Raw genomic sequence first — 113,664 nt, 5'->3', positions numbered from 1 at the left:
TCCAGTCGCTCTTGGCCCGGAGCTCCTCGGATGCAATCACCACTAGGGGTCTGACCAGCCTGGTTAAGCGTCCAGATAACGTCAGGAACGATGGGGGTACTGATAACTGTAGAACTCTAACCGAACGATGCACCATACATAAATAGACTACTATTAGCTTAATAGAATACGTCCAACTCGACGGTATAGTGCCAAACTATGACTATTCAACTATTAATCTACACGATATCTCAATGCCTATTCTGGGCCAAGTAGGCCTTACTACACCGCACGTGCGTCGTGGGGAGGCTTTTGCGTCTGTCACTCTGTTGGAGGGTAAAGAACTGGACTAAAAGAAAGTTCTACTTTACTGGCGCCATATATATATGCGCTATGAACAAATAGTACCATTCGTATTTCGCCCGACATATTACTGCGCGGAACCGGGGGTTGCCTCGACATGTTAGGCGGCACGATTGAACTTGGACCTAGGGGTATGGCAACCTGGCGCCAGGTTCTCGTCCAATGGTAGAATGAAACTATTATGGGCTGTTTAGTAGAAACGGGGATATTCAATGCATATTGTACAAGGAATATACAGGGGATATCAAACGATATACAAATACAATTAAATATATATATATAAATAAATATACATATTCGGTTTAATCTGATCCTTCACAACAGCCGCCCCCTAATTAGTCCCACCTAATTAGCTAAGCAGAGACAGATTAACCGCACTGTCTACCACTCAAGGTCCGCTGTAAGGGTCAGTCAACTCACAAAGTCATAGGGTCATGGTCATCATCGATAGTATCTGGGAGTCGGGGCAGTTCTATGAGCCTCGCCACGGGACGTGTGTAAGTGCGCCCTTGGACGAGTACTTCAGCTGCTCGGACCTTGCCATCGGCACCGGTGATCACTTTGCTTACGCGGCCAGCCGGCCACATAGCTCTGGGTAGTGACTGGTCAATTATCATGACGACTGTTCCTTCTGTCAAATTGTCTCTCTCTTTTACCCACTTCTGGCGGGTCTGTAGAGACGGTAGGTAGTGAAGTAGGAAGCTGCTCCAAAACTTGTCAGCTAGTACTTGGCTGTACCTCCACATTCTTCGGCCGTTCGCTTCTTCAGGCCTGTACATTGTCTGGGGTAGCGCGGGGTCCAGCCGCCCCATTAGGAGTGTGTTGGGGGTGACTGGGTCGACATCTGCTACATCACTGGAGACGTAACCGAGGGGCTTTGAGTTCAATACTCCCTCGATCTCCGTGAGGACTGTCATTAGGACTTCCTCCGCCACAGTCTGGGCTCCGAGTACTGCGTACAGGGCTGTCTTTATAGAACGTACTTCTCGTTCCCAGGTTCCACCGAAGTGGGGTGCGTTCGGGGGATTAAACTGGAAGTCAATCTGGGCTGGAGCGAGGTGGGTCTTAAGTTCTGGGCCCATAGCTTGGAAGCTCTCTCTCAGCTCTCTTTCTCCGCCTTTGAAGTTGGTCCCGTGATCAGACAACAATGTAGACGGTTTTCCTTTCCGTGATGTGAATCTCCGGAAGGCCATAAGGAATGAGTCTGTGCTCATGGTCGGAAGGAGCTCGATATGTATCGCTCTGGTGGTCATGCATTTGAATACAATACCCCACCGCTTCTCGGTGCCTCTTCCTCTCTTTATATACAACGGGCCAAAGCAGTCCATGCCTGTGGAGTGGAATGGCTTGTCGCCGATTCGGAGGCGACAGGGGGGTAAGTCAGCCATCCGTGGTATGCTGGGCTGCGCGCGCCACTTACGGCAGTCTAGACAGGTTCGCTGGAAGCGCCGTACTGCTTCTCTCCCTTGCAATATCCAATAACGACGTCTGATCTCCGCGAAGACTCTCTCTGCTCCTGCGTGGTGTACATCCTCGTCGTATTTCTTTATGATCAGCTCTGTGACCTTGTGTCGGCTGTTCAAGACGATCGGGTGCTTAATGTCATCTGGTAGATCGGGGGCTCTCCGCAGGCGACCACCCACTCTGATGAGATTATGTGCGTCACTCTCTGGTGCCAGGTGAATCAGTCTGCTGTCTGATGGGACGGGGTTTCCTCCCTGTAGACAGTCTAGCTCATCGGGGAACGAGTCTCTCTGGGCTCGTTGTAGTAGAAGAAGTTCTGCTTCTTCGTAGTCAGCTGCTGACATGTCAGTGGTGGACTGAATCTCTGGGTGGTGCCGCAGGAATGTTCTTTGTTGCGCACTCTCTAGGGTAATGCAGTCATCTATGTTGGGGTCTGTGGAGGCGACAGTGCTTAGTCCACAGAACATAGGCTTCTTGTTCTCAGCCTCCTCGTTACTTGCTTCCCTCGGGGTGGGCGTAGGCCAATCTCCTTCCGGGAGCTTGAGGAATGCTGGTCCGTCACTGTAGATGTTGCGACGGGTTAGGTCATCCAGAGACATTCCCCGGGTGATGACGTCAGCTGGGTTGTGTTTGGTGTCCACATACCTCCAGCTTGCTTCTTCTGTTAATTCTTGAATCTCGGTGACTCTGACTCCCACGAAGACTTTGTATCTGCATGAATCAGACTTAATCCATGTGAGTACTGTCGTGGAATCTGACCACAAGATTGTTCTATGCACCGGAATGGTGAGTTCACGTTGGATTAACGTGGCTAGATGCGCTCCTGCGAGGGCTGCGCAGAGCTCTAGACGTGGGATAGATTGTTGCTTACGTGGGGCTATTCTTGAGCGGGCCAGTATGAAAGCAGTGTGTATCTTTCCTCCCATCTCTTGGGCACGCAAATAGGCAACCGATCCGTAGGCTACTTCGGAGGCGTCGCTGAAGACGTGTAGCTCAATCTCGCATGTCTCTGGCCTCACTGTGGATGGGAAGTAGCTGCGGCGTATATTGACACCTGGGAGTGAGCGGAGTTCCGTCTCCCACTCTCTCCATGTTGAGGCAAGGTGTGCGGGTATTGGGTCGTCCCAGCCCTGGTCCTTGTCCCATAGTGCTCGTACAATCATCTTTGCCCTGGTGGTGTAAGGTAGAATACATCCCAACGGGTCATATTGTCTGGCGAGTGTTCTGTACACACTCCGTCTGGTGGTCGGTATCGCCGCCGACCTTCCTTGCTCTGGAGCCAAGGGTTTGTGTCTATAGTGGAGCGAGTCTGTTTTGAAGCGCCAGACTAATCCTAGTGTCATTTCTTGGGCTTCTCCTGGGATTGTCGCCATCCAGGTCTCGCTGCTGGCAGCCTTGTCCGCGGAGGAGAGGCTGCGCAATACGTGCGGGTCGCTGCTGGCCCACTGCCTGAGATCAAAGCCGCCTTTGATTAGGGAGGCGCGTAACTTGATTAGGAGAGCCTCGGCTTCTTCTTGAGTCGAGACGCTTTGTAAACAGTTGTCCACGTAGAAACTGTTCTTCACACTGTGTTGGACCTCTTCATCTGCTGCTGGGTCCTCTGCGACCTCTGGGTTGAGGTTGCGCAATACTGGGGGGTCGCTGCTGGCCCGCTGCCGGAGATCAAAGCCGTCTTTGATCAGGGAGGCGCGGAGCAGCGCACGGCGTCGCCAGTCAATTTTCTTCTCGACAGGCTGCAGGAGTGTGGTGTCTCCTGCTGTCACTCTGGAGTGGAAGCAGCTAGTGGCTGCTGTTCGGTTGAGAGATTTAGCGAGGGGGCCTTGGAGGGTCCACCCTAGGCGGGTCTCGACTGCTGCAGGACAGCCTCGGGGGCCTGTATGGACCCGGTCAATCGGGACTATGAGTTCTGCATGGTCGGAGCCTATCAACAGGGTCGGGGTAGCGCCGTCTATGAGCGGGATAGGTAATTGGCGCAGGTGCACATATTTATCCATCAACTTGGTGACAGGGTAGGTGTACTGCGATAGTCCTATTTCTTGGCTGGTGAAAGCATTTGTGATCTTGTACCGTCGCTCTGGCTGCCCGTTGGCTGCGATAGTGAAGGAGACATTCTCGCCCTTTATCGTCTTTAAATCTCTTCTTATTGTCCGAATCGTCATTTCGTTCTTGCTCCCCCGCAGTCCCAGCTGGGTCGCGGCGGAGGCGAGCAGAAGGGTCTTCTCTGACCCGTCATCAAGGACGGCGTAAGTGTCCATGACTTTATCTTGGTAGCTCAATGTCACACGGACTACCTTTAAGAGCACTTGGGCTCCGCTGCTGCTGGCGGGGTCAATGTACATGACACTTGCCTTGGTGCCGCTCCGTGGTGCAGGTATAGGCCGTCTTTCGTTACTATCGTGTAGTATATCTAGATGGGCTCCATCGCACCGGCTGCACCTTTTCTTTAGGCGGCATTCGGCTGCCATGTGGGGCCGACTTTATCCATTGGCTCACTTCTTCTGCATTCATCTTTGTGAATGAGTCACATTGTGACAGCCAGTGTTCTTTCTCACAGTAGGGACACGCTATCTTCCACTTCTCTTTTCTCGAGGGGGTGCTGTGACTCCTACTGCTCGGTACCGACTCTGATTGGTGCATGACAGTCACCGATCTTCTTCCATAATTTATTCTCCTGGGTCCCTCTCTGGAGCTTGGCGTGCTCCGCCCGAAGGTGTCCAGTCGTAAGCTGCTGACCTCTCTCGCCAGGAAGTCGGCCAGATCAAGGAGGGATGGTTCGGGGCCGTCGGGGTCGCGGTAGTCCCTCTGCCGCCGAGAGCGCTCCTGTCTTGCGGGTGGCAGCTTCTCCAAAATCCTCTCAACGTTAGAGTTGGCGTATAGCTCATGCTTGCCCTTCTCCCGTTGAGCTCCCAGCATCCCCACCAGGGACTGCACTTTGATTGACAGGTCGTCTAGTGAGCGATTGTCTGTGGCTGGGGGTAGGCGGTCAATATGCCTTATCTCCTGGATTACGTAATCCCATATACGTCCATATCTCTGATCCAGCGCTGCAAGGGCCGCTGTGTATGGGGTCGAGGAGGTAGCATAGGCTAGCGCTATATTGTGCGCTCGCGGTACTTTCAGGTGCTTCAGTAATATTGCATACTTGTGGCGTTCATCAGCGACATCCACCATCATTGTCTCTAAGCACATCCGGAGCTCCGTGTACTGTGCTCGACTCTCATAGGCGAAGTCTGGGAATGACGGCGTGGCGTTGTATGACGCCGTGGATGGCTGATACATCGGCGAGCGTTGGGGGAGAGACCTCCTGGGCGAGTCCCCTCTTGCACCTCGCTGTGGGCTGGTACTGGCAGGGTACCATGGCCCGCTGGTCCAGGTACTGTTCCTCGGGGCTGGTCGTGCGTCGTGCTCACCCGTGAATAGAGTCGGGGGTCTGTAGCGCAGTGCCGCGGGGGTATAGCCTGGACTGTATGGGACCTCCTGGTCCGGTGGAGTACTGTGCTGTCGTCGGGCTTGGTTCTCCTCTTCTCCCTCTTCTTCCTCTATCAAATCTTCCAGATCCTGTAGTCGTTTATTTAGCTTCTCCGCAGTGTATGCCGCTCCTTCCTTGTAGCTGGGTCTCGCTTGGACCGGTATGGGAAGGGGGTCTGCGGGGGGTCTAGACTCGGTCTGTTGGTCAAGTTCAGGGTCGCTTGCTCGTTGCGGTGACGCTGCTCTTGACTGTTGTCTCGACGAGTTCCTTGAGCCCCTGGCGGAGGGAGAGGGAGTTGTCCTTTTGATCAGCTGCTCTATTAGTTGCGCTTGTAGTCTGTCGCGCTCTGCGTCTCTTTGGGCACCGGCAGCGGCGCGCTGGGCGTCGGCGGCGGCGCGCTCTGTTTCTCTTTGGGCACCGGCAGCGGCGCGCTGGGCGTCGGCGGCGGCGCGCTCTGCTTCTCTTTGGGCACCGGCAGCGGCGCGCTGGGCGTCGGCCCGGTCTCTTGCCATATTCTCTTCCATCTGGAAGCGTCTCATCTCCAGACGTGTGCGTTGTTCTTCGCTCCGTTGCTGCGCTTGGAGGTGTTCGCGCTCGCCAAGCATCTGTGCTTGGAGATGATCGCGCTCGGCAGAGGCTGTCAGGCTGACGAGGAACGCCTGTTGTAGTGTCCTCTCCGCTTCGTTGGGGGAAGGCGGTAGTGGAGGTGAGCCGCTCCTGCGTGAGCCGCTCCTGGGGGTACTCGTTGGGGAGTCCTGGAGCTCTAGTTCCTCGGCGCTCTCCTCCTCTTCTTCCGTGCAGAGTTCTCTCTCTGTAGGGTTGTCTTCCTCCCGGGGCTGTTCGGGGACTACTTCTTGAGTAGTGGCGGGGGGTAAAGGCATGTCAATTCCCTCCTGGTCCCCACCGCGAGCTTGGTCAGTTGCATTAGGACCTACTAGGGGCTCTGTGGTCGGGGAAACCTGGTCGTTAAGGTCAGACATAATTTTACTTTCTACTTTTACCGCGTTTACCGTTTGTCGAAGGCTAGGTAGTTGACTGACAGTGTAAGCCTCTAAGTACTGAGGTGTCTGTCGTCTGCGCCGCGGGCGTTCTAGTTTAGGAGGATCGTTTCGTGGAGTGTTCATCATAGGCCATTTCGATATTAATAACACTATATTAATATTACACTAGTTACCCTCCGGCTCGAAGGACCAATTGTAACTGAGGGGTACAATTCCCTGACTGTATTGTTAGATATGATATTTAATACCACTACCTCATGTACTTTAACTTCTGGCCACCCAGTACAAGATATAAGTATGATGAACACTTTCCCACCTGATGAAACGAACCAACACAAATGTACCAAATCGAAGGTTTAATACAGCAAAGGGTGTATACAACGATCACTTAATTACATTTATGATTTGAAATATGGAATATGCACTTTTATGGCAAATGAGTATTCGTAGGTAAATCAACATTGAATGTCCAATCTCTGGTTGCGCAGGGAGTAAGTATACAACCTGGAATATTTAGGAAACGATAGCGATGGTACTTAAATGATTATAGCTGGATACACTAAAGGGGGGGGGGGGTCCCGCTGGTTGTAAGACAGTAGGAGGGGGGGGTTAGAGAAGCCGCTGGCGGTATCCCATCTGGCCGACGGTGTCTTGGGAGAATCCAAAGTCTTGGACACGGTGCCCACAGAACCTCGGACCGCAGACGAATACAGCTGGACCCTCGGTGGAACGGTATCTGCCGGTCCACAACGGAGAGACGTGAGGCGACCTCACGTGTAGAGCGCCGTCTCACCTGGAGTCCTCTCCGGGGGGTAATTCCAACACTCAGCAGTGTTGGCCTTTATCCATGGAATAATCAAAGCACACAAAGCATAATCCAAGCCATGGAAGGCTCGCCGTCGTCTGGGTAGAGTAATCCAATATACAGGTCCAGTCGCTCTTGGCCCGGAGCTCCTCGGATGCAATCACCACTAGGGGTCTGACCAGCCTGGTTAAGCGTCCAGATAACGTCAGGAACGATGGGGGTACTGATAACTGTAGAACTCTAACCGAACGATGCACCATACATAAATAGACTACTATTAGCTTAATAGAATACGTCCAACTCGACGGTATAGTGCCAAACTATGACTATTCAACTATTAATCTACACGATATCTCAATGCCTATTCTGGGCCAAGTAGGCCTTACTACACCGCACGTGCGTCGTGGGGAGGCTTTTGCGTCTGTCACTCTGTTGGAGGGTAAAGAACTGGACTAAAAGAAAGTTCTACTTTACTGGCGCCATATATATATGCGCTATGAACAAATAGTACCATTCGTATTTCGCCCGACATATTACTGCGCGGAACCGGGGGTTGCCTCGACATGTTAGGCGGCACGATTGAACTTGGACCTAGGGGTATGGCAACCTGGCGCCAGGTTCTCGTCCAATGGTAGAATGAAACTATTATGGGCTGTTTAGTAGAAACGGGGATATTCAATGCATATTGTACAAGGAATATACAGGGGATATCAAACGATATACAAATACAATTAAATATATATATATAAATAAATATACATATTCGGTTTAATCTGATCCTTCACAACACAGAGCATGGAGGACATGCTAGGTCCTTTGGTAGTGCAATACACTGTTACTGTTGCTATACTATTTTTAAAGTGACCTTTCCTTTGTGGCCATAAGTGTGGGCGTGTGCAGCATGAGTGTGTGCTTGCTCATGTTAAAGTGGCTGCTAGTGTGCGAGCGTGTGCTTGTGTGTGGAGAGTTCAGTGTTCTGTGGCACTCAGTGTTCAGTGTTCAAGGCTCTGATGGCCTGGGGGAAGAAGCTGAGCCGAAGCCTCTCTGTCCTAGTAGCTGGGGTTCGCAGGCGTCTGCCTGACAATCGCCTTTTACTGGAATATTCTAGAACGTTGTCATTTGTCGGCCTATTTATGAATCGTTTTCAAATAAACGCTAGATAATCGATAGTATATGTGTGCGCACGCACGCTCGTGCCGCGTGCTGATAATCGCTGCTCTTATTTCCTGATGGCTTTTACAGTCAAAACAGCTATATCACATATAGGGGAAACGCTTATATATCCGTGAAAATGAGTCTGATTATCCTAAGACTGATAACATAGATTCCTTACCTGAGATCAGATGGTATCCAAATGGATTATTCCAATTCCTGATCACCATTCGAAAAAATCGATCATTGTATTGATCAACCGTGTGTACAGTAGAACACATAATCCCGCTGCTCTTCAGGCTCCGGAGTGATGCCGGTCGATGCCGGCTGCGTGAGTGAGACGTAAAATGTGGAGTCAGAAATCCTTTCTCCCATTCACTTTCATTGAGTCCAATCCAAAAGGGTGATTTACCATCTGGGAGATGATAGGGGGCGCTTTTTTCACATCTGAGAGCCTGGGGTGACTGGATCTCCAACGGTAGGCTCGCTTGATGCAATATGATTTCAGATCGCTAATAAATAAAAAAAAAATAATAAAACGAATATTCTCGTGAGGTGGGCATTCAACCCGGGGGGTAATAACCAGAGAAAAGCCGTGAGTGGCATTCACTTTAAAGTGGCATTTAAAGTGTCTAAAGTGGGTGCTACAGTGAGTTGTTTATTTAAAGTGAGTGTGTACATGTGGATGCGTGTGCTGTGAGTGTATTTGATGGTTTGTTACATAGTGTTATTGTCGTTGAGCATCCTGATGGGATAGAAGCTCCTTCTGAGTCTCTCTGTGCTTGCCATGAGACTCCGGTATCGCTTGCCTGACCGCAGCAGTTCAAAGAGGCAGTTGTTTGGGTGGCTAGAGTCTTTGATTATTCTCTTTTGCCTTACCCCTGCAATGCTTGGTGTAAATGTCTTGGAGAGTGGGAAGCCCACCTCCAATTGTGCGTTCGGCTGAACGGGCCACTCTCTGTAGTCTGCTACGGTCTTGTGCGGTGCTATTCCCAAACCAAGAGGTGATATTGCCAGTCAGGATGCTCTCTATGGTGCATGAGTAGAAGTTCTTAACACTTTCAGAGCCCAAGCTTAACCTTGATTTACCGGTTGAATGCCCACCATCCACTTCAATTGGCGTTAATAACGCCTAATCTATGTTTTAAATTATGTGTCTAATCTGCCCGTCGCTTATCAATGACTCGTTTTCCAGTCAACATTGTCGAAGTGGATTGTTTTTTTATCGGTTCATTTTCGTTTTATAGCATTTTGAAAAGCCCTCGTTTTCAAGGAAAATAAAAAGATTCCATGATAAAAGACGTTTACTGGAATATTCTAGAATACACAAAAACGTTGTCATTTTTCGGCCTATTTATGTATCGTTTTCAAATAAATGCTAGATTATCGATAGTATATGTGTACGTATGCACGCTGGGGCCGCGAGCTGAAAATAGATTATCTGAGTTCCTCATCAGCGATCGCGCACACACACACACACACACACACATAGGGGACACGTTGATATCTCAGCGAATACAACTCTGATTATCCCAAGGCTGGTAAAATAGATTCCTTACCTCAGATCAGATGTTCTCCAAAAAGATCATTCCAATTCCTGATCACCATTCCAAAAATAGATCACTACTGTCTACTATCGATTGGCTACTGTGAATATATATTCCAGGCTGATTCCCGTCCCGCGATGACTTCCATGTTGAGCAGACAGTTTGCCAGCTCAGGGAGCCAGCTGGCTCCGCCTCTACATATCGACTGATCCCAGGTCAGTCTAAGCGACTGACGTGCAGTTACTCAGGGATAGACGATAGGGGCCGCTTTTTTCCATTCTGAGCTGCTGGAGGAGCTGCTGTACCACCGGGAGACTCGGTTGATGAAATATGAAATCAGATCGCTAATAAAAAAATAAAACGCTAATACACGTCGTGGGCATTCAGGCATTGGGCTGATAAAACGTCATATGACGTGATGAGCACTGAAAGTGTTAAGGATCTTTTGACTCACTTTGAACTTCCTTAGGTGCCTAAGGAAGTAGAGGCGTTGTCGTGCCTTCTTGACTACACTGTCAATGTGTGTGGTCCATGTCAAGTCCTCGGATATGTGGACTCCGAGGTACTTAAAACTGTTCACTCTCTCGACCGGTGCCCCGTCGATGCTGAGGGGGCTGTAGTCCCTGACCCCTGACCTCCTAAAGTCCACAATCATCTCTTTTGTTTTGCTGACGTTCAGGGAGAGGCAGTTCTCCTGACACCACCGCGCCATAACCTCTACCTCTTCCAGGTAGGCCCTCTCATCGTTTGCAGAGATCAGGCCCACCACTACTGTGTCATCAACAAATTTGATGATTGTTTTGTTGTTCCGCTGTGCCACACAGTCGTGTGTGTACAGCGAGTAGAGGAGGGGGCTCAGAACACAGCCCTGGGACAGACCAACACACCAATTTCTACAGCTGAAATCAATTTTGAAATCTAAAATGAACACTACACAGAATGATCTTGAACCACCTCCAATTATATTAGCAATGAATAAAATAACATCACAGAAGAAAATATTTCAAAAATATACAAAATACTGGCAAGCGCAGACACTACATTCCATCTCCCCTTCACAAAATGGGAACAGGACTTGGCTTTCTCTCCCAATGCCGTATCCTGGGAACAAATTTGCACCAACACATTCACAATGACTAACAACACTAACCTTCAATTAATCCAATATAAGGTGTTACACACAGAGTACATGATATCACACAGCACAGGATGTTTCAAATGGGATTTGCAAGCACAGATGTATGCTCCGATTGCACCGTCAACACCCCAGACAACTATTTCCATGCCACCTGGCTCTGCCCACCTGTTCAAGACTTCTGGAATTCCGTCATCAATACACTATCCCGGGTCATGAGCTGCAGCATTCCTCTCTCCCCCTCCCTCTGTCTACTTGGGGATACTACTGCTATCAATTTATTAGTCCAGAACACCAAACCCCTGCTCGTTTCCCTAGCTGTTGCCAAGAAAACTATCCTCTTAAACTGGAAGACAAGAACAAATTTGAATACTGGGCATGGGCAATGGTTGGGCCTTCTCTCAAATTACATATCACAGGAAACAATCTCAACCGTGGATCACATCGAAGTCTCACAATTTAATAACATCTGGGAATTGCTTGTGGATAATCTAGGCTCCTAATCACAGGAGATTGACCTGTGAGCCATCCACTCCATAACCCACCCTTCTCTCAATCCCCCTCCTCACCCCTACTTTACTTAGTCCCCTCTCTGCCCCCCCCCCCATTCCCTTGTCATGTGTATTCGTTGTTGTCCTTCATTGTCCTTAGTTGTAATTTGTTTGTCAATGTCTAGTCTGAGGTCCCTCCCTCCGAGAGGGCAATGAAATGTCACTATTTTTCTTATTTTACTACACTTTTTATTTAATTTTGCACTATAAATAGTTAAAACTTATAATAAATAATAAAGTTGTCCCCCTATGTTGAGGTGATGGATGAGGAGGTGCAGTTGCCTGCTCTCACCACCTGGGGTCTACCCGTCAGGAAGTCGAAGACCCACTGGCTAGGGTGACCAGATGCAAAAAGTCCAAAAGCAGGACAACAGTAAGATTTTGGTGGGACAAAGTGGGACAGATAGATTTATTAGAATAACTCGTCTTCACCGAATAGATAAAGGTTAAATCAAAATAAATACAAATTAAATACAGAATTATATCTCTCCACATTCATCTTGGCACTGGCAGCCGGCTTGTTACCACCTAAAATCTGTTTTAAATATTCAAACTTTATCACTTGACAGGAATGTCTTGTGTTAGATTTTTTTTTTTGCTTCGAAAAGAGGGACATCCTCTCAATATGTGGGACACGGTCTCAAATGGTGGGACAGTACAACCAAAAGGGGGACACCTGGTCACCCTACCACTGGCAGAGGTTATAGTTTAAGCCCAGGTCCCTGAGCTTGGCTATGAGTTTGGAGGGGACTATGGTATTGAATGCTGAGCTGTAGTCGATGAATAGCATTCTCACATAGTTCCCCTGCCTCTTGACCTTACTCCTAGAACCCACCGTCCTCACCCCTGCCCATTTTGACAACCTAGGATGGCTTAGAGTAGATGACAGAGTACAGCAACTTGCAATGGGCCTGGTCTACTCTTCAAGATACACTACACCACTAAGGTACCCATGTACATGTCGAAATACTTCCCAAAGGTCAGTGAATACCACGACCACAACACCAGAGGGAGTTCCACAAATCATGTTCAACCCAGATTCAGCTCAAACAAGGGACTAAACATGTTTCGCAATTATGCCACATCAATGTGGAACACCCTACCCACAGCCGTAAAAAACTAATTTGAATCCCTACCCACCTTCAAAACCGTTCTCAAAGAGCACCTATGGGAGGCTGCAATTCGAAACTGGACCCCGTAAATGTCCAACCCCCCCCCCCCCCCCCCCCCTCCCTATGCTTGCACCTTGCACCCCCCCCCCCCCCATCCACCACCTCCCACCCACCCACCCCCTCCCAATGTACAGTCTCCTCCCCCTCGTATGTATATATTTTCTGTTAGGATCTGTTTAACAGTACTGTATATTTGCATATCTTGTATGTCACAAATGTAACAGTACTGTATCTGTATGTCATGTATGTCTTAAATGTCATGATTAGATTAGATTAGATGATTAGATTAGATTCTTATATCTGTATATCTGTATGTATATCTGTATGTTGTGTATGTCATAAATGTCATTATGAATTGAAAATGGGGGCCCCTGATGTAAACACGACAAAAGTCTTTCTCTGGTCTGCATCCCTTAACAATTGTGTATTGAGCTGTACTGTACTGTATACCCATTCTGCAATCTGTTAATAAAAATGTTCAATCAATCAATCAATATCTCATTTGCATCCATGTGTCTCAAAACGCGAAATTCGAAGGCGGTGCCTGTTGACTTGACTATTTTATAACTTTTTATCACAGGTTCTAAACTGTCAGGTATTGAACTGTGTGGGGGACCCAGGCCTACAATTGCGCCCTGAGAGAGGGAACTGCGCCCTGAGAGGGAGGTTTGCCCTGACTCCCCTGAGAGAGGGAACTGCGCCCTGAGAGGGAGGTTTGCCCTGAGAGAGGGAACTGTGGTTCGAAGGGTCAAAGTGGGTATCAAACAGGAAGGAAGACTGTCAGGTTTTAAACTGTGGATATCAAACAGGGAAGGTAAAGGTGGTTTTAAACTGTTAAACAGTAACTCAGAACAATTTTATTGCACTGCACTATTGCATCATTTTACTCTGTCTATTCTATTCTACTATTTTATTGCACTGCACTATTGCACTCTGTCTATTCTATTTTACTCTTTTTATTATTGTCTATTTTAAAACTGCAATAGAATCAAACCATAAACAAGGTGGCCTATTGGGATGTTAGATCCTTATGTGAAAAACAATGTGATTTTATATGTCTGCACTTTATCTGCTCATTTTGTGCCTGTCTTTTTGCTGCTGTGAAGCACATTGAGCTGTAATTCTTGTATGAAAGGTGCTATACAAATAAAGCAGTGGTGGAAGTAGTACACAGTTCCTTTACTTAAGTAAAAGTAGAAATACCCAGATAAACGACTACTCTGGTAAAGTGCTCCATTCAAATTCTCCTTAAGTAAAAGTAGAGAAGTATCTAAAGTAAAAGTACACATTCTACATGACGTTTGTGTATTCCAGTCCTTGGGAGTGTTCAACCTTGATCCATTGATCTCTATAGGTTATGTTAAAGTAAAATGTGGTCCAGTTATGCTGCTCTGATTACGTCCTCTTGAAGTTGACAGGCTTCAAATGTGAAAGTATATAATCTTCATACATTTAAAATGTTGTATATATTGTGTTTTCTATGCAAAATCATTTTCTTCAAAGTAACTAGCAACTGGTGGGTTCAGATAAATGTAGTGGAGTAAAAGTATAAAGTTCCTTCAAATAAAAATACTCAGGTTAAATAGCTCTTAAGTACAGTACTTGAGAAAAGAAAATACTTAGTTAGTTACTTTCCACCACTGAAATAAAGTGTATTATTATTATTATTATTATTATTATTATTATTATTATTATTATTATTATTATTATTATTATTATTATTATTATTATTATTATTATTATTATTATTATTATTATTATTATTATTATTATTATTATTATTATTATTATTATTATTATTATTATTATTATTATTATTATTATTATTATTATTATTATTATTATTATTATTATTATTATTATTATTATTATTATTATTATTATTATTATTATGTTGGTTTGTGAAGTGGTGTTTTAAGAGGGAAAATTGGTACATTTAGTAATTTGTAGGTGTACTTCCACATCCATACCCTCATACCTTATTTTGGAACAAACTATAGATCACACTAGAGCACCAGCATGTCATTTATCCAATTAGGTGCATTCCATGTGGGGAAATGGGAAGTAGGGAGGGGATACATGCACGCAACATGTAAACAACATACATTTTGGACCCGCAAATGAATTCATGAATCAGTCATTTTTGGGGGAGAAAAGCAATACTTTTATTCCACAACTTTCTAAAAGCTCTGTGGATGGGGGCACTCCAGTAGCACACCACATAGCGCGCTGAGTCGCGAAGCCGTCGTCCCGGGTTCGTTTCCCAGTCCCGGCGACCATTTGCCGCATGTCTTCCCTACCTCTCCTCCCGTTCTCCCTCTATCGGTCCTGCATGGCCAGAAAAAGCTGAAAATGCTATAAATTAAAGTTTAAAAAAAAGAAAAAGCTCTGTGGATGTATTATTATTTTTTAAATGTTTACTCTACAAATCTACATAAAGATGTAATCTATAGCACCTTTCATTTCTTTGCTTTTCCCTTTGTTCCATGTTGTCATTCAAGTGGAGAGAACGCTCTGACCCTAAACGTTACGTTGCTTTGTGTAATTGCATGCTACGAGAAGAGGCCTACCAGACATTTGTTCGAAATGAGTTTAATTAAACTGAGTTTCCTTCATCATATTGCTCCACATTTCACGCTTGCTGCAGATGAATCACACCATACGCCAGACATTAGTCTCATCTGGTATTACGCAGCTACAGTAATATAGCTAACTCATATAGCCCAATGAAATCTGAATTGAGTAATGTTTTACGACTTAAAATAGCTGTGTCTTAATAGCCGTGTATTAATCAAATTGATCACGGATTCACAAGCAGAGATCTCGGCATGGGGGCTGTGAATGTCTTAAGAGGTCAATATCCTCCCCATGCTTTTGTCCTGTTATCAGACATCCTGTTGTGACTCAGCTTGATTTGGCTCCAGCCCATTCATTTGTCTTTTATTGGTCGCTGATGCTTGTAATTAATAAGTGTGCCTGACATCAGTGCTGAATGAAAGCAAGCAGACAGTAAAAAAACATTACAATAAATTACATTATTAGAATTTATTTTAGAATATTTCTTTGGATTCTATGAAATACAGTATTCTAACACATAGAAACACAACATGTAGACACACCATTAGTGTTTTCTTTTTCTTCTCTTTTTTTGCTCAATGTTGCAGAGACAAAAGACCAGCTTCATCTTACATTGTTACATTGTTGACATTTTGATTGGCACACTTTGTTATACAAAATTCTTTCTAATTCATTGTATTTCCAAGAGGCAGTCTGTGGAGTTTTTTTTTCTTTTCATATAAGGAGGTAATAATTACATGTATATAAAAGAACAAAAATGTGAGCTAAACTATAAAAAGTACACTTACATAGACTTACTGTTATGACTTATTTTTATCACTGTCTCCAAGCAGTCCTATAAGATGCAACGTTAAACCCCACAGTGATCTCCCCCCGGAGGTCTCAACAGCCCCTGGAGGAGGTCTCAAGAGCCCCTGGAGGAGGTCTCAACAGCCCCTGGAGGAGGTCTCAACAGCCCCTGGAGGAGGTCTCAAGAGCCCCTGGAGGAGGTCTCAACAGCCCCTGGAGGAGGTCTCAAGAGCCCCAGCTCTTACTTCCTCCTCCCGATACGAGCCATCAGTTCTGCGTTAGCTGCCGCCTTGCTTCTCATGTCCTGGTTCTTGGCCAGATCTATGAGCACGCTGAGGATGCTGGTGGGAACATCCAGAGACAGGGCGAAGCGGGACCCCTGCGGGGCTCTCTTGGGCACCTGGGAGGCTGGGCGCGGGGCTCGGGCTTGCCGGAGCATGGGGTGATACTCCGGGGGAAAGAGTGAGGTCAAGATGCCGCTGTGGTTCAGCATGTCCACGGCCAGGACGTCTCTCTGCGTGTCCTCGCCCAGTTTGGCTCCGGCGAAGACGCTCCTCTGCCCCTGGACCCACCATGGCAGCAGCAGGACCAGGAACAAGCGCACACAGACACCCCTCATGGTCAACACTCTGGACCTGGACAGGGACAGACAGAGACCCAAAATCACAAACTGTTGGACATTCCAAGACTTCCTTCAACCACTGAATGATGACACCTGCCACGAGGATGATATCTCGGTATCTCATTCCTTGCCATGTAATTGCAGTCACTAATAAGATCCTACTGTGATTTAGATTTCAGTGGTTCTAATGCATAGTGAGATAACTCGCCTGCTGTGTTAGAAGTGGCTTGTTTTAAGACCTCATACTACGTATTAAATAAGTTCCGAATCCTATATCAAACAAAGCAGCTATTCATAATTGCTCATGTTTTGGACCGCCTCTCAAGGATTGCGCCTTGTCTCAATGTATCCTGAAATGTGTACACAGTCCCAGGAAAGTATTGTAAAGTGGCATAATCACTGCCAAGTTCTTACCCAATGTTGTGGATGGATGGCAACTTGACAGAAAGGCACTTTCCCCACTGTGCTTTCAGCAGGGCTGTGGCAGTGGACTTCTCCTTGATGTCTCTTAAGCAGGACGGTGGAAGTGGACTTCTCCTTGTCTCTTAAGCAGGACTGTGGCAGTGGACTTCTCCTTGTTGTCTTCTAAGTAGGGCTGTAGAAGCGGACTTCTTTGTCTTTTCAGCAGGACTGTGGAAGTGGACTTCTCCTTGTTGTCTCTTAAGCAGGACTGTGGCAGTGGACTTCTCCTTGTTCTAAGTAGGGCTGTAGAAGCGGACTTCTCTTTGTCTTTTCAGCAGGACTGTGGCAGTGGACTTCTCCTTGATGTCTCTTAAGCAGGACGGTGGAAGTGGACTTCTGCTTGTCTCTTAAGCAGGACTGTGGCAGTGGACTTCTCCTCGATGTTCCTCAGCTTGTTCCTCTGCTACTTGAAAAGTGACCACCGCTGCACGCCGTCTGACGTTCAACTGGACTCCTCTCTCATCCTCATCCACATCCCTCCTGCACTAGTGTCACATCACCCCTCTCTCTTTCTGTTTATCTTCTCCATCTCTTCATCCCTCGTTCCTCCCTCCGCCCCTTCCCGCCATCTCATCTCATTTCCTCTCCTCTCATTGCTGTCCTATTCTTTTGTCTATAAATAACGTGATGGTGATTTCAATCATTGCGCTATTCTGAATTGGATCTCGGGTCTGTGTTTAGGTCTGCATTGCTGCCACAATTAAAAACCTACTGCCGTTTCAAATGTAGCACAAAGGAGTAAATGTGTGTGTATTTTGTGATTTATGTTATATATATACTGTAGAAAATGTGCCCATGCATGTGGGCTGAGGAACTGTCATCCACCAATATTAGATGTGCCAAATACTGTGATGTCAATCACTTTTATTTTGAAAACATAGCCCAAGAAATAGCATTTATATCTGATATCCAGACCGTAGTGATGATATAATCCAGACAATAGTGATGATATAATCCAGACCATAGTGATGAGATAATCCAGACCATAGTGATGATATAATCCAGTCCATAGTGATGATATAATCCAGGAGGTAGAGTGGTCGTCTGGTAATCGGAAGGTTCCTGGTTCGATTCCTGCTCCTCCTGGCAGCATGTCGAAGTGTCCTTAAGCAAGACACTTAACCCCTAACTGCTCCCGATGAGCAGGTTGGCACCTTGCATGATTGCCTCCGCCGTTGGTGTGTGAACGTGTGAGTGAATGGGTAAAATGTGAGTAACAAATTGTAAAGCGCTTTGGATAAAAGCACTAAATAAATGCAGTCTATTTACCATCCATTTATAAAAGAGAATACTATGAATAATTCACTCTGTCGGTCAAATGTTTTTCTAAACAAAGTTTCAAACATGAGTAACTCTTGCATGGTGGTACCAGCTGATGTGGGGTCAAGAGGTGCCTTACAGAGGACGGCGTGCCCTCGGGGACAATGCATCTGTGGAATGTAAGCACAGTTGCATAAGCACGGAAGTTATTCTAAACCCAGGGAGGAGGGGACACTTACCCCTTCCTCTCCTGAGTCACCTCCAGCCCGACCCATCAAGACATTATCCTCATCTGGATAATGATAACCGTGGTTTTGTACTCATACAGGCTTAATCAGAGGACAGGGCCCCCATATACAGATATATATATATATGGGAGTGGGAGTGCATGGGAGTTCAGTCAGTATGTTCTTCCTGTGCCCCAGGACAGTTCAGTCAGCATGTTCTTCCTGTGCCCCAGGACAGTTCAGTCAGCATGTTCTTCCTGTGCCCCAGGACAGTTCAGTCAGTATGTTCTTCCTGTGCCCCAGGACAGTTCAGTCAGTATGTACTTCCTGTGCCCCAGGACAGTTCAGTCAGCATGTTCTTCCTGTGCCCCAGGACAGTTCAGTCAGTATGTTCTTCCTGTGCCCCAGGACAGTTCAGTCAGCATGTTCTTCCTGTGCCCCAGGACAGTTCAGTCAGCATGTTCTTCCTGTGCCCCAGGACAGTTCAGTCAGTATGTACTTCCTGTGCCCCAGGACAGTTCAGTCAGTATGTACTTCCTGTGCCCCAGGACAGTTCAGTCAGCATGTTCTTCCTGTGCCCCAGGACAGTTCAGTCAGTATGTACTTCCTGTGCCCCAGGACAGTTCAGTCAGTATGTTCTTCCTGTGCCCCAGGACAGTTCAGTCAGTATGTACTTCCTGTGCCCCAGGACAGTTCAGTCAGTATGTACTTCCTGTGCCCCAGGACAGTTCAGTCAGTATGTTGTTCCTGTGCGCCAGGAGGACAGATCAATCAGTATGTACTTCCTGTGCCCCAGGACAGTTCATTCAGTATGTACTTCCTGTGCCCCAGGACAGTTCAGTCAGTATGTACTTCCTGTGCCCCAGGACAGTTCATTCAGTATGTAATTCCTGTGCCCCAGGACAGTTCATTCAGTATGTACTTCCTGTGCCCCAGGACAGTTCATTCAGTATGTAATTCCTGTGCCCCAGGACAGTTCAGTCAGTATGTTCTTCCTGTGCCCCAGGACAGTTCGGTCAGTATGTACTTCCTGTGCCCCAGGATAGTTCAATCAGTATGTACTTCCTGTGCCCCAGGACAGTTCAGTCAGTATGTACTACCTGTGCCCCAGGACAGTTCAGTCAGTATTTGTGAACACGCACGCACTCTCTCCTAAAGATAGAAATCAGAGAGAGAACCCAACTGGTGATCCAGGGCTGCTCCCATAGACAATGAATGTGGTTCTGATTTTTACGAGGCCATAACATGTTTGTGTGAGCTCTTACACCCAAATTAGGTTTATATTCTAGCAATGAACCCAGATAAAAAAAATAATAATAATAATTTGAGTGCAAGACCTCTGACAAAGATTGTATGGCTTCATAAAGTCAAAGGCAGATTCATATAGAGCAGCTGCTGATTTTACATCACAGTTCTGAGGGTTCAGAGAGGGAGTGGAGAATACTGCTCCAACTCTCCTGGGACGCAGGAAGAGCATAATGTGAATTCTTAAAATGGGTGGTATTCCTCTTTAACTCAAATCATTTTATTATATGGATAATTTTGCTGGTTTAAAGGAATCTCATTTGTTTCATGATGATGTCTCATTGTTTGTATTGTAGTTGGACTTAAAAGTCACAGAAAATGTTTCACTGTTTACCTCTGAGCACTCTGCTGATTTGTATTAGTTAAACTTAAAGGATTACAGAATAAACTGAAAGAACATAAGAAAAAGCTTTCCAGACTTTTTCCCCCTTCAATGAAATAAATACATCACAGTCAGCACCTCACTGTCACATATATCTACAGTACATGCCAGCTGTGTACAGTATACAGTATGATGCCTAACCTCTTCTGAAATGTGAGATGATGTCACCCATACTGGTAATAAGATTCAATAAACATATATATATATATATATATTACACATTCTACAGCACGTTGTGTTCTGCAGCGGAGGTTGTGATGTCATCAGGGAGCAGGTGACTCAACTAGGACTAGATGCAAAGCTCATCTTACATAAAGTACATAAACCACCACTAAGGGCAGAGCGGCTAACCTATCTAAATAGAGTATAGTAAAAAAAAAAAAATAGAGCGTGCACAAAACAACAGCTGCTGGACAGAGTGAATCAGTCCTGAGGATGATGCTCCCAAGTCGACACATTTAATGGACCAACATTTCAGTATCATCTTCATGAAGAAGGCTGCTGTGGCAAATATATCCACTTGGGAGCATCTTTCTATGTGCAGACTTTTCTATATTTATATATTAGGGCTGTCTCAATCGATTAAAATATTTAATTGTGATTAATCGCATGATTGTCCATAGTTTTTTTTTCCTCTTTTTTTTGAAATTTTTTCTCCCATCCCACTGTTAGTCGTTATGCCAATTCCAAACCCCCTTCCTGGTTGTTGCGCACCCCCCCTACTGTTGGTCCGAGAGGCCGGAGACTGTCACATGCTTTCCTCCGACGCATGTGCAGCCAGCCGGCAGCCAGCCTGGCCGCTCAGATTCTCACTGGGAGAGTGTAACGTGTGGGAGGTCGCACTACCTCTCTCCAGATCCTACCCTCGCTGAGCAGGCGCCCCGACCGAACTGTAGGGGTCGCTGTCCACAACGCCCAGGACCCACCCGCCAGCTTTCACCACCCCCTAATACTGCCAATTGTATTAGTGTGAACGGCCAGCCAAGCTGGTGACAACGCCGGGAGCTGGGCTCGAACCCAGCATCTCCGGCGTTGGTGACGAACGCAATCTCCGCTACGCCCATGATTGTCCATAGTTAACTGTGATTAATTGCATACTACTGGGCTCCCAGTCCCACTTAGAATAGATTTCAAAATCCTCCTCCTCACCTTCAAGGCACTATCGGGTGCAGCAGCCCTATACATCACAGAGCTCATCACCCCCTACGCAGCACCCAGGTCACTAAGATCCTCCAACCAGGCTCGGCTCGGCTCGGCTGGTCTCGGCTGACTGTACTGCACAGCACTTTGGTTGGCCCTCGAGCTTTTAAATGTGCTCTATAAATAAATTACTTGACTTGACTTAATTGCACATTTTCTGTTCAAAATGTACCTCAAAATGTGTGTTTATTAGATCAAATAAATAAATAAATTACAAATATTGTCCAGAAAAACAAAGCATCCAGGAAAAAATAAATATGTTGCAAATAACATAGCAAAGCCCAATAGGCAACAACAGATTGACCTGCTGTTAAAATGTAACATTACTCAGTAATATGAGTACCGGTACTAACATGATGTAGAGCCCAACTTTACTATATATTTTTTTTTAATAAAGGTTCACTAAAACATTCAGTTTTTTTTTCAGGTGAGGTGGCCGCGCGCAATTATCCTGAGTATCAAGTCTGGTTCGAATTAACGAGAGTGAATCAGCGTTCGAGGAACAGGGAAAGCCTGGATTCAAACATCGGGTTAATTGAATCTGGATAATGGCACTTTTGATCGACTTAGTTGAACCAGGTACAGGGAATAGGGCCCAGCATGAATCAACACACCAAAACACTAATATTATTTTCTTTTATTCATTTCTTTTTAATTCGTTGGAATGAGAGCTTCCGTTATGTACAATAAAAGGACAGGAACAAAACATTACAGCAACTTATAAATATACTTCTCGCTTCATGACTTGTACAGTGTCCTAATTTGACTGCAGATGGATTGCTTCATATGATTCAAACCCCCCCTCCCTCCCTCTCTCTCCCCCACTCCGCCTGTAAAAAAGACAGTAGCGGCTGCATGTCGAGTTGCTCAGCGACGAGAACGAGGCCCTGTGTGACACAATCAAGAGGTACTCATTGGTAACAACTCCACCCTAACCTACAGTGAGCCGACGCACTCTGGAGAACGTGCACAGCCTGGCTCTCCCTCTCGCAACCACGATAAAAGTAGTGAGGGGGAAGGTGGCGAGATAGATGGAGAGGTGGAGATGGACGGGAGGAGGGGGAGGATGGATGGCCGGCGGTGCCGTTAGGCCTATAGGACGCAGGAGTGGTCCTCAGGGTCTTCACTCTTGCGGTAAGAGGGAGGAAGGAGGAGAGGAGCGGACACGGCACACACGGGGAGCAGGGTTGAGTGGAGACCTCAGAACCTCAGCCAGTACATGGCGCTGCGCACTCTGTTGTAGTCAGGCAGCTGCTCCACGGGGCCTGTGCAGAGAGGGGAGGGGAGGGGGTGAGTAAAGGGACATGGCAACATCATGGTTAGTTACACCAAGGAAAAGCCAAGGAACAAGGACACAGAGTGTCATAGATGTGAAGCATTCTCCAACAGAGTGAACCGGTCTCAAGATAAAATGCCATGCCAGTGAACTGCCACTAGGGGCAGAGTAGCTAAGTCACTAATGGGCCTTTCACACCGGCCAGGCTCCGTGCTGGAGCCGGTTCACGAACGTAATCTCGAAACGGCCGGCACGTTCACACCGGGATTAATTGGTTCGCAACGTGAAAAATTGGTGCTCAGTTGGAACCGAAATGTTTTCGTTTTTTCCTCGCGAACCGTGACATCATCAGTGGGCATGTCATATTCTAAGACAAGCGTAAACGGGGGAAAGTAGAGAGTCGGCATTGCACTCAATCGATCCATTCAACAGGAAGCGATTTGCGACTGATCTCAAAACGAGATTAGATTCAAATGTATTGTTATGATACAGCACAAGTACAATACACCATCCAACCAGAGTGGATAAAGAAATGCTCCAGAAATGAATATGTGTAGGGAAAGGCTTAGCGAGTCAGCCCGCGCGAGCGCACAGACAAATACATACACGCACTGTATACGATTGAAATGAATCGTTCCAGCAAAGTAGGCTTCTATTATTCAAATTACTTGTTTTAATGGGTATCATAGTAGTAAGTCCTACATATTAGCATGACATGTGATTTATTAATGCCAATACTGGACGACAAGCGCAATTGGCTCTTGACAATTGTAAACTATGGATTAGTCGGTCACAGTTAACGTTGGACCGTTAGCTCAACTGGTTAGTGCGGCTGCCTGTGGATCCAATGGTCCCAGGTTCAAATCTCTTGGTTACACAACTTTTTAATTAACATTAATTCATTTATCCACTCTGGTTGGATGGTGTATTGTGCTGTATAATGACAATACATTTGAATCTAATCTCATTTTGAAATCGCTACCTGTTGAGTGGATCACAACCAGATATGAACACGACAGTGGCGAAATGTGCCGTATATAAAACAGCTTCGGAGGTAGGCATCGCACCATGCTGATCCACTCAACAGGTAGTGATCTCAAGATGAGATCCAATTCAAATGTATTGTCATTATACAGCACAAGTACAATACACCATCCAACCAGAGTGGATAAATGAATGAACGTTACAAAAAAAAATAAAGAATTGTAACCGAGAGATTTGAACCTGGGACGATAGGATCCACAGGCAGCCGCACTAATCCGTTGAGCTAAACGGTCCGACGTTAACTGTGACGGACTAATCCGTCACAGTTAACCAATTGCGCTTGTCATCCAGTATGGGCATTAATAAATCAGATGCCATGCTAATATGTCATGTTCTACAGTAAGACTTACTACTATGATACCCATTAAAACAAGTAACTCGAATAATAGAAGCCTACTTTGCTGGAACGATTCATTTCAAACATACAGTATACAGTGCGTGTGTGTGTGCTCGCTCGCTAAGCCTTTCTCCACGCATTATGTTTACCTCCGCCTGAGTGACGTCCCCCCGTTGATGACTGAGACGGTGGAACGTTGGTTCTGCTTAAATAGGTGTAAACGCGGGCTGGTTAGCCACAGAGCACCAAGGTTCAGAGGCTCCAGAATACTGTATTCAGATTCCGAGTGTTATGGACCATATTTATTGTAATGTATAATATAACTCAACCCTCATCTGCACCTTTGATGACACTTTACTTGCTCATATTCAGAGTTAATTATATTGTTTACACTGCTTATTCTCATCTTTACTAGTTTTATTGCCTATATTTATGTCTGCTACCATTACCCTGCCCATAGCTGTACCCCCCCCCCCTTTTCTGATAATATAATTATTATATATAATAATATTAGAGTTCATCGTTAAAGGTTAGTCAGCCATAGCAGATTCAGATTATTTTTATTTAAATGTACATACATTCAGAAAAGCGTGAGATGCTTTACAACAACATATATTATATCTATAACACTAACCTAAATAAGCTATAAATAAAATTAACTAAAACTACAAGCTAAACTATAAACTAAACATAATACACAACATATATTCTAGCTATACAAACTACAAATATAAACTATAACCTAAATAAGCTATAAATTAACTATAAACTAAGACTATAAGCTAAACTATAAACTAAACATAATACACAACGTATTCCATCTATACAAACTATACAATACAAGGTATATGTTAGCAACTGTAACTAAAATGGTCCGTTCTTTCAAAAAGGGAATGTGCATAATGCTTCTCAGGTGTCAATCAAAATAAAAAGGTGTTCAGCACCATGTTCCTGAGTCGGAGCACAGGTGACTTAGTGAAGCGGAGACTACAGTAGAACTGAAGCAGAGACTACAGTAGAACTCATGATTTAGTGAAGCGGAGACTACAGTAGAACTCATGACTTAGTGAAGCGGAGACTACAGTAGAACTGCAGCGGAGACTACAGTAGAACTGCAGCGGAGACTACAGTAGAACTGAAGCGGAGACTACAGTAGAACTGCAGCGGAGACTACAGTAGAACTGAAGGGGAGACTACAGTAGAACTGCAGCGGAGACTACAGTAGAACTGCAGCGGAGACTACAGTAGAACTGAAGCGGAGACTACAGTAGAACTGCAGCGGAGACTACAGTAGAACTGAAGGGGAGACTACAGTAGAACTCACCGACGGCAGCTATAGCGGGACACTTGTCGTAGATGTATTTGGAGCAAACATCACGCACCACTCTGGGCGTCACGGCCTGGATGGAAGAGGAGAAGAGGCAATGTGAGAAATGTGTGCCATCTGTGTCCGTGTACCAGATATTAAGAGTTCAGGCGAGCGGGTATTCGGGACTTGAACTCACGTCAATGCGGGCGTCCCACTCTGCCAGAGGGATGCGGCGTCCGTAGTTCAGGATGTGTCTGCCGATGTCGTCGCAGATAGGCGTCGTTCCTGAGAGAAGAAACGGAACAGAGTGTTGACTTGTGTCTCAAAACTCATCAACCACTATGTAATAATGGGCCTCGGGTATCAATCTGTTCCCATGTTGTCCACGCAATATATTTGTGTGCAAAACGTGATGTGGTCAGCAGATACCTTGTGTTTTCTAAGGATACTGGATGGACAGTAGCCTATTGATTGTACAATAACTCATTAACCGTAATGATTGTAATTAACTTGATTCGTCAAGTGATTTTGTTTTCAGATAAATTAGTTGGAAGACATTTGAAGATTGTGTTTGAAGGTGTACTTGGTTATGTATCTCGGGACTAATGATGAAGTGGTTGATATATCCAAAGACTGAAAAAAAGATATAATGTAAAATAAATTAAAAGAAATAAGGGGTAGGACCTGATAAGCAACATGCTTTTCGGACAAGAGACTGTTTTGTATATTATTTTATCTTTGTATTTTTTCATAATTTTATAGTGTTTGAAATAATCCATTCATTCCTTCAGCTGTACTAAAACCTTAATACACATTTATTCATATATATACATCATATTCATATCAGCAGTTTCCTTAAAATATCCCTTATGTTAGTGGGTAGATACTTGTCCATGTGATGAGAATTAATGTAACACACCCACTTTATAATCATGAATGGAATAATACATTTAAAACTGCCATTATTAGTTGACAGTTTCAGTTTTTGTGACATGCATTTAAGTGCATCACTGCGCCGTGTTACAGCAGGACAGAGGCAACCTGGAGCCCCGTCTGAGAGGTGGGTCTCTTTCCTACAGGGCTGGTTACATTCAGGTCTACTGAGAGGTGGATCTCTTTCCTACAGGGCTGGTTACATTCAGGTCTACTGAGAGGTGGATCTCTTTCCTACAGGGCTGGTTACATTCAGGTCTACTGAGAGGTGGATCTCTTTCCTACAGGGCTGGTTACATTCAGGTCTACTGAGAGGTGGATCTCTTTCCTACAGGGCTGGTTACATTCAGGTCTACTGAGAGGTGGATCTCTTTCCTACAGGGCTGGTTACATTCAGGTCTACTGAGAGGTGGATCTCTTTCCTACAGGGCTGGTTACATTCAGGTCTACTGAGAGGTGGATCTCTTTCCTACAGGGCTGGTTACATTCAGGTCTACTGAGAGGTGGATCTCTTTCCTACAGGGCTGGTTACATTCAGGTCTACTGAGAGGTGGATCTCTTTCCTACAGGGCTGGTTACATTCAGGTCTACTGTGCAGGCCTCAATATAAACCACACTCAAAAACATGTACCTGCTTTCATAAACAGACATGATGGGGACCATAAATAGAAAGGCAGAGGGGAGAGAGAGAGTTTCTGAAGAGTAAATAGCCTAACAATGTTCTTTTCTTATGTTCCTCTAGACTAGAGAACTATAACATTATTCTGATCAGTTCAGTCGTGTGTGCGTACCATTGAGCTGTCCCACCAGGCTGGCTTTCAAAGCATTCTTGCCCCTGGTGATGTCACTCTCTGTTATGGAGGTACACAGGTTCATCCTGCAGTTAACAGAGAGATGGGATAAATAGTTTACACACAGTCTAACAATCATGCCCCTTTTCCACTGCATGGTACCTACTCAACTCTACTTTTCGGTTTTCAATTACCAAAGTAGGTGGTACCAGGTACTTTTTGGGTACTTTTTTAGTCCCTGCTCTGTCGAGGTTCCAAGCGGGTAGAAGTGGTACCAGAAAAGTCACGTGAAACACTGCAGACCACTGATTGGTCAGAAGAGAGACGCGTCACTCGTTGGAGCGTCTCCACAAAAACAGAAAGCCGCCATCTTTAATGTCTCGCGTAGGATTTCATTATGTTTGCAGCAGGCACAAGTGCAATAAACAAAAAAGGATACAGTCACCGTGTATTCCGCCTCATTTATTGATGAAACAAAACCGACATCAACACAATTTGCCACCGAGCGGAGAGTTTAGTCTCACAAAAAGATCGCTGACTTGTTAAGCTTGTTGTTAGGTGCTAATGTTGTGCTAGCGTTTTAGCATGGCTATCGTACATAGCGTGATCAATATAACTCGCTATTGATTGTTTGTACTAGTAACGTTAATGCTAGTAGAATAGATACAACGTGAGGTAATCACCATCCATTTTAAACCGGTTATTACTTAATGCTAACGTTAGCAGATAGACGCGAGACTGGTAACGTTACAGCTTGTTGTTAGCCTAATGCTAACGTTAACGTTAGCAGATAGACACGAGAGCCTAGGTAACGTTAAAGCTTGTAGAATAGACACAATGAGGGGTAACGTTAGCAGAATAGACAACGAGAGTCTCGTTAATGTTGTTATTGATTGATTGAAAACTGTGTTTTACTCTGGCTTGTGCCTAGCTCACGGACATAGCTATGCTGGAGCTCTCACAGAGCTATGCTGGAGCTGCTGTACACCAGCGGCCCCGCCTCCCCACACGGAGACAAACTGAGTACTTAGTACCTGCAGTGGAAAAGGAACGAAGTACCAGGTACCTAAAGCGAGAGTAGAGTAGGGTAGAGTCAAGTAGGTACCATGCAGTGGAAAAGGAGCAAAATGATCTAAATGATCTGAATGAAATCGCCTTTGTAAAACAAACACATAAACCACACTATCGTTCCCTATACAGTCTAATGAAACATCAAAGTTGTTCCATTTGAATAGTAATACAGGGTAAAACAGGGTAACCGTCGGTAGTGTGATAGTAAAGGGTTAACCTTCTGTAGTGTGGCAGTGAAAGGGTTAACCTTCTGTGTATTGTCGCAGTGAAAGGGTTAACCGTTTGGTAGTGCGGCGGTGAAAGGGTTAATCCATTATGGACATGTTCTTCAAGTGCGGTACTGCTATCCTTATGTCACACGGTTAGTTGCCTTTCTGACACCACCTACTGAATACCCAAAGTAGGAGACGAGTCATGACGTTTTTTTTTATGTCTGTAAATGCCGTGTAGTGTGGATGCATACTGTACATGAGTAGGGTGAGTAACCTAGGCTACATGCCATTACTGCTTTTTATCCATTGACTCATTATTTTTAAATAATATAACACCCACCAGTTACTATGACATTGTTTATTTGTATCATTGTTTGCCTGTAACAAAAAGGTTAAAAACAGGGAAAAAAATGTACTTTGTGGCTTAATATATATATACTGTTTTTTATACTACCAGCCAGAGAGATCTTTTACCGGCCAAAATATTAGAAACAGCTTTTTAGTATATCTCCATGTGTTATTATATGTATTATCTCTCCACTCCGTTGACTCATCATTGTAGCCCTATTAATCTGGGCCCTGTTCCTCGTAGTTAGCCGGATAATTTTCAGGATAACTTGACATAAGCCAGATCTTTCGGTTCCCCGACGTGCGATTGTCTAAATCACTATGGCAACAGATCAGAAAGTTTGAACCTGGTCCAGCGCAGGGTTTAGTTCAGTTAGCTGGATAACCTGGCTACGCCCTCGTAAAAAGAAATGCCAGCTCCCTTCCTCACAGTCTAGATCCCATTATACCATTCTGAATTATGTTTTTGTGCTTAGTTTTTCTAGAGGGGGCTTTTGAAATGTGAAATAATAGACCTAAAATGCTGATAATAAATCATATTCAGCCTATGGATTTACTTTGTCCTAAATAATGCACGTCATATAAACGGCGTTCGTGAGTCGCAACACACACTATGTGGTTATTTTAATAATGGAGCATTGCAAATGTGAATCCTGCGGGGATATTTTTAATGAATAAAACCCATCGGGCGTTTGGCTCTGATTAGTTTCATATTCTCCACTGTGAATGTATTTGCTTAACGGAGCGCCCGGATTGTGTTTCATTCAAGCATAAATTGAAGCGTCTTTATGCGTGGATTGTGGATGTGAATTACGATGAATCTGAATATGTGGATTGTTGAATTGTATCACTGTCACTCACACGTTATTGTGATTTGTAACTGGGATTAAAATGTCTGAGGAGATGCGCTGTTTGATGGATTTGATGACGTGGACGTGACTTGAGAAAATGAATGAGCAATTGCAAGCCTTTGACGTTTTGATGAATGAATTTGAGAAAATGCATTCATCTGTTCAAGCACCGTTATCTGATGATGAACAAGAGGGTGATTAACATGACTGGTGTCACTGGTATAAACCAAAGATGAATCAATTCAATGCATGTATGGATGATGTCCGAAACAGATTAAAACCTGATTAATAGTGAAACTGTATAGCCTCCAAGCCTCTCCGACACGTTATTTCGGGGGTCGCGCCTTGAAAACTTTGGGAACCATGTATTTATATAGTACATGATACCTAAATACATAGATATCCTCATAAGTATCTATTAATTCGTATCAATTAGATACTCTTTGGGCTTGTTTTTATCTACTTATTCTGAAAGAGTTGAACTAATTATTTTCGCTAGCAAGATCTCATTCGATTATTCATTCCATTAAGCCTACTGCCAGCAGGCACGCTTAAAGAAATATAATCTGATTGATTGGGGTAATGAGGGACTTAAAATTAGCCTATAGATTATGCATTTAACTTGTCAGCAAGGCTATTGAGCCATACTGTATTGTACCCATTCTGCAATCTGTTAATAAAGTTTTAAATCAATCAATCAATCAATGCCGTTAGAAAATCAGGATTTCTGCAATCGACACCTGCTGTCTTTTCAGGTGAGGCGCGCAATTATCCTGAGTATCAAGTCTGGTTTGAATTAACGAGACTGAATCAGCGTGCGAGGAACAGGGAAAGCCTGGATTCAAACATCGGGTTAATTTAATCTGGCTAATGGGACTTTTGATCGATTTAGTTGAACCAGGTACGGGGAATAGGGCCCTGGTCACATCTTTGTTGATAAACATGACTAGGCAAGCCTAGTAAAGCCAGACCCGACCGTGACCCTCACGCATGTGGGTTTTAACAGCCGTCCAGCCAAGGACAATCGCTCTTGTAGGTCAGCCCTCCGGGGTCCAGCAAAGATTATGAGACGTTTTTAAATCCCTTCCTTATTCAATTGGAGGCGCCTAGTGTTGGTGCCACCTCAATCACGTTGTTGGTTTGCAGGAGTTAACAGAGTAACTCGTTTTTTTAGATTATATATTAGATTAGATTTAGATTATTGAGTTATTAGATTATATATTGTAACAATTTATTGTAGGGCAAATATAACAGGGCATACATACCCTCATCTCGCACCTTGTTGCCCATATGCACAATACATGTAGTTAATTATATTGATTTGTTATATTGTTTACACTGCTTTTTTACTACCTGTGCCTCCCCTCCCCTCTCCCCCATGCTGTTATGATGCCTGAATTTCCCCAAGGGGATCAATAAAGGAATATCTTATCTTAACTGACCATGCGTTCTGCGACCAGTGCATCATGTCTTCAATGTGGTGTTTGTCGGCCACAAAGTAGATTCCCATCAGGCCTGTGTCGCTGTAGGAGGAGTGGAAGGCCTGGAAGCTGTGGCACAGGTTCTCCTCTGCGGCCAGGCGAGCCAGACGACTGCTCAGGTGCTGCACCACACACACACACACACACACATTTAGATTCAGTTATGGAGGGTTTCTAAAATAAAAATTTAAAAAGACAATATATTCTATTGAACTATCAACATTTTCTTGGGGAAAACGTTTGTACTTCAGCTATTTGTTATTGTCAACTTTCCTCATTGAAGCCAAGGGGTATGATTAGCCCCAAGGTAATGAGCTAGCGGTGCCAAATGGTTTGAATGAGGGACACTGATAAGAAAGGCCATCAGGCTGCTCAATGTGGACTCACATTAATAATAATGTATTTGTTAGTTAAAACATGGAAAATCGAATACAAATGAGTTTAGGAGTTTTGGTAGAGGACTTGATGTTTTCTGGCCAGGAGAATTGGGTCAAGCTCCCAGAGTTTCTAGTCAGATCCCCTTATAAACGTATCTGACACAAAGAAAGGGGGTGGGGGAAGGGATTGACCAGAATGATAATCATTCAAGGGTACTACGACTATGCTTGCACCTCATGGTACCAAAGCACCTCAAAGGCACTAAAAACAAGAATACAAACATCACAAAACAAACTGGTCAGACTACTGCTTGACCTTACTCCTAAAACCCACCTCACCCCTGCCCATTTTGACATCCTAGGATGGCTTAGAGTAGACGACAGAGTACAGCAGCTTGCAATGGGCCTGGTCTACAAGATACACTACACCACTAAGATACCCATGTAGTATGAACATGTCGAAATACTTCCCAAAGGTCAATGAATTCCACGACCACAACACCAGAGGGAGTTGCACAAATCATGTTCGGCTTAAAAACATTTCGCAATTATGCCACAACAATGTGGAACGCCCTACCCACAGCCGTAAAATAATGTGAATCCCTACCCACCTTCAAAATCCCCCTCGAAGAGCACCTATGGGAGGCTGCAATTCGAAACTGGCCCCCGTAAATGTCCATAACCCCCCCCACCCCCCTCCTAATGTACAGTTTCCTCCCCCTCAAATGTATATAGTTTCTGTTAGGATCTCTGTTAAACAGTACTGTATATCTTGTATGTCATAAATGTAACAGTATTGTATATCTGTATGTCATAATATATATCTGTATGTTGTGTATGTCATAAATATCATTATGAATTGAAAATGGGGGACCCTGATGTAAACAAGACGAAAGTCTCTCTCTGGTCTGCATCCCCTTATTGAGCCGTACTGTATGTACCCATTCTGCAATCTGTTAATACAATTTTCAATCATCAATGATAGGTGTAAGTAGGGATGTTCGATATTATCGGCCTACCGATATTGGCATAGAAATGTGATATCGGAAAATATCGGTATCGTTTTTTTTTACATTTATTTAACCTTTATTTACCCAGGCAAGCAAATAAGAACAAATTATTATTTTATTTATTGTCAAAGTATGCATAATGTTGTTAATTACACGACGAGATATGTAATGTTAATTACCTGAAATTATTCAGTTTTTTGGGGGGGGGGGGGGAACCCTGCATATATCGGTATCGGTTGATATCGGTATCGGAAATTAAGAGTTATCGGTAAAAAAGCCAATATCGAGCATCCCTAGGTGTAAGGGGTTAGGGGCACCGGAAGGAGGAGTTATCAAAATGAATAAAATAAGGGTACGGGACAGGGACAGGGGGTGTTAACCAGGGGGTGGCCATGAAAGGAATTTTCCACAATATCATTCTACCAACCTTTCCACCGCCGTAGGTGATGTCATAGCTGCCGATGGCGGCGTTGGCCACCATGAGAGGGACGATGTCAGGGCTGGCAGCGTTGGCTCCCTCCACGGCGATAGCAATGTGTGCCAAGGGGATGTCATCGTCACGCATACGGATCTGAAGGGTGGGAGGTGGAATATGAAAAGAAACAAAATGTTAATGATGTCAGCAGCGTTACTCGTAAAACATAGCTACAATGAGATTTTAAGCCGTACCAATAGGGAGGGACATATAGAAAGTATACCGTAGTCAGCCTTTTTGCACAATGCAGCAGTATTCCAAATAAATAGTTTATAATTGAGACTGATGAGTAAGAATAAGAATAGAATTTTTTTTTGTATCCACTTTTTCTCCTTATTTTCCTATTTTTCTCCCATCCCAATTTCGCCTCGCCAATTCTCCCTTCAATTCTCCCCTCCCCTGTCTTGAACGTTGCTAAACTATGCCTCCCACTGGCCGGCTGCAGTGAGGACCAAGCCTTGCATCACGTGTCCCCTCCGGTACACGAGGAGGCAGCTGTCGCATCTTTTCACCTGAACAGCGCAATCTCTCAGTGGTGAGGAGTAACGCGTGGGAGGCTCACGCTGCCCCCGATACTTCCCGATTCTGCTGTACAGGCGCACCAACCGACCTGTAGGAGTCGCTGTCCACAACGTCCAATCCCCACCCACCAGCTTTCCCACCCCTAACACTGCCAATTGTGTTAGTATGAACGACCAGCCAAGCTGGTAGCAACGCCGAGAGCTGGGCTCGAACCCAGCATATCCTGCGTTAGTGGCGAGCGCCTTGCCCACTGCGCCACTTAGCCACCCAAGAATAGACATCTTGAATGAAAGTCACACCATGACTTTTGTTCTTTTTAAAGTTTGTAAATATATATAAAGAAAAAAGATTATATAACAATAACTATTAACTACACTAAATAATAATAATACTGTGTATAACCCTGAAGCCCAATCTCTTCTCTTTCGTTCTCTCACATAGGCCACGTTTGAGACATTGCTTTGACTTGCATTCATTCCCTAGAGACCCTAAACTTGACCATAACCACCACATGGCGAACCCTAAAGTTAACCTAATCCTAACCTTAACCACTGATGCAAAGATCTGCTTTTCCCCAAATCAACTGGTTTGTAGTCTGAAATGGGTCTTTTAGCCTAAGTCAGTCAACCCCACACACACAGGGCTGCACAATTCTTGCTAAATCACGATTTTTCTCTCTAAGAATTGAGATCACGATTCTCTCACACAATTCTTATTTTGTCATTATTTAAAAGAGTACATTTTCTATTATTATTTTTTTAATTAACACTTTAACCGCCGAAAACGCCGGAACTCATCATTCCCCGCCATGCTCATTCCGCCGAGGACGCCTTAACTCGTCTTTGATGTCAATATTTCAAAAATCTGTCATCGAAATCATATTTCCTTTCCGGGGACCTGAGACACAAGTGTGATCTCCTCTCAACTCTCTAGCGGTTCAAGAGCGCCATCTGGTGGCCGATCGGCAGATCGCCAACCGGATATTAACCTTTGAACCAGTAGTACTCATGCAAATGTGGTCCGGCCACTCTATAGCTCCTGCGACTCCATCTTGAAACACTGGATAATAGATCGCTCGCCCTAACTCAATAAACAACGTTATTTGGACGTATATACTATTATACAACCTGGAAATGGATCGGGCATTTCTACATCCCATAATCGAAAACAGTCTACTCCACGCTGATCGTCCAACGGCGCGAGGAACATACGGTAAGATTCAGCGTTATATTCTAACGTGTTCAATATAAACTGCTATGATGAACATATGACCCACTCTGGATGAATCATCTAACGTTGCCCACGGAATTATAAACGATCCCCCGCCCATCCGGTCATCATCAGATCATACGTAGTAACTTCTAGAAGTACGTCCAGTTGAAATTTTTCATCTCGCGCCGATCGCTACCAAACTGTATTTCATCATCAATATAATGCATTTAGGGCTATAAATCACGTTCTGAAGAAAGCTGCAGAAAACGATAAAAACATACTTATACTTTAGACCATATTTTAGTATGAATATGTGAATGAAAAAGTTTAACGTTGCTACACCCTGAACAATACATATAGGACATTGAATGGGCCATAATAATGGCAATGTAGCAATAGAATTTAAAAAGTTATAGCCCTGCAAAGAAGGGGAACTTCTCCATAGACAAATAGAGCTGGCGAGGGATGGTAAATTATGAATTTAACCCATGGCGATCAAAGTGTTCATATTTTCTTTAAGTAATTAGATAAAAAGATTTAGTCATAATTTTGAAATGAGATCGCATGGGTCTATGAATCGAGATCGCGATTTTTTTCCGATTAATCGTGCAGCTCTCACACCACACACACACAACCTTTTTTTTTTTTTTACTTCATTTTTTAGCGTTTATCGCTTTTTCTGGTCAAGCATGACCGACAGAAACAGGTTGAATGGGATATAGATCAGGGGAAGACACTGAGAAAATACGGCGAGTCCGGGAGTCGAACTCGTGTACCCCATATCCGTGACGAGCACGGTTGTCCCAGACGCCGAAATAGCGCCGAGATACGCGGTGATCTACGGGAGCTCCCCACCACACACACACAACCTTAACCACCACACACACACACACACACACACACACGTCTCACCTCACTGCCGGTGAAGCGACAGGGTGACAGCACAGGGACGGCATCGTCCTCGTATTCAAAAGACACGCCGCTGAAGTGGGTCTTGGCCAACGCCACCAGCTCCTCGTGGTTCACGCCTACACGGGACAGAGAAGACACTCGGTACAACTGCTCACAAGCTCACGCCACAGAAGATGACCGTTGACGACCGTGAACCGGGTCTTGTGAATGATGGACGTGGTCCTCAGGAAGAGCAGTACGTACCACCTGCAGCAGCCAGCACCATGCGGGGAGCCTTGTAGTGGCTGCCGATGTACTCTACCAGGTCCTGACGGGTCAGAGTCCTGAGGGAACACACACACGGTAAATTAACTGCATTTATATAACAGCTTTTATCCAAAGCACTTTACAATTTATGCCTCGCATTCACCCATTCACTCACATTCACACACAGACGGCGGAGGCGACCATGCAAGGTGCCAACCTGCTCATCGGGAGCAGTTAGGGGTTAAGTGTCTTGCTCAAGGACACTTCGACACGCTTCCGATTACCAGACGACCGCTCTACCTCCTGAGCCACTGTCGCCCCCAACAGCAACCATCCCTGTATGATGGTTATGTGTCTTGTTACTGAACAACAGGAACGATCTAGGGCCGTCTTAAGTACTTCGAAGCTTCGTTCCATGGGCATGGGAAAATAAAATTTGAATATATTAAAAAAATAAATTAAAAAAATATCAAATTTTTTTCTTTTTGCAAAATGAACTCTGCCTCTCTTTGTTAATTACAACTAGCAATGCTGTTTGTTATTTAAGATGAGGTCGGACTCTGCACTGACAGATTTGTGTTCATTGTGCTGCTTTTATAAAGCCTCAAATGACGGCTTACAATATTTCATGAAAGCAAAGTGTTTCGTTTGTCTAAGATTTAAAAACGTTTAAACTTTACAGTACTGACAAAGTTGAACAAAGTGCTGTACAAGTCCCACAACATAAAAAAAAGTATATATATATACATTTTATATATATATATATAATATATATATATATATCTCGAACCTTCAAATTAAAATAGAATCTCGGCCCGAAGCTTCGAATGCCAAAACAAAATTCGAAAGTCAGCCCTAGAACAATCACATACGTTTCCCCTCCTCCTCCAGAGCCGTGGGTCTTCCTACCTGGCATTGCTGGAGGGTCCCAGGGCGCTGTGTCCCAGCGGGGTTCCCTGGAAGGCGGTGGCGTGAAGCAGGTCCAGACACACGTCCTGCAGGCTGCCGCCCACCTCCTCCAGCTCCCTCAGCACCACCCCCCTCTGCTGCTCCAGATCCGCCTCACTCAGAGAGCTGCTCTGCACCACCTCCGACAGCAACTCCACGGCTGGGGGGGAGACAGAGGACATCAACCAGAGGACACACAGAGGACATCAACCAGAGGACATCAACCAGAGAGGACATCAACCAGAGGACACACAGAGAGGACTTCAACCAGAGGACACACAGAGAGGACATCAACCAGAGGACACACAGAGAGGACATCAACCAGAGGACACACAGAGAGGACATCAACCAGAGGACACACAGAGAGGACATCAACCAGAGGACACACTGAGGACATCAACCAGAGGACACACAGAGGAGACATCAACCAGAGGACATCAACCAGAGGACACACACAGCGAGGACATCAACCAGAGGACATCAACCAGAGGACATCAACCAGAGGACACACACAGAGAGGACATCAACCAGAGGACATCAACCAGAGGACACACACACACAGAGGACATCAACCAGAGGACACACTGAGGACATCAACCAGAGGACACACTGAGGACATCAACCAGAGGACATCAACCAGAGGACACACTGAGGACATCAACCAGAGGACACACACAGAGAGGACATCAACCAGAGGACATCAACCAGAGGACACACTGAGGACATCAACCAGAGGACACACACAGAGAGGACATCAACCAGAGGACACACACAGAGAGGACATCAACCAGAGGACATCAACCAGAGGACATCAACCAGAGGACATCAATCAGAGGACATCAATCAGAGGACACACTGAGGACATCAACCAGAGGACATCAACCAGAGGACACACTGAGGACATCAACCAGAGGACACACTGAGGACATCAACCAGAGGACATCAACCAGAGGACACACACAGAGAGGACATCAACCAGAGGACATCAACCGGAGGACATCAACCAGAGGACACACACAGAGAGGACATCAACCAGAGGACACACACAGAGGACACACACAGAGAGGACATCAACCAGAGGACACACACAGAGAGGACATCAACCAGAGGACACACACAGAGAGGACATCAACCAGAGGACACACACAGAGGACACACACAGAGAGGACATCAACCAGAGGACACACACAGAGGACACACACAGAGAGGACATCAACAAGAGGACATCAACCAGAGGACACACACAGAGAGACCGAAGGAAACGGCTGACAGTGAGCATTAGGAATGTCTGGAGCTCAAAAGTGGACAACGCTTTGTGTGTCCAAATACATAACATGTTGGCTTGCTGAGTAATTATATTCCCCCTCTGCTTGATGTGCATTTATGATCAGCATGTTTTGGTTTGATAATTGACTTGGCAGAACAACCGAACGACACACGCCAACCTGTGGCCAAATCCCTCAGGCATGAATATTCATAACACAGAAAGACTGAGGAGATTCATTATTGTGCAAAACAGTAGAACAAGGTCCCGTCCACTTGCCGTCCAAGAGCTCATTCACAAGCAGGAACAGATGTGAGTGTGCTCAAAGTTTGATTTGAGCAGCACCATGCATTGATTCCCTCACTTAGATAGAGAACCTACAACCCTAATTGCATATTGCCTCTTTAACACACTGACCACACTGGATTATTATGATCTATAAATGATGTCCGCAAGGTAAAACTTTTTTACCATTACCATCTGCAATAAAAACATGTTTTATCTAATAAGATAATGTTTCAGTCTGTTCACCTAATTCCAATCATTTCTATTGCAGTAAAATGAGATTGTCAAGCAAAAAAAAAAAACATTATTATTATTTAATTACGATACTTGGCGCCAGTGTATCGATAACGTGTCACAAGAGGCAGTACGACAATATATCGCAGTATCGATATTTTTTTGTCCCCCGTCACTGAGCAGCTCTCCAGTAGCTAATAGGGGTGGGAATCACCAGTTTCATCACAATACGATACAATATCGATTCTTTGGACAACGATACGATATTTGGCGATATCACACAGTCTGCCGCGATTCGATTCAGGTGACTGCGATCGATATGAGACGATATCATATGCCAATTTAACACAATCAGTAACATTTAGATCAACTCAAAAAAGGCAACGGAAATATCATTTGACATTTTATTTTTGAGCTCTTCCAGACATTTAAATGAAAAACAATCTATTGTTTTTAATACAAATAGACCTCCTGTTCACTGTAAAGTGCCACGTTTTGATATATTCAGCTTTAAACTTGAAATAACTAAGTTCCATTTTTTGGAACTCACAACACACAATCTAAAACCCCTCCCTACCCTCTCCAAAAGCGTTCCTACAACAATTTTTTTTTATGTTGCATGATCATAATTTTTCATGTTTTACATATATAATTTTTGTTTTGCATATATATATTTGTTTTGTAAGGTTTTAAATTAGTACACTCATTTGAGTAGTGGAAAAGGGGTAGGATTAAATAAGGGTATACTTCTTCCTACTCCTTTTCAAACCTGTAAATTGAGTTATGTTTTGCTTAATTATTATAATTTTCTTTTTTCTAGAGATCACTGATTTGTTTTGATTTTATATTGTTTGTATTTACATGTTCGAAATAAAGATTTCAAATAAAAAATCGAATCAAATCATGTATACATTTATCATGTATTAAAATGTTTATGTTTAAATATCAACATTATCTGGCCATCCTCAGTAAATACTATCAAACTCCTGACCTCATGATCTGGTCGGGACGTGAACGGGCGCACGCACACACACACAGAAAGGGAGAATGGCTGTTCCCTAAGCCTAATGCATGCACAGAGAAGAAAATGGTATGCATCTGCTTGTCTAACTCCAGGGTAGATGGCAAATAAGCTAATTTCCCCAAAAGTTGGCGTGTTCCTTTAAACGTAGAGAGGGACGCGTCTATACTTTCCGTAGCCGCATTTCTGGCAGGCGTTTCTGGTCATGTGACATGTGCGCCCAATAGCGTGACGAGCTGTGTCTTTGCCCATTTCCACGTCAAACAGCCTGCAAACTACCTGGCGTTCTATCGCCATGCTCTAAGACAAACTCTAACCTTAACCAACTTCGAAAGAGTGCCTAAGCTTAACCGTCGAAAGAACTTGCCTAACCTTAACCAACTTCGAAGATTGCCTAAGCTTAACCAGTGTAGAAACTGTCGTCGGCCAATCAGAGAGCGTCTGCCAGAAATGCGGCTACCTTTGGTAGAAATGCGAGAGGGACAGAGGGGCTCAGCCCCCCCCCCCCCTTCCTCACTAATGGAACTCTGCTGTTTTCTCTGTACCTCTGAGCAGGGTTAGCTTAGCTTAGTTTGCAGCTAACGTTAGTTTAGTTTTTTCCCGCGACGTAGGCATACAGGAATGGCGAGGATGCCATGTTTGGACCCGTTGCGAAAAGCAGGGACTTATTTCGGGTCGCAAAATGTGACCAAATAGGCACACTCTGGAGCCCTGCTGTAATGTCTTCACACACGGGCGTTTCACATGCGGCAGTTGTTCTGCCAGATGGTTTGTTTTCACATCTCATGTGATGATCTTGTGCTAATCCATAAGAGTAAGAGTATAGATATGAACCGATCTTTTTATGTTGCATCGATCCTATTGGATAATTGATAATTAGATCGATGTATCGTCCCACCACTAGTAGGTAACCGTCTCACCTTTGGGCAGGTCTGAGGCCAGTCTTCATGTAATAGGTAACTATAATCTGACTTTTGGGCAGGTCTGAGGCCAGTCTTCATGTAATAGGTAACTATAATCTCACCTATGGGCAGGTCTGAGACCAGAGTCTTCATGTAATAGGTAACTATAATCTCACCTTTGGGCAGGTCTGAGGCCAGGGTCTTCATGTAATAGGTAACTATAATCTCACCTATGGGCAGGTCTGAGGCCAGAGTCTTCATGTAATAGGTAACTATAATCTCACCTTTGGGCAGGTCTGAGGCCAGGGTCTTCATGTAATAGGTAACTATAATATCACCTTTGGGCAGGTCTGAGGCCAGGGTCTTTATATAATAGGTAACTATAATCTCACCTTTGGGCAGGTCTGAGGCCAGAGTCTTCATGTAATAGGTAACTATAATCTCACCTTTGGGCAGGTCTGAGGCCAGGGTCTTCATGTAATAGGTAACTATAATCTCACCTTTGGGCAGGTCTGAGGCCAGGGTCTTCATGTAGTAAGCGGTGTGCTCCCTGGAGGTGTAGGCGCTCAAGTGAGCCCCCATGGACTCCACCTGCTGCTCCAGGGCCGTCTGAGGGTAGTTCTTGGTGCCCTACAGGGGAAGGGAAGTGAGGCGGAGGATGAGAGGAAGGAAGGCACAGAGCTTCAGTGTCGTTGTTCACAGGTGCTCCATTTTCAAGGACATTTTAATGACGTACATATAATTATATGTATATGAAAGACAGGGATAAAGCCCTCAACTAATGTTCCTCTTTCAAGTCTCACTTAAAAATAAATGTCTTATCTGTGACATCAGCCCTCAGATGCTAAGACACTATGCCCAATTGATTTAGAATACATACAAAACACAGTATGTGACTTTATTAAATCTTACCAGGCTACAATAACTGAGATAAAAAGGAATCTGTCAGAAAGAACTTGTTATTTTTGACAACATAACACAGGCTTTTTACTAAGTGCATCATCACTGCATACCTTAAAAACAGGCCTAGACCGGAGCTATATCCAAATGTAGCCATCCTTTTTTCCCCTTATGAATTACATTGACCATTATAGTGCTACAAATAGCACAGACCAATTAACAACATGCTACATTATTATTATATTATGAATTCTGTGCTGTGCCTTTACACACATTATGGATTCAAATAAGGACTATAAAGACTACTTCAAATTAGGAAAAGTATATACTCAAATTGACACACGCAAACAAAGAGGCATATTTCAAACCGACCCCATGAGCCACAAACTTGAAACATTTGCAGGGAAAACAAGTTTGCAAGCACATACATTTTAGCGAGCTAACCAAATGCATAATGTTGGCTAAAGAATTCAGCACGATGTGAACGCCAACGCTAAAAACAGTTGGGAAGCCATGAGGTGCAGCATTGATGTAGAAGAAAGTAAACGCTAGTTAGGCCTCCCAGCCAACAGCGACTAATGTTTGCATTCTAAGGATAAATTAAACTTAGATTTCTTGGGTTTTTAGCTACAATTCCATCGTAACAATCGCAACTGCATTCAAATAAGTCAACAGTGTTTTACTCTTGAATATCAACCAGCCAGACTTGATGAGTGTACCTTGAAAGCCATGTGCTCCAGGAAGAATCCTGCTCCGTTGTTCTTCTCAGTCTCATAGCGGCTACCGGAGCTGATCCACAGTCCCACCTGGCACACAGACAGAAGGGGTTAGAGGTCATGACTCATGGCTTCATGTATAATAGTGTGGAGGTCGGTCAAAAGGCCAGAAAAGGGCAGGAAACAATCAACCACATTCACACAGTGGCCATTTTGCTCTTATGTCATCCTCAGGTTGGGATTCCTGGGTGGGAACAGGGTGGAAAACAATCCAGAACCTGAGCATGACATAAGAGCTAAATGGCCACCGTGTGAATATGGTTAACGACGAGGGAATAAAGGTAAGAAAACACAAAATATTGATATTCCCAAAAGGTCCCCCGTCACATGACAACTTACTACTCAATTCAGCATCACCACCTAATAAACTGCTGCTGACACCCACTACACTCTCCTCCACAGGGGCAACCTTACAGTATATCTCAATGCCAATACTGATGTACTAAATGTATATTTGGATTGTGGCATCTACTGTACGTAGGGCTGGGTTAAAAAAATATACTTTCCAATTTTAATTGATCATTTGAATAAACCGACATCGATTAATACAATTCCTGATCAAAAACACCCATCATGTAGCGACGATCCTGATGTCCTGGTAGGCGCTTGGCTGGGTGCGGGAAATCCTCGTCTTTGACGCGCAATTATAATAAACATAATGTCCAGTCGGTGTCACTTGCCTTTGGGTGAAGTTCCCATTTGATTGAAATATTTAGCGTAATACATGGTTGCTGAGCCAAACAATAGCGGAGCCTCCAACAGTGTGTCTAATGTGTCTAGTAAAAAGTCAAGCAGAAGAAGCTGTGCCAGTAGTAGAGCATCAGGTTCTAGTACTGCATCTGCACGCTTAAAGGCAATGACAGAGAAAGCAGCTTTAATGGAGCTTGTTGTACTGTATAACCTGCTGTCTATCGCTTGTTGTACTGTCCCTGTACTGTATGTATAACCTGTCGTCCATCGCTTGTTGTACCATCCCTGTGCACTGGATGAGGTCCAGTTGACATTGTACCATGTGAGTCTATATCATACAAATTCATTAATAAAGGGGAAAAAAAGGAAAAATCCACCAAAAGATACTCTTACACTGTTAGAAACACATTACGGGAATTACTTTCTGATTAAATGTTGTAATGTAATGTACCTTTTTTGTAAAAAGGCTTCTGCTATAAAACTGTTCGGTAGCCATGGTTGCAGTATGATGCGATATCGGGTAATAGTTTTTTAGCAAGTTCCCTGCAGATAACAGCAAAACACAAGATCAGTCTGCTAAATAGGCCCAGAAATGTTAGGTACATCACCAGTTGCTTTTTCTTTATACAATTTTTTTTTTTCAATTTTGGAAGTGTTTTAGGGTGAACTGTTCCTTTAAGTTATCTATATGTCTTTGTGCACCAAGACAAATTCCCACCCGGTCATTGTATTTAGCAAAAAGAATGCCTCCTACTCTGACGTAGTGACAAGGTGAGGCAGAGTGTCCAGGCCCCTTTGGAAACGACCGCCTTATCTTGAGGGCATCGTTTCACAGAAGTGAGTAAGAGTGTGAGAGTGAGAGTGAGAGTGAGAGTGAGAGTGAGAGTGAGAGTGAGAGAGAGATGAAGCTCTTACGGTGCAGGTGGCGTGCCCGGTCTCCTCAGAGGCGATCCTCAGCCCATTGTCGAGGGCAGTGAGGCGTGTTTCGGGGGCTCCCAGAAGGCTCTGGGCGTAGCTGACAGAGGACTGGCTCCGCCTCAGAGCCAGCAGGATGGGCTGCAGGGGGCGGCAAACAGAGAGAGAGACGTCACTGGGGTTGTTTTACTACAGAATAACTTCACAGGCTTCGTAAAGTCTTTTCTCTTATCACATCATTATTAGCCTGCTCTCTTACATAAAACACCTGCTGTTCCGAATTTCATCAGTGTTTCGGTATCGGATATTTTTGGACATGATGAGTTCATTGAGTGAGTGTACAAATTAAATCTACATGTTAAAATAATAGCTCTACACTCCCAACAGTCATTAATGATATAGAGTGGTTGATCAGTAACATGGGTCTCCCAGTCCCTCCACTCTGCAATGAACACAAAATAAATTTTCTGGTATCCTTTCCCACTTTATCCAATCAGGAGAGGGAGAGAGAGAATTCCACACTGCAAAAATAAGAAATAAATTTTTTTTTAAGCAAATATGTCTTTGAAACAAGTAAAATAATAGACTACTGCAGTAAGCAAATTTGGCTTAGCAATTTAAAGGAGACATGTCTTGCTATTCCTTTCACTATTTGGGCAACTTTACACAATTCCTGTGAGTCTATGGAACACATCTGTAAAGTTTTTCTCAAAAAAATTCATTGTTTTGTATTTCTAATCAAGTACTCTAAGGGCTGCCGCTTGTGTCCATAGCGGAAGTTTTTTTCAAGGCAGACCGCTTTGAAAAAAGAAAAAAGAAAGCTCAGAGCGTTTTCCTGAGGCTTGTGACTGCAGCGACTCCGCCCCTTCCTCAATGAGTTACCTTGATGAGCGCGCTCCTTTCCAAAAGTTTAACTAATTTCAACTTTATGCGCCGAGCGCGCTCCGCCCAAAAACGCTGCCGCCGAGAGCTCATAAACGCAAGGTGCGGCGCTGGGAAGAGGAGCGCGCCTGTCGCGTCTCCAGCATAGAAATGAATGACAGAAAGGAGCTGACAACTCATAAAACGTCCGCTATGGACACAAGCCCTAAAGCAGCATTTTTCCACTTCAAGATTTCAAGCTGTTTTGGGCTGGGCTCTGCCAATAAGTGCTTTGAGTGACAGTCACCCACAGTCTGCACTGGCAGACAGAGAGAGAGATAGAGATTGAGGCCAGGGGGATACTAATTCATTTCGCCGGAGGGGGCATAATCCCATGGGACAATGCATTGGTAACTTGTTTCAAATGACAATATATACCCCTGTGAATATTATTGCACAGATCTGAATATGCGCAAGCAATGATATTTTGACAGTGATATGCAAGTGCTCCCGACTGCGGGGGAGAAGCTCCTGCCCCGCACGCGCATTTGAGTGTGTGTGTAAAGGGTCCGTGTCTCTCCCTCTCTATCTCCCTCTCGTTCTTTGCCGTCTGTCTGCACCCGCGCACGCCAAACCCGTTTGAGGAAGTGTCAGTATTTCCACTCGCTCTGTTGTTGAGCGAATTGTTGATTGTGGGCGGTGACTACAACCAGTGCCTTACTCACGTCAGCAAAACTGTCAAATCAGAATGTCTTAGTTCAGTGAGGGAGGATCTTGTGAAGTCAAGACTAGACTGATGAGCAAAAATGAGAATTAGAGACACAGACCCCATTGATACAAACCCCCATTGCTAGAAAACAATGCTAAACACTGGAAAAGGCAATTGATAAGACAGGGGACCTTTAATGAAATAAGTAAAAATATTCTAGGGTTCTCTCTCCTGATTGGATAAAGTGTGTAATTCTCTGCATTTGACCCATCCTAACTATTTAGGAACAGCGGGCAGCCGCATGTAGTGCAGCGCCCGGGGATCAACTCCAGCTGTAATGCCAGTGCCTTGGTCAAGGGACCAACTCCAGTTTTGCCAGTGTACCTTGCTCAAGGGCAATGGCAGGAAAAAACCTAGCATGTCTTATGGTATGGGAGGAAATGCATGCAAACATGGGGAGAACATGCAAACTCCAGACAGAAAGATCTTCTTGCTGTAAAGCGACACTGTGCCACCTTGCCACACCCCAGATGAAAACTTGACAACACTACTGTAAAACTAATTTGAGAATAAAAAAACTAAAACAGCACCAAATTATGTTGCACATAATCACACATCCAAAAACTCCTAAATGAATATATTATTTTGAATATGGCCACCAGTGATGTCGTAGGGGAAACCATGAAATTATGTAGATGAAAAATTACAATACATTCATAGTCTTATAGGAGCCGCTACTAGGAGCTGTAATTAACACAACACAATGATTCAATGTCACCGATAACATCACTGGTGGCCATTATAGCCCATGTCGGGATTCGGGACTAGTCCCGAAAGGGGCTAGTCAAGTGGCTGGCCATATTCAAACTAATTTACTCCAAAACTAAATGAATGCTTGCTGTTACAATAACGTTGACCATGACCCAGACCAGATGACCAGTCAACACAAAGTAGTAACGAGACTAGACCGTAGTCGTGTCGCCAGTGCCAAACTGCGACATTCTAAAGTCGTAAGAGTGTTATATTTTAGCTGAAGCCCAAGCCAATGAATGCACCCTGACGTTGCATTACAAACGCTACATACTATTACCCAATAATCTGGCTAACGTTAACGTGATGTCGTTTTATTAAAATATGACAATGTTATATCAAAGGTTAAAGTGAAGAAGAGTGACAGCAGCCGGCTTGACAGCCAGGCTAACGTTAGCCAGCTAGCTTTAGCTAGGAGGGCAAGTGAGGACAACACTGGCTAAGGTTGCTAAGAATGACCTTGTTGTAAGTGATGATGAGGGCGATTCAAATGAGAATCAGTTACTTTGGGTGAATCGTGCAGATGATGGGTGCTGGAAACCAGCTACCCTTCACAAGATAACACATTGCCTAAAAGTTGACCTTGCGTTCAAACAGGCTCGCTCGCTAAGCGAAGCTAACTTCCCAGCAGATCAGACGTCACTAGACGCTGTGCTCTGTTAGCTATAACGTTGGCAAGTGTTCACGACACTTCGATCAGCTTTGCCGGTGTTTTACAAAGACGGATCTTGACCCGTAGCCTACAACTGTTTTCTCATTCTATGACTAAACAACATCGGAAATCATTTTGACAACTTACGCTGCGGTTTTCAGCAAGGGCTCGACCCACGGTGCTCCCGACGCGGCACACGGACGCTGCCATTTTTCTTTGGCAAATAATACACACACAGGCACAGGGACGGGTCGCGCGCACGTTATAGACGTGGCCGTGCTCGTGTGTGTCAGCAGCGATGACGCGAATCACGCGGCAGCACAGACATTTATTATTCAACGAAGCTGCCGGAAAGCAAAAAAAGAAGAAGAACAAGAAGGAGAAGCATCCATCTGCAGAGCCGCAGAGCACGGCGCAGGCCCCGTGGCGGCTTGTATGCTTTCTACAACGGAGTTCGGCGATTCATTTCTGGTCATGTGACATGTACGCCCAATCGTGGGACCGCAAGTGTCTACACTGGTTAAGCTTAGGCGCTCTTTCGAAGTTGGTTAAGGTTAGAGTTTGTCTTAGAGCATGGCGATAGAATCTTTCGACGGTTAAGCTTAGGCACTCTTTCGAAGTTGGTTAAGATTAGAGTTTGTCTTAGAGCATGGCGCTAGAACGCCTGCCCTGATTCCAAACTCTAACCTTAACCAACTGCGAAAGAGTCACCTAAGCTTAACCAGTGATAAACTAGGCGTTAGGTAGTTTGCAGGCTGTTAGATCCGGAAATAGGCGCAGAACTTGCCGTCCCACGATTGGCGCACATGCAGCAGCGCCACCCACCCAATGGCTGAATTGGAGTATTGCACTGTGCGGGCACAGCTGTGAGATCCGCGCGAGGCCAGATATCTTGAATTAATGCGTTTATTTAAACTTTAATTAACAGATTGCAGAATGGGTACAGTACAGTACAGCTCAATACACACAATCAGGATCCCCCATTTTCAATTCATAATGACATTTATGACATACTCAATATACAGATAGAAAAATCTAATCTAATCATCTAATCTAAACTAATCATGACATTTATGACATACATATATGCAGTACTGTTACATTTGTGACATACAAGATATGCAAATATACCTACTGTTAAACAGAGATCCTAACAGTAAATATATAGAAGGGGGAGGGAACTGTACATTTATGATGAATTGAAAATGGGGGACCCTGATGTAGACAAGATGGAAGTCTTTCTCTGGTCTGCATCCCCTTAACAATTGTGTGTATTGACTATTGATTGTAAAACTCAAAAGTATTATTATAATTCTTCTTATAATATTGAAACATAGCAGCAAATAACTCAGTAGTGCAATAATGACGGCATCCTCTCATGTTATTTAGACTTCATATCAATAGGGTTTAGCTTTGTCAACAACACAGGGAAGTTCTACAAACAGGCCAGATGATGTACATACTGTATGAGTAAAATATATACTTTATAGATTTCTCTTTTATTTTTTGCTCACATAATATCTTAACACTATCAGTGCCGGCCTTGTTTTCCTTTTTACCCCCTTGAATGCCATCATCCACTTCAATGTTAGCGTTAAAAACGCATAATCTATGTTTTAAATTATGGCTATGTGTCTAATCTGCCCGTTGCTTATCAATGACTTGTTTGCAGTCAACATCGTCGAAACGGATTGTTTTTTAATCGGTTCATATCCTTTTTATAGCATTTCGAAAAGCTATCGTTCTCTCGAAAATTTCCGGAAAATAGAAAGATCCCCCATAAGCATTTATTGGAATATTCTCGAATACACTAGACACGTTGTCATTTGTTGGCCTATTTATGAATCGTTTTCAAATAAACGCTAGATTATCGATAGTATATGTGTACTTATGCATGCTATAGAAGCGGGCTGAAAATCTATTCTCTCATTTCTTCAACATCACACACGGCACATTCTAATATCTCATTGAATACAGCTCTGATTATCCTAAAACTAGTAACATAGACTCCTTACATCAGATGTTCTGCAAAAAGATTATTCCAATTCCTGATCGCCATTCCAAATATCGATCGTGTTTATTGATTGATTATTGGCTGCTGTAAATATATATTCCACACTGCTTTCGAACTCGCGATCACTTCCCTCTACATCAGACGGCTCGCCAGCATAATGGAGCCAGTTGGCTCCCCCCACAGGGATCCAGCAGTATAATTGAATGGCCTGCAGTTACACAGGGATAGACGATAGGGGGCTGTTACGATGAGGGTTGGTTAGAACACAGTTTGCAGATAGGGAACGGAATGGAGGAGGCAGAGACGGCAGGATACGTGTAAACAGACTTTACTGAATACGACTGTACGTTACCAAAGAGAACATAAACGGCACAGCCGAGCTGGCGCTAGAGGAAGAGCTGAATTGTAAAACACGGAAAATAAAACAATAACAAAACAAAAGACTAATCTACAAGCGCATCTACAAACAGCAAGGCACGGGGGAACACAGGAGAACGACGAGAAGGGTAACACTGAGGACTTGGAGGGTACATGAGACAATGACGCCACAAGGAAGTCAGTAACAAGCAGGTCTTAAATACTACCACTGATTGTAATGACTAACAGCTGGCAATGCCAGGCAATAATACAACAAGGCAAAATCTGATAAACACACTAGGAATAAACCAAATTAGACACAGAAGACATAATCACACATAACAACCAGACAGGGAGACGACATCACACACAGACAGGGATGGCCCAAGATAACAAATAATTAGATATTAATTCTATCACTTGGAACCAAAACAAGATGGCCGCCTGTACCATCAGGCTAGTCTGGCCACTAGAGGGAGGCAGGGAACCAATGTCAGCAGGTAGGGGACCAATGTTCACATCATGTCTGTATTGTTCTCTCTCCCAAGTCTGACCTGACCTGGGAGTGCTGTGGCGTTCTCTCTCCCCGGTCTGACCTGACCTGGGAGTGTGACAGGGGGCGGTATTTTCCGATCTGAGCTCCTAGAGGGTCTGCTGTACCAACGGGAGACTCGGTTGATGAAATATGAATACAAATTGCTAATAAAAAAAATCAAACGACAATTTGCGTCGTCGGCACTCAACAGGGGGCATGATAAGACGACAATACACATCGCTGGCACTCAAAGTGTTAATATAAAACTCGAGCTCTGCCCCTCTGTGTTCACATAACTTTCCCAAAACTGACTTGTAATCTTTTTTTTTTTTTTTTTTTTTTTTATTATTGCAAAACAAAATTATTAAAAGTCAGTACTCAACACACAATGCATAATGAAACTAACAATTAAGATGGCTAAAATGACATGCAAGCACAGAAACAGAAAGCAAAAAAAGTATATAATAATACTTTACAGTATAGTATATCCAACGAAATTACCACTTATACCAATGTCTTATACAGGATATACCCCTAATACCTGTTATCTAAAACCCTACACACATATGCTCCAGCTCAAACCCCCCCCTCCCGGACCCCTCTTTGGATAGTACCTCCATTATCCCTCGCTCCTGCAGACACTACCATTATAAGCTAGCTTTTATTCTCTCCACCACTTCTAACCACATTGACATTTTGGATTCATTGAGACCCAGAATTCTAGCTGTAGATATTTCTTGATAAATCACATCGAGATATGTAAGAAACCAAACTTTCCGGCAAATTTTTTCCGGTTGAAACCAGCGTGATGCGATCAGCTTTTTAGCTACTGTGATACCCGATAAAACCAATCTCTTTAGCTGTGGATTTACTGCAAACTCAAAAACATCATTCAATAGTAATACAGAGGGGTGTACAGGTATATTCCAAGATACGAGTTTTGATAATTGTTGGGTCACATCTTTCCAAAATGCCTTAACTGGTGGGCAGTCCCAATACATGTGCATAAATGTCCCTTCGTCTCCATTTGTACATTGGGAGCATTTGGAGTCTTGTTTAAGACCCATTCTGTTCAGTCTTATAGGAGTCAAGTATGTCCTGTGAATATAGTTAAGATTGATTTGTTGATGGTCCGGGTTCCTTGATGTAAGTCGGACATTTGCCCATGCTCCTTGCCAATCAAAGTCACTTTCCAGGTCTGGTATATCCCTCCTCCAGACAGAGTCTAGTTGGAGGGTTTCATATGAGGACGTTAGTAATTGATGATAAAAACCTGAAACAAAACCTCTCGATGTCTCTCTTTCATAGAAGAATTTGTGGTATCTGTGGTGTTCAATTGGTATGTCTAATGGAACACTGTCTGTGAGACTTCAAACATAGCCGTAACTGTATGTAAAAAAGCCATGTGGACTTGGTGAGATTAAATTTTGTGCATATTTCTCCATAACTACAAAAACCCTGGTTGTTAAAAACATCCCCTAATGAGTGTATGCCTTGCTCTTCCCATATAGGGAATCTTATAGGTCGTTTTTCAATTAAGAGTGCATTGTTATTGAATAAGGGAGTGTGATTGTGCCATTTTTGTGGGTTAGGATATTTCTTTTTAACACTGGTCTGTGTTGCATGTGCCTGACGGGCTGAACTGTTTGTATTGCAGTCATGTTCCGACTTAACTGAATGCACATGTGTGTGTGTGGACTGCTGTACTATTGCGGGTATTGAAGTGAACAATGCAACTTCCTTTTTTTTATTTTATCTTTTTTTATAAATGATTAGGTGTCGATATTTCGGGAAATGAGTATTGAAACAGTTTTGGGTATTCAGAATCGATATGTCGATTTTTCGATATTTTCGACAACACTACTATGTATGTGTGTATATATATATGTATATATATATGTATGTGTATATATGTCAGAGAATCAGCCCCTTGCGTCCTTAGTGTATAGCATATGACATGGTGTATGTTTGTTCATTGATGTGACAGTGTCTGGCAACATACTGTTTGTGTTCTTTTTATTTATTTTTTATTTTCTTTGTGTTTGTGATTTGTCTTGATGTGTGTTTGTGAAACTATAAAAGCTGAAAATAAAATATTATAAAGGATATTTTTTTGTGTGTTTCACGCCATATCCGGATCGCATGGGTAATTATGGGGCCAAATTTCCGTTCACAGTGCTTGATTGGTAGTTTAGTGTATGCTATGTCCTTCAGTCTATGTGGGGCTACTATGTTTTCTTCCAATTTTCTCCAGGATACTAATGCTTGGGGATCAAACCATGTTGTCAATGGTCTTAATGTGTATGCCTTAAAATAGTGGAAAAAATCTGGAAATGCCATGCCACCGTCTGCTTTATTTCTCTGTGCGTGGATCTTTTTATACGTGGTGGTTTGTTATTCCAAATAAATTTGTATGTGGAGGAGTGTAATCTTTTCCAGTAACCCTCTGGAGGGGGTAACGGTAGCATTGAACTGAAGAAGTTGATTCTAGGTAGTACATCCATCTTAACTATTGATATCCTTGCCTGTACTGAGTTTTTAAGTTTTGCCCACCTATCAAGGTCGTCTTTGATTTTGTTTTGTATTTTTGTGTAATTGTGCTTCACCGTTTGTCTTATGGTGGGGAATATTTCCACTCCCAAGCATCTAAAATGTTTTACCATAGGTATCTCACCTGGGAGGGTTATATCTTTTTTTGCAGGGGTGTTAAGTGGAACGAAAGCCGACTTCGGCCAATTTATTTTAAATCCCGATAAATCGCCAAAGTTCTCAATCAACTTGAGTAGATGAGGCAATGTGGTGTTGGGGCTTTGCATGAACAATATTACGTCGTCCGCATATAAACTAATTTTATGTTGTGTGCCCTTGGTTCTCAACTGACTTGTAAGTTGCCTAAACCAGTTTGTCAATTTTAAAAGCTCAGAGGACGGAACAGGTTTATTTGTTTATATTTTTTTATTGATAAGGAGATAGGGAAAGTTGGAAAAGGATGGATGGAGCAGGCGGTCGGGTGGCGTATAGCGGAGATTAGGCCCTGTGTATAGTATCTTTAATTGTACAATTTTGATATCTAACACATTTTGATATTTTACCATTCCTAAGTGCTGCTTCCCATTGTGTTTCAGACATAGGTATATATTATAATAATACTTTTGAGTTTTACAATCAATAGTCAATAGTCAATACACACAATTGTTAAGTGTGGGGGGAAATGGGGGTGTGGGGGAAAATGGGGGACCTTGATTGTGTGTATTGAGCTGTAATGTACCCATTCTGCAATCTGTTAATTAAAGTTTAAATAAACGCATTCATTCAAGATATCTGGCCTCGCGCGGATCTCACAGCTGTGCCCGCACAGTGCAATACTCCAATTCAGCCATTGGCAATTCAGCCATTGGGTGGGTGGCGCTGCTGAATGAAGGCCTGAGAGCACGGGGCCTGAGAGCGCCGTGCTCTGCGGCTCTGCAGTTGGATACTACAAGAAGCGGGGCAAGCGCGTGTATACCAAACCAAGCCGCATTTCTCGGAGACGCTCTCTGATTGACACTGACTGACGCTCTCTGATAGGCCACTGACGCGTTTGCCCAATCCGTGACGAGCTGTGTCTTTGCCCAACTCCACGTCAAACAGCCTGCAAACTACCTGGCGTTCTATCGCCATGCTCTAAGACAAACTCTAACCTTAACCAACTTCGAAAGAGTGCCTAAGCTTAACCGTCGAAAGAACTTGCCGTCACGCTCTAAGACAAACTCTAACCTTAACCAACCAAGAGTGCCTAAGCTTAACCAGTGTAGAAACAGGCGTCGGCCAATCAGAGAGCGTCTCCGAGAAATGCGGCTTGGTTTGGTATTCACGCGGGGCAAGCTGGTGACGTCAACAAAGCGCGACAGGTAGCAAGCGCCGCATTTTTGTTAGGCTGAAGAACTTTGCCAATTTTCTTTATCACCGCGGCATTCTTTTTTTTGGGGTGTGTACACTTTATATACATACGAGGCTATGTTACAGAAAATGTCAGCTGTGCTTTATAGTAGATGTGTGTGTGCGTTGGTCTAGGAACGTTATGTCTGTCAATTGTTTTTAGCTGCCGTTATCCTAGCCACTTGCTAACGTCGATTGGCTTAGCGTTACGATGCTAGCCAGGCCAAACAACCACACAACAGCGTATAATATAGATGAACGACAAGTGACAATAACCTAGCTGCAATTGCATTTGCTTACTTTTACGGCTGGTTTCAACGTTAACGTTCATTGCCTGACCAATTTGCTGCTAACAACGCGCTCATCATCCTAATTAGGTCAAATCAAACACGCTGAAACGTTCCTGGTAAAAACAACTCTTTTTGGGGTAACGTTCATATTAAAATACGATAGTTACACAACGAGGATTAACGTTAGGTTCTAAATGTGTTAACCAACGTACAGGTACTATATACCTGTATCTGTATGTCATAAATGTCATGCATGTTGTGTATGTCATAAATGTCTGTCTATGAATTGAAAATGGGGGACCCTGATGTAAACAAGACAAACGTCTTTCTCTGGTCTGCATCCCCTTAACAATTGTATGTATTGAGCCGTACTGTATTGTACCCATTCTGCAATCTGTTAAATAAAGTTTTCTTTCATTCACGTTAATAACGCAGTGTCCTTACTTCATACAGGCATAGGTTGATTGTAACACTCATCACCATGAGTTTATTTGGGGCGACCACCGGGTTTGGAACTGGAAGTACCGGTGTCTTTGGAAGCACGACGACAGATAGCCACAATCCAATGAAGGTATTTATCTATTTGCATGCCTTAAAACACGGACAAAGATTACCATGCCATATCACCAATAATTTCACCTGGCAGTTCTAGGGATGCATTGAGTACTATTTCAATGACTACCAGAGTTACGATTATATCTGATATTTTATTTACGTTAAAGGTGCTACAGATAACATTCAGCCACTAGATGTTACACTAGAGCACCAGCATGTAATTTATCCAATCGGTTGCATTCCACGTGGGGAAATGGATAGTAGGTAGGGGATACAAGCCTGCAACATGTAAACAACAACATTCATTTTGGACCCGCCAAAATATCTCACACACAGGGATCAGTATCAATACATCCTTGGAGGTCTGTGTGTGTTAGACCGTCGCTAGACCAGGGGTCAGCAACCTTTTTGACATGGAGTGCCTGTTTGAAATATAGTTGTAACTAGTGTGCCTCGACAATATTACATGCATCGTACATTTTCTTTCTCATAATCAGGTATTTTTAATGATAATTAAATTATTACATTCATTATTGTTATTGTTATTATTAACAATATTATTATGATGGTTGTATCAACCCTAAATCTGAGTTGGGGGGGGGGGGGGGGGGGGATGCAATGCAGACAAACAGCTGCATACAGTGCGACCTTTTCACTCACATTTGCCCTTTATTTTTGGACACTGTACGTGTGCTGTCATAGCTCTACCTACAGGCTACCTAATGGAGAACACCAGGAGAACACCAGGATGTGAATGGAGGGTGAATGTGAGGTATATCGTGTAAATAAGTTTTGATTGATCGCAAGACTAAACTGTAAAAAAATAAATAATAATAAGTTACCAGAACTTAAAAATATTGAGTTCAGTTACTGTGCATTAAGGTTTTCAGTTTTCAATCCATAATAAGTTAACAGAAAAATAAGTACACAACCGCATTATTTCAACCTAATAAAACTATGTTTATTGTCATTGTTTTAAGAACACAAGTTGACTTGGTAATACTCACATTTTGAGTAAAAAAAATGGCTTTAAAAGTTTTAACATGTGCAATGTTCAATGAAATAGAAAAATAAATAATAAAATGTGTTGATTAATCCCACTGGTCACAATGGTGACCGTAATAATGTTTTTGTTATAAGGCTCTGCAAATGTTACTGAATGATGTAGCAATGTATTTCCAGCTAAATTGAAATAATAAACAAATAAAGGGTCTCAATTAAAGATGTGGTAGTAAAAAGAACCTGTGGGAGGATTTCAACAAGATAAATGCGATAACTATTTCAAAGCAAAAAAAAAAAAAACCCAGACCATCAACAAATTAATCTTAACTATATTCATAGGACATACCTGACTCCTATAAGATTGAACAGAATGGGACTTAAACAAGACTCCAGATGCTCCTTATGTACAAATGGGGATGAGGGTACATTTATGCACATGTACTGGGATTGCCCACCAGTTAAGATATTCTGGAAAGAAGTGTCCCAGCAATTATCAAATTTCTTAATTCTGAATATACCTGTACACCCCTCTGTATTGCTGTTGAATGATGTTTTTGAGTTTGCAGTCCCTATACAGCTAAAGAGATTAGTTTTATCTGGTATCACAGCGGCTAAAAAGCTGATAGCATCACAATGGTTTCAACCGGAAAAAAATTGTCGGAAGGTTTGGATTCTTACATATCTCGATGTGATTTATCTAGAAATATCTACAGCAAGAATTTTAGGTGTCAGTGAATCCAAAATTGCAATGTGGTTAGAAGTGGTGGAGAGAATAAAAGCTAGCATATGAATTGTAGTGCCTGGTTAGGAGCGAATGATAATGGGTGGATTATCCAAGTGGGGGTCCGCGGGGGGGGGGAGCGAGCGATAGCATATGTGTGTAGGGTATTAGATAGCAAGTATTCGGTGTATATCTTGTATAATACATTTATTTAAATGGTGATTTCATTGGATGTATTGTGTACTGTTAATTAATGCTTGTATATCTAATTTTATGTTATGTTTATGTGTATGTTTATATATATATATTTTATTTTTATTTTTTTTATTAATACTGCTGCCCCCTGTGCCTATGAAATGCAGGCACGCGTGTCTAGGGTTGCCTACCCCTGCGCTAGACCAATGCTACTCAATTTAATCTCTGGGTGGGTGGTAAGGTTTTTATTTATATTTTGTATCCACTGACTGAACACTTTAACAGGTAGACACTGTTCTAAATGCAGTCTTGCAGGTCTTTCACTGCCACACTACAAAGGGTTAACCCTTTCACTACCACACTACAGACTGTTAACCTTCCACTACCACTCTACAGAAGGTTAACCTTTCACTACCACTACAGACGGTTAACCTTTCACTACCACACTACAGACGGTTAACCTTTCACTACCACACTACAGACGGTTAACCTTTCACTACCACACTACAGAAGGTTAATCTTTCACTATGTCTGTTGTAACGTCTTGTTACAACATGGATGTAAACAAACTCCTGGGACCAATGTGGCCATTGATGAATTCCATGTCAAAAGTGGCTATAGGGTGTTTATAACCTTGAACCATTCAAATGAACCAAATGGTTGTGAACCATTTTTTAATTTCTCTGTCAGGCTAATCGATATACAGTCTTATTAATTTCAATGGAATCTCACCATGTATATGCAAAGAATTGTGAGATAAATTGAAAATACAGTCTTTGTTGAGTCCCAGTGGAGACCTTTCAATGGGAGGCTTAACCAAGTGGTTCTCACTTCCTCTGTCACGTGAGCTACACAAGGCCCACCCAGCATTATTGTTGTTTTTACTGCTTTAAATCCAGAGAAGACAGGTTTGTTAGAGACTTGTCATGCCATCTCAAAACGGCGTCTGTGTAAAAGTCCCGCCCACTTAGGAGACAGGATCCGTTTCCATTTTCATCTCATTAGCTTATCAGCTTTTTAATTAGTTTCAACTTTCTTCCTTGATTGGTCTTGGGTTCCAGTACCTTGACTGCACTGTGCTTTGTGTTGCAGGATGTGGAGGTGACATCGCCACCAGATGATAGTATCAGCTGCCTGGCATTCAGTCCTCCCACTATGCCAGGGAATTTCCTTATCGGGGGATCCTGGGCTAATGATGTAAGTTATTGCCAACCTTATAACAATGTGTTGAAAAGGAGCTCAATATTGGAAGTGATAATGATTGATTGATTTCTGGTAGGGTGTTTGGTTCCAGTTGAAATATGAGAGTATGGTAAATGGTGCATTTATATATCCAAAGCGTATACAATTTTGTTCCTCACATTCACCCATTCACACTCACATTCTCACACCGACGGTGGAGGCAACCATGCAAGGTGCCAACCTGCTCATCGGGAGCATTTAGGGTATATAAGTGTCTTGCTCAAGGACACTTCGACACGCTGCCCGGGAGGAGCGGGAATCAAACTGGAAACCTTCAGATTACCAGACGGCCGCTCTACCTCCTGATCCAGTGTCACCCCCCCCCCCCCCCCCCCCACACACACCTTAAGAAAGACTTGTGCTCCACTGGAGATTATGACTGTAGTAAAGAGACTTCTGTGTTGCAGTATTACATTATAAATGCCATGTGTGATTGAGGGTGAGGAAGAATATCAATACAATATATAGCATCACAATACTTTCCCCACAGAAGATTGTATTGGTACGTTGATGCCATTGTGATATCTTTTATTTACATTTTGACGCTTTAAATAAATGATCTAGTCATTGAATAGTGCAATAGATATTTTGTCCATAATGGTTCAGCCCTGTGATCTGACCTCAGGTGCGTTGCTGGGAAGTGCAGGACAACGGACAGACGGTTCCCAAGGCGCAGCAGATGCACACTGGCCCGGTGCTGGATGTCTGCTGGAGTGATGTGAGACTCTTATCAAATGTCATATTGCCCCCCCCCCTCCTGTAATATGAATCTGCTATTGGCTGCAATGTACAATGTTCTCTGATGTGCTGATTCTGTTCAAGCAGGACGGCAGCAAAGTGTTCACAGCCTCCTGCGACAAGACGGCCAAGATGTGGGACCTGAACAGCAACCAGGCCATGCAGATTGCACAGGTACAATGAGGGCTGAGATGAAGTTTGATGAAGAAGAGTCACTTTAATAGGGCTGGGTTATATGACCAAAATGGTGCATTTATATAGCAGCTTTTATCCAAAGCGCTTTTGTTCCTCACATTCACCCTTTCATTCACACACTGTCACATCTCCTGAGCCATTGTTGCCCCACATAATGTATGACATACAGTATATCATGCCAGTTAGGGTACCTTATGTATACTGCACCTGTGTATACTTTACTTACTCATAGTATATATTCAGATTTTAAGTGTTATTGACCATATTTATTGTAACATATAATATAACTGATGTGGCATACAGACTAGGGCTGTCGTGGTAACCGCATCACTGCAATACCGTGGCGTGTCAAGGTGTGGATGGAGAACAAACAACCGCTGTTGTTTAAAAATAAATCTAAGTTTTATAAAACATTTGAATTATTAACACATTGGTCGCCAAAATCGCTTTTCAGCGTTATTGCCCGCCATGCGTTGACCGCCAACATCGCTGTACAGCGTTTTTGAGATCAATATTTTATTTTTTTCCGCCATGGCATTCATAATTCATCCACCCAACCTCCGGTGCCCTAGCGGGACCCTAGATGGGACTGCAACGGCTCAATACCGCCGCCTGGTGGATGGTCGGGCGAGTTACACACTCAAAAACCGGAAGTTGTCATCGGTGCGTAGAGGAAATTCCTCCGGCAGTCACATCTCGCTACGGGACTCCTGACAGACACTATAGTACATATGGATCGCTGCCATAACGCAATAATCTATATGATTTCGCCGTTTATTGCGCCATACAAACCGGAAATGGATCTAGGCGATCGGCGTCGAATAATTGGGATCTTTCTCCGCCAGTCTCATCGGCCCACGGTAAGAGAACAGTAATGTTATTTTCAACCCGATTGTGCATTTCCTTGTTTGCAAACAGTCTGGTCAATATATCCACCCATACTACATAAAGCCGTTACTGATGATCAAGGAATTATAAACGACCCCCCCCCCCCCATTTCCTCCACGTATGATGAAGCATAATGTATACCGATCATATACATTTGAATTTTTTAATATAGCGTGTATGGGAAAGAAACGCCAATCTATCATATGCGTCCGGGCCTATAACTACTGTTTTTGGAATTACAGCAGAAAAGATTAAAAACATACTTATATTCTAGAAGGTATCAACACAACAATGTATGAATGAAAAAGTATAACGTTCCCACATCCTGAACGATAGATAATCGATATTGAATGGGCTATAGTAATGTCAATATAGCAATACAATTAAAAAAGTTATAGCCCTGCAAATAAGGTAAACATCTCCATAGGCTTTTAACGGTGGCAGAGAGTGGTATAAGATGGGCAAAATGCCCGGCGGTCAATGTGTTAAAGGGGAACTCTTTTACTATTTCTTTCACTATTTGGGCAATTTTACACAATTCCTGTGAGTTTATGGAACATATCTAAGTTTTTTTCCCAAATTTTTATTTTTATTTTTTTTAAATCAAGTACTCAAAAACAGCATTTTCTACCTCAAAATGTTAAGCCGTTTTGAGGCTGGGCTCCACCCATACTCTGAATGCGATTTGAGTGACAGAGAGAGAGGGAGAGACATTGACGCGCAGGGGCCAAGCGGTCTCTCTTAATGAGTAATACAGGTGGCTGGCAGTTGGCTACAAGCATAGATGCATAGCTGGCAGTTGGCTACAAGCATAGATGCATAGCTGGCAGTTCACTACAAGCATAGATGCATAGCTGGCAGTTGGCTACAAGCATAGATGGGGCGGGCGTTATTATTCAGATGAGAAACCTCTGACGTCACAGATACGCTACATTTCAGATGACTCACTTGAGTGAGGGACAATATTGTGAGATGAGAATTGGAAGAATGTGCCAAATTGAGAATTAGAGACATAGATCCTATTAATATAAGTCCACATAGCTAGAAAAGAATGCTAAACACAGGAAAAGGCCATTTATAAGATGGTTCCCCTTTAAATTAATCATATTCGCTGTGTAGCCCATTTGGTTTAATCATATGAATAAACTCATAATGAAAACAACACTTTAGGGCTATAATGAGTGTTTTCACATGGATAATTTATCCTATTTTCATGGTCCATCCGTGAGCGCATTTTCCCATTAACGGACCATGTATTTGTTTCCTCAATCAAAAGGTTTATTTCCTCAGCAGCGACATATTTTCATTCTTGCAACATTGCATGGCATATGAAACATAGAAATGTAGAGGCCTAGATGTAACTGAGGGGTACAATTCCCTGACTGTATTGATAAGTATGGTATCATTAAACCACTACCGCTTTATGTACTTTAACTACTGGCCATACAGTACACGATATCTAAATATGATGAACACTTTCCACAATGAAATCGGTTCCAGTCAAAGGTAATAATCAAATATTTAATGGAGCAAAAGGTACATAGAATATTTATCTTACATTTATCATTTGAATGCACTTGTAAGGCAAATGAGTACTCGTAGGCAAATCAACACTGAATGTCCAATCTCTGGTTACGCAGGAAGCAAGTATACAACCTGGCTCTTAGGGAATTATATCTATGGTACACTTAATGATATAGCGGGATATTCTGGAGGGGGTCCTCCCGGTTGTAAGCCGGTAGGGGGGGTAGGAGAGCCGTCGGTAGTAGACCGTCTGGTCAACGATATCTATGGAGACTTCAAGTACAGAAGACAGTGCAATAGACTCTTGATCCGCAGATGAATACACCTTGGTTCTCTTGTAGGCTGTAGCTCCACAATGAAGAAGAAGCTAGGCGACCTCAGTCTCTCTGAGCGCCGACTCAACTTGACTCCTCTCGGGGGTAAATCCAACACTCACAGGCGTCGGCGATTATCCGCTCCACAAATCACAGTACCAAAGCAAATATATATTCCAGCCGCATAGGGCTCAGCAGTCGTCGGGTAGGTAATCCAGTGCACATGTCCCTCGGTCCTCGCCTAGATCTCCTCGGATGAAAGCGCCATGTGGTCGGCCCAACCTGGATAAGACTCTAGATAACACGAGGAAGCGTTGGAGATGCTGGTCACTTTAGAACTCTAACCGCACGATGCACCATACACGATAGACTATTATTACTTGATAGAAATACGTCGCACTCGACGGTACAGTGCCAAACTCTGACAATTCAGTTATTAATTCGCACGAGGTCTCAATGCTATTCTAAGGCCAAACAGGCCATACTTCACCGCACGTCGTATCGTGGGTGAGGCTTCACGTTCTGTTACTAAGTTGGGAAGAAGGGTAAGGGACTTCTACATTTACTTGCGCCATATTTATATGCACGGTGAACAAATAGTGCCACTCTCATTTCGGTAGCTGTATCCCTGAGCGGAGCCGGGGCTAGTACGGACATGTCTCGTCGGTACCTTTGAACTTGACGCCAGGGGCTGGTCCCCTGGCGCCTGGTCCTTTGTTCAATAAGAGAATGAACCATTATGGGCTATAGTAGGCTAAAGGGATATTCCGTGCATATGTACAAGGAATATACAAGGGATATCAAACGACATACAAATACTATTCAATATATATCCATAAATAAATATATATATTCGGTTTAATCTGATCCTTCGTAACAGCCGCCCCCTAATTAGTCCCACCTAATTAGCTAAGCAGAGACAGATTAACCGCACTGTCCACTACTCAATGTCCGCTGTGAGGGTCAGTCAGTTCACAAAGTCATGGGGTCATGGTCGTCATCGATAGTATCGGGGAGCCTTGGCAGTTCTATTAGCCTCGCCACGGGTCGGGTGTAGGTCCGCCCTTGGACGAGCACTTCAGCTGCTCGGACCTTTCCATCGGCACCGGTGATCACTTTGCTTACGCGGCCAGCCGGCCACATAGCTCGGGGTAGTGACTGGTCGATAATCATGACGACTGTTCCTTCTGTCAAATTGTCTCTCTCTTTCACCCATTTCTGGCGGGTCTGTAGAGACGGTAGGTAGTGGAGTAGGAAGCTGTTCCAAAACTTGTCAGCCAATACTTGACTGTACCTCCACATTCTTCGGCCGTTCGCTTCTTCAGGCCTGTACATTGTCTGGGGTAGCGCAGGGTCCAGCCGCCCCATCAAGAGTGTGTTGGGGGTGACTGGGTCGACATCTGCTACATCACTTGAGACGTAACCGAGGGGCTTTGAGTTCAATACTCCCTCGATCTCCGTGAGGACTGTCATTAAGACTTCTTCCGCCACGGTCTGGGCCCCAAGCACGGCGTACAGGGCTGTCTTTATAGAACGTACTTCTTGTTCCCAAGTTCCACCGAAGTGAGGTGCGTTGGGGGGAATAAACTGGAAGTCAATCTGGGATGGAGCGAGGTGGGTCTTAAGTTCTGGGCCCATAGCTTGGAAGCTCTCTCTCAGCTCTCTTTCTCCGCCTTTGAAGTTTGTCCCGTGATCAGACAATAATGTAGACGGTTTTCCTTTCCGTGATGTGAATCTTCGGAAGGCCATAAGGAATGAGTCTGTGCTCATGGTTGGAAGGAGTTCGATATGTATCGCTCTGGTGGTCATGCATTTGAATACAATACCCCACCGCTTCTCGGTTCCTCTTCCTTTCTTTATATACAGCGGGCCGAAACAGTCCATACCGGTGGAGTGAAAAGGCTTGTCGCCGAGTCGGAGGCGACAGGGAGGTAGGTCAGCCATCCGGGGTATACTGGGCTGGGCTCGCCACTTACGACAGTCTAGACAGGTTCGCTGGAAGCGCCGCACTGCTTCTCTCCCTTGCAGTATCCAATAACGACGTCTGATCTCCGCGAAGACTCTCTCTGCCCCTGCTTGGTGCACATCCTCGTCGTATTTCTTTATGATCAGCTCTGTGACCTTGTGTCGGCTGTTCAAGACTATCGGGTACTTGACGTCATCCGGTAAGTCTGGGGCTCTCCGCAGACGACCACCCACTCTGATGAGACTATGGGCGTCGCTCTCGGGGGCTAGGTGGAGCAGTCTGCTGTCTGATGGGACAGGCTTTGCTCCCTGTAGACAGTCTAGCTCATCGGGGAACGAGTCTCTCTGGGCTCGTTGTAGTAGAAGAAGTTCTGCTTCTTCGTAGTCAGCTGCTGAAATGTCAGTTGTGGGCTGAATTTCTGGGTGGTGCCACAGAAATGTCTTTAGCTGCGCACTCTGTAGGGTGAGGCAATCGTCTATGTCGGGGTCTGTGGAGACGAGTGTGTTCAATCCACAGAACATAGGTTTCTTGTTTTCGGCCTCCTCTTTACTCGCCTCCCGTGGGGTGGGTGTAGGCCACTCTTCTTCGGGGAGCTTGAGAAACTCTGGTCCGTCACTGTAGAGGTTGTGACGGGTGAGGTCATCCAGGGACATTCCCCGGGTGATGACGTCAGCTGGGTTGTGTTTGGTGTCCACATACCTCCAGCTCGCTACTTCTGTTAACTCTTGAATCTCGGTGACTCTGACTCCCACGAAGACCTTGTATCTACACGAATCAGACCGGATCCATGTGAGTACTGTCGTGGAGTCTGACCACAAGATTGTTCTTTGCACCGGGATGGTGAGTTCACGTTGGATTAACGTGGCGAGCTGCGCTCCTGCTAGGGCTGCGCAGAGCTCTAGACGCGGGATAGATTGTTGCTTTCGTGGGGCTATTCTTGAGCGAGCCAGGATGAAAGCAGTATGTATTTCTCCTCCCTCCTCTCGGGCACGCAAGTAGGCCACTGAACCGTAGGCTACTTCGGAGGCGTCGCTGAATACGTGCAGGTCGATCTTGCATGTCTCTGGCCTCACTGTGGGTGGGAAGTAGCTGCGGCGTATATTAACACCTGGGAGTGAGCGGAGTTCCGTCTCCCACTCTCCATGTGGATGCAAGGTGTTCGGGTATGGGATCGTCCCAGCCCTGGTCCTTGTCCCATAGCGCTCTTACAATCATCTTTGCCCTGGTGGTGTAAGGTAGAATACATCCCAACGGGTCATATTGTCTGGCGAGTGTTCTGTATACACTCCGTCTGGTGGTCGGTATTGCCGTCGACCTTCCCTGCTCCTTGGTCAGGGGTTTGTGTCTATAATGGAGCGAGTCTGTTTTGAAGCGCCAGACTAGTCCTAGTGTCATTTCTTGGGCTTCTCCTGGGATGGTCGCCATCCAGGTGTCGCTGCTCGCTGCCTTGTCCTCGGGGGAGAGGCTGCGCAGTACTTGCGGGTCGCTGCTGGCCCACTGCCTGAGATCAAAGCCGCCTTTGATCAGGGAGGCGCGGAGCTTGAGTAGAAGAGCCTCGGCTTCTTCTGGCGTCGAGACGCTTTGTAAACAGTTGTCCACGTAGAAACTATTTGTCACACTTTGTCGGACCTCTTCATCTGCTGCTGGGTCCTCTGCGACGTGTTTTTGTAGTGCAAACGTAGCACAGCATGGGCTGCATGTGGTTCCGAAAGGGAGGACTTCCCACTGATAGATGGCTGGGTGCTCATCTCCGATCCTCTCTCTCCATAGGAACCGCAGCAGGGGCTTGTCCTCCTCCACTAGTCTCACCTGCAGGAACATCCCTTTGATGTCTCCGCTGATAGCCACCTTGTCCTGGCGGAAGCGTAGTAGCACGCCTAGTAGAGAGGGGCCGAGTGTTGGGCCGGCCAAGAGCTCTTTATTCAGATTTTGTGATCCGATCTGGTAGCTGCAGTTAAACACAATACGATCCTTGCCGTTGTGGTGGACCTTGTGGTGCGGCACGTACCATGATTCGGTCGTCTGATCAGCCTCTTTAATGTCAATTTTCTTTATGTGTCCCGCTGTGATTAGCTTGTTAATCTCAGCGCGGTACACAGCCTCTTGAGCGGGGTCTTTGGCTAGGCGCCGCTCTGTGTTCAATAGATACCGCTCCGTCGCCTCTTTTGTGGCGTGAAAGGTGGGCATTCCCTCTCGCCTCAGGAGTGGAGTTGCGTATCTCATCACTCCGTTGACTGTGACTCTCTTTGTCCCTTGCTCGAGGAGGGTTATAGCGTAAATATCTTCCTTAGAACGAATGTCTTTCTTTTCGTTCTTAAAGGGCATTGTCTCTAGTGTCCATAGCCTCTCGACATGCTGCAGGAGTGTGGTGTCTTCTTCTGTCGCTCCGGAGTGGAGGCAGCTAGTGGCTGCTGTTCGGTTAAGAGACTTGGCGAGGGGGCCTTGTAATGTCCATCCTAGGCGGGTCTCGACTGCTGCAGGACAACCTCTGGGTCCTGTATGGACCCGGTCTATCGGGACTATGAGGTCTGCATGGTCGGAGCCTATCAGCAGGGTCGGGGTGGCACCGTCTATGAGCGGGATAGGGAGTTGACGCAGGTGCACATATTTATCCATCAGCTTGGCGATGGGGTAGGTGTACTGCGATAGTCCTATTTCTTGGCTGGTGAAAGCATTAGTAATCCTATACCGTCTCTCTGGCTGCCCGCTTGCTGCGATAGTGAAGGAGACATTCTCGCCCTTTATCGTCTTTAGATCTCTTCTTATTGTCCAAATCGTCATCTGGTTCTCGCTCCCCCGCAGCCCCAGCTGGGCCGCAGCGGACGCGAGGAGAAGGGTCTTCTCTGACCCGTCATCAAGGACGGCGTAAGTGTCCATGACCTTATCTTGGTAACTCAGTGTTACGCGGACCACCTTTAAGAGCACCTGGGCGCCGCTGCTGCTAGCGGGGTCAATGTACATAACACTTGCCTTTGTGCTGCTGGATGGTGCAGGCTTTCTTCTGTTACTGTCGTGTAGGACATCTAGGTGGGCTCCGTCACACCGACTACACCTCTTCTTGAGGCGGCACTCGGCTGCCATGTGACTGCGCGCACATCGGTAACAGCGCCTGTTGGACTTTATCCAGTGACTCACTTCTTCAGCGGTCATCTTCTTGAACAGGTCACATTGTGACAACCAGTGTTCCTTCTCGCAGTACGGGCACACCATCTTCCACTTCTCTTTCATCGAGGGGGTACTGTGGTTCTTGCTGCTCGGTACTGATTCTGATTGGTGCATGACAGTCACCGATCTTCGGCCATCGTTTGCTCTCCTAGGTCCCTCTCTGGAGCTTGGTGTGCTCCGCACTAACGTATCCAGCCGTAGGCTGCTGACTTCTCTCGCCAGGAAGTCGGCTAGGTCTAGGAGGGATGGCTCGGGACCGTTAGGATCACGGTGGTCTCTTTGCCGCCTGAAGCGCTCCTGTCGGGCGGGCGGCAGCTTCTCTAAAATCCTCTCGACGTTCGAGTTTGCGTATAGTTCATGCATACCCTTTTCTCGTTGCGCCCCCAGCATCCCTACCAGGGATTGTACTTTGATAGACAGGTCGTCTAGTGAGCGATTGTCTGTTGCTGGGGGTAGGCGGTCAATATGCCTTATCTCTTGTATTACGTAATCCCATATACGTCCATATCTTTGGTCTAGTGCTGCTAGAGCCGCTGTGTATGGGGTAGTAGAGGTGGCATAGGCCAGCGCTATGTTGTGCGCTTTGGGCACTTTCAGGTGCTTCAATAGGATAGCATACTTGTGGCGTTCATCAGCTACATCCACCATCATTGTCTCTAAGCACATCCGTAGCTCCGTGTACTAGGGCTGGGCGATATGACGATATTATATAAATATCGGGTACAGTTCATTAACGATACACTTTTTAAACGTATCGTGGATATCGTGATGTTTTGCCCAAGAGGCTTGTGTTGCGTCAATCTGGTCCACACGTTGACACTTTTGAACAGCGCCGCCCCACACACACACTACTGCATCAAAAGTTACTACTTATGATAACAAAGGCATTCGTTTTGTGGCATTGACGTTATATAGTTACACTTTCAATAACATCAGCGTATTTACATAGCAACGACCGAGGTCGACCTAGATATAGCAAGCATTAGTCGTTCATATCTCAGCCCGTGCTGACTCAGTTGTGCCCATTCTGCGGTCTGTTAATAAAGTTTTCAATCAGACAGATGTATGGAAAGGCTTTTATTATAACATCCGTTGCAGTAAAATCATTATGCCTCCAGTCGTTTAGTCCTTCTGCGGAGCTAAAAGCTAAACGTCGGCCGCGGCGAGCTACCGCTGCCATTGTTATTGTCATTGAGCTCTCCAATGGCGGAAGTAAAAAATGAATACGCGCTTGCCGATTGGTGCTAAGAACAGCAGGGCTGGTGCAAGCGATGTGACGTAATTGGCAGACGCGACTGTCAATCAAAATGATTCTGTTTGCCGACTGAATGAATGAGAACGTTATTAACAGATTGCAGCATGGGTACAATACAGTACAGCTCAATACAACAACAGTCAACAGCGGACTGGAGGATGCAGACCAGAGAAAGACTTTCGTCTTGTTTACATCAGGGTCCCCCATTTTCAATTCATCATATTTCATATCTAAATCATATAATATCTCATTGCTAAATATATGCAATATATAATCTAATAATCCAAGAATCTAAATCTAATATATAATATAAAAATGCTAAATGCATGGGTATTTTATTTTGTCTTTAATGTTAGCTTGCAAACTCAAATACTGTCTTGGTAAGCCTCATAATGAATTTTGGGGAAAAAAAGAAAAACATCGTGATGTGTATCGTGTATCGCCGAAAGGTCAGAAAATATCGTGATATCATATTTAGGCCATATCGCCCAGCCCTACCGTGTACTGTGCTCGGTTCTCATGGGTGAAGTCTGGCACATCGGTGAGCGTTGGAAGAGAGGCCTCCTAGGCGAGTCTCCTCTTACGCCTCTCGGTGGGCTGGTACCGGCAGGGTACCATGGCCCGCTGGTCCAGGTGCTATTCCTCGGGACTGGTCGTGCGTCATGCTCACCCGTGAATAGAGTCGGGGGTCTGTAGCGCAGAGCCGCGGGGGTATAGCCTGGGCTGTACTGGACCTCCTGGTCCTGTGGAGTACTGTGCTGCTGTCGGGCTTGACTCTCCTCCTCTCCCTCTTCTTCCTCTGTCAGGTCATCTAGATCCTGTAGTCGTCTATTTAGCCTCTCCGCGGTGTACGCCGTTCCTTCCTTGTAGCTGGGTCTCACTGGGACCGGTCGGGGAAGGGGTTCGGAGGGGGGTATAGGCTCTCTCTGGTGGTCGAGTTCAGGGTCGCTTGATCGGTTAGGGGAGGGTGCCCTTGACCCGTGTCTTGACGAGGCCCTGGAACCCCTTGTGGAGGGAGGGGGTGTTGCCCTGGCGATCAGCTGCTCCATTAGCTGCGCTTGTAGTCTGTCGCGCTCGGCTTCGCGCTTGGTGAGATCTGCTTCTCTTTGGGCACCGGCAGCGGCACGCTGGGTGTCGGCCCGGTCTCTTGCCATATTCTCTTCCGTCTGAAGGCGTCTCATCTCCAGACGTATACGCTCTTCGTCGCTCCGTTGCTGCGCTTGAATGCGTTCTCTTTCCATGGAAGAATGTTCGCGCTCACTAAGCGTCTGTGCTTGGAGCCGATCACGCTCTGTGGAGGTTGCTAGGCTGGCGAGGAACGCCTGTGCCAGCATCTTGTCCGCCTCGCTGGCGGAAGACGCTGGTTGAGGTGATCCGCTCCTGGCAGTACTCGTTGGGGATGCGTTCTCCTGCGGGGAGTCCTGGAGCTCTATCTCCTCGGCGCTCTCCTCATCTTGTTCCGTGCAGAGTTCCATCTCTGGAGGGTTGTCTTCCTCCCGGAGCTCTCCGGGGACTACTTCTTCGGTCTTGGCGGGGGGTAAAGTCGTGTCAGTTCCCTCCTGGTCCCCACCGTGAGCTTGGTCAGTTACATTAGAACCCACTAGGGCCTCTGTGGTCGGGGTATCCTGGTTGATAGGGTCGGACATAATTTTACTTTCTACTTTTACCGCGTTTACCGTTTGTAGAAGGCTAGGTAGTATACTGGCAGCGTAATCCTCTAAGTACTGAGGTGGCTGCCGTCTACGCTGCGGGCGTTCTACTTTAGGAGGACCGTTTCGTGGAGTGTTCATCATAGGCCATTTCAATATTAATACCACTATATTAATATTACACTAATTACCCTCCGGCTCGAAGGACCAATTGTAACTGAGGGGTACAATTCCCTGACTGTATTGATAAGTATGGTATCATTAAACCACTACCGCTTTATGTACTTTAACTACTGGCCATACAGTACACGATATCTAAATATGATGAACACTTTCCACAATGAAATCGGTTCCAGTCAAAGGTAATAATCAAATATTTAATGGAGCAAAAGGTACATAGAATATTTATCTTACATTTATCATTTGAATGCACTTGTAAGGCAAATGAGTACTCGTAGGCAAATCAACACTGAATGTCCAATCTCTGGTTACGCAGGAAGCAAGTATACAACCTGGCTCTTAGGGAATTATATCTATGGTACACTTAATGATATAGCGGGATATTCTGGAGGGGGTCCTCCCGGTTGTAAGCCGGTAGGGGGGGTAGGAGAGCCGTCGGTAGTAGACCGTCTGGTCAACGATATCTATGGAGACTTCAAGTACAGAAGACAGTGCAATAGACTCTTGATCCGCAGATGAATACACCTTGGTTCTCTTGTAGGCTGTAGCTCCACAATGAAGAAGAAGCTAGGCGACCTCAGTCTCTCTGAGCGCCGACTCAACTTGACTCCTCTCGGGGGTAAATCCAACACTCACAGGCGTCGGCGATTATCCGCTCCACAAATCACAGTACCAAAGCAAATATATATTCCAGCCGCATAGGGCTCAGCAGTCGTCGGGTAGGTAATCCAGTGCACATGTCCCTCGGTCCTCGCCTAGATCTCCTCGGATGAAAGCGCCATGTGGTCTGCCCAACCTGGATAAGACTCTAGATAACACGAGGAAGTGTTGGAGATGCTGGTCACTTTAGAACTCTAACCGCACGATGCACCATACACGATAGACTATTATTACTTGATAGAAATACGTCGCACTCGACGGTACAGTGCCAAACTCTGACAATTCAGTTATTAATTCGCACGAGGTCTCAATGCTATTCTAAGGCCAAACAGGCCATACTTCACCGCACGTCGTATCGTGGGTGAGGCTTCACGTTCTGTTACTAAGTTGGGAAGAAGGGTAAGGGACTTCTACATTTACTTGCGCCATATTTATATGCACGGTGAACAAATAGTGCCACTCTCATTTCGGTAGCCGTATCCCTGAGCGGAGCCGGGGCTAGTACGGACATGTCTCGTCGGTACCTTTGAACTTGACGCCAGGGGCTGGTCCCCTGGCGCCTGGTCCTTTGTCCAATAAGAGAATGAACCATTATGGGCTATAGTAGGCTAAAGGGATATTCCGTGCATATGTACAAGGAATATACAAGGGATATCAAACGACATACAAATACTATTCAATATATATCCATAAATAAATATATATATTCGGTTTAATCTGATCCTTCGTAACACTAGACATATTAAAACACATTTGTCTCGACTGCATGTGGCACAAAAAAAAAGTCACTCGCCACTTAACACATCCAGTGCCGTTCACGAGAATTCTCGTTTTTGTGGCCCAACGGTTCAGTGCCAGAAACGAAGATTCTCGTAATTTCTTTTATTCGCTATTTCCATTCATAATCCATCGAGGCAGGCTGTCCTGAATGGGTCTGAGATCGCAAACGTCCAATACCGCCGCCTAACGCCTTGCAGCCGGTATTGCACATCCTTGGAATCTCTCTGGCTCAGCCTGTACAGTTGACATTCTACTAATGGTAGAATTGAGAATGTTAGATCCTATGGCATGCATAGGAAAGTTAAGGATGAAGTGCTCTGTCTGGGCAGACTGGTCGTGTACGGGAGGGAGGTGAAGGATTTGGGGTGCTTTTTCAATGTATGTGATGTATAGATTGGGGGGAGATGATCACAGCTAAAACGGTGAGATCGAAATGTGCATGGAAGACGGTGATAGAAGAAGCGGTTCAGAGGCAGTAGCCAGCAGAATGTTTAGCAGCCAGCCGAATGTTTTGCATTCCTTGCAAGAACAAATTGATAAGAGCGAGTGTACTGTAGGCCCAGAGCAGGAGGGAGAGAGGTTCATCTTAATGAAAGTTTAATGGTGTTAAAGGTTATGCAGTTGTCATGACAGCACGTCGCATGACAACCAGAAGGCGGGCCGTCGTTGCTACGGCGAAGATCTATAAGTCGAACGGTGTTTCCGGGTGTAGGGCAGACTAGAATCTGACCAAGAGCGAGTAGGACTGAGATCACACAGAAGACACTCTCTCCTCTCATCACAGAGAGGAGGGGGGGGGGGAAATGCCACATCATCATTAGCTTCGGCTAACGCGAGGAGGGTTAGGCTAAAGACCAGGCCTGAACACTATTGGACTGAATAACAAAAGGACGATAGACGAACACACCGAAAGATCTAAAAAGTCCGGTCCAGATCTAAAAAGTCCGGTCCAGGTTTTCCTAGTCGGGGAGGAGTAACGTTTATAACACATGGATTGGGGAGAATCGAGCACCGCCGATTCATGTACTTTGGTGGATTATGTTGGCAACACGATCGACATCAATACTTGGAATGGCGATCAGATAATTGGAATATTCTTTTTGCAGTACATCCTAGTCAAGGTAAGTGCTATATGGTATCAATCTTGCGTTGATCCGAGCATGCCTTCATTGTGATCCGAAAGTGTTATTGTAACGTTACTCCACAACGTATGCCGTTGGTGACGATCGAAGCATAGAACCCCCCCCCCCCACCCTTTCATGCATGCATGATAAAACATAATACCGATAATATAGCGTTGATTTCAGATTGATTGTTGATCCAAGTGAGGAATGGCACGGTTCCTAGTGACATGCACTAAACGCTGCTTAGCGGCGTTTCCTGGGATTACACAGAATTACTCTAAAACTATACTCGTATTCACCACGGTATAAAATGTGAATGTATGGATGAAAAAATTATCTGTTTTTTGCATCTTGACCGGAAGAAACTCAATGACAATCGACTATTATTAGATCCATAGCTATAATATTTAATATAGTTTTAGCACTGCAAACACCGGCATGTATCCCCATTTATTAAAGCGCTGGCACACACGGCCCACAGCGACCTCTTGTGAACGGCACTGGATGTATTAAAAAAAATCAAAACATGTATTTAACAAATTCTAACATTTTCTAAAAATGGTTTTATATTAACTTAAAGGGGACATGCATTGCTATTCCTAGCACTATTTGGGCAACTTTACACAATTCCTGTGAGTCTATTGAACACATCTGTAAGCTTTTATAAAAAAAAAATGCATTGTTTTATATTTCTAATCAAGTACTCAAAAGCCACATTTTTCTCCCTTTGGATTTCAGGCTGTGTTGGCCTGGCTCCGCCCATACGCACTTTGAGTGACAGTGATCCACACAGTCTGCGACTGTCACAGAGAGAGAGAGAGAGAGATAGATAGATAGATAGAGAGAGACTGAGGGGGATACTAATTACTTTCGCTGCGGGGGGCATAATCCCACGGGACAATGCATTGGTAACTTGTTTCAAATGACAATATATACCTCTGTGATTATTATTGTACTGATCGGAATACGGGCGTTACAGTGATATGCTGGTGCTCGACTGCGAGGGAGAGAGAGGGAGAGAGGGAGGCACGGAGCACTGTGTAAACGCTGCGTGTGTGTGAGAGAAGACGGGTCCCTCTCTCTCTCTCCATCTCTCCCTCTCTGGGTGTCTTCTCATTAGGAACGGGTGCTCCGCTCCGTCCTCGTGCCGTCATTGAGTGCGAACTCCCCCCCTCCCTCTCCCCCCTCTGGTTTGCACACACACTGCAGTCTTGGGCCCTGTCCACACGAGCGCTGGATTTAATATAACCATGATTGTATGTGCGCAGTTGCACTGTTCGGCCACACACAACCGGGGATTTGCTACACTGCAACCGCGGTCTTGAAAACCGGAGCCCAGGGTGAAGTTTTGCAGTTGCGTGTGGGCATAGCAACCGAGGTTATTCCCAGTGTTTACAGCAGAGCTGTCGCAATTATTTCCCATGTTCACGGCAGACTGTCAAACAATAGCAAGTTAGCAACCGAGCGCGGGGTAGAGAGATTAGAGCAGAGACAGCTACACCAGTGTTTACAGCAGAGCTGTCCCAAGTAGCGTTATATGAAAATGATTGTAACAAACTTTTGTTCAAAACGTATTGTCTGTGTTGAAGAGTGTTGTGATCGACTGATGTCTGTTGTCGCATTCCTGACCTGATGCTCAGAGTAAACATGTAGCTAGAGCTGCCGCGATAACCGCATTACCGCGGTATCGCTGTTGCATCACGCTCACCGCAGAGTTAGGCTGAATACCGCATCACCGCTGTTTTTTATCATAATAATAAAGTTGGCTTGCGGCTTGCGGCTCTGCAGATATACCCTACTCGGTTCCAAGCGACCCTATTGGTCCAGCCTGGCTCTGCGGCTCTGCAGATACCCCCTACTCGACGCCTCTGAACGAAAACAGAACGCCGCCATCTTTACTGCCTCGCTAAGGATGCATTTCATTCAGGATTTGTTTGCGACAGAACCAAGTGCAATAAACAAAAAAGAATGGATTCACTGTGTATTCTGCCTTATTTATTGATGAAACAAAACCGACATCAACCCAATTTACCACTGAGCGGAGAGTTTAGTGTCACAACAAGATCGCTGATGTGTTAAGTTTGTTGTTGTTATCCGGTATACACGAGAGGTAACGTTAAACCCGGGTTTGCTTGGTAGAATACACAATGAGAGGTAACGTTAGCTTTGGCAGAATAGACGCAACGAGAGTCTGGTTAATGTTGTTATTGATTGATTGATTGAAACTGTGTTAAACTCTGGCTTGCTGCAAGCCCTCGGACATCTATGCCCACGGAGCTTTCAGTGTACACAAGCGAGCGGCGGCGGCCCCGCCTGCATCCCCATTCCCCAAACGGAGTAGTACCTGGCTGCAGTGGAAAAGGAACGAAGTACCAGGTGCCTAAAGCGGGTCGAGTCGAGTAGGTAATATGCAGTGGAAAAGCGCCATTAGACTAGAGGCAGGCTATAAGAGTAGACTACTAAAAAAAAAAAAATGCATTCAAACTTTTTTTTTTTTTTTTTGTGCGCACTGTGCGGTAATTACCGCGGCGGTAGGAAATATTGCGCAAATTCGTGCGGTAAGGAAAATATCAATACCGCGGCAGCTCTACATGTAGCTGCGGCTAAACTAAACTCATGTGTTGTCAAGTTATTGTTATAAGGAACCCAGTCCAGACTGCATCCCCTTAACAATTGTTTGTATTGAGCCGTATTGTATTGTACCCATTCTGCAATGTGTTAAATAACGTTTGCATCCATTCATAGCGGTAACGTTACCACATTACGTTAGCATTTAAGCTATATACTATACATAGATATAGCCATTCACATTAGCATGTAGCTAACAACACCGGCTGTCTTTTGTGAGACTAAACTATCTGCTCTTGGTGGTAAATTGTGTTGCTGATGGTTTTGTTTAATCAACAAATGAGAGGCAGAACACACAGTGAATGTATCCGTTTGTTTATTGCACTTTTATTGCAGTTTTTTTCTTTGCTGAAAATATATGTTCCGTTGGCAAAATTATGGCTATGGTCTTTCTAAACAGGAAGTTTAGTGAGCGTTCAACCTTTTCTGATTGGTTGAAATGGCCTTCAATTCTGAACAACATCGCCGCCTACTGTTTTGGCATTGTACTACATGTATCGGTTGCTGGTTTTTCCAGACGCTGTGGGTACGCAATTATATGCGGTTGTTCACCTGTGTGGACAGAGGTTTATTTTTTTCAAACGTCTGTTACATTAAATCCAGCGCTCGTGTGGACAGGGCCTTGGTTCGCTCCCAGCCAGGTACAATTGAGGAGAGCAACTCTCTATAGGGAGGTGTAGTCTGACGTCACTGGTTGTTCCACCCGTATAGGGATTTATCATTGGGAAAATGGATTATCGGCTATTGTAACAATTCTGCCGCATGGAAATTGAAAAGCTTTCAATTTTTGCACAAAATGAGTTCCCTTCTATCACTAACATAATTGTTTAAGCATTTTTGGTTGAAATACAATTTGGCGTTTTTTTTTTATGATTAATTGCTAACATTTTCATGTTGAGCTATAGATTGTGGATGAATAAGCACAGAAAGGTACACCATGCCAATGTTAATGCTTAATTTGTTTTAAACGAGACGATTTAGAAATGGGCAATGGGGAAATACATTGCGCTGGAACAGAGGGTGGAACACGAAAAACGGCAATGACGTAACCACTACACCTCCCTATAGTCTATATATTTCTGAATTAACCAAAACAGTTACACAGGACATTTTCGCTGTACCTCTGGAAGTAATGTACCAGCTAAACCTACACGATGGGTTAGATACAGGCGCGATTTTGGATACTTTTCCTACACTAAAAACATTATGGCGCTAACCACATAGATTACAGACAGATAGACAAAAACATATAACGAACAACGTAAAAGATAATTGCATATATACTTGATCGCTATAGTCCTGCTGAACACAACTAGTCACAACGTCGGGCTCCCTTGCTTTGGATGGGCTAAGCGGCCACATTACTGTGGGTAGTGATTAAACAACAGAGGGATCACTGGTTGGTTTTGGCCGATTATGCTGTCCACTGCATCAAACCATGGAAAATATATTGAAGCCTCATCTTCTTCACTTTTAGCTCGACATTGTTGACTAGGGCTGCAACTAATGACTAACGACTAATCTGTCGATTATTTTTTCGATTAGTCGACTAATCGAAAAACAATTATAGAAGTTGGCGTCGTAAATATTAGGGGCATAAGCCGCTACCAACGCAATTTTCCTGTTACTGTATTCTATCTTAGCAATGGTTACTCGGCCGTCTGCATCAGACCATACGTCCAACAATTTAATATTCAACTTCCGTTTCACAACTATAGCTACCCCACGGGATCTAGTTCCAAAAGATGAGTAGCTAATGTTATGATATATTTTGTCCACCAGCTTTACATTTTTAGCCACTAAAAGGTGCGTTTCGCTTAAAAGAGCCACATCAACCTGTTTGTTTTTCATCAATGTAAGCACGCTTTTGCGTTTATGTTGCTTGTTTAGTCCCCTAGTATTCCAAATCAATATATTCAAACTAGCCATAATCTAAACATGTTGCCATATTCTTGTGTGCAATTCGTCTGGAGTAGCGATTTACAATAGATATATATCCAGTTATTGAGGACCTGTTGAGAGCTGAGCTTGAGCAAGATAACAAACATATAGAACACCCATACATATAATCCCCTCTTCCCCTATCCCTCTGTTAGATCCTGATCAAACTGGCCAGTATCACGTCTTCGTCTGTTTGGCTCTCCATCCAATTCCTCTGCGTTGTGTCATTTTAATGGTCCTGACGCCTCCGACAACTGGCTGATAAGATCCTTATCTCTCCCCGTTAGTACCATCCGCAAACCATAATAATTCTCCACCTCCGTAAGAATTTGACACTTCGACAACGTGAAATACCTTACAAGGAAAAGCGTGGTTTTATTCGATAAACAGAAACCTCAGCTCAGATGTTAACAGATTGTATTGTCCTTGAAGAGTCTATTCTAATGATCTTTCGGTGTGTTCGTCTATCGTCCTTTTGTTATTCAGTCCAATAGTGTTCAGGCCTGGTCTTTAGCCTAACCCTCCTCGCGTTAGCCGAAGCGAATGATGATGTGGCATTTCCCCCCCCCCCCCCCCCTCCTCTCTGTGATGAGAGGAGAGAGTGTCTTCTGTGTGATCTCAGTCCTACTCGCTCTTGGTCAGATTCTAGTCTGCCCTACACCCGGAAACACCGTTCGACTTATAGATCTTCGCCGTAGCAACGACGGCCCGCCTTCTGGTTGTCATGCGACGTGCTGTCATGACAACTGCATAACCTTTAACACCATTAAACTTTCATTAAGATGAACCTCTCTCCCTCCTGCTCTGGGCCTACAGTACACACTCGCTCTTATCAATTTGTTCTTGCAAGGAATGCAAAACATTCGGCTGGCTGCTAAACATTCTGCTGGCTACTGCCTCTGAACCGCTTCTTCTATCACCGTCTTCCATGCACATTTCGATCTCACCGTTTTAGCTGTGATCATCTCCCCCAATCTATACATCACATACATTGAAAAAGCACCCCAAATCCTTCACCTCCCTCCCGTACACGACCAGTCTGCCCAGACAGAGCACTTCATTTCATCCTTAACTTTCCTATGCATGCCATAGGATCTAACATTCTCAATTCTACCATTAGTAGTATGTCAACTGTGGCTTGGCCTCTCTCCCGCTAAATAAAAAGGAGATATGAAAATAAAAATAAAAATATGCCTCAAATATCATACTATATTCATTTAAACCTTGTACGAACTTGTGTAAGTTAAAACAACCCGAAGAATAATAGAGCGGTATTGAACTAAATTAGAGAACCTCAAAGAGTAGAGAGAATTTACTTAAATCTTGAAAGAGCTTTGCTAAGTTTAAACACCTAGATAGTATAAAGTGGAAAAGTAGTGGACTATTTCCAAATAGTAAAAAGAAGTTTTTAAATGCGTATATGCAGTTCTTCCCCCTAGCCAGGGGTGGTCGATGTTCCGTTGTGAAGACTGTTGTTCATCCGGAGGTATTCTAAGCAGTGTGTATAGCACAGAACGTTTTTAATGTTCCAAGAATATTCCAATATGTCGTTTTTAAAGTACTAGAATGTTGTTAGGTTCCAGAATATTCCAATATGTCAGCCACGGTAAAAATCCAACGTGGAAAACATACAATGACTTGCGGACAAACTTGTAGGTCTATCTGGCCCAGATACAGCGAACCATTAAAGTAATACGATATGGTGTTTAAGCTTTAACGAAAAAAAAAAAAAAATACCGTATGTAAACTAACCTCCACGTTGTTTTCCCATGTATTCAACGGCTTCATCAGGCGATTCGAGGTAGACCCTCTGTCCCTGTCTATCGGTGATGCGAAGCCTTGCAGGATATAACAGTGTGGGCTTGAATCTTTTCACAAAAAGTTGAGACATCACTGCCTTGTAGTGGGCTCGTAAACCCACCACTTCCCGGCAATAATCCTCAAAGAAGTAGATTGGTACCTCTTTGTATTTCAGGATGCCTTTCACTTTGCGCGTCTCCCGAATAATCGCTTATTTTATTCTGACCTGACGTAGGATAGCCATAACCACCCTCGGTTTGCCGTTGTTGTCGTTTTGGTTTCGGGACCCCATCCTGTAGCACTGATCCACTTCAGGTGTTGTAGAAAGTATATTTCCCAGAATTTGATATAATACTGTCGCAAACTCTTCGGGTCGTGCGCAGCTCACTGACTCATCAAGTCCCACTATACGGATATTCAGTTTACGGGATTGATACTCGAGATCGAATATTTTAGCCTTTAATTCCTCGTAGTTCTCCTCAATTTTATTCTTTGTATTCTTGTCGTTTCCATCTATGGTCACATCAATCTGATCGAGTCTCTGCGTGTTTTCCTCCAAGCCGGCTTCTACTGCTGCAGTGCGATCGCTTTGTTTACCAGCCGCTGCCCTTAGCTCTTCGATGTTGGCTTTGATAGCTTCTGTGTTAGCTTCCACTTTGTCGGTTAATGTCTTTATTAGCTTAGCAATAAAGATATTCGGAGTTTCCAGAGATTCTGACGCAGATTCTATATCTGCGGGGGTTGCAGTGGCGGTAGATGTAGCGGCAGCCTCTTCTATTTCTCTTGCTCTCCTACGCACGGTAGCCAAACCCTCAGTCGGTTCGTTTTCGGCTGATTTAGCCTGTATATCTTTCTTTGGTAGTCCCATCTTGATTCTTTCGGTTGATATAGTTAGTTGAAAGGCTTTTAAAAGCGAAATAAAAAAACGGGAGAGGAGCTATTTCCACATGCAACTTACTCCATGGTCGGGCAAGTCGGGGATTGATTGATTGATTGATTGAAAATTTTATTACAGATAGACGGTGCTTACATCTTTATACAATTGCCGAATTCATCCAACCTTATTGCTATACAATAAACACACATTAATTGAAGCATAATGGAGATTTATTCACAACCATCCGCAGAAAAAGTAGAAAATTGATTGATTGAACATTTTATTACCAGATTGCAGAATGGGTACAATACAGTACAGCTCAATACACACAATTGTTAAGGGGATGCAGACCAGAGAAAGACTTTAATCTTGTTTACATCAGGGTCCCCCATTTTCAATTCATCATAACATATATGACATACATGACATACAGATAGACAGTACTGCTACGTCTAGACATTTATGACATACCAGATTTACAAATACAGTACTGTTTTTGTAGGGTGATTATGGTTTATTTACATTGATGGTAACATTCCCGGTTATAGTGCAAATAGATCAAAATTCGCAATGAAATCGGAATTTTTTACCACCTTGTGTTTACAAACAAACATATACGGGACATCCAGTGAAATGCCTGTCCTTTTGAAGGAGAGGGAGATTTTACAACGAATGCCATCTAACACCACACTTCCCGCGATTTATATTTTGAATAGGTTGCTTCAAAGCATGTTATTGGTTTGATTGATTGATTCGACATTGTATTAACAGTGAAATTAGTCTCCTTTTGACGAATGGCATCTAACAACAGACTTCACGTGATTTTTATTTTGTTCCACAATGACTCAATTACATAATTCAACATTGTGTATGAAACTAACACATTCCATGTGACAGAATCGTTTTTGAATGAGTCGTTATGACGCTTTCAGCACATCCATTTGTAAAGATTATTGTCCGCCATCTTGGTTTTTCCTAAAAAGTCGCACTGGCGGAGTGATTGTAATTCGGTTGTGGGCGGGTTCTGGGATCACAAGCGTGGGTTATGAGAAATAACCACGTCTAACTTGACTGTTTCAGCCAATCAGAATCGAGAAATTTGCATGCCGTTGTATAACTACAAACACTGGCCTGGCCTGCTTCTAAGTTCAGTGGCCTGACTGCATTACACATTTTTTTCTTTTTCTTTTTTTAAATTCTTTTTGGAAATCATCTTGCGACCCCTCTAGGGCTGCCTTATTTCACACCGTGTGTTGCATCTAAACCCCTCCGGGCGCAGAATTTAGACTGAGCCAAGTAAATCGCTTCATCCGACCATTTCGAAACGCATCTAGCACACTCTATCCATAAGTTGTGCCCAATTATGTCCGGGACCAGATGGACATTAATACTGGAAATCGCGATCGGACAATTGGAATATTCTTTTTGGAATAACCCCGATCAAAGGTAAGGACTATATGACATCAATTTCACCTTGATCCTACAATGTTTTCATATCGATCCGGCCGATCAACGTATGTAGTAATCAAAACAAATGCCGTTACTGGCGATCAAAGTATAAAAAAAACTACCCCCCCCCCCCCCCCCCCTTTCATGCATTCATGATGAAACATAATATCTATTATATACCTTTGAATTGGGAATAGTAGCATGTACAGGCGAGCAACGCCAACGCTATTAGCAGAATTCACGTATTGCTCCATAACACAGTTACCAGGAATTAGCCAGGATCACTCTGAAACTATACAATATTCACCACGGTATAACACGCGAACGTATACATGAAACAATTTATTCTTTTTCACATGTTGAACGATGGATAGTTGCTGTCAAATGACCCATAGTATTGTCTCCATAGCTATAATATAGAATATAGATATAGCCCTGCAAACACCGCAACGCACAGTGAAAATCCCTATACTTTACAGCGCTGGCCAACTAAGTACAAAGATGGGGAAACAGCGTGGCAGTCGATGTGTTAATAAAAAACAAAACAAGCGGTTAGGTGGCGTAGCGGAGATTGCGTTCGTCACCAACCCCGAAGCTGTGAGCTGGATTCGCCTGTTCGAATCCAGCTCACAGCTCCGGGGTTGTCACCAGCTTGGCTGGCCGCTCACTCTAATACAATTGGCTGTATTAGAGGGTGGGAGAAGCTGGCGGGGTGGGTCCGGGTCGTTGTAAACAGCGACTCCTACAGACCCTCATCTGCACCTTGATTACAATGTTTACTTGTTCATATTCTTATATTCAGAGTTAATTATATTGTTTACATTGCTTATTTTTATACTATTACTATAATTGTATTGCCTATATTTATGTCTTTCTACTATTACCCTGCCCATACCTGTACATCCCCTCCCCCATGCTGCCCTGATGCCTGAATTTCCCCAGGGGGATCAATAGGGATATCTTTTCTTATTAATTTTTTTTTTTCTTTTTTTACAGAAGTACAAGTATTAAATATATTTAGTTACTTTCCATCCTGAGGAGAAGATGAAATTAACTGAAGTCATGGAAATAATTTTGTCATAGTCTTGGAAAGCCCTGGAATTTAGCATTTTGTCCTTGAGTCATAACCCTGTCCTTGTCTTCCTCCTTGTAGCATGACGGCCCCATAAAATCAATTCACTGGATAAAAGCCCCCAACTACAACTGCATCATGACTGGTAGTTGGGACAAAACACTGAAGGTATGACTTTCTATCCACTCATACCACCAAGCCTGGCTAGACCAAGTAATGTCAAAAGACAAAATGCTTTAGTGTAGAGGTGTTGTTGAAGATGTACTTTAGTGTAGAGGTATTGTTGAAGATGTACTTTAGTGTAGAGGTATTGTTGAAGATGTACTTTAGTGTAGAGGTATTGTTGAAGATGTACTTCAGTGTAGAGGTATTGTTGAAGATGTACTTTAGTGTAGAGTAAGGGTGTAAAGGTACACGTATCCGTACCGAACCATTTCAGTACTGGACCTTAGGTTCAGTACGGCTGTATACCGAACGACTGCCCACCGGGGGCTGTTTTTTTTTCACAATCTAATATAATTACGTATTATAATTTTTCGATTTATTAATTTCAATATAGAATATTCGTAGGGCGGCTAGGTGGTGTAGTGGGCAAAGCGCTCGCCACCAATGCAGGAGATGCTGGGTTCGAGCCCAGCTCTCCGCATTGCTATCAGCTTGGCTGGTCGTTCATACTAATACAATTGGCAGTATTAGGGGGTGGGAAGCTGATGGGTGGGGATCGGACGTTGTGGACAGCGACTCCTACAGGTCGGTTGGTGCGCCTGCGCAGCAGAATCAGGAAGCGACGGGGGCGGCGTGTCCCTCCCACGCAGACCCCCGACGCTGAGAGATCGCGCTGTGCAGGTGAAAAGATGCGACGGCTGCTTCCTCGAGTACCGGAGCGACACGTGATGCAAGGCTTCGTCCACATTGTAGCCGGCTTGTAGGAGGCATGGCCTAACAGCGTTTGAGACAGGGGAGGGTAGAATTGGACGATACGAAATTGGGATGGGAGAAAAATAGAAATGGGAGAAAAAGTAGATAAAAAAAAATATATAGAATATTCGTTGACAGCCATACAAGTACAATTAGTTACTGCACACTACATCACCCCTGAGTGGAACATGGAAAGCCAAATTTCCCCCCACTGTACCGAAAACCCGTACTGAACCGTGACTTCAAAACCGAGGTATGTACCGAACCATGGTTTTTGTGTACCGTTACACCCCTAGTGTATAGGTATTGTTGAAGATGTACTTTAGTGTAGAGGTATTGTTGAAGATGTACTTTAGTGTAGAGGTATTGTCGTCATGGGGCTGGGTTTGGAACTCTCTGATGAAAGAAGCATTAGTTCGTTTTTTATATTTTATTTTAAAAGGGGGTCTATTTGAGGTGAAGTTGTACTTTATTGTAGAGGTATTGTTGAAGATGTACTTTAGTGTAGATGTGTTGAATATGTACTTTAGTGTAGAGGTGTTGTTGAAGGTGTACTTTGGATTTGTAGTATTTTGCTTAGTAGCAAGAAGTATCTTATGTCTCTTAATTAAGGCAAATAAAGTTACTATGGCTACATCACCTCAAATAGACCCCTTTTTAAAATATTAAAATAAAACATCAAAAACACACTAATGCTTCTTTCATCTGGGAGTTCCAAACCCAGCCTCATGACGACACTGAGAGGTCATGACCTCTCCTCTCTGCTCTTCCCTTCCAGTTCTGGGACACCCGCTCTCCCAACCCCATGATGTCACTGCAGATGCCAGAGAGAGCCTACTGTGCAGATGTGGTGAGTGACCATAGCATAGCATTTCCTGAGAAAGCCCAGGTCCCCGGCCTGCTGTCAGCCCATGAGCAACGTCTCATTCAAATCAGCCCTGTAGTTTGTCCAGATTGCCTGCGGACAGATAGAATCACGCAACCGATTGCATGATCAAACTAGGTTTCAGCCCCTGGTGGAGATAACGTTTTTGGACCAAACAGTTCTGGGGACTCCCTGAGAGGTACTACTAATTGAGTTTTTCAAGCATGTTAAAGTCCTGGAAATGTCATGGATAAAAATAAAATAAAATAACTGAAATCTGGTCAGGTTTTTAAAGAAAAGCATGGCTGCTAGTAGATCTAGTTACCCTTTTGAAGGAGTAATTACCTAAACAACGAAACATTTCCCGATTACACAACTCCTGGGGGATAGCTGTGGCTCATCAAAAGCTCTTTTCCTCGAAATATGCTCCATTGTTGTATTTGCCGTAGCCATTGCACTGTCGTGTCACGGAATAGCCATTGAGAAGTCATGGAACAGTCAGAAGTCATAGAATTTAATAACCAGAGATGTGTGTGTGAACCTTGATTCCCTCCTCTTGTTTGATGGATGCTTGGTCTCATGGAGTCATGTCACCCCCCTCACTGTCCAGGTGTACCCCATGGCGGTGGTGGCCACAGCTGAGAGAGGCCTGATCGTTTACCAGCTGGAGAACCAGCCCTCAGAGTTCCGCAGGATAGAATCTCCTCTCAAGCACCAGGTGAGTGGTTTAGGGCAGTGAGACGATGGCCATATACGAAGGTAGACCATCATGGATCCATGCGAAGGTCTGGATTTTTACTATGCTGTTGTCGACGATATTTACATGTTGTAAACAATATACATGAGGGATGCACCGATCAGACCTGGGCTTTGGGGTATCGGCCGATACCATTCATTACTTTAATTATAGATCATAGACTTGGACCGTCATTTTGGAGTCATTGCACAAAAAATATTGAGACATTTCCCCCAATAGAGAGTTAATGTGTCAAAAAAGCAGCAGATCAAGTCAATTTGCTTTGATTTCCTGCATGTTAGACGTGTTTCTTGGTATCGGATTTTAGTATCTGGTATCTGTGCATCCCTAATATACATACTGTATATCTTTGAGTTAGAGGTATCAGTATTTAAGCCTGGTATCGGTGCATTCCTAATATACATACTGTATATCTTTTTCTTTTTTTTTTAAATTTTTTCTTTTTAGGGTTTATGGCTTTTCTGGTCAAGCATGACCGACAGAAACAGGTTGAAATGGGATGTAGAGCAGGGGAAGACATTCTGAGAAAATACGGCGGGTCCGGGAATCGAACTCGTGTACCCCAGATCCGTGACGAGCACGGTTTTCCCCGACGCAGAAATAGCGCAGAGATATGCGGTGAGCTACGGGAGCTCCCCCATACGGGAGCGGCAAAGGGAACCGCTCCCGCCTACCTCCGGTCAATGGTCTCTAACTACACACCCTCAAGACCCCTACGCTCTGCATCTTCTGGCCGCCTCAGATCTACTCCTAACCAAGCTCCCGGAGGGTCATCAAAGAGAAGCCGCCTATTCTCAGTCCTTGCCCCACAATGGTGGAATGAACTACCCATCCCAGTTAGGACAGCCGAATCCCGTCCAATCTTTCGCCGTCGACTAAAGACTCACTTCTTTAACCATTATCTGAAATGATAAAAAAAAAGAAAAAAAAAAAAGAAAAAAATCTAACCCCGACTAACCTTACTGTCATGCACTTGTCCTAATAAACTAACCTACACTGTAACACGCAACACTTTGATGAACATTGTTACTCAGCTGATAGAGTTATACCCTTCTTGCTGTCTTGTCGCACAGAACTTGTAAGTCGCTTTGGATAAAAGCGTCAGCTAAATGACTAAATGTAAATGTAAATGTAAATGTATATCTTTAAGTTAAAGGGGACATATTATCAGGGTTTGGTACCGTTCACATTTTATTTTTTAAATTTTAAATGCTTTTCCTGATATTTTAGGTTTCTCTGCCGTGGTATCGTTTTAGAACCGGTATTGTGATACTTGGGCTACGTTTAGACGGAGAGAGTCTGAACAGAAACCGCAAAAGTCGTCTTGCGGTCTCACTTTTAATTTTGCGTTTAGACTAGTGTTTTGGGGTGGAATTCTCCGTGCAGACGAGGCTGTAACAACTCGAGACAACGGAGCCCCGCTGTCACACGATTGGCGCATATGTCACATGACGTGCTGTGAAGACCCGCCCTACTCTGCCTCTGATTCGCAGAGTGTGGGTGGGGAATGTCATTGGACCAAAGCAGAGTCACTCACAGACAGTGGGTCCAGTCATAATAGTTGTGATAGCCGCGGGACAGATTCTTGTGTATTTAAAAGTACTGCCAATGTAGCCTTCAGGTGATCGCCATGGATAGAATCAGACATGCTTTGTTTACGCTTCTAGGCTACTGGCGCATGCCTGTGATGTAAGCAGTAGGCGCGACGAGAGCCTTGACGACCGTTTCGTCATCGTTTTATGCGGTTTGACAGTTTAGATGAGAGCGCAAAGGTTTACCGTTTCTAGGAATTCCACCCTGGAAGGTGGTCTCACTTTTTTACGGTTTCACCCCGTAAAAACGCAGTTTCCGTATAAACGAAAGGCACATCTGAAAAAATATTTTTGCGGATTCACCTGCTAGCGTTTCCGTCTAAACGGGGCCTTAGGCTGGTATCGGTATCAAAGTAAACATCTTGTATTATGGCAACACTAGTCCTGGGTTGAACACGTTAAACAATCCCTGGTTTCAGAGACTCTTTTTCTCTCCCTCCCTATTTTGATTGTTTTTTCTTCTCTTCTCTTATCTGCCCCGTCTCCTCATACCGACGTGTACGTTGTCCTTGATAAAAATGCCTAATAAACGTGACCTTAGGGGTGGACGGTATGGTCTAAAATGTATATCACGGTATAATTTGAAGCATAGACGGTAACGGTGTATATCACAGTATCAGTGTTTCCGTTAGAATAATTTTTTTTGCCTGATGACATCCTCAAGGCATGTAGATTTATAATATTTTAACTTAAAACTAGGCTACTTTTGCGTATACAGTCATTATATTCCAAATAAAATAAGTCCCGAGTCGAGACTCCGTGCTGCTCCCAACAATCCCAATAGTATGCAACTGCAGAGCCGCAGAGTAGGGGCGCTTTCAGGTCCGGTCACAGGCCCGCTCAACAGCGCCCCCCACCCAACGGCTGAATTGCCAATGGCTGAATTGGAGTATTGCACTGTGCAATACACAGTGCAATACTCCAATTCAGCCATTGGCAATTCAGCCGTTGGGTGGGGGGCGCTGTTGAGCGGGCCTGTGACCGGACCTGAAAGCGCCCCTACTCTGCGGCTCTGCAGCTGCATTATGCTTCTCGCAGAATTCAGCATCCAGCTCGCGCTGCCCAGCCGTCAGAACACTACACACATATCATAATGTTCACAGCAAACTGTAGTTGATCACCAGGTATGTTTTATTAATGTAGAATAATTCATATAAGAAAAACGATAGGGAAATCTCTTACCTTTCTCCACTGGTTAAAAATGCCAGGAACTGAAATTGAAACTTGCTGTGCGCGGCGGTGATATGTGTTTATTATGAAATGACAATTGCGTGTTGACACGCCCACTGCGCGAAGCCTCCTAAATAACTTTTTCCAGTTTGCACATATCTATTATCTATGACTATCTATTATCTATGACTAAATTTGATTTGATTTATGACTAATTCTATCTATTTTTAGGGGCAAATGCGGAGTGAAATAGTTGCGCTGTGGTTACATGACGTCATTGCTATTTTAGAGCTGCTCTACCGGTTACAAGGTATAGTCAAAATCCATACCGTAGAGCAAATTCATACCGTTTATACCGTCCACCCCTACGTGACCTCTATTGTTTATGCATGAATGTCTTCTAACCTCATGGTGTCTGCCTTTGCCCTGCAGCACCGCTGTGTTGCCATATTCAAGGACAAGCAGAACAAGCCCACAGGTTTTGCTCTGGGAAGTATCGAGGGCAGAGTGGCGATCCACTACATCAACCCTCCCAACCCGTGAGTGGACGCGGTTTAATGGAATTATCAGGCTGCTCCATGTGGACTCTATGCAATACTAACCCATCCATTCTACATTTCTTTATTTTAGTTTATTATTATTTAATTACCCAGGGACAGTGCACATTAATCAACATCTTCAGTTTCCACATCAATGTAAATTTGCCAGAATTGGCTAATTAGCTAGTTTCCATCTGTAGTCCCTGCCTAACATGCATGTCTTTATGGTGTGGGAGGAAACCAGAGTATCTGGAGGAAACCCACGCAAACACAGGGAGAACATGCAAACTCTACACAGAAGGGCCCCCTGCTGGGGTTCGAACTCAGGACCTTCTTGCTGTGAGGCAGCAGTGCTAACCACTTGTGCCACGTGCCTACATTCTTTGCACACATCCACATGCACACACTCACTTTAAACATTCACCTTCAACATTCACTTTAGACACTTTGAACACTTTTCTTTAACACTACACCATATTTTATCTTTTTATTATTAAAATATTTGCACTACCTCATTTTTGCATTTGTTTGCATTTTGTACTTTAGTTTTGTATATTGTATATTTTGTATAGTGTTTGGTCTTTATTCTTTTAACTTTTTTACTGTATGAAGCACAATCTCTGGAGGCTCATACAGAACCAAGCATTTCACTGTAATGTACCTGATGTATGACAAATAAAACTATGAATTATGTTAAAGGTTAAAGGTGCAGTATGGAATCTCCCTGTGAAAAAAAAATATAGTTTGAGCATTTCTTTTGTTACATTATTGCTAGCTGCTGTATTGTATTTCAGGTAAATGATTCGTGGATGAAAAAGAAGGAAAGAAATTCCATAAACATGGTTGACCACCTGTCAAAAAAAAGTTTGTCTCATTGACTACTGTACATATTATTTTCCAAAATAGGGTCCCATGGTGGTTAGCGGAAGGGGAGGGTCTCAGTCTCCCATCATCTGGGAGTGAGGGTTCCGTTTCTCAAACTGCATTTGTGGTGTTCAACCCTAGTATATAAAGCATTGTTGAAGCTTTCCCAGAGGAGCTTTCTTTATTGATCCATCTCAATTCATGGTAACATTTTAGATGTATTTCAATGGTTGAAATGTTACACAATTCAGTGTACAATCATTTAGTACTGTAGTAAAATAGTTATTTTCTATTTCTATACGGTTAAAAAAAAACATGTATGTTTTGTATTTGTGTTTAGGGCCAAGGACAACTTCACCTTCAAGTGCCACAGGTCCAATGGAACCAACACTGCCACCCCACAGGACATCTACGCTGTAAGCTGACCTGGACGTTGAGCTATTCTGTCATAGTACATTTAAATGTAGTCATTTAGCTGACTCTTTTATCCAAAGCGACTTACAAGTTCTGTACGACAAGTCGGCAGGAACGGTACGACTCTTTCAGCTGAGTAACAATGTTGATCAAACAGTGTTGAAATTTGAGTGCTGCAGTGTTGAGTGCATACTAGTAGAGACATATTAGTATAGTATGAAGAGTGCATGATGGTAGAGGACAGTATTGTTGAAGAAATTAAAAAATTCCTTTTAAATGAAAATGTATGAATGTAAGTCTGCCACATCAGCATTGGCTGCAAGAGTTACATTTTCATCCATTTTCATAGTCAGCTTGGTTAAGATTAATCCGTTTTCATAGTCTGCTTGGTTAAGATTAATCCGTTTTCATAGTCAGCTTGGTTAAGATCCATCTGTTTTCATAGTCAGCTTGGTTAAGATCCATCTGTTTTCATAGTCGGCTTGGTTAAGATTAATCTGTTTTCATAGTCAGCTTGAAGATTAATCTGACAAATATGAATCATGGAATCTGTGCTTTATTTCAATGAATATTCATGTCCAAGTAATGGCATTTCATTAACACAAATGTGAAGGCACTCTGCAACCCACCCAATATTTGTATGTGGCACACATCAACTCAATTGATGGCTTATGGCTGTCCTCAACTAAATAAATTCTTAGTTGACCAATAGTCATAGGACATTGTTGACTAATCAACTCATTTCTAAAATTGTGTTTCCCACAACATGCAATCGTAAAGAAGGAGCTCTTAAATCTAGTGCCTAACAGAGACGTGCTAATCATCTTCCAGGAAATAACTTATTCAGTATGAAAAATAACAACATAAGAAAAAACACTAATCGACTGGAAAAGTCTTGATATATTAGGTAAATTGGTCTGTGTGGTCTTATCTCAAACCCTGCCCTCTTTTCTAGATCCTCCAATCGCAACCGTTGCCCTCAAGGTCGCTTTACGTAGGGGAAAAAACAAAACTAACAAACATGGTGGACAGACGCAACATTCAAAGTAGGGAAGTTGGAAGAGGTGGGTTTTGAGGAGTTTTTTGAAGGAGTCCAGAGTTGGGGCGTTGCGGAGTTCTGTGGGGAGGGAGTTCCAGAGGGTGGGAGCTGCCACGCTGAAAGCTCCGTCCCCAAAGGTCTGCAGTCTGGTTTGGGGAATGGAGAGCTAATCAGTGTCTGAGGATCGCAGGGACCGTGACTGAGTGAGGGGGTGGAGGAGGTCAGTGACATACTGAGGTGCCAGAGCATGGAGGGATTTGTAAGTTAAGGTTAATCAACTAAGACGGGGCAGCCCTATGGATGACATCAAGGTTTTGTGTTTTTTATATCCAATCTGAACTCTCTCCGTCAGGTGAACGCCATCTCCTTCCACCCCGTCCACGGCACACTGGCCACGGTGGGTTCTGACGGTCGCTTCAGCTTCTGGGACAAAGACGCCCGGACGAAGCTGAAGACCTCGGAGCAACTGGACCAGCCAATCACAGCCTGCTGCTTCAACAGCAACGGCAACATCTTCGCATACGCCTCCAGCTATGACTGGTCCAAGGTAAATGCCAATACACCACATGAATACACCTGCATATAAGCCATAGCTCTGTATGATAGATAATCCTACTCTTACTGTAGTTACGCTGCTGGCCAGTATGACTACTACCATACTGTCTTTATACCTGTATCACTGTACATATTATACTACAACTCTGTACATACATCTGATTAGCACTACACTCAGTAGTACTAATCGGTATATACCCAGTTTAATCACCTGTATATTGCTGTTGCACTTTACTGTTACATTTGCTCTCTGGTTGGATGCCAATTGCCAAAATAATTTTCGTTGTGCTGTATGATGACAATACATTTTAATCTAATCTAATGAATAGCTAAATCTGATTTGCTGATTATTTTGGGCAAGATTCAATATATAATAAAATGTCACCTGTTGGATTCAATACGATATGATTCATTTCAACGCATCTTTAAAGTTGAATATCATGTATAGGAATGTTACGGAACTGATTCGGTCAGCAGTAATTTAACAGGTGCAGTTTAAACCTCACCAAGGTATTCATTCACAGATTTATGTTTATAAAATAATAAATTATATTAATATATTGATAATCATTTTTACATATCGATGCAGATGGGTTTCCTCAATCATCACACTATGCATCATGCTGCTTCGGTTATAAAAGAAATAACCGAAGCAGCATGATGCATAGGTATGATAGAGGAAACCCATCTGCATCTAAGAATTTATTTAGTGGCTACTGGTTAGTGTGATAGATGGTGTTTTTTGACCCTCTTAACTGTCCTTGTGACAGAGCCACTAACCGGCGTTCCATGTGAATTCCCAGGGACACGAGTACTACAATCCCCAGAAGAAAAACTACATCTTCCTGCGGAATGCCGCGGAGGAGCTGAAACCTCGGAACAAGAAATGGTGAGCGAACGGGCAGCCGTTGTCTGTGACCCCTGGAGACGTCCTCTGTGACCTTGTGACCGGCTGGGGCCTCCTCCGGCATCCCGTGGTCCTTTGCACATGGGGATATAGACGCTGTTATCCTGTAGTGCTCAGGCTAGACAGTTGTTGCTTGATTTAATTCAGGCGTGTTTGGTTTGGGTTGTGAGATAGCAGTTTGAGTTCCTCACAAAAATATTTAATGGTGAGGTTTTTTTGCGGTGCATTCCTAATGTTTTTGACACACAGGAATTTACGTCAATCAGTAGATGAATACCGTAAATACAAAATTTAGACTCTTAATGCCAAGTTCACCATTATAGCCCTGATTTCCTTTAATCTTTTTGGACATCACTGACAAAAAGACGCAATTCTGTGTGTTCGCTATATTGACTTTGAACTAGTGAGGGACCGCGGACAGAATGAAGAAATTATTTTTCGAAAAGCTGTCTTTTTAAAAGCTGTTTTGAATCAGAACAAGGACATTATTCAACTGTTCCGCCTTTTGCAACATTCGCTGACCCCGCCGAGTTATTAGTGTCTCTATTGTCGGAAATCTGGGAAAAAACTGGGGGTGTGGACATTTCTCGATTCTAAGATGCATCGCGATGCAAACGTTGACTATTCAGCATCAATTCAGTGACGGAACATAATCGATTATTAAAATTGTATTAGCTAGCTTTTATGTTCTTTTACGTTAGCGTTAGCCGCTAACCCTGGAAAATGCTCAAAGCGACTCCACCACACCAGTTCCATTCGTGAGAAAAGGGGGTGGGTTATATTGACAAGGCTTGACAGCAGAGGTTCAAAGATAACTTCATATTTATTAGTTATTCGTTTCTTTATATCGGGCATCCAGTTTCCATCACCGTGTGTTCAACTGTGTTGACGTTCGAGTGTGACATCATCGCCTACGGCAGCTTACACGCTCAAAACGCAAACCGTAAACAAAACCCGGAGCGAACCAAGACTGCAGTGTGTACACAAACCAGAGGGGGGAGAGGGAGGGGGGGAGTTCGCACTCAAAGACGGAGCGAGGACGGAGTGAGGACGGAGTGGAGCACCTGTTCCTAATGAGAAAGCCCCCTGAGTTAAAGCTAGCTCTGGTCATGCATCCACTCAACTCATAGAAAATACAGCATCAGGCTATTCTAAAAGTATTGATATTAATACTGATACTAATAAAAAAGAGTATTGGACCGTTTTTAACAGCTGGGTATCGAGATACCTTTCTAGTATCTAATATATCATCATGCAACACTAGTAAAGACATTTATTTTGACATTCTGATTTAAGAACTCTAAATAAAAGTTAATTTATCTGACTGCTTGTATTAATTGATGAAGAAGTAGCCACGTGCAGTAATATAGATTATAAAATTGAGGATGTAATATATTATTGAGCTGCATCAAGATGCATCGTAGAATCGAATCATGGACCGCTGAATCGTAACCGAATCGTGAGGCCAGTGAAGATTCACAGCTCTAGAAATAACTAGCGCATTAGAGTGCGGTTGACAAGTTGGCTTTGTTCTCCGCTAGCTCTTCCTCTCGGAAGAAAAAGAGAAACCACTAAAACCTTGCCTGGTGCTTTTCTCCACTGTATTCCTTTGATCAAAAACAATACCTTCATGAGCAAAACCTGCATCACTTCTTCTCACGTGTGTTTTCGTGACAAAACACAGTTTGGAGAATCTAGTGTACATCCCCATCACTGATCACACTGTGTGTGAAACCACAACGACATCACTCACAGTGACTTCAAGATCCATGATTGAGTTGTATAGTGTGAACAACACATACGACATCCGATGTGTTAAGTCGTGTAGTGTGTAGGCTGCTAATTCTCAGTTAATCAAGCTTGATTTTAAGTATTCACACAGTGTAGGTGCTGGTAAAAACAAGGGACATTTTTTATTTTTTTTTAGACAACAATATTCGCTTAAACAAATCGTTTTCTTTTATACATTTAACGACTATTTGAATATATATAAAAAATCTATGCTCATCCCTAGTATCTGCTGAAGAGTGCGATTATGTTGTCTTGTTCTGTGGGAAAAGGGACAAAATAAACAAAGCATAGGATGTTGTTACAGTGGCTGTGTTTGACTGACGCCTCCCTCCTGTCCTCAGATCCATCTGTTGTGGGGAACCTGCTGCTTTAGTGTCAACGCTCAAGACAGAGACGCCTTCCCTTTGGCAAACCACCTGGACCAATGGCGGGGTTTCGCATACCGTGCATGGACCAATCAGAAGGGCCCCATCCCAGCCTGTGGCTGATGACAGCTGTGTGATTATTGGTCTTGTAGGTCATTGTAGACAAGGGGGAGGGGCCTTAACTTGTCCTTCATCTTGATGTTTTTCTCTTTTTTTTTTTACCATTGTGTGCAGCTCTTTATTTTTTTACACCGTTCTCCAAAGACTTTGCGTTCTCTCTCAATTGATTTGCTGTTACTCCTGTGGTGTAGCTTCAATAGTGAAATTGAAATGTTAAATAAATACCTATGCGCATACTCTTAGAGTTTTACACGTTCATTCCAACTTTGAGGAAATCAACAGGATATTAGAGGAATCTGTCGATGTCGCTGTATAATTTATTTGTCAGGGGAATTACTTTACAAATCTGTATTGTGCATGCCTTACCATGGACCAGCATCTCATATTACAACTACACAACTATCAGTTCACATCGGTCTCTCCTTTACATTGGAACTTTCACAGGATGAAATTGATAAAACAAAAAATCTTTGAGTCAAACTGTATCACTATGATTCTTCCTGTGTGTGTGTGTGTGTGCGCATGTTTTAATCCAAATGACCAGAAGGTGGAGTATTGTGTTTCTTAGAGCAGGATACCCCCTTGTCTGTCATGATCCAGATAAGTACTGAGAGCCCAGGGCAGGCAGGCCAGACATCATCAAAGCATGACAGTTGGATATCCCCCCCCCATCCAGGTAAGGCTTTGGAAAAGGGGGATGTGTCGGTAGGATATGAATTGGGGGGCCAGCGGTCGTCTACATTCACATTTACATTTTACATTTTTAGCTGACGCTTTTATCCAAAGCGACTTACAAGTTCTGTACGACAAGTCATCAGGAAGGGCACAACTTGTTCAAAGGCCCCTGGTGTGAGAAGTGGGCCTTGTGAGAGAGGAGAAGGTGTGAATGAAATGCCTCTTTATTGAGGTCATTAGGGTGTCGTCTCCCTGTCAGGCCTGATCCTGGACACTTAGCACTGCAGAGGACCTCCAAGGCACAGAGGACGCCGTCCTCTGATTCCTCTTAACTTCCCTGCACCCCCTCCTCCTTTTCCACCAGTTTCCAAGACTACAGCCTCTTGTACTGAATCGTCCCATGGGCTCAGTTCCCCTTTAACCCTTTCATTGCCACACTACCAACTGGTTAACCCTTTCACTGCGACAATACAGAAGGTTAACCCTTTCACTACCACACGACAAAGGGTTAACCCTTTCACTACCACACTACAGAAGGTTAACCCTTTCACTACCACACTACAGACTGTTAACCATCTAGTGTGGTAGTGAAAGGTTTAAAAAAAGAAATAGATTTTTTTGTTTTTTTTTCAATTGAGACAGTAGGAAGGCTTAGACGGAGACGAGAGTAGGGGAACCAAGAGCCCAGCCACCCAAACCACAAACTGTTTGAGCGCACGCCGCCTGGCAGACGGTACCGCAGTGAGCACCTTATGTGACTTATACACCACACAAGCACACACACTGCTGCTAACATATACCTTGTATTGTATAGTTTGTATAGATGGAATATATGTTGTTGTATTATGTCTAGTTTATGGTTTTAGTTTATAGTTATTTATAGCTTATTAGTTTTATAGTTATAGTTTGTATAGAATATGCATTGTGTATTATGTTTACAAATCTATGGTTGAGGAGCTGGGAAAAACAAGCATCTCATTCTTTTCATGCTGTGACAATAAAATAATCAGAATCTGAGGAGAGAAGGTTCTGGTGGGATCCACTCCTATGGCCAGCTGGATACATGTGGTTCCACAGGCGGTGGGTGGGGTCTCGACCACAGCATCGTCTCTGGGTACTGGTCAGTACCTATTACTAACATCTCAAAACGCCCTGTCTCTCTTTTAATACGTTTTCCAATCGTACTTGACAAGTTGGCATTGAAATCACTGTCGAAGGGGAGTCTCGCATCACTAAACGGTCCTCATCTGAGGGGAAGCTGGCGGGAAGTTGCTTTAGGGCTGAGTCTGACACAAGACTGGTCTTGAGCAAGGTCAAGCTACGTTTATCAGTTCTACTTGTTGGGGCTTGTTCTATACAGATAGCCCAGACAGATGAACGTTATTTTACAGACCAGCATATCAATTGGTGTTAAACGTTCCTGGTCATGTTGAAACTTTATGACTCGTTGTAGAGGAGCATGTGTAGACCATCTACGTTATGTTCCAGGGCCTGGCAGGGTTTATGGCCGGCCACAACGCTCCTCTCCAGAGAGCATTACGACTGCTTGAGCAAATAAGAGTCATGAGCTTCAGTACACACTTGTTGTCATGCTTGTAATCAAACATAAGCTAAACATTTGTTTTATGACATGGTGATGATAAAGGGCGCCTTGCCTGGGCGGGCCTGACATTTAATATGTGCTTGATTGATTGATTGAAAACTTTATTAACAGATTGCAGAATGGGTACAGTACAGTACAGCTCAATACACACGATTGTTAAAGGGATGCAGATCAGAGAAAGACTTTCGTCTGGTTTACATCAGGGTCCCCCATTTTCAATTAATCATAGCCATATTTATACCCATTCATTCAATTCATCATAAGTATTATGTATAATACAGCTAAGTATAGCTGTATTAGATATATATATATATCATTAATATATTGATATTCATATAATGTAATGGTTTCCTTCACAGTTTTCATAAATTGTCTGACAATGGTGATGTCTCTATATATAATGTATTATGTATATTTCATTCTTGCCAGGAGTTACATTGATATACTTTGAGGTTCCGTTTGTAGCTTTTTGCCTTTATGATTTTTTATTCACAAACATCCAAATCAAACAGGCAGCCGTGACCATAATTCCCTCATTAATGCCGGAGTGATACAATTGTAACATGTGCCCGAGGCGCGCTTTTCGCCTGTACAGTAGTGGCTTTTCTTTGTGTTGTAAAGGACAAAAGCAGGTGCAAGAGACGGCTTGTGGGCGGGCGAGTGGGCGGGGGCTCCTCGCGCCTCGTCACTCCGCACCGACGCCGATAGGCCGAGAGCGGAGAGTAGGCGTAGCCCGTCTCTCGGAGTATAAAAACCTCCCGGAACAATTTTTTTCGCAGCGGCAAAGAAGCGACCGGTTTTTGACGTGACTGCGCGACTTGAAGCGGCGAGCGAGAGACTCCCAGATGTCACCGGGTCGGCAGCAGAACTTGCAGGACTGCGACGCAAAAGCGGAGTCGATATAGAACTCAAGGAAAAGTAGACCGAAATAATCACCGCTCGCGCTGCCTTATTATTATTATTGCGACTGGAAAGTTCTCAGTGTTTCTATTCGAGTCAACTGGTCTCGTCTCGCCTCTCTCCCGGCTGACCGATGCTCCTGCACCAGTACATGAACGGAGCCCTGGAAGTCATGCATCCCTCCGCGGTGCAGAAAGACACCACGTTCACCAAGATCTTCGTGGGCGGCTTGCCTTACCACACGAACGATGCCTCGCTGAGGAAATACTTCGAAGCCTACGGGGACATAGACGAGGCGGTGGTGATCACGGACCGACAGACCGGCAAGTCGAGAGGATACGGCTTTGTGAGTAGTAACCGTTAATACCAAGTCACCCACCGCCACCACGAGATGTGTGTCATGAGATTACAGGACACGGCAGCGTCTCTGCCGCCAGACTCCACTTCGTGACGAGAGGTCACAAGGCCACGTTTCTGCAGCAAGCAGTGTGTTCGATCTCCAAAAACACGGTGGTTTTTGTAATATTGTCTGCATTCAGCCATGTTTCTGGTGTGCTAAGACTTCCACATTGATGCCAGAGTTGCTCGCTCCCCTCGGCCACAACCTATTATTTATTGTAGTTCAGATCGTCATTAATTAATAATAATCCTCCACAGAGGTTTACAACAACGCGCGAATGCATCGACGTATATCTCACGTTTGCCCACCCCGGCTGTTATTTTAGCGTAACGAGGAGGACGAGGGATCACACATGAGTTAATGGCCGAACTAAGACGATTATATCGCAAACATATGTCTAATGTTGTCTTCCCCCCTAACCCGCAAAGTAGCACCTCTTCGGCTCTGCTGGTCCGTGAACAGCCCGTCTGTCTGGGGCTCTGATCCTCCTCGCTGCTGGCTTTATATGGTGCTGCTTTCTGGACACCTTGCTCACAGTATCAAGGATCTGAGCGTCCATACGATTTTTAGATCTTAAAAACTTCTGCGAGTAATTTTCCCCAAGTGTTGTTGTTAGGACACATCGATCTGGCCCTGCCCCCCCCCCCACAGACACGCACTTCGTCCATAAGATAACAAGGGATTTCTCAGCAGGTCCTTCTTTGCCATACCACCAGAGAGGAGAAATGCACAGAGTTAGAAGTTTATTACCAGGTTGTCTATAGACTAGAGTCCTCCACCCCATCTGATTTCAGAGGGTGTATGTGTGCTGCTGGGGGGGGGGGGTATTAGAACTTGATCCTGTGCTAAGTTGTTTCTTTCAGTCCTATACATTATCTATTGAAAGCACCCCGAACAACTTGACTCGCAATGAACTTTCCATCGACAGGCTATCCCCGTCATGGGAACGATAAAGACACCCATTCTCTCTTGACACAAAGGACAGAAGCTGCACAAGAAATGCAAATATTTAGCAGAGCCTTGGAAAGACACATCAGCAGTTCCACACAGCAGCCCAAAGATGGGATGGAAAACTGTGTCTGTGTGTGTTTACCTCTAACCTCTCTATTGTAAGACAATTGCGCTGAGTGAGTGTTTGCACATCAGCTCTCTTAAGCTTCGGGAAGAAAAACTTCCCGACCTCGTGCCTCACTGCCTCTGGTGTTTCAGGTTTGACTGGCTTTAGGGATGTGTGGGTGCTGAGAGAGAGAGAGAGAGACAGGTGCTTCTGGGCCATAAACACCATGTTGATGTCGGGGGTTGAGGTGTTGTTGGGTGGGGAGTTTCTTTTTTAACGCACTCCAGAGGTGGCTTAAAACAGAACCCCCTTCAGCAGGGCTCCCACAGTGTAAACATCTGTGTTCACAACACTGGGGCCCTGGAGTGGCTCCTTTTTTACAGATTCTTCTTCTCCTCCTCTTGTCTGAAGAGGTTAATCAGGCCATACGAGACAATGGCCTACATTCACATCACAAACACTTCCTCAGGTGTGGGAACCCAATGGAGTTGGCGGTGAAGCAGAAGGCCTTGTCTAATGCCCAGAGGGGGAAATGAGGAGGGGGGGCTGACTACTAATAGTCCCCTTAATATCTCCTCTAATTGGATAAGCTCCTTGTTATTGTTCCCAGATCCACATTTCAGCAGGTCTGCTCCTGGTTAATGCTGCCGTTTAATGGCTGACTGAGTGGTTAACTAACCCAGTGTTGATTGTGGGTAGTTCCCCCAACACGGTTGGTTGTTTCCTCGTCTGTTGAGAAAGGGGAATCTGAACCACGCTAAGCTCTGCATTTGTTGTGATGACGGATCAGAAGGGCCCGTTTTTTGTTTGCCCCCCCCCCCCACACACTTGTTGTCGTGCATCATGATAGAGGGGTTGACACGACCCCCGACCTCAACATGGTTAAGTTAACTCGACTGATTTGATTTCATTGGGTTGACGATGGTGGGATTTTTGTATGGGAGGGGAATCTTTGATCTGACGATTCGATTTAGATTATTGGGGGGGTCACTGTTTCAATAAAATTTTAAATGAGATTAGTTCAGATTACTGAAACAAGCACGGTCTTCATTATGGGCTGAATTGTGCCATAATCAAGTGGCTTTTCAGGGGGGGGGGGCTAAATCACCTTGGTTGGTTGTCGTGGTTACGTCGTAAACCTTTGGCAGTGATGAATCAACATAAAATGGCTACCGAATCTCAATAACGACAACGAACGAAGCAAGAGTGACATAGAACCTGCATATCAAACACGATTTTGTCCTTTTTTCTCTTTTTTTTCCCCAAAGGAAATGTTTAGTTTTTTCCCTTTACGACATGGCTGATGTGTGGTTTGTTACTCGCCAGGTGACCATGACGGATCGAGGTGCGGCAGAGAGAGCCTGTAAGGACCCCAACCCCATCATCGACGGGAGGAAGGCTAACGTCAACCTGGCCTACCTGGGCGCCAAGCCGCGCACCATGCAGACTGGTGAGGAGAACATGGGTCAGAACAACATCTATATTACTTTCTTTCTGCACACATTTACATGTAGTCATTTTAGCTGGACGCTTTTATCCAACGTGACTTGCACATTCCATATCTATCCATATCGAATGTAGTCTCTCTTCTCACGGGGCATTTAAAGAATAAATAAATAAAAAAGACCCCATTACTTGTGCATTTAGAAGTGTTGTTGTGTGTGTGTGTCTCACCACTCAAGAGGCCACATTCTTCTCTATGGCTCATGGTAATATTGGCATGTTTTGAAACAAGTCCCGTCTCTGTGCGCCTCTCTCTCCACGCCCTCTGTGCATTGTTCGGAGGCCCTCCTCTGTAAATGCAAATGTGCGCCTCTGACCGACGGCTTCCCTTGTCTTCCAGGCATCTCCCTGCAGCACATCCACCCAGCGCTGCTCCAGAGACAGTACGGGTAATTATCACACTATTCTGCTTCTGGTCTCCTCGGGGTTATTACCTCTCTGTGAAGTCTTGACTGTCTGTTTTGTATCCGTGTGCCGTTCCATCGCAAGTACCCTGTTGTCTGTGGTTTAGATTGTGAGAATTAGATCAGCAGATGTTTGTTTTTTTGCCTCGAGAAGGGCTATAATCAAACCGGGGAAAACACGGCAGACTCCCACCTGTTTGCGGCCGGTGTAGGTTGAGTAGAGAGCTGATGACTCATTAACCCTTTCACTGCCACACTACAGAAGGTTAACCCTTTCACTACCACACTACAGACGACTAACCATCTAAGGGTTAACATTCTGTAGTGTGGTAGTGAAAGGGTTAGTCAAGTCAAGAGGTTTATTTGTCACGGTATACAATGAAATGCGGGGGGTCTTGCCCGCAACGATGTGCATAATACAATAGTAATATATAATAGAATCCAATAGAACGACATTGTGCATAAAACAAGTAAACAAAGTAGGGCATATCGGTATATGTACATGAGTTATTTACAGAGCATGGTAGGACATGCTAGGTCCTGTGGTAGTGCAATACACTGTTAGCTACGGATGAGGCACCGGGTCTTTATGTACACTGCTATACAATGCTATATTATACAATCTCAAGTTATACTATTCTTAAAGTGACCTTTCCTTTTGTAAAGTGTAGTTAACCCCTTGACGTGTGGCAGTGAAAGGGTTAACCTTCTGTATTGTTGCAGTGAAAGGGTTAACCCTTTGGTAGTGTGGTAGTGAAAGGGTTAAATCTCTTATAAGCTGTTTTTTTTTTTTTTGTGTAGATCCGTAGTGACAGACAGGCAGAGGTTGTGTTTCTAGGCAATAATATAACCTTTACACTCTCAAATCATTTGGATTGACCGCACAAGTGCACATATTTTGGTTTATAAAACACTTTTCATTGTGACCTTGAATAATTATTGGTGTGAAAGCTTGTGTTTTTAAGTACATGTGGTAACTGCTTTCTGTGATATTGGCACATTGTATGTATGTATGTAAAACGTGTTTTGAAGGGGGCGGGGTGTAGTGGCTGGAAGGTTGCAGGTTTGCAGGAGCTAATGTGCTCACCCCCTGTCAAAAGTGTACTTGAGCAAGGCATTGAATCCCTACCTCCTCCGGGGTGCTTCAAACTGCTGACCCTGTGCTCTCACACACCGCTGGTAAAATCCTTGCACGTGTCTCAGAGGAATGTGCAATGAAACAAATTCCAAACTACTTAATAGAGCGACTGTGTAAATTCCCTGCAAATTTTTGTTGGGTCACTCACTTTGTATGAGGAGTCTCCCGGCTGTTGGGTCTGGCTGACTGGGTTCTGGGACACTGCTGGAGGGTGAGCATTTTATCTTGGCAATTTGACGTGTAGTTGATGATCTGACTAGAAACGGTGAGGGGGGGGGGGGGCGGGGGTTTCTACATTTAAAGTTAACGACAACAAACTGAATTTAGTTGGGTAGCTCTTCGTCTTGTTAAAACATCATCAAACGTTCATTTGGATAGTCATCTTGCATTTAGTCGTTTAGCTGACTCTTTTATCCAGAGTGACTTACAGGTTGTGTACAACAAGTCAGCAGGAAGGATGCAACTCTGGCAGCTAAGGGTCAGTAACGGTCAAATAGTGTTGAAACTTGGGTGCTACAGTCTTGAGTGCATAGTAGTAAAGACATATTATCATAGTAGATGGTAATATAGGCATAGTAGATTACTTTATTCTCTATTCCCTATTAACTTCTGTGATGATGATGATGGAGCTTAGAGAGGTCAACTTTCACCAAAACCAGCAGGAACCAGGAACTTGTCCAGTCATGTTCTGCTAGTTGGGAGGAGGGGGGGCAGAAAGTCCCTCAGTGTCCATGTTCTCATTACCATAGTAACGGTGCATGGCGGCGCCCCCAAAGCGTGCAGCAGACAGTGTGCTGCTTGGTGGCGTAAGTCTGACAGGTGCTGGCTCTTATTACAGCCCTTTACACCCACTTAATCTCCCGTGACCAGCCACAGCAACTGACGGACAGGGGGGAGAGGGGGAGAGTTACAGAGCACCTGTCTGCTTGCCTCCCGACCCCCCTCTCTTCTCTGTAGGCTAGTTGACAGACGCAGGCCCTCTCTCTTCTCTGTAGGCTAGTTGACAGACGCAGGCCTCTCTCTTCTCTGTAGGCTAGTTGACCTACGCAGGCCCTCTCTCTGCTCTGTAGGCTAGTTGACCGACGCAGGCCCTCTCTCTTCTCTGTAGGCTAGTTGACAGACGCAGGCCCTCTCTCTTCTCTGTAGGCTAGTTGACAGACGCAGGCCTCTCTCTTCTCTGTAGGCTAGTTGACCGACGCAGGCCTCTCTCTTCTCTGTAAGCTAGTTGACCGACGCAGGCCCTCTCTCTTCTCTGTAGGCTAGTTGACAGACGCAGGCCTCTCTCTTCTCTGTAGGCTAGTTGACCGACGCAGGCCTCTCTCTTCTCTGTAAGCTAGTTGACCGACGCAGGCCCTCTCTCTTCTCTGTAGGCTAGTTGACCGACGCAGGCCCTCTCTCTTCTCTGTAGGCTAATTGACCGACGCAGGCCCTCTCTCTTCTCTGTAGGCTAGTTGACCGACGCAGGCCCCCTCTCTTCTCTGTAGGCTAGTTGACCGACGCAGGCCTCGCTAAGACGAGCGGCACACAGCTGGTCTTTCTTTCTTTTGAGTGTTTCGGTCTCTCTTCCAGCCCAGAAAAGCCCCCTCGACAACATGTGGTGTGAGGACGTCTTGGGGAAGATGTGGGGTTGTGGCCAGTGATGGAGGTGTGTGTGTGAGAACATTGCTGTGGTCAGCACAGCAGCTCCTCTGTGGGTGCAGGGTCAATGAGGTCAGGGACACTGTTTTTATGAGGACGGACGGGAGGATGGGTTGGTCGTGTTATCTGGGGCTGTTTGCAGACTTGTACACTCTACTTTCTCATCTCATGTCTCGGGCTAGCTGCCATATATACATACAGGATCATTTCCATTGATTGTTGATGGATTTTCTTTTTTGTGGGGTAAACGATGCTTTGGAAGTGTTGTGGGGTTAAAAGATGGCCTGGAAGTGTTGTCGTGTGAAAAGCTAACCACAGAAGTTCTAACAACCGTCACAAAACGTCAACCCATGTTCTTTTCCCCCACCCACCCTTTTATTTTTATAAAATGTTTTATACATTTTGCGGGTTTATTTTTGTTTGCGGTTTGCATTAGCATCAGCGACCCCAGTCAAGATGGCGACCAGCGTCCGTAGTGCATAGGAACCGTCTTGTTTTCCCCTTTTATTTTCTCCCAGTGCCTGTGGAGGGTAGAGGGAGAGAAGAGCGACTTATGTTTTTGTGTTTTTGTTTTCTTCTCGGGGGCACGCCATCGTTCCTATCGAGGTGTCAAGGAGCGATTAGGACCCACTGAAAACTGACACCTGTGTGAGAGCAAAGGGACGAGGCAGGAGGAGGTGGAGGAAGGGGGGGGGGGGGGGGTTGCTGTGTTGTGTGAGCAGGGAGCGGGATCTGGTCAGGAGGGAATGGGAGAAGGAGGTGTTGGGTGGGGGGGGTGGGGGGGGGGTGTCTTGGGGCTGTATATGTCGGTAGAGGCCTAAATGCTTAATGAGGCAGCACTCTCACTCGAGGAGACACACCTCTACAGGTGTCAAAACAAAAGGCACCTCTTTTTCTTTTGTCTTTTGTTCTTTCTTTCATAGTTTTCCCAGAATTTTTTAAACGCTCCCCCCCCCTCCCCCCTACGGTTGATCTGATGGGAAGGAAGAGCAGCATGGGGCCCTTGACATGCCAACACCGAACAAACCGCTTTCACACAAGGCCCAGAGTGGCATCTGTGTTCACAATCAGAATCGGAAAGGTCTTTATGGCCAAGGAAGCTTGCACATGCAAGGAATTTGTCTTGGTCAATTGGTGCGTCAACATTGACAGACGGTTAAAGTAAAATAAAATGGAATATATAAACTAAATTAGAATAAAAATACAATATAATTATAAAATAGGACTGGCTGTACAAATGTGCACGATTATCTCTTTTGTAAATATTTAGCTCTGTATTTGAATCTTAACTATGGTTTTTGGGTTGTTCTAGTTCATTATTCCTCAGCTGCTGTGACTGAACGATTGATTCTGATGTCTGTGGACTATTCTAGTCCTCTAACACACGGCAGACCGGTGAACACACTGTATTCACCAGTGTCGGCAGACTGAATTCTGCGCTTTCATATGTAGGCTAATCACTTTCCATTTACATCTGTGAAACACGGGAGACCGCTTTATTTGTTTCAGCAAAACATTGGAACACTCTTGCGAGTAAGTTTACAGAAGACAAATCCGCTGCCAAATCGGATGATCTGTGGGGAGCGGGACGCTCTACATGCCTCAGTGCTTGGTGAGATTCCACTGTGTAGCCTTGCCCCTCTTCGCTCCTGTAATTCAGCCACTGACGTGCTGTTGCCTGTGTATTATTCCCAGCGTATCGCAAACCATTAGTTTCTAGCTTTGTTTTATTTGTCAATGTACATTACAGTGAAGGAGTCCCCTAAGATTGTGCGTCATACAGTAAAAAAGTAAATTGAATAAAGACAAAACACTATACAAAATATGCAATGTACAAAACGAAAGTACAAAATGCTAATGTACCAGTCGCCCTCTCGACCCACCGTCACCCGCGCACCCGCTGGCCGTGAGTACAGAACCAGCTGACCTATGATCTCCAGTCGTCTGCCCTCCTGTCCCACAATGCCGTGCTGCCTGGACACTCGTTGTCAGAAACCGGCCCCAGGAGATCGCTGTTCTCTTCAGCCTTGTGTTCTCTTGTCTGTCTTTCCCTGTCTCGTCTCTGCATGCGTTCTCTTGCTTGTCTTTCCCTCTCGTCTCTGCATGCGTTCTCTTGTCTGTCTTTCCCTCTTGTCTCTGCATGCGTTGCGTTCTCTTGTCTCTCTTTCTCCGTCTTTCCCCCATCTCTCTTTCTCCGTCTTTCCCTCGTCTCTGTATGCGTTCTCTTGTCTGTCTTTCCCTCTTGTCTCTGCATGCGTTCTCTTGTCCGTCTTTCCCTCGTCTCTGTATGCGTTCTCTTGTCTGTCTTTCCCTCTTGTCTCTGCGTGCGTTCTCTTGTCTCTAACTGAATGGTGAGCGTAAACAGGGGTTCAGCAGCATCTCCTCCTCGTCGCCCCGCAGGCTGTGGTTGTTTCCTCCCGTTGGCCGCTGTAACGGACGGCCCGCGTCGGGATGACTTGATTACTGCAGAGGTCGAGGCAGACTGCCTGCAGCCGCACACGCACACACACACTACCAAGACCACAGAGATGGAGGAAGGCTTATTATACATCAGAATCGGAATCGGAAAGGTCTTTATTGCCAAGTAGTTTTCACATGCAAGGAATTTTGATTTGGTCATCTGGTGCGACATTTACGGACGGACAATTACGGTAGAATAAAATAAAAGGTAGAATGAGATTAAATGGAATATGAAGTAGAATATAATTGTAAAATAAAATGGGCCAGGGCTGTACAATTGTGCACAATGTGGTCGAGTATATACACTAGAATAAAAAAGGTACAATTGAGCAGTAATGTGCAAAAAGAATGAACCGTGAAGTATGAACAAGTGTGTTTATAATATACAACAATACATGTTACAGACATGTATATGAATGTAGGCTACATATGCCCCACAGCCCTATATGTGTGGTCATCTTTTGAAGGCTGTGTGTGAATGCTTCTTTGTCAGTAGCACGGCGAGGGCAGCGTGTAGGCTGTGGGCGGATGGGGGTTGCCTGCACTTGCTTTATGCCTAGTCTACTAGTTACCAAGTCAATCTCGGCTGCACTGTGTGTGTGGAGGGAGGGAGGAGGGGCTGCTTCTAGCACTCTTCCTCTTCAGTTGGCGTCTGTCCCAGTCTCTCTTTACATGGCTGTACAGTCCTGTTCCCTGCCTGTAATGTGCCCCAGTGCGACTTCACCCCCTCCCCAGTGCTGACAAACAGGTCTGATGTGTTGGTGAGTTGGCAAATGGCTGTCGCCAGCTCTGTTGTAGACGGTTGATTCCCTGAACAGAGGGTTTACTGTGTGCGTGTTTGTGTACACGCCTGTATGTTTAATTTGATATTTATTGATTTGATTTGGGCCCCTTCCGTCAAGTCATGGAATTTGAAAATTGTGTTTTTTTTTTTAATATATTGTTTCTTTGGTGTTTTTAAGCCAGTGAAGTGTCTCATGTTACCAACTGTCTGCTGCAAAATCTAGTAATTTTTTTTAAGAACAAAAAAAAAAGGAAATGCTAGACAACATTTGAAAACACTGTTGCCTACAAATTTGTCATAGACCAACGGCTGTGATGGAGTAATGGAAACATTTATTATTGGCCAAATACAATGAACGCACAGACGGTTTCTTGTTGGCAAAGGAGACATAAGAAAAACTTGCCAAGTTCCATAGTTCACACACAGAGACAGCAGAGCAAACAATAGACAAGTGATACAAGAGACCGTATCCCTCTCTTTACATGTAGTACTGTAATATGTACATTAGTGTCATTGTGTAGGAACCCTGTACTGTCATGAACTAACCAGTAACCACCACTATCCTCTTCCATGGTTACTCTACCAGCTGACCAGGGCACCGGCACATGGGGAGCGAAGACACCCGCAGTGCAGGACTCGTTTGAGGCCCTAGTTCCAGGGGCTGGCTTGTGTCTGCTGCGCCCTCAACCACCACAGCCAGACCCCCCCCCCCCACTCTCTCTCTAAGGTGCCAGTTGATGGCTCGAGAGTGCTGTGTTGTGTGCTGTGATGGATTGAAGTGGCTTTTTTTCTCTTTTTTTTTATCTCTTATCTCTGTGTGATATGAAGAGTCGCTGCTTATTCTGGAAGTGTGACTCTTCCTATTATGGCATGGTTTGGGGTTTGCGGTGGTGATCTTCGTTGCTGGTTTGAAGGTCAAGTTTGACGGGGGGTTGGGGGAAGTTTAAAAGTGTGTGTGACCTGACATCCCTACCCATGCATGCCCCCCCCCCCCTCCCCTCTTTTCTTTTTGCTGTGTCGACAAAACGGCTGCCTCTCAATGCTCCATTTCTTTTTCTTTTTTTCTTTTTTCCTAATCTGACGAACCATGAGACCCGCTATTTAGTCGTTACAATTCGGTTCCAAGTAAGGAAGAACACGTCTGCAGTATTGAGACGCAGCCCAGGGAGTGTTGTGTTGTTGTGTTCAAAAGTGGTATTTGTTTGGGTGTTTCTGTCTCACTATGACCCCCACCCCTGTTCTCAGTGTTGTGTGTGGGCGTTCTTTCCTTGGATACCCCCCCCCCCCCCAGTCTTGGTATCATGGGGGTAAAGGCTCTGAAACCAGGCATCCTTACATCTCTCTTTATATGGCACGGCTCCCCCAGCCCCCCTGAGAGCTGCAGACCCAGGAGAGTTGCTCCCGGTCGGTAAAAATAGTCTCCCCTCCCCTCACAATTTTCCCTTCTCTTTCCTTATTTTTTTTCTCTCGTCTTCATTTCTTCCCTCTCAGTCTGTCACTCGTATGCTCTCATCTGCTTTCATCTCCCCCTGTCTCTTTCTCTCTGTTTTTCTCTTGTTTCTCTCTGTCTGTCTCTATCTTGCCCTCTGTTTCTGGATGTAGTGAATACAAAAAGAGGATGTTGTAGAGAACGACCCAGAGACCTTAGCCCAACCCCTGAACCGCCCCAAGCCCTGAAACGCTTAACCCCTGAAACGCTTAACCCCTGAACCGCCCAAGCCCTGAACCACCCAAGCCCTGAAACGCTTAACCCCTGAACCACCTATCCCCTGAACCACCCAAGCCCTGAACTGCCTAATCCCTGAAACGCTTAACCCCTGAAATGGCTAACCCCTGAACCACCCAAGCCCTGAAACGCTTAACCCCTGAGATGCCTAACCCCTGAACCACCCAAGCCCTGAAACGCTTAACCCCTGAGATGCCTAACCCCTGAACCACCCAAGCCCTGAAACGCTTAACCCCCTGAAATGGCTAACCCCTGAACCACCCAAGCCCTGAAACGCTTAACCCCTGAGATGCCTAACTCCTGAACCAGACCAGCAGTGGGTACAGAATGGACGGATGCGAGAGGCATATTGGCACTGGACCAAACACTGAGCACAGTTTTTTTTTAAATGCAGTGACTATTTCTATGGAGAAAATAGCCTCGACGCAGATATTATCCCTACCCCTCCGCAAGTGGAACTCATCGTTGTGTGTATGTGTCTGGGCGTGTGGACGGTGAAGTGGTAGCCTTTACACGTGCGTTCCCCGTTGTGCCAGTCCGTTTCAGGGGGTAACGATGGACCCTAAGCCCAACAAAGCCAGGCAGGCAACTAAGTCGGTCACAATAACAACCAACATGGCATCAGTCTGGCATGACCTTTCTTTTTGAAGATAGTCTATACAGTCGGTGTTCAAAAACGCCAGAAACGGGAAGTACCAAATCTACAACTTCACCATAGCTCTCCTCCGCTCACTTCCCCTTCTCTGTGTGTCTGCGTGTGCGCTTGATTGAGTGTGCTCAGCGAGTGAAGAGCAGCAGCTGTTAAAACACCGGGCCCAGTGCCTGAGCTTGAAAACCTGCCAGTAACGGCTGTGTCTCTATCCTTTACCCTCTCTCCCCCCCCCCCTCCTCCTCCACCTCCCTGCAGCTCTCAGGGGGCCCCACCTAACAGGTTCTGTAGGTTTTTCTTCTAACTGACAGACGGTTGAGTCACCTATTTAGTCGTTGTGTTGGCAGTGGGTGGTTTAGGGCGCCTGGGTGGAAAGCTTTAACAGGCACAGTGGGCTTCAGGACGGCTACAGAAGAGTTTATATTCCTGACACGCTGCAGCGCTGGGGGGGGGGGGACAATGTAAACGATGGAATCCAGGCCCTTGGATTTTGGCTTTGCTCTTATTAAACTACAGCAGCCCCTGTCCTTTCTGAATACCCCCGTTTGATAGTTTTCTCTCTCTCTCTCTCTCTCGTGTGGCGCAGGTTGGCCCAGCAGTACGTCTACCCCCAGGCTTACGTCCAGCAGGGCCTGGTGCTGCCCACTCAGGTCTCCGCCAACATCGGCTCCTCCCCCTACCTGGACTACAGCGCCGCCTACGCCCAGTACGCCCAGGCCGCCTTCGAGCAGCAGTACCCCTACGCCGCCTCCCCGGCCGCCTACCTCGGCTACGGCTACGCCCAGAGTCCCTCGGCGGCCAGCCAAGCTGCCGCAGCGGCCACGGCCGCCAACGGCATCCACTCCAGCCTGCCTTCCGCCGCCGGGTCCGCCCAAGCCTTCCTCCATTACGCCCAGCAGCAGCATGTCCAACCAGACCGCATGCAGTGAGCCGCTGGGAGGAAGGGGTGGCAGGGGGGGGGGCATAAGGAGGGATGTACCCTCTGCCACGGGCCAACCCTGCTCCAGTCAGCAGGGGCTTTCAGGAAAAAAGGGCGGGACTATTGCACTATACCATCAGGATGAGCCCCTTCCTCATTGGTCGAAGGGCGGGGGGGGGGTGGGAGGCGAAAAATGGTGTAAAATATGCGGTCGCTTCTTCGGGGCTTCCAGAAGCAGACACTTCATTTTTATTCTTTTCCTTATCGTCCGTTATTGTTGTATTGCTGTCGATGTTTTGTTAGTACCCCATTATTATTATCATTATTATTATTATCATCATCAATGTTATTATGTTTATTTTTTGTTAATTCAGTGGAAATCTTGTAGGTCTACGGTACATAATTGTGTTTGGAGGGAAGGGGGAGCTTTCTGGGACATTGACGCCCCCCAACCCCCCCCCCCCCCCACCCCACCGCACCCCAACCCCAACTCCAACTCCAGAGCATGAGGGGTAGATAAAAGCCACTGCTGCTTGTTTGGGGGGTGTGGGCGCAGAAGAAAAGCGTGGGCAAGTTGGGGAGGCATGGATGACACGGCAGGCTGCCACCTACCCCGGTTCACCACGTCTGGTGTCCACCAAAGCAGAAGAACTCCATCCTGGCGTTCTACCTCCACGCAAAGGGGATGATGTCACCAGATGATTTCCGTTCCACACTTGCAAAAAAAAAAGGGACACAATTGAGAATTTCAGTATAAAGACTCTTGGAGGTGCCTGCCCCCCCCCACCCTCCTCTTTTGAGACTGATGTCAGAACTATCTTCTTTTTTAAGAGGCCTTAATAAACCGTCTTTGTTTAAATCATCTTTTTTTTTCACAAGCGCTCCTTTAACCCCAGACACGCATTCATTGAACCAAGTGGGGGTGGGGGGGGGGTCCTTTTAATCGCCAGACTCTTCACAAGACTGACGAGACCGACTGACTCACCTTGTTCTTGACGAGTGATGATGGATGGAGATAATCATATGCAGTATGTGGGCGAAAGGACCGGGAGCGCTGGGTATTCTCGACGTTGGTATAGTAGCGGACGCTCAGCGTGGACATTCTATTCCTTTCTATCTTATCGTTTTCTTCTGTTCTGTTGCTAACTGTTAATCTGAGATTGTCAGACTGTTTCTCTCTTGAAAAGGACATTCATGTACAGCATTTTAAAATGTCTCAAGTTATCAAGTACATTTACCATATTTAAGTCTAGGTATTTATAGGATATACTAAGTTAAGAAAAATTGCTTCTTTTTTTGTTACTATGCCGTTAGTTGTGGCACTGAAGTCCTAGAATTTGTGAAGGCAAACTAGCAAATCCACGTATAGAGTTTCTTTGCCATTTCATGGCCATGTTTTTTTTTGTTTTAAAGACTATCCAGTCACCATATGAATCAGTGGATTTGCTTGTGTGCACAAACGCCTAGATGCTCATTTGTAGCCCCTAGTTCGACTGGCTGCTGGATGGAACACAAATGCTCTGTAGACTGTTAAAAAGAAAATGTTTTTGCAGTCCCCCTCGAGAAAGCCATACCAAAAACAAACAAAAAAGAATAAAAATTTTGTATTTAAACACAGTGACTTGACTTTGTCCTTGTTTAGTAGCGTCTTGAGCACAAACCAGAACTTTATTAAAAAGCGACTTCTCATAAAAAATATCTTTGCACTTTGTTTACGTTGTGTAAGTCACCCGACTTTTAAGTAGATACCGGCTTCATACTCGTTTGACAGGCGCGCGGGGTGAGGGGGTTCGCTGCGTAGCGTGTTCGTTATCAAGTTACACGCTCGAGACTAGGAGGCCCACGCTTTATCAGTCCTCAACACCACCACCTGCCAGGGGCACGTGGGTTCCCCCACCCAACACGCACACTGTTGCTGGGGAGCTGAGAAAGTTGCAGAAAAGAGGAGGGGCAGTCAGTATGCGGTTTGAAGAATTTCCTGCTGACAACATAACTTTTTTTACTCTGACAAACATAACCGGTTATGCTAGCTTGCCTCCTGGTATACAGGGACTATTTAATTGGTAAATAGTCCTTGGTTAGCATCCCCAAATGTTTACTCTTGGGTCATCCATTTTGAATATGATGGGTTTCATTATTAATGCCCAATGCTGTATATTCTCTAGTGTAGAATATAGTCTCGCAAGCTCACTAGTCTTGCTAACTATAAGTTACTTCAATAATATCCATATTGAGTTCCATGCTATTGGGGGGGGGGGGGGGGGAGAAAAACCTGCCCAAATGTCAATTGAAACCACACTTGGGGCAGGAGAACATGACGGCAAGGGTAAAGTTGTAAAGCCATGAAACACCTGTAGAGCATGTAGTATCAAGATGTCACAAAGATGGGATATTATATCTTGAATATTAAAGATGTAATTTGTAATACAAATCTAAAATACATACTACAATAAAGGATCTTTTTTTAAATTCTCAAAATTGGTTGAAGTTCTTGATACAAACATCTTGATGGTGTAAAAGCTGTAATATTTGTAAACTCAAGCCATTTACTGGCCTTTTGGATTGTGATGAGTCTTGAAAGTTGTAAGTGGTTTATTTTCTATTTAAAAGTCAAACCTCAAGAAGCTACAACATGCAGCTAAAATGTACGTATCTCAAACCCTGCCCTCTTTCCTTGATCCTCCAATGACAACTATTGCAAGCTAGGAGCAACAGTTGTGATTGGAGGATCAAGAAAAGAGGGCAATGTTTGAGATACAGTAGGTACATTTTAGCTCCATGTTCTAGCTTATTGAGGTTTGACTTTTAAATAGAAAATAAACCACTTACAACATTCAAGACTTTTTGAAATTGCAACGTTTTAGTGCCACACACATGCTACCAACTAGCAAAAGTTCTAGACTGTGTGGCACAAACACCACACTGCCTAAAAGTCAGTCATTGCTATGGTGATCAACATGTATGTGGCCAGACAATTATATGAATATATATTTTAATTATCTTTCACAAGATACAGGGTGCATTGGATATTTTTGGAAGCCACTTCCTCTTTACTCAAACCCTTCAAGTTGTTTTCTTTTGTATAGTATACTATAGTTGCCACCCCAAATTATGTTTATTGATGTTTTAAAAACCATTTGTTAATCCATGATCAATACTGTAGTATTTAAAATAGTTTAACCTGGAAAATAAGATTCGATTAAATGTATTGTCATTGCAGAAGTACAAGTGCAGAGTAGCCTACAATGGAATGGTATTAAGTTGTATAATATAATACTTGCCAATAGTGTAGTTAATGCAAAGCTATTAATTTACTTAGTCAGCGTTCTGAACCGGAAAACACGTTTTAATCCAGGCCACAACATGCAGGCAAAAAGAGTTACCTAATTCTAACATAAAACCACAGTCCTCCAGCATTTCTGATTCTGCTATCACTTGGCATTATACAAATCCAGTGTATTACTGTTGGGGCCGGTTCATGGATAACGCAGCTGTTTGAAAATGTTGGAGGACTGTGGTTTTGTGTTGGAAATGTGAACACTTTGCCTGCATGTTGTGGATACATTTTTTTATTTATTTCATCACCCCGTTTGCTTGCCTGTCGGAAGCTTCCCAGTTCTCTTGGAACCCAGCCAGAACAAATTATTTGAAAGTTAACAAAGAAATAAGAAAGTTATGATCAATTACCATTACCACTCTCTCCTCTCCCCCTCCACTCCTCCCTCCAGATTATCCTCATGCTTCCCTCTCTTGCCCCCTCCTCCATGTCTTTCCCTCTTTCCATCCCTCTTTTCCTCTCCTCCTTCCTGTCTTCTGTCGGAATCATGGGAGGAGAGTGAGGGTGAGAAACGGAGCGGGTGTCAGTGTGATGAACGAGGTCATACAGGCCCAGCGGAGCATGTTATGCTGAGTCACTGCAAGGCTCTCTCTTTCTCTTTTTCTCTCTTGCTTTCTCCCTCTCTCTCTCTCTTGCTTTCTCCCTCTGTCTCTCTCTCTCTTGCTTTCTTCCTCTGTCTTTGTCTCTCTCTTTTTCTTTCTCCCT

At 44.5% G+C, this 113,664-nt stretch overlaps 4 protein-coding genes across 9 annotated transcripts; 2 read left to right on the top strand and 2 right to left on the bottom strand.

Moving 5' to 3' along the window:
- Nucleotides 1–16,245: 16,245 nt before the first annotated feature.
- Nucleotides 16,246–16,623, bottom strand: LOC311231202 (uncharacterized protein; the record flags this gene model as incomplete). The annotated part of the gene is made up of 1 exon (XM_084317742.1): nt 16,246–16,623. The coding sequence occupies one exon, from the start codon at nt 16,621–16,623 to the stop codon at nt 16,246–16,248; it is 378 nt and encodes a 125-aa protein (XP_084173868.1).
- Nucleotides 16,624–22,083: 5,460 nt separating this feature from the next.
- Nucleotides 22,084–47,088, bottom strand: uqcrc1 (ubiquinol-cytochrome c reductase core protein 1). Its single transcript, XM_084317790.1, has 13 exons — nt 46,984–47,088; nt 43,805–43,945; nt 42,143–42,229; nt 41,024–41,153; nt 36,779–36,977; nt 35,867–35,946; nt 35,624–35,739; nt 32,930–33,073; nt 31,077–31,237; nt 27,153–27,238; nt 25,625–25,713; nt 25,444–25,519; nt 22,084–22,727 (listed from the first exon to the last, which is right to left on the bottom strand). Exons 1-13 carry the CDS (start codon nt 47,044–47,046, stop codon nt 22,663–22,665), a joined length of 1,437 nt encoding a protein of 478 aa, XP_084173916.1. The 5' UTR covers nt 47,047–47,088; the 3' UTR covers nt 22,084–22,662.
- Nucleotides 47,089–53,619: 6,531 nt separating this feature from the next.
- On the top strand, nt 53,620–94,246 carry rae1 (ribonucleic acid export 1; the record flags this gene model as incomplete). 3 transcript variants are annotated; one of them, XM_084317199.1, is made up of 13 exons in its annotated part: nt 53,620–53,709; nt 54,404–54,521; nt 57,516–57,620; nt 58,291–58,383; nt 58,491–58,577; nt 81,952–82,038; nt 83,567–83,638; nt 84,264–84,371; nt 87,605–87,711; nt 88,916–88,991; nt 90,381–90,575; nt 91,387–91,472; nt 93,623–94,246. In XM_084317199.1, coding segments are annotated over exons 2-13 (1,107 nt in total). In that variant the 5' UTR covers nt 53,620–53,709; nt 54,404–54,431. The 3 variants fall into 3 exon arrangements, with proteins under 3 accessions (XP_084173325.1, XP_084173324.1, XP_084173326.1); XM_084317198.1 differs by lacking the exon at nt 93,623–94,246 and having other exon boundaries at nt 91,387–91,476; XM_084317200.1 differs by lacking the exons at nt 53,620–53,709; nt 54,404–54,521 and adding an exon at nt 55,230–55,277.
- A 2,587-nt stretch (nt 94,247–96,833) lies between these two features.
- Nucleotides 96,834–110,355, top strand: LOC311231238 (RNA-binding protein 38-like). Of its 4 annotated transcripts, none has more exons than XM_084317787.1 (4): nt 96,834–97,290; nt 99,728–99,851; nt 100,245–100,287; nt 109,290–110,355. In XM_084317787.1, exons 1-4 carry the CDS (start codon nt 97,078–97,080, stop codon nt 109,630–109,632), a joined length of 723 nt encoding a protein of 240 aa, XP_084173913.1. In that variant the 5' UTR covers nt 96,834–97,077; the 3' UTR covers nt 109,633–110,355. The 4 variants fall into 4 exon arrangements, with proteins under 4 accessions (XP_084173913.1, XP_084173912.1, XP_084173911.1 ...); XM_084317786.1 differs by having other exon boundaries at nt 100,245–100,293; XM_084317785.1 differs by having other exon boundaries at nt 99,728–99,866.
- The last annotated feature ends 3,309 nt before the right edge of the window (nt 110,356–113,664 follow it).

Source organism: Notolepis coatsorum, assembly GCF_963971535.1.
Source record: "Notolepis coatsorum genome assembly, chromosome: 6".
NCBI classification, from domain to species: Eukaryota; Metazoa; Chordata; class Actinopteri; order Aulopiformes; family Paralepididae; genus Notolepis; species Notolepis coatsorum.
This window is presented reverse-complemented; position numbering and strand designations above follow the sequence as displayed.

What these genes read in the sequence shown, in the direction of transcription:
- uqcrc1 (XM_084317790.1), bottom strand. Translation starts at nt 47,046, where the DNA reads ATGGCAGCGTCCGTGTGCCGCGTCGGGAGCACCGTGGGTCGAGCCCTT. An exon ending in CCCTTGCTGAAAACCGCAGC is followed by an intron (nt 43,946 to 46,983) that starts GTAAGTTGTCAA and finishes CGCCCCCTGCAG; the next exon opens with CCCATCCTGCTGGCTCTGAG. An exon ending in GGCCTCAGACCTGCCCAAAG is followed by an intron (nt 36,978 to 41,023) that starts GTGAGATTATAG and finishes TCTCCCCCCCAG; the next exon opens with CCGTGGAGTTGCTGTCGGAG.
- LOC311231238 (XM_084317784.1), top strand. Translation starts at nt 97,078, where the DNA reads ATGCTCCTGCACCAGTACATGAACGGAGCCCTGGAAGTCATGCATCCC. An exon ending in GACTGGTGAGGAGAACATGG is followed by an intron (nt 99,867 to 100,244) that starts GTCAGAACAACA and finishes CTTGTCTTCCAG; the next exon opens with GCATCTCCCTGCAGCACATC. An exon ending in CTGCTCCAGAGACAGTACGG is followed by an intron (nt 100,294 to 109,289) that starts GTAATTATCACA and finishes CGTGTGGCGCAG; the next exon opens with GTTGGCCCAGCAGTACGTCT.